At 38.6% G+C, this 137,319-nt stretch overlaps 18 protein-coding genes and 3 long non-coding RNA genes across 51 annotated transcripts in view; 9 read left to right on the top strand and 12 right to left on the bottom strand.

Moving 5' to 3' along the window:
• Positions 1–11,120: 11,120 nt before the first annotated feature.
• Positions 11,121–16,563, bottom strand: Scox (Synthesis of cytochrome c oxidase). Of its 2 annotated transcripts, none has more exons than XM_076447566.1 (4): positions 16,403–16,563; positions 15,794–16,217; positions 15,518–15,723; positions 11,121–15,454 (listed from the first exon to the last, which is right to left on the bottom strand). In XM_076447566.1, the coding sequence occupies exons 1-4, from the start codon at positions 16,466–16,468 to the stop codon at positions 15,269–15,271; spliced, it is 882 nt and encodes a 293-aa protein (XP_076303681.1). In that variant the 5' UTR covers positions 16,469–16,563; the 3' UTR covers positions 11,121–15,268. The 2 variants fall into 2 exon arrangements, with proteins under 2 accessions (XP_076303681.1, XP_076303680.1); XM_076447565.1 differs by having other exon boundaries at positions 15,794–16,220.
• A 506-nt stretch (positions 16,564–17,069) lies between these two features.
• On the bottom strand, positions 17,070–21,466 carry LOC143221906 (pancreatic triacylglycerol lipase). The gene is made up of 9 exons (XM_076447564.1): positions 21,325–21,466; positions 21,216–21,247; positions 19,244–21,134; positions 18,797–19,146; positions 18,240–18,714; positions 17,890–18,141; positions 17,713–17,821; positions 17,356–17,565; positions 17,070–17,285 (listed from the first exon to the last, which is right to left on the bottom strand). Exons 3-9 carry the CDS (start codon positions 19,317–19,319, stop codon positions 17,201–17,203), a joined length of 1,557 nt encoding a protein of 518 aa, XP_076303679.1. The 5' UTR covers positions 19,320–21,134; positions 21,216–21,247; positions 21,325–21,466; the 3' UTR covers positions 17,070–17,200.
• On the top strand, positions 20,987–22,949 carry LOC143221971 (lipase 3). Its single transcript, XM_076447717.1, has 7 exons — positions 20,987–21,136; positions 21,283–21,481; positions 21,571–21,932; positions 22,026–22,184; positions 22,265–22,349; positions 22,420–22,562; positions 22,710–22,949. Exons 1-7 carry the CDS (start codon positions 20,987–20,989, stop codon positions 22,866–22,868), a joined length of 1,257 nt encoding a protein of 418 aa, XP_076303832.1. The 3' UTR covers positions 22,869–22,949.
• Positions 22,950–23,794: 845 nt separating this feature from the next.
• LOC143206981 (uncharacterized) lies at positions 23,795–25,257 on the bottom strand. The gene is made up of 3 exons (XR_013008584.1): positions 24,906–25,257; positions 24,202–24,292; positions 23,795–24,127 (listed from the first exon to the last, which is right to left on the bottom strand). It is a non-coding gene; the product is annotated as an uncharacterized LOC143206981 (long non-coding RNA).
• Positions 25,258–39,861: 14,604 nt separating this feature from the next.
• LOC143221752 (leucine-rich repeat flightless-interacting protein 2) lies at positions 39,862–50,832 on the bottom strand. Of its 10 annotated transcripts, XR_013011847.1 has the most exons (9): positions 48,884–49,019; positions 48,210–48,336; positions 47,977–48,137; positions 47,602–47,865; positions 47,368–47,509; positions 47,159–47,284; positions 46,862–47,076; positions 41,639–46,762; positions 39,862–41,525 (listed from the first exon to the last, which is right to left on the bottom strand). XR_013011847.1 is itself a non-coding variant. In XM_076447234.1 (8 exons), the coding sequence occupies exons 2-8, from the start codon at positions 48,277–48,279 to the stop codon at positions 46,652–46,654; spliced, it is 1,068 nt and encodes a 355-aa protein (XP_076303349.1). In that variant the 5' UTR covers positions 48,280–48,336; positions 50,672–50,832; the 3' UTR covers positions 39,862–46,651. The 10 variants fall into 10 exon arrangements, 9 of the variants coding, with proteins under 9 accessions (XP_076303349.1, XP_076303345.1, XP_076303346.1 ...); XM_076447234.1 differs by lacking the exon at positions 48,884–49,019 and adding an exon at positions 50,672–50,832 and having other exon boundaries at positions 39,862–46,762; positions 47,977–48,116; XM_076447230.1 differs by lacking the exon at positions 48,884–49,019 and adding an exon at positions 50,672–50,811 and having other exon boundaries at positions 39,862–46,762.
• Positions 41,795–47,865, top strand: LOC143221751 (uncharacterized). 2 transcript variants are annotated; one of them, XM_076447223.1, is made up of 3 exons: positions 41,795–42,359; positions 42,468–43,038; positions 43,134–47,865. In XM_076447223.1, exons 2-3 carry the CDS (start codon positions 42,564–42,566, stop codon positions 44,981–44,983), a joined length of 2,325 nt encoding a protein of 774 aa, XP_076303338.1. In that variant the 5' UTR covers positions 41,795–42,359; positions 42,468–42,563; the 3' UTR covers positions 44,984–47,865. The 2 variants fall into 2 exon arrangements, with proteins under 2 accessions (XP_076303338.1, XP_076303339.1); XM_076447224.1 differs by having other exon boundaries at positions 41,795–42,344.
• A 459-nt stretch (positions 50,833–51,291) lies between the features above and the next one.
• Positions 51,292–53,022, bottom strand: LOC143221754 (protein OPI10 homolog). The gene is made up of 3 exons (XM_076447235.1): positions 52,882–53,022; positions 52,448–52,577; positions 51,292–52,373 (listed from the first exon to the last, which is right to left on the bottom strand). The coding sequence occupies exons 1-3, from the start codon at positions 52,909–52,911 to the stop codon at positions 51,943–51,945; spliced, it is 591 nt and encodes a 196-aa protein (XP_076303350.1). The 5' UTR covers positions 52,912–53,022; the 3' UTR covers positions 51,292–51,942.
• Positions 53,023–65,995: 12,973 nt separating this feature from the next.
• LOC143221972 (uncharacterized) lies at positions 65,996–70,175 on the top strand. The gene is made up of 12 exons (XM_076447719.1): positions 65,996–66,181; positions 66,309–66,487; positions 66,564–66,773; positions 67,111–67,323; positions 67,407–67,519; positions 67,625–67,854; positions 68,573–68,602; positions 68,723–68,886; positions 68,958–69,167; positions 69,253–69,465; positions 69,573–69,685; positions 69,768–70,175. Exons 1-12 carry the CDS (start codon positions 66,114–66,116, stop codon positions 70,008–70,010), a joined length of 1,986 nt encoding a protein of 661 aa, XP_076303834.1. The 5' UTR covers positions 65,996–66,113; the 3' UTR covers positions 70,011–70,175.
• A 238-nt stretch (positions 70,176–70,413) lies between these two features.
• LOC143207610 (calcineurin-binding protein cabin-1) lies at positions 70,414–84,398 on the bottom strand. 3 transcript variants are annotated; one of them, XM_076421290.1, is made up of 15 exons: positions 84,290–84,398; positions 83,558–83,800; positions 81,699–83,296; positions 81,462–81,629; positions 81,185–81,370; positions 80,971–81,114; positions 80,703–80,883; positions 80,501–80,625; positions 79,121–80,386; positions 78,644–79,019; positions 77,052–78,485; positions 74,094–74,257; positions 73,752–74,019; positions 73,513–73,659; positions 70,414–72,798 (listed from the first exon to the last, which is right to left on the bottom strand). In XM_076421290.1, the coding sequence occupies exons 2-15, from the start codon at positions 83,639–83,641 to the stop codon at positions 71,047–71,049; spliced, it is 7,893 nt and encodes a 2,630-aa protein (XP_076277405.1). In that variant the 5' UTR covers positions 83,642–83,800; positions 84,290–84,398; the 3' UTR covers positions 70,414–71,046. The 3 variants fall into 3 exon arrangements, with proteins under 3 accessions (XP_076277405.1, XP_076277403.1, XP_076277404.1); XM_076421288.1 differs by having other exon boundaries at positions 81,185–81,373; XM_076421289.1 differs by lacking the exon at positions 84,290–84,398 and having other exon boundaries at positions 81,185–81,373; positions 83,558–83,935.
• LOC143207611 (nucleoside hydrolase) lies at positions 74,398–77,061 on the top strand. 4 transcript variants are annotated; one of them, XM_076421294.1, is made up of 5 exons: positions 74,398–74,417; positions 74,485–74,573; positions 75,791–75,980; positions 76,086–76,257; positions 76,332–77,061. In XM_076421294.1, exons 2-5 carry the CDS (start codon positions 74,506–74,508, stop codon positions 76,979–76,981), a joined length of 1,080 nt encoding a protein of 359 aa, XP_076277409.1. In that variant the 5' UTR covers positions 74,398–74,417; positions 74,485–74,505; the 3' UTR covers positions 76,982–77,061. The 4 variants fall into 4 exon arrangements, with proteins under 4 accessions (XP_076277409.1, XP_076277406.1, XP_076277407.1 ...); XM_076421295.1 differs by lacking the exon at positions 74,398–74,417 and having other exon boundaries at positions 74,544–74,573; positions 75,669–75,980; positions 76,332–76,585; positions 76,670–77,061; XM_076421291.1 differs by lacking the exon at positions 74,398–74,417 and having other exon boundaries at positions 74,466–74,573; positions 75,669–75,980.
• Positions 84,399–85,127: 729 nt separating the features above from the next.
• LOC143207612 (uncharacterized) lies at positions 85,128–87,085 on the bottom strand. Its single transcript, XR_013008705.1, has 4 exons — positions 86,782–87,085; positions 86,519–86,639; positions 85,598–85,688; positions 85,128–85,523 (listed from the first exon to the last, which is right to left on the bottom strand). It is a non-coding gene; the product is annotated as an uncharacterized LOC143207612 (long non-coding RNA).
• An 8,637-nt stretch (positions 87,086–95,722) lies between these two features.
• LOC143221761 (U3 small nucleolar ribonucleoprotein IMP4) lies at positions 95,723–97,011 on the top strand. Its single transcript, XM_076447246.1, has one exon. It carries the CDS (start codon positions 95,925–95,927, stop codon positions 96,858–96,860), a length of 936 nt encoding a protein of 311 aa, XP_076303361.1. The 5' UTR covers positions 95,723–95,924; the 3' UTR covers positions 96,861–97,011.
• Positions 97,012–97,156: 145 nt separating this feature from the next.
• On the top strand, positions 97,157–100,934 carry LOC143221758 (uncharacterized). 2 transcript variants are annotated; one of them, XM_076447239.1, is made up of 5 exons: positions 97,157–97,436; positions 98,116–98,669; positions 98,730–98,805; positions 99,196–99,381; positions 99,685–100,934. In XM_076447239.1, the coding sequence occupies exons 1-5, from the start codon at positions 97,304–97,306 to the stop codon at positions 100,095–100,097; spliced, it is 1,362 nt and encodes a 453-aa protein (XP_076303354.1). In that variant the 5' UTR covers positions 97,157–97,303; the 3' UTR covers positions 100,098–100,934. The 2 variants fall into 2 exon arrangements, with proteins under 2 accessions (XP_076303354.1, XP_076303355.1); XM_076447240.1 differs by having other exon boundaries at positions 98,122–98,669.
• On the bottom strand, positions 100,555–104,681 carry LOC143221756 (glycine dehydrogenase (decarboxylating), mitochondrial). Its single transcript, XM_076447237.1, has 10 exons — positions 104,309–104,681; positions 104,158–104,236; positions 103,808–103,943; positions 103,312–103,702; positions 102,708–103,228; positions 102,349–102,628; positions 101,583–102,232; positions 101,024–101,499; positions 100,789–100,934; positions 100,555–100,697 (listed from the first exon to the last, which is right to left on the bottom strand). Exons 1-10 carry the CDS (start codon positions 104,510–104,512, stop codon positions 100,596–100,598), a joined length of 2,985 nt encoding a protein of 994 aa, XP_076303352.1. The 5' UTR covers positions 104,513–104,681; the 3' UTR covers positions 100,555–100,595.
• Positions 104,682–104,937: 256 nt separating this feature from the next.
• On the bottom strand, positions 104,938–106,785 carry Pont (RuvB-like helicase pontin). The gene is made up of 3 exons (XM_076447238.1): positions 106,508–106,785; positions 105,728–106,403; positions 104,938–105,644 (listed from the first exon to the last, which is right to left on the bottom strand). The coding sequence occupies exons 1-3, from the start codon at positions 106,646–106,648 to the stop codon at positions 105,091–105,093; spliced, it is 1,371 nt and encodes a 456-aa protein (XP_076303353.1). The 5' UTR covers positions 106,649–106,785; the 3' UTR covers positions 104,938–105,090.
• A 424-nt stretch (positions 106,786–107,209) lies between these two features.
• On the bottom strand, positions 107,210–109,301 carry LOC143221760 (solute carrier family 35 member E3-like). 4 transcript variants are annotated; one of them, XM_076447243.1, is made up of 6 exons: positions 109,103–109,301; positions 108,284–108,627; positions 108,059–108,211; positions 107,907–107,989; positions 107,691–107,829; positions 107,210–107,636 (listed from the first exon to the last, which is right to left on the bottom strand). In XM_076447243.1, the coding sequence occupies exons 1-6, from the start codon at positions 109,149–109,151 to the stop codon at positions 107,541–107,543; spliced, it is 864 nt and encodes a 287-aa protein (XP_076303358.1). In that variant the 5' UTR covers positions 109,152–109,301; the 3' UTR covers positions 107,210–107,540. The 4 variants fall into 4 exon arrangements, with proteins under 4 accessions (XP_076303358.1, XP_076303359.1, XP_076303357.1 ...); XM_076447244.1 differs by lacking the exon at positions 109,103–109,301 and adding an exon at positions 109,002–109,020; XM_076447242.1 differs by lacking the exon at positions 109,103–109,301 and having other exon boundaries at positions 107,210–107,623; positions 108,284–109,096.
• On the top strand, positions 109,205–114,481 carry Nup160 (nuclear pore complex protein Nup160). The gene is made up of 10 exons (XM_076447236.1): positions 109,205–109,343; positions 109,598–109,911; positions 109,999–110,122; positions 110,206–110,732; positions 110,806–112,088; positions 112,170–112,391; positions 112,480–113,162; positions 113,286–113,989; positions 114,066–114,299; positions 114,378–114,481. Exons 1-10 carry the CDS (start codon positions 109,259–109,261, stop codon positions 114,477–114,479), a joined length of 4,278 nt encoding a protein of 1,425 aa, XP_076303351.1. The 5' UTR covers positions 109,205–109,258; the 3' UTR covers positions 114,480–114,481.
• A 3,283-nt stretch (positions 114,482–117,764) lies between these two features.
• On the top strand, positions 117,765–119,214 carry LOC143206976 (uncharacterized). The gene is made up of 3 exons (XR_013008578.1): positions 117,765–118,266; positions 118,465–118,523; positions 118,722–119,214. It is a non-coding gene; the product is annotated as an uncharacterized LOC143206976 (long non-coding RNA).
• A 9,411-nt stretch (positions 119,215–128,625) lies between these two features.
• On the top strand, positions 128,626–133,451 carry LOC143207215 (sperm-associated antigen 7 homolog). 3 transcript variants are annotated; one of them, XM_076420431.1, is made up of 6 exons: positions 128,626–128,715; positions 128,950–129,093; positions 129,191–129,258; positions 129,343–129,431; positions 129,499–129,836; positions 129,905–130,176. In XM_076420431.1, exons 2-6 carry the CDS (start codon positions 129,015–129,017, stop codon positions 130,039–130,041), a joined length of 711 nt encoding a protein of 236 aa, XP_076276546.1. In that variant the 5' UTR covers positions 128,626–128,715; positions 128,950–129,014; the 3' UTR covers positions 130,042–130,176. The 3 variants fall into 3 exon arrangements, with proteins under 3 accessions (XP_076276546.1, XP_076276547.1, XP_076276544.1); XM_076420432.1 differs by lacking the exon at positions 128,626–128,715 and adding an exon at positions 133,295–133,451 and having other exon boundaries at positions 128,726–129,093; positions 129,905–130,088; XM_076420429.1 differs by lacking the exon at positions 128,626–128,715 and adding an exon at positions 128,726–128,867.
• Exo84 (exocyst complex component Exo84) lies at positions 130,169–133,754 on the bottom strand. Of its 2 annotated transcripts, none has more exons than XM_076420420.1 (9): positions 133,620–133,754; positions 133,060–133,196; positions 132,624–132,985; positions 132,249–132,551; positions 132,011–132,158; positions 131,410–131,919; positions 131,152–131,282; positions 130,662–131,078; positions 130,169–130,579 (listed from the first exon to the last, which is right to left on the bottom strand). In XM_076420420.1, the coding sequence occupies exons 2-9, from the start codon at positions 133,124–133,126 to the stop codon at positions 130,373–130,375; spliced, it is 2,145 nt and encodes a 714-aa protein (XP_076276535.1). In that variant the 5' UTR covers positions 133,127–133,196; positions 133,620–133,754; the 3' UTR covers positions 130,169–130,372. The 2 variants fall into 2 exon arrangements, with proteins under 2 accessions (XP_076276535.1, XP_076276534.1); XM_076420419.1 differs by lacking the exon at positions 133,620–133,754 and adding an exon at positions 133,424–133,565.
• A 90-nt stretch (positions 133,755–133,844) lies between these two features.
• Positions 133,845–137,319, bottom strand: part of Ptr (patched domain-containing protein) — a 19,168-nt gene continuing 15,693 nt past the window's right edge. For all 8 annotated transcript variants that reach the window (XM_076420408.1, XM_076420403.1, XM_076420404.1 and 5 more), the window contains 2 exons: positions 136,655–136,968; positions 133,845–136,580 (listed from right to left, as the gene is read on the bottom strand). In XM_076420408.1, the coding sequence (XP_076276523.1) occupies positions 134,961–136,580; positions 136,655–136,968 (1,934 nt within the window). In that variant the 3' untranslated portion in view covers positions 133,845–134,960. The remainder of the gene's footprint in view (positions 136,581–136,654; positions 136,969–137,319) is intronic.

Genomic DNA, 137,319 nt, shown 5'->3' on the forward strand with positions numbered 1-137,319 from the left:
GAACGCGAACGGTAAAGACAATAACACGGGACGAGACGGTAGCACAATGCTTTGAACGTATTTACAATCGCGTGTCAAACACTAACAAAACGATGAAAATTACTCGCTGATGTCGAGCCGCCCGATGTGTAACGGATAGACTTGGGATCTGTATGCATTTATAGCAAAATTGAGTAGATGAAATTGATAGTTGTTGGAAAATTTTTAAAATTGAAAATGTCAATATATGATTTCTCCTTTATTAAAATCATTAAGGAAAGGGATGACATTCTTTTGAGTTTCTATTTCTTGTAATCAACGCTGACGTTTTTTATTTTGCATAAAGACCCGCTGTCTATCCGTAACACATCGGGCGGGTGGCCCGAACGTGGTCGACCTCGTCGGGCGCGTTCGGACAGAAGCGGACAATAATAACTCGCTCTCTTTTGTGGCAGCTAATTTCCTACATTTGCCACAAGATGGACAGATAGACAAAGAAAGACCTTTCTCGCTGCTACCTGATCCGTCACCGATCTCTATATATACAGTCTTAAACCACCTTCCGATATCGCAGCGTCTCGGGCAGGGCCCGCCTTACTGATGAGTCCTCTAGCGGTTCAGGACTGGTCGGTCAGAGCTGTGACAGACCTTTTTTGGCCATTCCGTCGCGATACAGGCGGCGACCCTTGCAGCGACCCGTGCAGCTATTGGGTCGCTGCAAGGGTCGCTGCACGGGTCGCCGCAAGTTTCTGTGTTAAAGTCGAATAACTTTCGATATAAAAGAGATAGAACGATGAATTTTTTTTTAAATTAAAGCTCTAACTTTGCAGAATATGCGGAAAGTAGGGAAATTATGGTACGAACGTTTTTTAACCTTGACAAAATTCGTTAAACCTGCACAATTTCAATAAAACTTTTTTGCAACATGCTGTACATCATTTCCCGTAGATTCTTCCACGCTTATTTCAAATCTGGTCTCAGAATTTGTCTACCACCTCAGGATTTTCCAAAAAATCGAATTTTTTGTCAACGAAACAAATGAAATCATATTTTCGTTGAAATCCGATTGAGCTACACTGTTTTTTTGGTGGTTTTATTAGGAAAGGATTGGGCTATTGCAAACTAATTTTTTTAACCTCGACCATCAACTGTATGGAGTCGAAAAATTTAAACTAATTCGTTTTTTACGTCTTTTTCGATGAGCCGTCACACAGTGGTCTGGATTGGAAAATCGTGTGCCTTTCTGCCCAAAAACGAACTTTCTCGTATCGATATCTATAAACATTGCTTCCCAAATGTTCACAGACCTCGGAAATGAAGAAAATAGTACAATTTAATAAATATAATAGTTGCAATAAACAGTGAAAATAGGACATTTTAAGAGGAGGATTTTTCACGAGAAAAATTGCTTCTCTGTGATGCGGTGCCCTGACGTTCCTATTTAATATTATCTCTCGCCTTTTTTTTTTATATTGAAGAGCAGACTTTTGTGATAAAAATCATATCTTTCTATTATTTATTAACGTAAATACTCTATTTATATAATAATGCTCAATGCCGTAAGAAAAATTTGTGAAGTCCTTTCCATTTAAGATGGTATATCTTTAAAGTTTAGCCGAGTTTAGCTTTCTAATTAATTGGAATATTTTTAGTACACCTTCCTTCTAAATAATCATGAAAAAATTAATTCCGCTCCTCTCCGCCCGCTCAAATTATTATTGTTTAAAGCCATTAAAGTTGGTAATAGAATGTTTGCGAGGTATATTGTTGGTACAAATTATTATCAGATGACTTCACATAGCGAAAAATGTAAGATTTTAGTGTTAAATATTGCATCCGAGGTAATTCTTTAGTATTAAAATATAATAGAAGTTTTTCAATTCTGTTTCGTTCTGATATTTCGCTCACCTCTAGTAAAATAAAGATATAAGGTAGTAGGCTCGTTTCGTTTTTTAATCATTATAAATTATTATAAAAAATATCTTTGACACGCTTGTAATGCGTTCTTACCTTTACGGTAATTTTTTTTGTGTATGTTGATTGCAACAAGACTTCTCAAATTTATATTTTACGTATTCCATAAAACGTTACACATGTGTGAAACATAAATATAAAAAATACATATTTAGAAAGTAAAAAATAGTATATACGATTATATTCCAAAAATTTTTTTTTAAATCAAAAATATCAATGAAAATTTATAAAAAATTATTGTTTAACAAATGCAAAAAATATTTAATTACCTATAGTTAAAAATGACTATTTTTTAAATATTTTTAGTGAAAATTTCATTGCAGTATCTCTACTGGTTCAAAAGTTATAACAAAATGGCACACGATTTTCCAATCCAGACCACTGTGCGTCAGTGATTTAAATTTTGAACAAAATATGTTTATATTCCTTGGAGTTTCCACTGTAAAATGAGCCCTTCAAAAGAAATGGAGATATAAAAATTGGCGTCACAAGGAGCTGGCAACGGACGCTGTATACGACTAAATAACCCCATTTACACCTCGAGAATAATATTAGCAACCAGTCTTGACCAACGATGCCTTTTTAAGTGAAAGGTAACAACCCTGGAACAGACATTTTCTGACGTAAGGATCGACAGCGTCGGTCCTGAAATTACATATTTCATTCACGTAGTGAAAAAACATTTTAGATTTGTCTATGTCCAGCAAGTGATCCAATACACTGCCTCGTAAGTACGAGCGATAGCGGAACAGCAGTGGGTTAGGATACGATACCGTTACCGCCCACTACATACTACGCAATTGTAGGGGATGGCGGCAAGACGCCAACACGCATGGATTCGAACTGGTGACATTGTACTTGGTGTAAGCCTGAGAAGAAGGTTCCCAGGCAGGATTACGGTGACGTGTCTAGGTGCGAATGCGCGGACGATTGGATCAGAGTGGAGGAGGCAGGACTCGTTTCACACGCATTTTCGGCTGTATTGAAATACTTATTACAGCGGTCACACATACTACGCAGCGTGCGCCATCGAAGTCAACACATTGAGACTACGGGCTCGCGGCTGGGGTCGGGCTAGGCAGACCACGGGCGCGCGGCTGGGGTCGGGCTAGGCAGACCCAGGCAGACCGAACCCGGTAGACTCGATTTCTTCAGTGCCGTTCCCGGGGCTGTTCTCTACAGAGAGATTTATGACAGGTCATTACTATTGAGCTGGAAGTCGACACTTCCTCGACCAACACGCTTTGACTGTAATTTTCAAATCACTCGACGAAGTCGAGCCACTCTCGGGCCGCTTGATATGTCACGAATAGACTGCGGATCTTTATGCATTTATAGCAAACTTGAGTAGATGAAATTGATAGTTGTTGGAAAATTTTTTAAATTGAAGATGTCAATATATGGTTTCTCCTCTATTAAAATCATTAAGGGAAGAGATGACATTCAATTTAGTTTCTATTTCCTGTAATCGACGCTGACATTTTTTATTTTGCATAAAGATCCGCAGTCTATCCGTGACACACCATCAGGTGGCCCGGTGGCCCGAGAGTGGCTCGACTTCGTCGAGCGCGTTCAGACGTCAGACAGAAGCGGACAAGTTCGTGCGAACGCAGAATTGAATCTCGAGTAGCGCGAAAACTCGCTCGCCCGAACTTGTCCGATTCTTTCCGAACCCGCCCGACGAGATCGAGACACTCCCGGGCAGCTCGAAACCCCTTAGCAGTCCGATCCACTCGGGTAGCTTGAAACGCGCTCGAGCCGAAAATTATAAATTTCAACACTCTACACCTACCGAACCTTAAAAGTAACTGGTAAATGTTTCTTTGTATGAAAGTGATGAGATTAATTTAGTTAGACTTTATGCAGCTCTCCTTGTAATATGTTATAATGTATTGGCTCGTTCGGAAAGTCATTTCGTTTTCTCCTTTGCTGAAGAAACAATTCAATTCAATTTGATTTCTATTTCTTGCAATCGATATAGTAAATTTTTATTTTGCAGAAAGATCCGCAGACTATCCGTGACACACCATCGGGTGGCCTGGTGGCCCGAGAGTGGCTCGACTTCGTCGAGAGCGTTCAGACGTCAGACAGAAGCGGACAAGTTTGTGCGAACGCAGAATTGAATCTCGAGTAGCGCGAAAACTCGCTCGCCCGAACTTGTCCGATTCTTTCCGAACCCGCCCGACGAGATCGAGACACTCCCGGGCAGCTCGAAACCCCTTGGCAGCCCGATGCACTCGGGTAGCTTGAAACGCGCTCGAGCCGAAAATTATAAATTTCAACACTCTACACCTACCGAACCTTAAAAGTAACTGGTAAATGTTTCTTTGTATGAAAGTGATGAGATTGATTTTATTTAGACTTTATGCAGCTCTCCTTGTAATATGTTATAATGTATTGGCTCGTTCGGAAAGTCATTTCGTTTTCTCCTTTGCTGAAGAAACAATTCAATTCAATTTGATTTCTATTTCTTGCAATCGATATAGTAAATTTTTATTTTGCAGAAAGATCCGCAGACTATCCGTGACACACCATCGGGTGGCCTGGTGGCCCGAGAGTGGTTCGACTTCGTCGAGAGCGTTCAGACGTCAGACAGAAGCGGACAAGTTTGTGCGAACGCAGAATTGAATCTCGAGTAGCGCGAAAACTCGCTCGCCCGAACTTGTCCGATTCTTTCCGAACCCGCCCGACGAGATCGAGACACTCCCGGGCAGCCCGATGCACTCGGGTAGCTGGAAACGCGCTCGAGCCGAAAATTATAAATTAAGTTTCTTTTCCCTTCTACGACACATTTTTTTTGCACGAAGACGTTTCAACCCTCTACACCTACCGAACCTTAAAAGTAACTGGTAAATGTTTCTTTGTATGAAAATGATGAGATTGATTTTATTTAGACTTTATGCAGCTCTCCTATTGTAATATGTTAATGTATTAGCTCGTTCGGAAAGTCATTTCGTTTTCTCCTTTGCTGAAGAAATAACATTCAATTTGATTTCTATTTCTTGCAATCGATGTAGTCAATTTCTACTTTGCAGAAAGATTCGCAGTCTAGTAATGACAAACGGAAGCATTGCCATCCCTACACGATAAACGAAATTACTTTCCGAACGACCTGATAGTATGTAGTATGTAATTTAAATAAAAATATTAATTTTGTCAGTAAAAAGAAAGACTGCTGCTGCTACACATTTGTATAATAGACATTTACTTTAGCGACATCTACCACATAGCACGTCCTACATTAATGCGACCTGGCGCGACCGTGTTGCCCTCTTACGGCGAGGCAAAATCGAGCCCCGTTCTCCGTGCAGTGGCGCGGCAGCAGGGATCCAAAACGCGACATAGCTGCGGCGCAGTACAGCTGCAGAACGGAGCAGTTGGTTGTCTGGGTACATGCGATTAATTGCATTTTTAAGAGGCATTGAAGACAGCTTATTAACTGAGAGTTATTAAAGTTTTAATTTTCCTCAGAGTCAGTAAGTTCTTTATTTTTCTCGGAGTCATTAAGTTTTCCATTTTTCTTGGAGTTATTCAATTTTTCATTTTCCTCAGTGTCGTCAAGTTTTTTCATATAGTCCAGTCGGCAGGTCGAAAAAAGGCGTCTACCTGCAAAGTATTCCGAACTTAATGAAATTTTGACACGTCATTTAGGGGTACTCTGGGGAGTCGAATCTCAGTTTTCGACATCGAGGACCCTGTGCTAACTTGGGGAGGGGGAAAAACCACTACTTTTATTACCTTGTCTTGGTTTTTCGCATATCGGGCTCGAGTCGGGTACGCGATACATCAGACACATCGGGAAGCTTATGACTAGACTGCGGATTTTATGCATGTATGACAAAAATGTACACGTTCAATTTAAAGCAGTGGACATGTTAAAAATATTTAAGGACATCAATGTATTAGTTTCAGCTTAATAGGATAATTAAAAGAAGAATACAATTTATATTTGGCTCATGTGCCGTGCAATCAATGCAAACATTTTTTATTTTGCATAAAGATCCGCAGTGTACTCATGACTCACCTTTGTCGGGCGGCTTCTAAAACAATAGAACAAGATCGCGCGAACGAGTTATCGCGATACCCGAGAATCAACTGTGCGTTCTTATGAAATAGATAATAATAATAATGGTACGTATTTCTTTCATAACTTGTCCATAATGTGATTTTTATATAAGTACATTAGGTATATTCGGCAGACATGTGCATGATCGTTATTTGTATTAAAATTTGAAATAATGCACGTTTCACGTGAAAAAATTATAAGAAAATATTTACAACGTGGTATGTAATAAGTTATGATAACTTTTCAGTGGGTGATGTTTTTATTAACTGTTAAGTAACCTACTTAACTATCATTAATCTTACACAAATTCTTAAAAGATAATATATAGTATACAATATAAAATAAAATAGAAATTAACTTAAAATAAAATCATATAAAATAAAAAACTAGAGGGTTATTGTTGCTCGCTCGCTTCGATCGCTCGCGAGTAGGGTTGTTTTTGCTCGCTCGCTTTGCTCGCTCGCGGATAGGACTGCTCTTGCGAAAGGGTTAGTGGTACGCATGGCTAGTAGTACCTATAGCTATTAATGTTTTTTTTTTATTTGGTGTGTGACTCTCCACGAGCCACACAAAGAACTTCCCGATTCGTTAGTTGCAGTATATTATTATCATTATTAAGTGTACGTTTTAAGAAGATTATACGTTTTCAGGGAAATTCAATAGTTTTCTACTTATCAAAATATTTGCTATATGGCGTCACATTAAACCAACATCGTATGCTCGTTGCTCGCTTGGTTCCTTGTTATAGCATACTAATGTTGCAAAATAAATTGTCTTAATTAGTTTTTCGCAAACGATACAACTCCTCATTATCCGGGTTTGCAGTAGTGATCTTGGTTTTCTTCGATACTGTTAATTTAAATTGTCCCAAAATATATAAACTGCGCTCAATTTTGAAACTCTGCTCAGTGCTACATACAATATTTGTAAAGTTCGCCTTTCTGATTTTTTAAAATCCAAACATACTTTCTCGTATGTTTGTCCCTGACTTTTATGAATCGTAATCGCTTCAGCAGGAACCACTGGAAATTGACTACGTGTGATTTGATATTTTTCCTCACTCGACATATTTACTTGATTCGATATTTTTATTATTGGTGTAAAATTTTGATCAATATTTGTGCATTTTTCATATAATCACGATAACGAGTTCTTACTTTCACTCCTACTCTGGCCAATTGAAAATCTAACCACAATATAGACGGAATTTTAGTATTTTCTTGAAAAGTAATAAATTTTAATATTCCGCATGTGTGCTCCATTAATAAATCCGTTTTCAACATCAATGTTATTAATAATTATCATATAGTTTATATTAATTTTCAATTTAATCTCAGTTAATAATTCGTTTTGAACTGATTGTTTTTTTAAAGATTGTAATATAAATTTTTTTTTGTACTTTCATCGATATTCTTTGAAAATGTATTCTCGCGAGTAGAGATGATTAACTCACTCTTGCATTGGGATAATTTTCGATTATTGTAAGCGGAAACATCATCGTAAGGCACAAAAAAAAATTTTAAAAAATTTTTTTTTTAATTTTAAAGAAATCGAAAAAAAATTTTTTGTGTAATTACGTTTGTTTCTTCGGTGGAAACTTTCGGTTCTCTCGTATAAATTGCATTGTTGAATGAACTTCTTTCGAAAAAACTAAAAAAACTAAAAAACTACTTGACCAAAATGGACCAAAATCTAATCAGCTCTAAGTTACAGCGGGGCATATCGATTGCATCATTCATCATCCTGATCGCGTTGTTACTATTTCTGAAAACGTTAACGAAAAATTTGAGTACATAGAAACGGCCATACGCGCGCGCGCGCACGCACACACACACACACACACACACACACATATACGAACATTTTGCTGAAAATAGTCTAAAATGACTGCAATGACCATGAAACGTGAAGATCTGCTAAAAAATCGATTTTCCATTTTCGGGGTCATTACAATAACTTCCCTATAAAATCGGGAAGTTAATTATATAGAGCCTATAGATAATACAGAATAAAATATAAACACGAAATATAATACGTATAATGTTTATATTTATATTTCGTTTTTAATTATTGCGATACTTTACCATATTGTAATCTTCTAGGTGTATTGTATAACTTCCGTAAAAACATTTTAATGATATTATCGATACATATCTAAGTTCATTCGGAGAAAATTCGTTAAAAAGCTAGAAATATTGTCTTTTAAGTTTTTCACATGAAACGTGCATTATTCGAGCTTTAATACAAATAAAGAGCAGGCACGCGTTTGGCGAATATACCTAATGTAGTTATAAAAAAACCAAGTATATTAAAAATCACGTTATAAGTAAAGAAAGAAAACCATTATTACCATTATCTATGTCATAAGACCGCAGAGTATTTGAATCTCGGATAACGCAATAACTCGTCCGCCCGAACTTGTTCGATTCTTTTCGTACCCGCCCGACGAATTCGAAGTCGAATCGAAGGGCCGCCGCCGGACTTTCTGCGACCCGACCCGACTCGAACCCGAACATCGAGCGGCCCGCACATCCCTAAATTATTTATAATTATAAATATATTATATTAAATTACCTATATTATAATAACCTATATTAGGTAATTATGATCACACTTTAAATAAGTAAATATGGCTCAAATTGTGCCGTATTTAGGCTCATTTTAATTAGAAGAATCTCACAAATACGTTGGTAATTCCGTAAAAAAAGATTGAAAAATAAAAAACTTTCCTATGTGCATTGATGTAATCGGTACGCAGCCTTTTGAACTGTGTCGGCTGCCTCGTACCTCAGTCCCTGTTTGTCGTTTACGAGCTGTCGTAAAAAAAGTTCTGGTACATATGTTGATAGTCTAAAAATATGATCAATGCTATTTTTCAATTTCTCTAAAAAACCTGCATTTGTCGAATTTTTGCGTGTTTTTCACTTTGTGTAATTAACATTTTGAACCAAAAAATCGGGAAAAAATCTCAAATATCAATTTCAATTAAATGCAATTATATGATTAAATTAATGCAAGTAAATGGGGAAAATGGACCGAAAATTGAATGGCACAACGGCTGTTTAAATAATTCGAAGGACTATCTCGTCCGGCTAGGCCCTTCATTCCAAATTGTAATATTCCAATATTCCAATATCATTTTAAATATATTCAAGTACTATTTAAAACTATTAATGAGTTTTAACAACAAAATATTTTAAATAGAAAACTAAATTTTGACATATAAGATAAGATTATAGCAAGCTTGCTATAAATGTCGAAAACTCGAGTCTGGCCAGACATTCAATTTTCAGGAAACACTATTCTATGATGACGAACGGAGAAAAGGGAAGTGAAGCTCGGGGGCTTCGGTCGCCGTGGAGTGGAGTGAAACATTGTAACATGATACGGGTCGGGTCGGGTATATCGGTGTGAGACTACTAATCAAACAACAAAGCTTAATTATTTATCATTACTTTTTTATAGGATTTTCCTTAACATATTTGGTGAATTTTGTTTCTTTTTATGAAAATGATACCAAAATTATATAATTCCGATGATATTTGCTTATGCAATGAGCGACGCAAGTTTCGGACACAAAGAAGGACAGCGTCGGGAAAAGAAGAGACGCGGAGAGTCCTTATTCTTTTAAGATTTCGACTTCGACTTCGTCTGCTAGATCTTCGCCTCGTCGCACAATGTACTCATAAATGAATCATGTTTCAGGAAGTGGTTCAGTTCAGAATGAAATAAAATAATGTTACAAGCACTTTTTAAATAGCGTCATATATGGTGCAAGAAATATTCGTATAGAGTCAAATAGAATTATTTTTTTAGATATCTTCGTACGAAATACTGCCTCTAAATAACATTGTATGGATAGGAGCCGTCGAAAATTAGTTTAATTAGTTAATACTTTTATCTTGTTACTACCTCTACTTTAATAATTGCAGTCAATAATGCTGTCGAGCATTACAAGTATGGGATAAATAAGTAAAAAAATTAATTTTCTGTTTCGTACTAAGGATCTTAATAAGAACGATTGAATTTTGTCATTACACAACATAACAAAATATTTTTTAAGAATCATTATTTTATATATAACGCAATAATGTTCAAATTACTTTTAAATTCCAATACATTTGTAGAATATTACGTAGTAATTACTTCCATTTTTCCTACATCTATAAACTATCGATTATATCGTAAACAATTATTACAATGGTGATAATAAGGAAAATAAGAATGCAATAAGTGAATTATATATAGTATTATAAGGCAATTACAGAATAGGTAATGTCAGCATTCTACTATATCATTCTTCTTCAACTTGACGAATATCTCGTCGATTGTGGAACTTTTACCGCTGTGGTATATCAGATCACTGTAACTTTCCCGTTATCCCCGCGCCCACTCGCGCCCACTTACCGGTCCCGCGGAATAACACAGGGGCTGGCAGTCTTTAATAGTATCTCGTCGGTGGCGGAGGGCAATAGCAGAAGGCAAATTGAAGGCAGCCAGCCGGCCGAAGCTGAATTTGTTTAAGAGGGCAGTACCGTCGCGTCTACTGATCTGATTGGTTAATATCGTTTTACAGGGCCGATCGTCGGTGAGGGTAGTTCGCACTGATGTGGCAGATGTCAGCAGCGAAGTAATCGAGCGCACGAGGAAGAAGATCGATCGACACCAATCGATACGATCAGCGTGTCGTTCGGAATAACGCATACGGTCGTGCGAAGGCGCGGCAGCTCCCCACTACGCACAGATGCACATTTTGTGCACATGCAAATTTTACTTATTCTCATATTTATGTTATTTTTCTTAGACTGCGGATCTTTATGCGAAATAAAAATTGTCTGCATAGATTGCAAGAGATGGAAACTATAAAAATTGCATTGCCATACCATTTTCTCTACAGTTCAATTTCAATTCATTACATTTCGAAATTTATTGAAATGTGTTTATGGAAAAAAAGTGTCGTTCGACGGAAAAGAAAATTTATATTTTTTTTATGACTACTATACACTTATTTTAATGTTTAAATATTAATAATTTTAAATTCAGACTACTCAATATCAGAAGGGATAATAAATGAATGAAGTAGGAAATAATAAATATTATATTTTTTCATTTAGTTTGATTATTTTTCTTTATTAGTCAACTATTAGTCAAATTTTTACAAACCTTGACTTGCGCGAACACAGAAGATGATTTGCAGGACAAATCTGATAAACAGGTTCTGGATGATCAGCTTTTCTTCGTAACTCCTCCCGTGAATCGCTCGAGTACAGTGCTGCTCTCACCGCATTTCTTCTTGGTTGAAAATGGTTGAAAAGAGGATTGTCTTATTATACAGACCTGCACAGACCTGGGCGACGCTGGCTCGAAAAATACATGTTGCTGTTGCTGCTTCTCACCAAAGAGGACTGAAGAGGACTAATCCCAACTAATCCTGACTAATCCTCTTTGCTTCTCACCTTCTCTTGCTCAGTAACACTCAATTACACTCAGTAAGACAGTTCCAGTCCCCACGTCATCCACTCCGACCAGTGCTGCCAGATGAGGGGAATCACGCCGATTTTAGGTACCCCCTCTCCGACGACCACCAGAGTAAGTGACACGTTGCGCGTGCGCGACGGGGATTGAGTAGGGGCAAATGGGGGACACGTTGCGCGTGCGCGATGGGGACGGGGACGCACACACACGCAACGATGACAGATGAGATGATATGACATTTCGCAGGTTTTAGGTTATTGCCGCGTATCGTATCGAACTCATGTACATATACGTACTTAATGAAATTAATAATATGAATCGATCTAAATAGACATTGTAAACATTCTTTATTATAAATAAAATGAATTGTGGGAGTTTCAGTCGTGAAGCGAAGTATGAAGTATGAATTTTCACACTGTGGATTTTGAAACTACCTTTTTCAATGCATATATTCGAAAGTTTGGTATTGGGATTATTGGGAAGGCGAAACGAATTGTAGAATTGAATACTGAATATAATAAATATATTATACATAATAATATACACCAGCTCGGTTGGTTGAGCGCGTTAGGTATTCAAGTGTAGACGTACTTGTACATAATAGTATACAATAAAATACAATATGATATAAATATACACATACACACACACACACACACACGTAATAATCAAACTAATATTCAACATGTATCACTCTCACTGCTGCTATTTTCGGTTTCGTCAGGGAGCAAGATCCCATCTAATTCGGAAGGTACTTCTTTGCTGTGGTACATGTCAGAATTAAAATATTCCAACACATTGTCCGGTACATTGTAGCTGCATGCATCAACGTTCTTTGACTTTAAATATAATTTAATTCTAGTTATAGCGGAAAGCATCTGCGTACCTAAGCAATTTCTTTTTAAATTTTTCATGTCCGTGATTATTGAAAAATACCTTTCCACATCTGCATTGGAATGCGGTAGTGATAGGCATATAAATGCTACTTTTGCAAGTTCGCCATACATTAATTCACCTGAACAATCTTTTAAATTTCTTACGGTGCTCCAAAATGCTATAACATCTAATTTTTTAAACTGTTCTTTTTGTTCATATGTTGAACCCGCAGACAATGTGAACCATTGGTCAATTGCTATTTCAGCTGTCACTTTGGATGGAAAATGTTCTGCAATGATATCGTTAAACCGGAGTTTTCGGTGGATAATAATCTGGACAAATTAAATGTAGAAGATACAACGATATTATTGGCGTTAAATGAAATTTATATTGGGGCAGCAGCAACCAATTTGATAGATGATTTAAGAGAAAGTCAGCCCGAGGAAGTCACACAATTCTATACAAATATTCAACAATTTTATAAAACTGCGTACAAAGAGTCCATCAAAAGACTTCCGGTTAACGACAAGTTTGTAAATGCATTGAATTTTTTAGATCCAAACGTAGCATTAGATCACAGTAAACACGTAGGTCAAATCGATATCATTGCAGAACATTTTCCATCCAAAGTGACAGCTGAAATAGCAATTGACCAATGGTTCACATTGTCTGCGGGTTCAACATATGAACAAAAAGAACAGTTTAAAAAATTAGATGTTATAGCATTTTGGAGCACCGTAAGAAATTTAAAAGATTGTTCAGGTGAATTAATGTATGGCGAACTTGCAAAACTAGCATTTATATGCCTATCACTACCGCATTCCAATGCAGATGTGGAAAGGTATTTTTCAATAATCACGGACATGAAAAATTTAAAAAGAAATTGCTTAGGTACGCAGATGCTTTCCGCTATAACTAGAATTAAATTATATTTAAAGTCAAAGAACGTTGATGCATGCAGCTACAATGTACCGGACAATGTGTTGGAATATTTTAATTCTGACATGTACCACAGCAAAGAAGTACCTTCCGAATTAGATGGGATCTTGCTCCCTGACGAAACCGAAAATAGCAGCAGTGAGAGTGATACATGTTGAATATTAGTTTGATTATTACGTGTGTGTGTGTGTGTGTGTATGTGTATATTTATATCATATTGTATTTTATTGTATACTATTATGTACAAGTACGTCTACACTTGAATACCTAACGCGCTCAACCAACCGAGCTGGTGTATATTATTATGTATAATATATTTATTATATTCAGTATTCAATTCTACAATTCGTTTCGCCTTCCCAATAATCCCAATACCAAACTTTCGAATATATGCATTGAAAAAGGTAGTTTCAAAATCCACAGTGTGAAAATTCATACTTCATACTTCGCTTCACGACTGAAACTCCCACAATTCATTTTATTTATAATAAAGAATGTTTACAATGTCTATTTAGATCGATTCATATTATTAATTTCATTAAGTACGTATATGTACATGAGTTCGATACGATACGCGGCAATAACCTAAAACCTGCGAAATGTCATATCATCTCATCTGTCATCGTTGCGTGTGTGTGCGTCCCCGTCCCCATCGCGCACGCGCAACGTGTCCCCCATTTGCCCCTACTCAATCCCCGTCGCGCACGCGCAACGTGTCTCCCATTTGCCCCACTCAATCCTAAAGCGATGGAATAGGATAGTGGAAGGGGAAAAGTAGGAGAGTACCTGGTTGCGATCTCACAACCATCTGGCAGCACTGACTCCGACAAAGGAGTTGCAGGCTGCAAATGGCTGCAATTCTTGCAGCAACATGTGTTTTTCGAGCCAGCGTCGCCCAGATCTGTTATATATTCGCCAATCACATCATCACATCAGTACGACTCGACGGTACTGCCCTCTTAAACAAATTCAGCTTCGGCCGGCTGGCTGCCTTCAATTTGCCTTCTGCTATTGCCCTCCGCTATTAGACGGCAAAAATAGCTACTAATACGCGCGGAGAATCCCAGGCAAAAATCGAGTTAATCCCACCTTGAGCAACTCGAACAATAGCGCAGCTCGGAACGGGCCAATTCTTAGCTCTAGGTAGGATTATCCCTCGGCAGGCCTGGTTATCAGGGTATATTTCTGGAAGCCCGCTGGCATGAACTCCACACTCTTTCTAGATGTACTCCAACCGTTGCTCCGAGCAGCCAATAAGCGGCGTCTGGAACGATACTGCCCTCCACATTCACTCCACGCTCTGGACTATTCCTGGCAGTTCCAAACTGTGCTATCAGGGTTCTTACATGATGCGTTGTGGTCGTGGTGCAAGATTTCTCGCGCATGCGCGGCGATTTCAGCCTCACAATCAGTAAAGTAAAATTCTCGATAAAATAGGGTACCTTGAGCACCGTGCAAAATTTTAAAAGATTTGTATGATTTGATTCTAAAAAATGAATGTATAACATGTGTATTTGTGTATATTTTGTAACTCGTAGGACACGTCCTGGAGTCTTTTTGTCCGGAACAGATTGCTTAGGTACATTTCCCGCTAATATAACTGAATATAACTGCCTCAGGGCTCTGCTACCTCATCATCCTAATATATTTATATAGAATATAGATACGTTACTGTTTTGGCCGCGCCTATGCGAGAAATCTTGCACCACATCGCATCATTGACATTATTGCACATTATTGATTCGATTTTTCGCAATCACCTCGACACTCACACTCCCTAATCAGCGCTACGACATCAGCTTACTAAATAAATAATGCAATAGATATAACAATATAACAACTGAACACTTAATGAAAACTCATGATTTCGTCAAGTGCGATCGTTTAGTTTAATATTCGATGAAAAGCAATCTGAAAAGTGATCTTGGTTCGCGTAGAAATGCATATAATACAAGTACGTTACGACAACTGTAAAGATTTGTTTAACGATAACGACGGAAGCCACGAATCTCTCTGCAGTTTCTCGAATTTGATTTTATTCAGGTGGACGCTTTGAGCAATTTGTTCCGCCGTATGCGTCAGACCATAATAGTCCACGAATAAGCCCTCCGGATCTACCAAGTACATGATAATCGTATGATCGACCTGAAAGAGAACACGAATATTGATATTCACGCTGAGGATACCAACTAACATTATATTACTAACAATGTAATCGGCATCTTTATCCTTGGGTCCGTTGCTATAGTACACTCTGTAAGCTCGGCACACTTGAGCAACCTGTTCTTGGGAGCCGGTAAGAGCAACAAATTTATCAGAGAACTCTCTGATGTATTTCCCTACCACTTCCGGCGTATCTCTGTCAGGATCCACAGAAATAAATATTGGTTGCATTTTCGTATCGTGTTCTTTCTCTAAAACGCGATGCGATGGTAAGAACAAGCGGTGCGGTATCGTCGATATTTAGATAAGTCGAAGGCGTACCAAGAATATTAACGACAGCCGTTAGTTTCTCAAGTTCGTCCGGACATATGTCTGGACAATGCGTAAACCCAAAATATATCATGACCCATTTTCCTAAGAAATCATCCGATCTAACTAATTTCCCATTAGGATCGACCAACTCAAATTTTCCTCCTATCGCAGCTTTTCCTATTTCACGCCGCCTTTCTTTCTCCAGCAAAAGATCTTTTGTTTGCTTCAAATAATATATATAAGCTATAAAAGATCCTCCAAGTATACTTGTAATCGTTGCGCTTCTCAATGTAATGGGACTTGTAATTTTAAAACTGCTTTTGGAGTGCTTCGGTAACGACTTGAAATCCATCTTTTGGTACGAATTCTTAAATGTATTTATACATCGTATGTGTGGATAATACTGCCTGTAGGTGTGCGCATGCTGAAAGCACTTCTGAAACCAGAATCGAGCGATATTTCATTGAAAATTGACAACGAAATCAAGTAAACGTTGTGAAAGCAATATTTCAGTACACAACTATCAAAACGCTACTATATACTTGTATCAGTCGAATCGTGTATTCGTCGTATGTACTTCTCTACGCTTTAGGATACGTCAATTTTAATGATGCTTACGTTTCGAAGAACTTGATTCGAACACCTGCTAAACAATGCAATCGACTGATTAATTAAATTTGACATTGTTCCGACGTGACTTCTGTTAAACGGTTTCAAAGTAAATATAGGTTATGTTATGTTACAAGTCAATCGATGCAGTGCCAGCAGTGCTTCGATTGAGCCCAACCTTTTTGATACGATGGATCGCCGCTAGAGGCGCTGCGCGGAAAAATAGTAACGTATCTACTATTGGGTAGCAGAGCGGCCAGAGCCCTGAGACAGTTATATTGGCGGGAATGAATCGAAATAATCTTACCAGACAAAAAGACTCCAGGACGTGTCCTACGAGTTACAAAATATACACAAATACACTTGTTATACATTCATTTTTCAGAATCAAATCATATAAATTTTTTAAAATTCTGCGGGGTGCTCAAGGAACCCCATTTCATCTACCCAATAGTAGATACGTTACTGTTTTTCCGCGCAGCGCCTCTAGCGGCCATCCATCGTATCAAAAAAGTTGGGCTCAATCGAAGCACTGAATCGATGAGAACGAACACGTGCGTTATCATCGAAGCGCGCAATTTGAAAAATTCATTGTTCGATAGCATAGGAATAATCATTGTATAGAATAATCTCCGTTCTATGAAAAAACTTTAGCCGTGAAAAATATTGTTAAGAATTTATCGCTGAACACCTGTCCTCTTTATTGATCTCGATCTATTACATATATATAATTCATCTGTGTCACGATAAGAGAGATAACGATAGAAATTTCATCAAAGTATATCTTATGATTGATTTGTGTTGCGTTTATAAAACATTGCATTCCCCGAGTCGTAGAGCCATTGATTTTTCTTGCGAATTCACTACAGCGTTTCGCATACAATACTCCCACCTAAAACAACGTTGAAATAGAAAAGAAATGAAAAAATTATGAAACAATAAATACAACCGTTTACACGTGCCTGTTTCCTTTCCTGTCTTCGAGCGTAAGTTTGTCTATCAATAATTTATCTGAATAATGAACTGTTTTCAAACCATCCTCTGCTTCATCCACACGATTTTGATACCAAACCTGTGCTATTATCGTCGATTGATTGTCAGGGCGTGATTGATATCTTATCGCCGCTGCGATGTTGTAGTACGTCATTCGATTAAGCTTCCGGTTTAATAATCTTGAACAAATATTTTGACAGAACTGTTTACATTTTTATATGACATAAGACATAAGAGATCGATTTTGTTGTTTTACGCAAATCATTCAACGTATAACTGACAGCTAGAGCATCAAATAAGACATCTCGTATTAATGCATTCCTTACGGGCATTCAATCTTAAACGTCGAATTGTATTGTTTAACTTTGATGAACAACATTCCCGATGTTCTTGGGGTGTCTTCGGATACCGTGACAGACGCTCTGAACGGTTCACCTGGTAACAATAAGAACTTCAGTTCTATTTGCGATAGTTCGGTGATCAATGGAATTTTCGATTTATACCGCAAAATGGTTCCTCCTCTCGTGTCGTTAAATAGTAGATCCCTAAAGCACCACGATCAGCTCCGTAACCCATTTCTTGAGACCAGAATGTGGACTCCATGGGAAAACACAGTCCGTTTACATAAGATCTTCTTCCTTGCGGACACGGCCAGGCAACGAACTTGCACGTTTCGTTAACCATTCGAACGCTTTCCAGGAAGAGAGCCCAAGCTCTCAAATGACTACACGCAACCTCCCTAGTTAAGCTATCCTCTAAAGTGGTGGTTAACAATTACGCTCCCGATCATTATCGTTCTATCGATTCCTTTGCCGAAAAATTAAAAAAGAAAAAAGAAAACAGAGAACCGTACCATTCATATGGCTAACAACAACAGAGTTTTTTACGTCGTTGCAGCCAGGCTGTTGCCTACCACCGTTGGGAAAGAAGTCGACATGGCCAAGGGGTTTCAAGAGGCCAAACCCATCCGCAAAGTCCTCGGATCCGTCCGTGTGAATCACATCGACCAGTTGAGCATCACTGGCGTCCAGTTTCCTCGATTTTTCTCGGAATAAGTGATTTCTGAAGAACGGAGACGCCGGGTCCAAACCAGTTATACGTCCCAAAAGATGATCCTTTCTTTTCAGAATCTCCGAGGCACAGCCAGCGACATGGGCACCGAGACTAAAGCCGATTACATGAATATGTTCGGAAGGAGTGCCGAGACCGATGGCATCTAGGAGAACCAAGCCCAGTTGACGACCGACTAGTTCGGTGTTTGCCACAGCTGCCGAATACGTTGTCGCCGCGCCTTTTGTCCAATCCAGAACCAACACATTTACATCTTCCTGAAAGACAATTTTTCATCATGCAATAGAATGCAAAAGACTCGTATCGCGCAGTTCAAATATTTTTTAACTGTTGGCTTACAATGTTCAATAGGCTCTTTGCAAGAAGTATGGCTCCGACATCGCTACCACTTCCTTTGTAACCGTGTATGATGACTTTCAGAGGCTTTCTCGCATCGTATTTTGATTGCAAAATAGATTTAAAATCATCGCCATACCGAAGACCGTCGGGCGAATCTTGTTTGGCACGGGTGTACAGTAAAAACCTGGTCTGAATTATACTTGGATGTTGTGGAGCTCGCTTCAATGTCAAATGAGCTGGCGGATCGGAGAAACAACCAACCAAATCGAAGCAAATTTTCGGCTTGAGATCTGCGCGTATTATTCCTTTTCTGTGTAGCATCGCTCTGTTCCTCACAGTTAAAAGTTTTACTGAAAACAAATAGAGAGAGAGAGAGAGAGAGAGAGAGAGAAATTTCAAAAAAAGTTTGATTAAAACAATGCATAAATAGTTTTGTCATTAACTTACTTGTACGTTTGGCCTCTGTATCCCACATAATAAACAATAGTACAATAATATGGTATTTTAAAGAAACAAACTGCATCTTTCTCTTGACTCCTTTTCGCTGCTTGGTCTTTAGTTCTACTGCAATCCTCGCTTCCTTCTTCTTCTTCTTCTTCTTTTTCTCGATTTTTCCTTTCTCCTCCTGGGCTTAAAGTTCTCTCTTTTCATCAAAATATTCTTTCCTCCAACTCTTTTGCCTGACGTAGACTGAAACCGGCGTCCACAAACGGCTTCTCCATACACACCTCTCCCAGTCGATTATTACGATTACAAAATACAGGAACTACTAATTTTCGCAACCACTGTTTCACTCGAAACAATCGTTTTACCATTTAAACGAACACTTATAGATGACTTGGATATATCATTCGGTACAATGATCGAAACAGTGCAAATATTAATACAATACAAAATGATTTATTGATAGCTGTGTGAATCGGACAACGTATACATAAATAATTCGATTTAACGTTTTTTCGCTTAAAGAAGTTTAAACTAATAGTAAAATATGTTGGTCAAGAATACTGGTATAAATCGATTCATAAGCAATACCCGTCGATGAAGTGTGACCGGCTCTGTTACGACTGGTTGAACGAAACACGCGTGCATTAACTGCAAGACTTTCGCTCGGTCATCAACGATTATGCTATGTCCCCCTTTTACACCAACCAATGTGATGTAATATTTAGGACGTCTCACAAGAGCAAACAAGGGCTCGTCGAGTTCATAGAGAGGCTTGTTGCTTTCACTCTGAGCATTTCAGTGAGGCGTTTAACCCAACGCGTTCACAATATTTAGGAAGTTCGCTGTTTATGTATATTTCCAGTTCCCTGAATTTAAGAGCAGTATATTTTCTAAGTTTAAGATGTTGCTATTTTTAACATTTTTCCAAATACCCAGCTACATGGTTGGAGTTGTAAATACTTCAGAGATATATTTTCGCGTACATACTTAGCCTTGTACCACTACATAGATATGTACTTGGAAAGAAGATAAGTACTTTGTCACACAAGTGTGGAGATTTTTACACAGATACAGAGATTCTTGATTCGTATCGAATAGAGATTCGAGACTTTATTCGATAACGAAAACAGACATAGATAGTTTTGTACAGTTTTTTGAGAGAACACGAATGTGCGAGCGGAACAAGAAAGGACCACCTAAAGCCTTCGGTGTTTCTCCTTTAAATCTTGACAAACCGGATAGACGAGTTCGCGCGCGTATAAACATTTCCCCGATCTACTCGATCGCGTATCGTTCCGTTGCGAACTAGTAGACGAAGAATGAATGCATTCTCTTTTAAATTTGAGTGACTACTATCGCGATGCGTAACTACTTCCCACACAGACTCGGGACTTCAGGACTTTATATATTCGAGACGATCGAAAACAATTTCCCTAGGCGCAAAACGATTTTCAATCAGCATAGTGATACGAGATACATTGTAAGATCGCCGATCGATATTTAAAAAAATTTCAGATGTACGTAACATATCAAGATATGCCGCAGGTGGTTCTTGAGATAATGCATCGACGATCACCACGTAGCCCCCCGACGTGAATGACAATTTGTCAATTAATCATCGATAAGAATATAATCCGTGTTTCTATACACGCATCCACGTATTTCGGTGGAAGATGCTTTATATACGGCTGGGGTTAACTAGGCATCAGTGACCGGTTCGAAGTATCGTCGCATACAATAACAATGCTGCCACTATTAATCCTTTGTTACTGTGTTGTACCGGTGATACTGGGAATTCCTTTATCCGAGTACGACTACGAGTCGATTAATTACGTTGACTTTGACGACGAGAACCGGGGTCTTGTTCCCCTTAAAAACAACGCTCCATCCGCTGTAAGTAAATAAGTTTCCTTATTTAAGTCCGACAGTAACGCGTAAATATCAGTACTTTAATAATTAGAAATTCACTTACCACTTACACCGTTAAATAACGCTGTTTTACCCCTGAAAACAATTTGAAATGAATAATAATGTAACAGGCAGTACGTGGACAGAAGTATGGATATATAGGTGAAACTCACGAAGTTGCCACCACGGATGGATATATTCTACAGATACATAGAATCGTAGGATCCAAAAAGAGTCCCAAAAGCAACGGTAAGCCTGCCGTACTGCTTATCCATGGTCTTCTGGACTGCTCGGCCACCTGGGTGTTGGGAACCCCTGAAAAAAGTTTAGGTACGTCAAATTACCATGAAACTTATGTATCTAATTCGGATAAACGTGACGAATTAAAAAGCGCTAAATGGGATTGCTGTTGCTCATAGGATACATATTAGCGGATTGGGGCTACGATGTATGGATGGGTAACGTACGCGGCAATAGATATTCACGGAAACATAAATGGTTAACTACCAAGGATAAACAATATTGGATGTTCAGCTGGCATGAGATGGGGATATACGACCTTCCAGCAATGATCGATCATATACTGAAAGTAACTGGTCAAAAAAAAATCATGTACGTTGGCCATAGCCAAGGGGGCACCACGTTTTTAGTGATGGCAAGCGAGCGACCGGACTATCAAGAGAAAATTGAAGCAGCATTTCCTTTAGCACCAGCATCCTTCATGTCTCATATGACGAACCCATTCATGAAACTTCTGGCCCCCTTTGTCAATAGTATCGAGGTAATATTCGTTAATTAAATCATGAAATATCGTTAAAAAAGGTATATGTATGTATGCGCATACAATATCTAAACGTATACTTCTAATTTTTAGAAACTCACAAATGCGATAGGCATGTACGAATTCCAGCCGTCGGGCAAATTTATACAAGATGTAGCAAAAATTGCTTGCCAAGAGGAAGCAATTACAAGTCCACTGTGTACTAGCATAATATTCCTTATTGGCGGACCTAGCTTTAAACAGCTGAATAGGGTAATTAGTACATTTTTATCGTATCTATGGAACGTTTGATGCGTATGGAACAGAATATTGTTACAAACTTTAATTCGTAGACTCTTATACCCGAAGTTGGCCAATACGATCCTGCTGGAGCAGCTGCCAGACAATTCGTACATTACGCTCAACTAATTAATTCTGGTTAGTAATAAGTATGATGTTGGATACTTTTGCAACAATTCTAGATTACTATCGCCCATTATTTTTCTAGGAAATTTTGCACATTACGATCGTGGCTTATTCGGTAACTTAAAAGCATACGGTAGCATTCATCCTACTAAGTATAATCTTGCCAACATCAGGATGCCTGTCTACTTGTACTATAGCACCAAAGATCAGTTGGTTAGCTACAAGGTATGTCTTTTACGAGTAAGGGTAGGTTTCTTAAATGCACAAATACGATGCACACTTACTTGAGTCTTTGTAAAATAGATGAAATTCACAAGACATTTGCTAGTCCCTATAGTAGTTTCGAAAACTAATTCCATCGTGCTTTCACAGGACGTAAGAAAGTTATACGAGCAGCTGCCTAATGCTCAGAGTTTCTTGGTTCCACATAAAGAGTTCAGTCATTTGGATTTTGTTTGGGGCAAGGACGTCGACACGTTGCTATACAACAGAATTCTCAGCCGTATGGAAGTTCACAGGAAAAACCTATGAGATCCTATCGCAAAGATTGGTTGTTAAACTTACTTTCTTGTTAAATACAAATGTATATTGTTAAATATAAATATGAGTAAATACCGCTTCTAAATATTTATGTAATTCAATTATTATGTTGTATTAACCTGAAAGAACCCCACAGAATTTTATGGCAATCAAGGCTCTCTCTCTCTCTCTCCATCAATTTACATCCGATCAAAAGGTTTCAAACGAGTACATACATGGAAATAGTTACGACATCTCTATCATCCCCTATCATCCCTATCATCTCTCACTTCACTATCCCCTCCCCACTTTCTTGAACCAATTAGGGCGAAGATGCGCAGCGACAAACGAAAACTGGTCTTTACGCGGTACTGCTCTCTCGTTGGATAGAGTATAGTACTAGCCGTGCTGAAGGTAAAAATGGCAACAACGCGGGAGTCCGATTGATATATATATACCAATATACCTAACCCAACCCACGGTAGACTCCACCTGGAACCAGTCCACGCGGAATGCAGCTTTCTGCAGTCCAGCTGGAACGCCACTCTATCCTGGATTCCGCTTCCCCGCAAGATGGCAGCACGGTCGCACTGATTAATGCGGCGAATGCCGTTATACAGGGCAGCGCCGTCGGTAAGGGCAGATCGCACTAATGTGGCAGATGTCGATAAAGTAGATTTCTATTGTACAAATATGTAGCAGTTTTCCTTTTTACCGACAATACTGATTTTTGAATGAATATTCAGTCATATGCAAGGAGAGAAAACGAAAAAAAAAATAATTTGTGCAAAATAAAAATTCTCTGCATCCATTGCAAGAGATGGAAGCTAAGATTAAAATGTCCCCATGCAAAAAAAGACAAAGTGTCGTATAAGGGAAAAGAAAATTTACTTTTTCTTATTTTTTAATACGCCGCAGGGAGTTGGTAAAGACACATGGACAATGACACAAGGAATATATATATATATATAATAAATATTATAATTTTTTATTATTACTATGCTTTATTATTGGACGAACACCTAAATATCTCTTCAGGTTATTGTGATGCAAAAAATATTTGTTACGTAACGTGCACGGTGTGCCAGATATTTGGTCCATTGACACCATGCGCATTACGTAACAAATATTTTTTGCATCACAATAACCTGAAGAGATATTTAGGTGTTCGTATTTAAACGGAACACCCTGTATATTGTGATTATTACACGTTGTTGCCTCTGCTTCCCGAAACTTGTGGCCCGTAGCACGTTCTGGCATAGGTGGGATACCTAAAAAATACAAAGAAAATCAGTAATGTACAATATATGCATGTGTGTTGAATGGCATAATTAGATATACGTACCACGCGAAAAATTAGAGGTCTTCCTCTTCCCCGGTTGCCGCAGCTTCCTTCTACTCCTTCCCTGGATAGCACATTATATTTATCCTCTGTTCTGTAAATTAGATTTTCAATTACACAGTGAGTAAAGGTGAGTATTTAATCTTCTTCGCTTATTGCTCATCTCAACGAATTTTCTAATTTCTGGTGCTACAATTACAAAAGGTCTTCTGACGTTTTTCATCAACTAATATACCTAACTGATTCAAATATTGCAATGATATTTATAAAAAATCGATTAAGTTGAACTACAAACAAAAGAATGTACTACCAGAAATAAAATAATTCGATGATGAGAAGCAAGTGAAGAAGATTAAATACTTGCCTTACTGAATTGGTTTAAGCCATCATTTTGCCGATTTAGAATATTGCTAAGCTAATTCTAATCTGAATGGGCCAAAGCTGAATTGTGTTGGATTTGTTTAAAGTGATAAATGATAATAATGATAATGAAAAGAGAGTGATAAAGTGATAAAGAAACAAACAATTTACTATTTTGGACTCTACATTGAAGTGAACATACTCGCCCCGTAGCACCTCATACGTGATGGCAAATGGCACTGTCGCGTGGTGTGCCGACAAGCGTTCTCACGCTTTTTCACGCGAAGATTTTCGGAGACATTTGAGCAAAATGAAACCGATTAACCAATATAAATATGTACAAATACCTTCCGTTCTTCCTTCCTTCCACGTAGTGCACGTAATCCAAGTAATCCACGTAATCACATAATCCAAGCAAGTCAATCTAATAAATAGTCAAATAGTCAAATGCCGCAACGCAGACCGCACTCGCGAGTGTAACGTGTAACCACAGAGCGAAGCTATGTAAATATATCTGTGATTGTGTCAAGAAAAACGCTGCATGTCACAATTTCAAAAAATTTCAGTTTATGCATTTATTGAACTTTATAGTGTAGGATTAGGTATTTACCAGAAAAAACGTAACGAAAATCAATACAAAAGGCTCGAAAAAATAATACAATTTATAACCAATGTCCTTGTCAAAGCATTAGTCATCAAAACTTTAAACGACAATATCTCGAAAGTGAAAGTACAATGTGACATGCGGCGGCGTCCTCCTGACAACCACAGATATTACGACCGAGCTAAGCGAACGAGAACTTGAGAACTGTTGACAGTTGAGAGAATAACTGAAAACTGCTGAAAACTGAACGGCAGTTTCCCCTTCCCTGACGTATCGTCGTATCCGTGAGCGGTGTCGACCGCGCTTGCCCGTGTTGGTGCATGTTCGATTGCACGCGCGCTACACAACAAACGTACCTCTAGCATGTCCGTGTGACTACCTGCTCGACCGAACGCGTCGGCGACGCGTTCCTTCGATTTTCACCAATTTTCACGTTGCCGAAGTTTCGGAAGCATGAGGCGAAAAGTCGGAATCTGGAGACGGCGCGCATTTGAATCTCGGGCACAGCACGCGGCGCGACGCACATTTTGCTATAACTTTTGATCTAAAAGAGATATCGAAGAGAAATTAGGCCTAATTTTTTTTGAAAAATCGGTTTTAACGATGTAAAAAGAAATATATTTTGTATTTTTTAAATAATGGTTTCGTTGATTCTGAAGGTATAGCCGGAAAAGATGGTCAGAAGTATCCAACCAAATTTGTTTTTAGTCACGTCATGTTCAACAGAAAATTATGAAAAAATTCATGAATATTCTACCGAATAGCATACACTACTGAGATTTTTTTCAAAATTTTTGGTTGCAAAATCGATTTTTAAACAAATCGGAAAACATAAAATTGCCGATTTTATGTATATACATACATCAAAGTCTTCAGTTGACCACATTTATATTGTTACGTTAGTTGTGTCTCATCCTGATTATTAATGTGTATTTTTTCAGATTTTTCGGATTACGGAAACATGTTTTAAAAAATTGAAAACCTCCAAAAATTCCAAGAAAATGCATGTTTTGTATTGAAGTGTTAGAGACTCCAGTTTTATAAGAATTCAGTACTTGGATATTATTGAAGCAACCGTTCTTAATTTTTTTATAATTTTTTAGAGGTTGGGTAGTCGTTAACAAAACAAGTACATATATACGGCTGGGAATCTTCTGGCCCCGAATCGAATCCCGCATCTATAATCGTTTTGTTCGGTAAATATTTATTGCTTCGAGTTTTAATGAAAAGTTTAACCAAAAACATTTTTTAATTGTCTACATTTATTTTCAACTTAAAGAATTGATGCAGTTCGCGCTGTCGACTTTCGCTGTCCACTTTTTGTAATTGAAAAAAAAGAAACACAATTTAAGTTATGATTGCGAAGTGCAGAATGGTTTCGAGGTATTCGAAAATACCGCTACAGGTGGTCCCCTGTGTATCTATATCTTCGAGTAACTAATTACAAATTTTGTATCTATTATTCGTGATCCGAAATTTGTATCTAGGAGAAAAATTAAGGGCAAATTCGGAATCAGCGCAAAAAACTCTATAAGAATCATCCAACAGTAATTGTTGAAGAAATTTGGTGTTGCGGAGACTGTAAATCAAATGGGAAACTTTCTTCCAGCAGATCTATTAATGGGTCTATTAACTTTTTTCCGTGTAACATTTTGTTTATTTTCTCGTTTCTTTGTTATAATAAATGGAAGCTTATGTTAATTTGTTGTTCTTCATTCTTTAATAAGCCCCTTTTAATTTCCCATCAGTTTCAACTCCATAAAGTTATAGTTTTCTGTAAAATCCGTATCAATGCCTCCGGATCGGAACCTTTCTGCCAGGGGTTGTATTAATTCGAGTAACTGTAACTTTTTTAATGTTGGACTATATGGATTTGGACTTTTCGTGAGAAGTTGGAGAAATTAGTTTACTGCACGATGTGAAAAGATATGTAGTGGACATGGCGCGTTGGAAAGAGGGACTTTCCGGACGCGGAAATTTCATCCTTCTCAAGTGCGCGCTGTGGACGGTTGCATTGAGGGTTCGGTCGTAAAAGTGACGATTACCAGAACCCTGACTCAACCGTTGCAATGTCCTTGGCAGCGACGACTTTGAATTGTTTTGGGGAAGGAAACTTTCTCCTTACTCTTGAGGAACGGAGAATTCCTCCCCTTATTTTAACGGTCTTTCTCACGTTGCTAATCCTCCCACCAAAAAGGATTTTTACCAGTGGAAAAAAAGCTTGTGGCACTCGTTGAGAACGCATCGCTCTAGAGTTGCCCGCGCTACGTTAATTTATATCTCTGTACTTTGTTAGTACTCGATAGTCATTAACGTTTATAATCTAGTTTTCTCGTTATTGTTATTATTATTACATCTTGTTTTGTTTTGTTATTGTTACGTGTTATTGTTTTAATAAATATCTATATCGTTGTCTGTTAACCACGCGAAACATCATAGACACTGAATTACCCGTCATCCTAAAGATATTTTTCCAGAAATTGCAGTTGGCCGGAATTGTAGAGAAAATAGGTACTAAATGTTGCATTTCACAACTTTTTTATGTGGGGCCTATATTGAAAATTTAAAAGATAGTTATAATAATTAACCATTTGCAGCTGTTTTAATTTCGGAGCTGTTTTAACTCGAAAATGAAACATCTCGTTCTAGGTAGAATAATTTCGTTCTATACGATTCTTTTCATTTGATGGATATGAAATTGATTGTAATACCTCATACAATAATTAAAGGTTTAGTAATTGATTAGCTACCAACATGTTTAACAATGTAAACAATATTTTGCATAATGGGACAGCAATTTTTAGTGGTGATTTCGAGTCACCACTGGAGTGCTAAGGGTTAAAGATGGTAGAAATTGCAGGATATTACAACAATGACAAATATTATAAAGCAGATACGCTAACGTTACCGTTATCGCGTCAGAAGGAATAGCTGCAAGCTGCAAGTACAATTGTATAGAGTATAGAATTTCGGGGAAAACTGGGAAGAGAGGCAGGGTTGCCGGAGGATTAATTATGGCGTGGAAGAACCGACGCGACGGTGCCCGTAAGGATAATTACGGTCGCTTAGAGTGGCCGGACTATGGCAGGGTAAGACGTGGTTTCCCTCGGGTCTCAATTATCCATCGGGCCTTAATTTGTCCAGGCTGTTTGTCTCTCGATCAAGCCGGTTGGTCGAGGTCCTGGTACTGTACTTTGGAAATGAAATGGATGATTATGTGAAAATTTGCTTGTCAAACGAACATTCCGGGAAAAGGTTCAGGTAATTTCGTGCAGAAAATCCAGAGTTGTTTTGGTAACTACCCAGGACTTATTGGCCTGAGTTTTTCGCGCTGATTCCGAATCTGTTTTCAATTTTTTTCCTATACGCACAGTTTTTCAGGAACAAGGCTTTGAAAAAAAAACATATTTTTCAACTTCAAACAAATATTGTGATGTTATTATAAAAGATATTGAATTGTTCTTTCTGGCAAAAGATTCTGTAGACTTTCCCGAATACAGTGATATCCAATATTAATACATTATGATTGATTAAACGTGTTTAATCAATGATTAAATACGGACAGATTTCGTCGCGTCGGCGCACAGTGGAAAATTTGGACCAGACTCGATTCAAAATCAAAGAACTTTCGATAGAAATGAGGTAGAGCGATGAAATTTTTTTAAAATGAAAGCTGAAACTTTGCAGAATATGGGAAAAATAGGGAAGTTATGGTACGAACGTTTTTTAACCGAGAAAATTCGTTAAACATGTAGAATTTAAAGAAATCGATTTTGCAATATCCTGAGGTCGTAGACAAATTTTGAGACCAGATTTGAAATCGGCGTGAAAAAATCTACGGGAAATGATATATAGCAAAAATTAAAAAAAAATTTCCGCGCGTGGTATTGGAAAAACCACAATTTTCTCGAAATTGTGCAAGTTTAACGAATTTTCTCAACGTTAAAAAACGTTCTTACCATAATCTCCCTATTTTTCCCATATTCTGTAATGTTTCAGCTTTAATTTTTAAAAAATTTCATCGCTCTACCTTATTTCTATCAAAAGTTCTTCGATTTTGTCTCCGATTTGGACGAAAGGTCACACTGTGCGCCGTCTCCAGACTCTGACTTTTCGCCTCATGCTTTCGAAACTTCGGTAACGTGAAAACTCAGCCCGTCTGAGTGCCTGTTCAATTGCTTGCGCGCTACACACAAGCGTACCTCTACTCTGTCTGTGTGAACTACCTGCTCGACTGATCGACGCCGACGCGTTCCTTCGATTTTTACGTTGCCAAAGTTTCGGAAGCATGAGTCAGAAAGTCGGAATCTGGAGACGGCGCGCATTTGAATCCCGGCACAGCGAGCGACGCGGCGATAACAGAACATACGGACAATAGGACGTCCTTATATTCAATCTAATCCTCTTTGCTTATATTAGGGTATGTATTCGGATAATGGGGGTACGGATACGGGAGTCTCTACTGTATTCAAAGAACAAGTAGACATAATTGAAATCGTAATTCTAATTGCAATATTTTGTAGGACTCAATATAAATAGTACCGTATACTCATCTTTTTTTATCGATGAATATGATCACTAACTAAAATAAATTCCTAATAAGATAAAAAAATGTTAACAACGCATTAAAAAGTGTTAAAAACGCGACTGAACATGTTGGTGAAAGTCCCATTTGGGGGTGAACGGAACTTTTAAGCTAGTGCTTGAAGCGGGCCCTAGGATTCGGCAAGATCGCACATGTGGCGACCAGACCTTTGGGTTTCCCAGCCATCTGGAAACTATCGAAACGGTGTAGCTTCGAATAATTTTCTGCCAGGGCGGCGAAGACTTCGGTCACCGTAGCCAAGTGGTGCAATAAACACGGCCAGGTAACCCGACGCGCGTCGGCCAGCCAGACATATTGGCATGAAACCACTAACAAGTTAATTGCAGACCTTGTTTATTTTTCGTAATTGTTTCATGTAAATGACGCTAGCTGCTTCGTGTGGCGTTCTTCCGATTAAAAAAAGACTAATCTCAAGATAGAATTTGGACTGTGGATAGTGGATTTATTCAAAGTCTTCGAATAACGGCACAATCAATTTTCTACCGAAACCGAAATAATACCGGTAAGCCGAAAGAAGCACAGCCGATGTAGCCAGATGTATTTGGACCTTTTATACCGTTAATGTACTAAACTTTATACCGTAGCTACCTGCAACCGAACATACTCCTTGGTTTCAAATCCTTGCTTTAGTTTATTAAAAGGAAGTAGACTCGTTTTCAGGATTGCAAGGGTGCGGGATTCGCCTCTTATTCTCATCTCTCGATAATAATACAAACACGGGGTTTTTCACTAGTCAAAAACGCTAGATAAAAGAACGATCTAGAACACTATCTGCCTCAAAAGTTCTATTTTTTCGTTTACGAGGCGTAATTGGCATTATTCGGCAGCATGTAGCTATGAAAATAGCTTGTATGCTCCCGAATAATGCAAATTACGGTGACGACTAATGCAAATTTCGCCTCGTAAACGGAAAATAGGACCTTTGAGGGAGATGGGGCCCTAGATCGATCTTTTATCTAGCGTTTTTAACTAGTGAGAAACCCCGTGTTTGTATTATTATCGAGAGATGAGAAGAGGCGAATCCTGCATCCTTGCAATCCTGGAAAAAGGCTATACGGGAACTGCAATTACTCGAATTAATATTCGGACGTTCTAAAAAAGACGAGAACTTTTTTAATACTGTACTAAACGATTTGAACTTTTTTGGGTAGCTACAGCAATTAGTTTACTACAGGATGTGAAAAGAAATTTTTTCAAAAATTGCAATTGATCGGGATTGTATGAAAAAATACTAAGAGTTGCATTTTACAACTTTTTTATGTGAGCCCATATTGAAAAATTGAAAAATACGCTTTGTAGATCTGTGTCGACTAAACATATTTTGAAAATTTCGTCAAAATCGGTTGACGTTGCAATGAGCTACAAACGTTTAAAGATGGTAAAAATCGCAGATTTTCAGCCTACATCGAAGAATTCTTACATCTTTCAAGGCCTGTCGTTTTTTCCCGCATCAACCGATTTCGATGAAACTTTCACAGTGCACATTATTTACGCAGGCCTACAAAACGTACTTTTTAAATTTTCAATATAGGCCCGCGCGAAAAAGTTGTAAAATGTAACTTTTAGTATTTTCTCTGCAATTCCGACCAAATGCAATTTTTGAAAAAATTTCTTTTCACATCCTGCAGTAAACTAATTGTTCCAGCTCCCCCAAAAAATTCAAATCGTATAGTACAATATTTAAAAAGTTATCATCTTCTTTAGATCGTCCGAATATTAATTCGTGTAACTGTACGTATTAGGGGATAATTAATGTATTACTAGTTTATTGATTTATGTGTAGGTTTACTCTTAATGTAACTGTAAAGAAAATTACGGCAAGGGGGGAAGAACGTAACATTCAATTTGTACATATAGTTTCCATCTCTCTTGCGATCGATGCAGACAATTTTTATTTTGCACAAAGATCCGCAGTCTAGGAAAAATAATATAGATATAATAGAAATAAATAAAATTTAATATTTTTTTATATCGGGTTTATTATTTCGTTTTCATTCAGAATCGGTATTTGGAATTGTCGGTAAAAAGGAAGACTGCTACATATTTGTACAATGTGTAGAAATTCATTTCACCGACATTACCAACATTACTGACATAACCTCACCGACGGTGCTGCCCTGTATAACGGCATCCGCCGTTCCACACAGACTCCACGAGCTGCCTTCCATCTGGAAGGAAGAAGCTGCCCTCTAGATGCTGTGACGGCGGACTTTGTACACCTGTAATCGTTTTCGGAAGCCCACTGGCATGCAACTCCACACTCTTTCTAGATGTACTCCAACCATTGCTCCGAGCAGCCAATAAGCGGCGTCTGGAACCATACTGCCCTCCAAATTCACTCCACGCTCTGGACTATTCCTGCCCTGATAGCACAGTTTGGAACTGCCAGGGACAGTCCAGAGCGTGGAGTGAATTTGGAGGGCAGTACGGTTCCAGACGCCGCTTATTGGCTGCTCGGAGCAACGGTTGGAGTACATCTAGAAAGAGTGTGGAGTTCATGCCACCTGGGCTTCCAGAAATGCGCATAGATGTAACAAAGTCCGCCGTCCACCGCCGTCACAGCATCTAGAGGGCAGCTTCTTCCGTCCAAATGGAAGGCAGCTCGTGGAGTCTGCGTGGAGCGGCGGATGCCGTTATACAGGGCAGCACCGTCGGTGAGGTTATGTCAGTAATGTTGGTAATGTCGGTGAAATGAATTTCTACATATTGTACAAATATGTAGCAGTCTTCCTTTTTACCGACAATTCCAAATACCGATTCTGAATGAAAACGAAATAATAAACCCGATATAAAAAAATATTAAATTTTATTTATTTCTATTATATCTATATTATTTTTCCTAGACTGCGGATCTTTGTGCAAAATAAAAATTGTCTGCATTGATCGCAAGAGAGATGGAAACTATATGTACAAATTGAATGTTACGTTCTTCCCCCCTCGCCGTAATTTTCTTTACAGTTACATTAAGAGTAAACCTACACATAAATCAATAAACTAGTAATACATTAATTATCCCCTAATACGTACAGTTACACGAATTAATATTCGGACGATCTAAAGAAGATGATAACTTTTTAAATATTGTACTATACGATTTGAATTTTTTGGGGGAGCTGGAACAATTAGTTTACTGCAGGATGTGAAAAGAAATTTTTTCAAAAAATGCATTTGGTCGGAATTGCAGAGAAAATACTAAAAGTTACATTTTACAACTTTTTCGCGCGGGCCTATATTGAAAATTTAAAAAGTACGTTTTGTAGGCCTGCGGAAATAATGTGCACTGTGAAAGTTTCATCGAAATCGGTTGATGCGGGAAAAAACGACAGGCCTTGAAAGATGTAAGAATTCTTCGATGTAGGCTGAAAATCTGCGATTTTTACCATCTTTAAACGTTTGTAGCTCATTGCAACGTCAACCGATTTTGACGAAATTTTCAAAATATGTTTAGTCGACACAGATCTACAAAGCGTATTTTTCAATTTTTCAATATGGGCCCACATAAAAAAGTTGTAAAATGCAACTCTTAGTATTTTTTCATACAATTCCGATCAATTGCAATTTTTGAAAAAATTTCTTTTCACATCCTGTAGTAAACTAATTGCTGTAGCTCCCCAAAAAAGTTCAAATCGTTTAGTACAATATTAAAAGAGTTCTCGTCTTTTTTAGAACGTCCGAATATTAATTCGAGTAATTGCAGTTCCAGTATAGCCTTTTTCCAGGATTGCAAGGGTGCGGGATTCGCCTCTTCTCATCTCTCGATAATAATACAAACACGGGGTTTCTCACTAGTTAAAAACGCTAGATAAAAGATCGATCTAGGACACTATCTGCCTCAAAAGTCCTATTTTCCGTTTACGAGGCGAAATTTGCATTAGTCGTCACCGTAATTTGCATTATTCGGAAGCATACAAGCTATTTTCATAGCTACATGCTGCCGAATAATGCCAATTACGCCTCGTAAACGAAAAAATAGAACTTTTGAGGCAGATAGTGTCCTAGATCGATCTTTTATCTAGCGTTTTTGACTAGTGAAAAACCCCGTGTTTGTATTATTATCGAGAGATGAGAATAAGAGGCGAATCCCGCACCCTTGCAATCCTGAAAACGAGTCTACTTCCTTTTAATAAACTAAAGCAAGAATTTGAAACCAAGGAGTATGTTCGGTTGCAGGTAGCTACGGTATAAAGTTTAGTACTTTAACGGTATAAAAGGTCCAAATACATCTGGCTACATCGGCTGTGCTTCTTTCGGCTGGCTAAAAATCACTTTGTTGGGAGGTACATCTGGAAGGTCTTTAGCTGAATGTTTTATGACGGCCTCGCCTGTGAATTCGGACTCGCGCTTGTTCCTTCGCGCGGAGGGTTTTACGACGGAACATTAAGTGGCCTGTAGTTCCTTTTTCATTTGGAACAACCTAAGCATTGGAAAAACCGAAAGAATACCGGTATTATTTCGGTTTCGGTAGAAAATTGATTGTGCCGTTATTCGAAGACTTTGAATAAATCCACTATCCACAGTCCAAATTCTATCTTGAGATTAGTCTTTTTTTAATCGGAAGAACGCCACACGAAGCAGCTAGCGTCATTTACATGAAACAATTACGAAAAATAAACAAGGTCTGCAATTAACTTGTTAGTGGTTTCATGCCGATATGTCTGGCTGGCCGACGCGCGTCGGGTTACCTGGCCGTGTTTATTGCACCACTTGGCCACGGCGACCGAAGTCTTCGCCGCCCTGGCAGAAAATTATTCGAAGCTACACCGTTTCGATAGTTTCCAGATGGCTGGAAAACCCCAAGGTTTGGTTGCCACATCTGCGGTCTTGCCGAATCCCAGGGTCCGCTTCAAGCACTAGCTTAAAAGTTCCGTTCACCCCCAAATGGGACTCTCACCAACATGTTCAGTCGCGTTTTTAACACTTTTTAATGGGTTGTTAACATTTTTTTTTCTTATTAGGAATTTATTTTAGTTAGTGATCATATTCATCGATAAAAAAAGATGAGTATACGGTACTATTTATATTGAGTCCTACAAAATATTGCAATTAGAATTACGATTTCAATTATGTCTACTTGTTCTTTGAATACAGTAGAGACTCCCGTATCCGTACCCCCATTATCCGAATACATACCCTAATATAAGGACGTCCTATTGTCCGTATGTTCTGTTATCGCCGCGTCGCTCGCTGTGCCGGGATTCAAATGCGCGCCGCCTCCAGATTCCGACTTTTCGCCTCATGCTTCCGAAACTTCGGCAACGTGAAAATCGAAGGAACGCGTCGGCGTCGATCAGTCGAGCAGGTAGTTCACACAGACAGAGTAGAGGTACGCTTGTGTGTAGCGCGCAAGCAATTGAACAGGCACTCAGACGGGCTGAGTTTTCACGTTACCGAAGTTTCGAAAGCATGAGGCGAAAAGTCAGAATCTGGAGACGGCGCACAGTGTGACCTTTCGTCCAAATCGGAGACAAAATCGAAGAACTTTTGATAGAAATAAGGTAGAGCGATGAAATTTTTTAAAAATTAAAGCTGAAACATTACAGAATATGGGAAAAATAGGGAGATTATGGTAAGAACGTTTTTTAACGTTGAGAAAATTCGTTAAACTTGCACAATTTCGAGAAAATTGTGGTTTTTCCAATACCACGCGCGGAAAATTTTTTTAAAATTTTTGCTATATATCATTTCCCGTAGATTTTTTCACGCCGATTTCAAATCTGGTCTCAAAATTTGTCTACGACCTCAGGATATTGCAAAATCGATTTCTTTAAATTCTACATGTTTAACGAATTTTCTCGGTTAAAAAACGTTCGTACCATAACTTCCCTATTTTTCCCATATTCTGCAAAGTTTCAGCTTTCATTTTAAAAAAATTTCATCGCTCTACCTCATTTCTATCGAAAGTTCTTTGATTTTGAATCGAGTCTGGGCCAAATTTTCCACTGTGCGCCGACGCGACGAAATCTCTCCGTATTTAATCATTGTTTAAACATGTTTAATCAATCATAATGTATTAATATTGGATATCACTGTATTCGGGAAAGTCTACAGAATCTTTTGCCAGAAAGAACAATTCAATATCTTTTATAATAACATCACAATATTTGTTTGAAGTTGAAAAATATGTTTTTTTTTCAAAGCCTTGTTCCTGAAAAACTGTGCGTATAGGAAAAAAATTGAAAACAGATTCGGAATCAGCGCGAAAAACTCTATAAGACGGACCCTACAGTAATTGGGGAACATAAAAAAAGTTGAAATTTGTTGGACAGTGTAATTCTACTCCATTCAATAAAAATAGATCAGTTAATGAAGCCTCGTTTCATTTAATTCATACATGTTAAGAAAGACACGCTAAAAATATGTGTATAAAGAAATGGAATTTCTAATGTTTCATAAACAGAAATTTTGTACGCAGTTCGCACGGTCTGGGATAGATACGGGCCTGAGCTGCCTCGAGGATAAAGGCCGTTACGGAGAACGAGACGTGCGGCCGGTGAAAGGAGGCGGCCTGAAAAGTCTCATCCGTGCCGACCACTGAGTTGACAATTTCAGAATTTCCAAGAACAGCAAGAAAAGAAATTCGAACCGTTTCACGATATCTAAATTGCTTTCGCTGCTTTATACCAGGGTACGCGACGAAGTAATAAAACGTCGATAAAACTGGGCAATTACTTTGACCGTCGCGAGAGCCAATAAGTCCTGGGTAGTTACCAAAACAACTCTGGATTTTCTGCACGAAATTACCTGAACCTTTTCCCAGAATGTTCATTTGACAAGCAAATTTTCACATAATCATCCATTTCATTTCCAAAGTACAGTACCAGGACCTCGACGAACCGGCTTGATCGAGAGACAAACAGCCCGGACAAATTAAGGCCCGATGGATAATTGAGACCCGAGGGAAACCACGTCTTACCCTGCCATAGTCCGGCCACTCTAGGCGACCGTGATTATCCTTACGGGCACCGTCGCGTCGGTTCTTCCACGCCATAATTAATCCTCCGGCAACCCTCCCTCTCTTCTCAGTTTTCCCCGAAATTCTATACTCTATACAATTGTACTTGCAGCTTGCAGCTATTCCTTCTGACGCGATAACGGTAACGTTAGCGTATCTGCTTTATAATATTTGTCATTGTTGTAATATCCTGCAATTTCTACCATCTTTAACCCTTAGCACTCCAGTGGTGACTCGAAATCACCACTAAAAATTGCTGTCCCATTATGCAAAATATTGTTTACATTGTTAAACATGTTGGTAGCTAATCAATTACTAAACCTTTAATTATTGTATGAGGTATTACAATCAATTTCATATCCATCAAATGAAAAGAATCGTATAGAACGAAATTATTCTACCTAGAACGAGATGTTTCATTTTCGAGTTAAAACAGCTCCGAAATTAAAACAGCTGCAAATGGTTAATTATTATAACTATCTTTTAAATTTTCAATATAGGCCCCACATAAAGAAGTTGTGAAATGCAATATTTAGTACCTATTTTCTCTACAATTCCGGCCAACTGCAATTTCTGGAAAAATATCTTTAGGGTGACGGGTAATTCAGTGTCTATGATGTTTCGCGTGGTTAACAGACAACGATATAGATATTTATTAAAACAATAACACGTAACAATAACAAAACAAAACAAGATGTAGTAATAATAACAATAACGAGAAAACTAGATTATAAACGTTAATGACTATCGAGTACTAACAAAGTACAGAGATATAAATTAACGTAGCGCGGGCAACTCTAGAGCGATGCGTTCTCAACGAGTGCCACAAGCTTTTTTTCCACTGGTAAAAATCCTTTTTGGTGGGAGGATTAGCAACGTGAGAAAGACCGTTAAAATAAGGGGAGGAATTCTCCGTTCCTCAAGAGTAAGGAGAAAGTTTCCTTCCCCAAAACAATTCAAAGTCGTCGCTGCCAAGGACATTGCAACGGTTGAGTCAGGGTTCTGGTAATCGTCACTTTTACGACCGAACCCTCAACGCAACCGTCCACAGCGCGCACTTGAGAAGGATGAAATTTCCGCGTCCGGAAAGTCCCTCTTTCCAACGCGCCATGTCCACTACATATCTTTTCACATCGTGCAGTAAACTAATTTCTCCAACTTCTCACGAAAAGTCCAAATCCATATAGTCCAACATTAAAAAATAACTTTTTTACTCGAATTAATACAACCCCTGGCAGAAAGTTTCCGATCCGGAGGCATTGATACGGATTTTACAGAAAACTATTACTTTATGGAGTTGAAACTGATGGGAAATTAAAAGGGGCTTATTAAAGAATGAAGAACAACAAATTAACATAAGCTTCCATTTATTATAACAAAGAAACGAGACAATAAACAAAATGTTACACGGAAAAAAGTTAATAGACCCATTAATAGATCTGCTGGAAGAAAGTTTCCCATTTGATTTACAGTCTCCGCAACACCAAATTTCTTCAACAATTACTGTTGGATGATTCTTATAGAGTTTTTTGCGCTGATTCCGAATCTGCCCTTAATTTTTCTCCTAGATACAAATTTCGGATCACGAATAATAGATACATAATTTGTAATTAGTTACTCGAAGATATAGATACACAGGGGACCACCTGTAGCGGTATTTTCGAATACCTCGAAACCATTCTGCACTTCGCAATCATAACTTAAATTGTGTTTCTTTTTTTTCAATTACAGAAAGTGGACAGCGAAAGTCGACAGCGCGAACTGCATCAATTCTTTAAGTTGAAAATAAATGTAGACAATTAAAAAATGTTTTTGGTTAAACTTTTCATTAAAACTCGAAGCAATAAGTATTTACCGAACAAAACGATTATAGATGCGGGATTCGATTCGGGGCCAGAAGATTCCCAGCCGTATATATGTACTTGTTTTGTTAACGGCTACCCAACCTCTAAAAAATTATAAAAAAATTAAGAACGGTTGCTTCAATAATATCCAAGTACTGAATTCTTATAAAACTGGAGTCTCTAACACTTCAATACAAAACATGCATTTTCTTGGAATTTTTGGAGGTTTTCAATTTTTTAAAACATGTTTCCGTAATCCGAAAAATCTGAAAAAATACACATTAATAATCAGGATGAGACACAACTAACGTAACAATATAAATGTGGTCAACTGAAGACTTTGATGTATGTATATACATAAAATCGGCAATTTTATGTTTTCCGATTTGTTTAAAAATCGATTTTGCAACCAAAAATTTTGAAAAAAATCTCAGTAGTGTATGCTATTCGGTAGAATATTCATGAATTTTTTCATAATTTTCTGTTGAACATGACGTGACTAAAAACAAATTTGGTTGGATACTTCTGACCATCTTTTCCGGCTATACCTTAAGAATCAACGAAAACATTATTTAAAAAATACAAAATATATTTCTTTTTACATCGTTAAAACCGATTTTTAAAAAAAAATTAGGCCTAATTTCTCTTCGATATCTCTTTTAGATCAAAAGTCATAGCAAAATGTGCGTCGCGCCGCGTGCTGTGCCCGAGATTCAAATGCGCGCCGTCTCCAGATTCCGACTTTTCGCCTCATGCTTCCGAAACTTCGGCAACGTGAAAATCGAAGGAACGCGTCGCCGACGCGTTCGGTCGAGCAGGTAGTCACACGGACATGGTAGAGGTACGTTTGTGTGTAGCGCGCGTGCAATCGAACATGCACCAACACGGTCAAGCGCGGTCGACACCGCTCACGGATACGACGATACGTCAGGGAAGGGGAAACTGCCGTTCAGTTTTCAGCAGTTTTCAGTTATTCTCTCAACTCTCAACAGTTCGCAAGTTCTCGTTCGCTTAGCTCGGTCGTAATATCTGTGGTTGTCAGGAGGACGCCGCCGCATGTCACATTGTACTTTCACTTTCGAGATATTGTCGTTTAAAGTTTTGATCACTAATGCTTTGACAAGGACATTGGTTAAATTGTATTATTTTTTCGAGCCTTTTGAATTGATTTTCGTGACGTTTTTTCTGGTAAATACCTAATCCTACACTATAAAGTTCAATAAATGCATAAACTGAAATTTTTTGAAATTGTGACATGCAGCGTTTTTCTTGACACAATCACAGATATATTTACATAGCTTCGCTCTGTGGTTACACGTTACATTCGCAGGTGCGGTCTGCGTTGCGGCATTTGACTATTTGACTATTTATTAGATTGACTTGCTTGGATTATGTGATTACGTGGATTACTTGGATTACGTGCACTACGTGGAAGGAAGGAAGAACGGAAGGTATTTGTACATATTTATATTGGTTAATCGGTTTCATTTTGCTCAAATGTCTCCCAGAATCTTCGCGTGAAAAAGCGTGAGAACGCTTGTCGGCACACCACGCGACAGTGCCATTTGCCATCACGTATGAGGTGCTACGGGGCGAGTATGTTCACTTCAATGTAGAGTCCAAAATAGTAAATTGTTTGTTTCTTTATCACTTTATCACTCTCTTTTCATTATCATTATTATCATTTATCACTTTAAACAAATCCAACACAATTCAGCTTTGGCCCATTCAGATTAGAATTAGCTTAGCAATATTCTAAATCGGCAAAATGATGGCTTAAACCAATTCAGTAAGGCAAGTATTAGGTTGACCCAAAAGTTTCTTCCGCATTGTGTTCCTTTAATGTAGCTAAATAAATACAAACAATACGATAATGTTTATGTTAATATTTTAGTACTTCTTAATATGAATTTGCATTATGTGCATGCATCGAAAAACAACTTTTGGGACAACCTAATATTTATTTAGCAATATTAAAGAAAGGCATTGCGGAAGGAACTTTTGGGACAACCTAATATTTAATCTTCTTCACTTGCTTCTCATCATCGAATTTTTTTATTTCTGGTAGTACATTCTTTTGTTTGTAGTTCAACTTTAATCGATTTTTTATAAATATCATTGCAATGTTTGAATCAGTTAGGTATATTAGTTGATGAAAAACGTCAGAAGACCTTTTGTAATTGTAGCACCAGAAATTAGAAAATTCGTTGAGATGAGCAATAAGCGAAGAAGATTAAATACTCACCTTTACTCACTGTGTAATTAAAAATCTAATTTACAGAACGGAGGATAAATATAATGTGCTATCCAGGGAAGGAGGAGAAGGAAGCTGCGGCAACCGGGGAAGAGGAAGACCTCTAATTTTTCACGTGGTACGTATATCTAATTATGCCATTCAACACACATGCATATATTGTACATTACTGATTTTCTTTGTATTTTTTAGGTATCCCACCTATGCCAGAACGTGCTACGGGCCACAAGTTTTGGGAAGCAGAGGCAACAACGTGTAATAATCACAATATACAGGGTGTTCCGTTTAAATACGAACACCTAAATATCTCTTCAGGTTATTGTGATGCAAAAAATATTTGTTACGTAATGTGCATGGTGTCAATGGACCAAATATCTGGCACACCGTGCACATTACGGAACAAATATTTTTTGCATCACAATAACCTGAAGAGATATTTAGGTGTTCGTCCAATAATAAAGCATAGTAATAATAAAAAATTATAATATTTATTATATATATATTCCTTGTGTCATTGTCCATGTGTCTTTACCAACTCCCTGCGGTGTATTAAAAAATAAGAAAAAGTAAATTTTCTTGTCCCTTGTACGACACTTTGTCTTTTTTTGCATGTTGACATTTTAATCTTAGCTTCCATCTCTTGCAATCGATGCAGAGAATTTTTATTTTGCACAGATTTTTTTTTCGTTTTCTCTCCTTGCATGTGACTGAATATTCATTCAAAAATCAGTATTGTCGGTAAAAAGGGAAACTTCTACATATTTGTACAATAGAAATCTACTTTATCGACATCTGCCACATTAGTGCGATCTGCCCTTACCGACGGCGCTGCCCTGTATAACGGCATTCGCCGCATTAATCAGTGCGACCGTGCTGCCATCTTGCGGGGAAGCGGAATCCAGGATAGAGTGGCGTTCCAGCTAGACTGCAGAAGCTGCATTTCACGTGGGCTGCATCCAGACGGTTCCAGGTTGTCCAAGTGGAGTCAACTTATGCGCGTTTTCGTCACTCCCCGTGGAGTCAATTGTGCTATCAGGGTGGCAGTTCCAAACTGTGCTATCAGGGTAGACATATAGAGATAGACTGCGCCGTCTTATGGGCGAGTTGAACCCCACAATGGCGGCGCGCGGTACAAAGAGTGAGAGCGAGAGCATTAGCCGGGGTCCATAGCGCTCTCTTTCTAATTGATGTGTCGACATATCATATGGTCTAAGAGTGCAATGGTGCACAACTGGTGCACAACAGTGCACAAGCATGCACAACCAACACAACCAACAACAGTCACTGGGGAAATCTCTCTAGAAATATCTAGGGACATTCAATTTTTGGGATGTGCACATACTTATTTGTTTTGACCAATCGAATAAATGTTGAAGAAATTTCAAACTTGAATCCGTTGCGCGTATACATCAACAGATCTCCCAAGCTTTCTCTGTCTCTGAAGAATAAATATTGCATTGAAATGTGTTTTTTCTACGTACGGTGAGAATTGCGATGAAAATAGACATCGAAAAGAAATAACAGCGGTACGTGAAGACGGTGTAAGTTTGTAATTACTGTTCTCGCAATTGAATAGTGTATTCGTTATGTATTTAGAAAGAAAACAAGGGCTCTCAATTCAATTCACGCTTCTTATTACTCTTTTTCAGATTTTACACGAATATTATATAATTGTTTATAACAGAGTGTGCTGTGATCTTTTAATTTCAAGAATTATTCTGTGTATTGCTTAAATATACGTTAATATGATGGACAATTGTTATGCACCGCAATGGGCAGATTTTGCTTGTAGCCCACAGCTATCCTCTGACAGTTATTTCGAGGTGGAACACGAAGTGCATAACTCTCGGATAGATTTGAAATCTGAGTTACCTTTACCATATAAGGAAGAAAATATAGAGGAACCGTTGGTTGCGGAGACTAATTTTGAAGATAGTTTAGAGTCTGCGGAAGGTGCGCACGCTAATGTGGTATTCTTCGTACCTCATGATAGTAAAAATCAGAAAGAGACAAATAACGACGACATAAAAACAGATAAAAAACCATTGAAATCTAATCTCTATTATACATGGGATATTTCTATGACCGACTTAGCATCCACCTCCAAAACAACATCGGTGCCGCAGAGACTTAAAGCGGCAGCTTGGAGAAAGGAGATTAGAAAAAATACCTGCGTAAAGGAAATGAAGAACAACATTGTTCGTAAGCCTCAGCAAAAAGGTAACGTGTGTGCTGCTTTGACAAATATAACAAACGAAACAATAGCTAATGAATTGATTGATAAGTGTTTTAAGTATATCGTAAAATTGTTTCAGCTCAGCGAAGACAATCCGATCTGTTTAAAAGTAAACAACCACAACGAAAGGTTCTTACGTGCCAATATGGCAGGCGAAGTTTGTTGAAGTATCGTAGACGTTCAAGCAAATTCGTAAGCATGGCGGAGGCAATTTCGAAATTCCAGAATGAAACGCCCGAACGATTTCGTACTACCAGCAACAAGGACTCGAAGCTGGGTCCCTTGATGAAATTAAAACGGTCTCCGTTGAAGCTGACTCACCCAGTTTCTCCTACGTTAAGATGCAAACAAAGAGTAAGGCACACGAATGTCCTGAGTCAAGAGGAGCGCGAAGCCTTAGAAGTGGAACAAATGAAGAAACATCAGATCAAGGCGAATCCTGTACCAGTTAATATTTTTAAAGGGCCGCCCTTGCTAAAGAAAGTTCCAAAGAAACTGATCACTGTTACAGAAGAATTTAAGCTAACTAATTCGAAGAAAACTCGTCACACAATAGTTCCAGGATTACCCGAGCACTGTGACAACGAACAGATTAATAAGAACACTGTATCAACGATGAGTAGTTCCTCCTCTGTCTCGGCTGTTCGCAAAAACGATAAAGTACAGACGCATAAGAATGCGATAGCAATAAGTCGGTCCATCAGCGCCTCGACCGTTAAAAAAGACAGTAAAGAACAGAATAAGAATGTTAAACCCATGAGTCGTTCCATCAGTGCCTCGGTCGTTAGAAAAGACAGCAAAGAACAGAACGATAAGAACGTAAAACCCATGAGTCGTTCAACGAGCGCCTCGACCGTTAGAAAGTACGATAAAGAACAGACATTTAAGAACGCTAAATCAATGAGTCATTCCTTCAGTGCTTCGAACATTACTAAAAAGGAAGATAAAGGCGAAACTCGGAAAAATGCTGCACCGATCAGTCGTTCTCTCAGTGCCTCGAACGTTAGAAAAACAGTTAAAGAGCAGATAAATAAGAACACTGCGCTAACCGATCGGTCTACCAATGCCTCCGGTGTTGTCGCAAATATTGCTGCGAAACCAGTGCTGAATGTGCTGCCATTCAGTTTCGTAGCGCGTAACAAAGAATTTCAACAAAAGAAAGAGGAGAAGTTGAAGCATTTGCAGGAGCAGGAAACGAATAAACTGAAGGCGGAGTTTCATGCAAAACCGTTACCAAAATTTTCCAAGCCGACAAACTCGGCTAAGGAACCTGTGACAAAGAAACGCACAGTGATTTCGTGCCCTTTCAGTTTTGCAGAAAGGGACAAGAACTTGGCTAAAAAGAAAGAAGAACTTGTAAAAAAAATGCAGGAGAATGATAAAAAGGTGCCAGTCTTTCACGCGAATCCTGTTCCAACTTTTAAACCGGTGGTAATACACGGTGTGGCCAAAGAGAAAAATCTAAACAGAAATATCGCGACGAAACAATTGAAAAATTTTACCGACCAAGAGAACAAACAACCAAATATTATTATCGGTACGAATGAGACAAAGAAAAAAGACTCTACGCACAAGAAGCCGTTCAAAAGTACCAATAATGTGGACGACGACGAAAAACTGAAAGCAAATCAAAAGAAAACTGCGTCCGAAATGAATAGCGATAAAAGAGCAAAAGAACGAAGCGAACTCGATGAGAAAGTGAAGAAGAGGGAACAAGAAATGGAGGCGAAGCGGCAACAGGAAGAGAAAGAAAGAATGCTCAAAGAGAAATCTGAGAGAGCCGAATTACGGAAATTAGCAGATGTGAAGGCGACACCGGTCCCGGTCTACAAACCTATGGTTATATTAAAATCTACGAAAATGCCAACCAGTCCTAAAGATCCTAAATGGGCAAGTAAAAACAGATTGAAGAGTACGTTGCAAGTTTGAGCTTCCATCTCGTATTGTTCAAAGTATATACACATTTTTATAACTGGACCGAGTAAATGTAGTGGTTATTGCCAACATTTGCTTGTATAAGATGGTATTATCTGTCTGACAATATTTCACATGTTCTACCGCTATAAGGAGTACTCGCATTTTTTATACAGGGTGTTCATGTTAGCTTATTGTTTGTTTGTATTTTTTTTTTTTTTAAAGAAATTGTGTAATGTCTTTTTATCTACTGTTGTTTGCAGTGAACACCCTGTATAGGATAGTGCGATCAAGCTTCGGATTTGTACTGTATATAATAATATACGATACGTCGCGTCGCGTCTTCTATGTTTAACAAGTATTTTATCCAAGTAAAGAACGCTGTATCCACCTCTAGTTGCTAGTATGCGAATTCTTACAAAACGTTGCATGTAATCGTCCACATTGTTTTTACTATGTACACGTGAAATAAATATTTCTGAAAAAGAAAAGATTACAGGGAGAAAAGTGAATTCGAACGAAGCTCGTTCGACACGCTAGATTTTGTAATAATTATTTCACTGATATTTTATTAAATCACCTTACAATAAATTTTTCATAGTAATCTCATATAAACATTTCTTTTTAGTCTAAATAGACTATACTTTTTGAAACCTCTTGAAAAGTTTTTGAACACTGAATTGTTGGGGCAATGCGATTAGTGGAAGAGCAGTAGTAAGAAATATCGAAAATTTTATTGAATGGCATAGAAAAGTACTGATATCGATTTATCCCGAATATAACAAATGCGATATAAAATTAAAAATGTTTATCAAATTCCGGTGCTCGCCGTTCCGATAAATAATTGCTTGCTTCCGTTCCGTGTCTAGTTTCAACTATGACGTGTCTCTTTATAGAAGTTATAAATATCTCGTATCTTTAGAAATATATTTATAAATTATTCGATGTAAAAACAAATTACACTTATCCGTAGAATTACTCTTTTCCGCTGACATGTACATCACCGAATTGTAATTATTAATTATTATATGCCTTAGTTATAAACATATATATATATATATATATATATATATTTTGTTACTCTTTTGTTCGATGTTGCCTAACTATGTACGTTTTCTTCTTCTTTATTCTCTTTTACGAGGAAAATGTAAATAGAATCGTAGAGAACATTTTTTCCATGCGTGTGATGTACAAGCCAGCTTGTTTCTTCACATAATGTACAAATTACGAACCGATTCTATATATAACTGCTTACAAATTCAGCGCTTGAAATGCATGGAAAAAGACTTTCATTTCTCTCTCTCTCTCTCTCTATCTTGTTCTTTCCGTGACTGAGAAATGCAGAACAACGGTTATAGTGTCGTAAATAACATGTTGAATAGAAAACAGCAACTTCTTTTCACAGCAGTAAGTAACACAAATTATACAAGCACTACATCATCCTAGGTAAGTAAGATGTTTCGTGATCTCGTGCTCGTGAAATAATTTCTTTGCGAATCAGTTATAATTGTATAACGGTACTGTGCAATATTCCACGTTCCTTTCTTCATTTTTCGTTCGATATAAATTATATTGTTGAAAATGTTAAGTTGTATTTATGTCGAGGCAACATCGGCACACGGTGTTTCCAGAATAGAGAAGAAAATGGCAGACTCATTGTACAGATCCAAAGAAATCGGCCCGTCAAAGCTCCTTCAACAGAGCCGATTTCGCGTTTTTAAGTTTGTCTAGTCGCCTCTGTAAATGAGAATTCGCAGTCTCTAATTCCTCGACGCGACCTTGGGTCTCTCTGACCTGTAAAGCAAACATCACAAGGTTGACACGTTAACAACGATCTCCGAGCAAACGAATGAGTAATAATTTCAACTTGAACAAAGAAACTGTGATTCTGACTTCTCTCTGAAGTTTTCGTTTTTCAACTTTCAATTCGTCTTCCGCTTTCTCCGATGCTTCCGCGGCTGACTTGTAACGTATCACTTGGCTCTCTAGCCTGGCTACGGTCGCTTGTAAAGTCGACATATCCTGCTCTGCTTTCTGCAACTTGAACTTGTAATCGGCTAACAATTTATTCGCTTCTCGCTGCACGTCCTCGGAATCTGATAAACAACCTGCCGCACGCAACAAACGCCGCAACGTTCAAACAAACGAATCGAATAATTTTTCGTGTCGAAACGAACTACGAACACTCACCTAACACCGAACCAGGTGATTTCTCGGACCTGGTGCGATTCCTGGTCTCTTCCAATTCCAATCTTAAATGCCGTATCTCGTCCTGTAATTCCTTCTTTTCCGAAGCAAATTTTCGCAGCCGGACATCTGCAACATTCGGGTAAACGGTGCATTACAGGCTATTCTCTTTCCTAAACACGAACAAATCTTTTCGATCGACTCGGTAGTACCTAATGAACCTTTCCCAGCATTTTGCAACAATTCTGCTGCTTCTGTACTGACTAGTACTCTTCGTCTCGGACGCGGGTCATTTTCGATATCGTTTTCTTCGTTTTCACTCTCCTCGTCGTCAAGAATAACTAAACCATTCTCCTAAAATCATTCGAATTTTAATTATTTATCGAACACTTCGAAAACCGATTGTTGCGCATTTGAATTTTGCATTTGAATTCTCGTGTACATACTTGTATAAGCGTATCTCTATCTATTAATTGTGCATGGCATATATCTAACTCTTCTTTCAATCTCTGACTGATTCTTTTCAATTGTTCCGATTCCCGATTCTTCTCACGAAGTTCCCTACGAAGTTGTGCAACCGTTTCTTCTAATTCTTCCAACTTGTCTTTTAACAAATCAACTTGGTAGGCGTAAGAAGACTTTTCATTGTCTAACTGAGCATTGGCTATCATAGCTTTCCTAAATTTCTCTTCAAACTCTTTTAGCTCTAACTGTAAATAAAATATATCAGCGAATGTATCGAGAACGTTCCCAAAGATTCTCATATAGAACACATTCAGAAAGAAACAAATAAATAAACAAACAAACAAAACAACTAATACCCTCAGATCTCTACTTAGGCCAGCATCTTCCAGAGAGTCTTCGGAAGACCTACGACTCGATTGAAAATTGTTCGAATTCGTAAGAAGTCGCGACGTCCTTACGGAATCTGGAGTTACTCTCATCGTTCTATTTACGTCAGCTGGAATAAAGAAAGAGTGAACTATATTATTTTCTTAGATAATGAAATAATATATCTTGGCGTACGTTGTTATATTTTTCATTTAACGCGTACCGGAACACATGTCGTAAACCCTATCCGCAGTCTCTTCTGCCTCTTTTTGTAGTCTTTCTAGTTCACGCATTCGTATTTCTCTCGCTTCAGCTCTTGCCTGTCTCCTTGCGGCTAATCTAGCTTCTGCCTGAAAGTATGTACGGAAAATCCATCCTGTTACCAAAAACACATTTTCACATTCAATTTATTCAATTAACACATATAATTGATAGACGATATACAGATGCTCTCGTATAATATAATATAGTAACGAATCGGAGCTCGCGTGCGTGTAAACGCGGAGCTCGATTAAGTAGCTTCTCGAATACTTACTTTTCTTTTTTATTATTTATTTTTATCGCAATTTATCACAGATAAAATATTAGTTGTGTTAATGATATGTATGTACAATGTCTCGTGTCTATGTATTAAATTTTCATCGACTTTTTCCGTTCTCTATGCATTCTTATCATTGAATGTGTTTATCGGAAACAACGTAATCCCCCACCTAACACAACCATGCACACACGTAAGCATCAAGGTCAAGCATACGTACAGCAATGTGTTCAATGTCGTTAGAGCGATACTTGTACAAGTAATATTTCCTTATAAGTAATACATCTTTATTCTTTGCAATCTTATCTTCCAGTTGCTAATCTCTCGCTTCGCGTACTTGCAAAATAATCAGGCCATACCTCCTTGGCTATCTGATCAAGAGCTTGATCCTCCGCCGAATGTCTCGCGGCGGTCCGCCTACGTCCAGCTATAGCAGCCTCCATTCTTTTTCTCTGTGCTTTAATATATGTTTTTCGCTCGGATACCAGCAACTCGCGCTAGACAGATCCACGTCCCTCACCGCACAAGAAGACAAACCACCACACTAAAGGACAGAGGGACATATGCTAGAGCAAGACATTTGTGAGCATGTTTTTAAGCATGACGAATACACACAACGAACGATGCCACTAGATTTATTATGCGAATGAAAGTAACGATGACACTTGGAAAGCGATCAGGTTAAAACAGGAAAACTTGTTAATCCTTCCGCTAATGATACCGGCCAGGGCGAGAAACTTGTTATAATAAAATCCTATAGCCTCGGCTTACAATTGTTTTTGCTTGCTGTACGCTATAGCAAAAGGATTAACTTTCCTAAATACTACCAGAATGATACCTTCTAACGGAGTTGTAACATTAACCGCATGTTACGCAACCAAGTAGTTGACAAATGCACAGTAGATGTTATCGTTACATTATACGTTATATTCGAATGTTAAGATAAACCATTACGAACGATATGATCACACGGAAGGACACTCCCTATCTTACAGATAAGAAACGGTATTTCTGAAAATAATGAATTTCCTAGCACGCTAGGGTTTCTTTTCACCCAAATATACAACTTCCTGTTAATTTCCAAATGGATATGTTAATATTTGGTTATACGTTGATAAACTTCCACAACGTTGATACAGCGCTATTTAATCATATTTTTCATTATATATTTATAATAATCTGTGTATGTGTGTGTTTTGCATGTGTCGAGTATTAGTCAAATTTCGTACTTATCTGCGTATTGTGCATATGACGGGTTGACAATACCCGGCAGCACACGCGACAATGATCAAATGATCGCGTTCGGTTTAGGAGAAAATTGAATTTAGCACAGATAAAAACAGTCCTTCGAGTTCTAACGTTACAACGTTTGTCACGCTAAGAATAACACCTTTGCGGTACAGCTCTCTAATTACGTATTTGCTTGCACCTGGTGTATCAAGCGGATAATCAACGCCGTCAATAGTTCCCAATGATTTTGCGTTTAACACCAACCAATCTACACGCCGGAATAGAAAATTTCGAAATAAAATGTGTTAATCGTTTAACATATTCCTCTCGATGAATATATGCGTAATGCGTACCCGCAACATACACAGCCACAACACGCATACGTACGCATCTATTATACGTGTGTGTATTATATATATATATTTTACGTGTGAGATTGTGTTGCGTGTATGTAAGAGAGTATGCTTGTGTGTCGTATGTGTGTGTGCGTGCGTATGTATGTATGTATGTATATATATATATATATTTATTTATTTATTTATTTAATATAGACTTGCACACCCACACATGACAGCCAAATACATGCAAATAAAACCTTACTGTATCGTCAGTCTTTTTTCCACAGTGTATATCCCGTGGCTGTGTGTTCTTGGTAAATTGAGACTTACGGATACAAGGAAACGCTGTCAGCCAGCGGATAGCTGCATCCTTTTTTCCAAAGGAGCTACGCGAGTGCAAAAATAAACCAGGTGACACTATAAATACAACCGGACCGGAGAAATCGGATGAGTTCGGCCCAGACACGATGACCATCCGCGGCTAGGGTATTAACGATGCCATTCAGTGTGGATCACGGTCCATAAAATATATGGAATAGATTTGATATCTATTTAGTGAAACGCGAGGCGAGAACGTACTTTAACACGGAGGCCGGAACAGGAACGCGATCACCGATCCCTCAGAGGCGAACCTTTGCGAAAACGGTGCGCCGAATCGCGCTCAAATATAGCGGAAGACACATTTTTCGATCGAATAGAATTGCACCCCGGAACGGTGATGCATGCGAATGCAAAAGCACGCGCACAGTTTTGCGCCGCGCCTCAAATCATCGAACCTCGCTAGCGTCATCTGTGCAACGGCCACGTAATCGCTTTCCCCTCTCTTCCTCCTGGCAATACACTTATCGGCAATACCGTCCTCTGCGAATTGTGGTCGTTATTCGATACAGATGCAACTGCGCTTACATTCAAATTCGAATGAGCAATAATAACAGTAAATTACAGTAATAGAGAACTGAATTTGTTTTCAAGTAATTACATTTATTTCTTCAGTACAAAGGACAGAAATATCAACTTACAGAAACGGCAACACTGTCCATGTGTAGATCCAAATTTCCGAATGACGTATACATATATATACTTACATCGGAAGGTTCCGACAAGAGTATCTCCTCTGTGTCGACTATATATGTGTAATCTTTTAGTCTATTGTTAGATTTCGAATTCTGGATTGTTCACGAAAAGAAAGTACACAATAATTCTGTAAAAAGACGTACCTACGTGCAATATTTATTGAAGAAACTTTATAATGCAAAATCGCCTCCAAGAAATCTAATTGAATTTCGATAGAGACGCACCAGAGTGCGCTATCGTACCCATGTTGGTTGCTCTGTGCCTGTGCGTTCATTATTCCATTATTCTGCGCAAGATAATAGCACACTCGACTTGACGAGTTCATAATCGGCGCATCGTAATATGAATTCAACGAACATAAATGTATGCGCTTGATCGGTTTTCTTTTACCTTTTAAATGTATATTAACAAAAACTAGCTATTTCCATAAACATCAGATTTACGTGGACAGTTTTGAAATTGAAGAGGGCAAAACCCCTTAAAAACAATCGTAGATATTTAGTTGCTTGGACAATTTTACTTTACTAGTTCGCATTTTTTCAGGTGATAAACTCTGAACCTTCATTAAAATACGCGACAGCATTATAGTTATTCTTATTATTAGCACATACTGTACGTGTATCCATGAAAATATAAAAAGAAATTTAAATTTACGGATGTAATACAACACGCGTTAGTTACATTGTATCTCGTCGAAAAGTGCACGCGTCTCGAGAAACATTGCACAGTCGCATGAAACGTAAATAAACAATGCGAGAGGTAATTACGCTTCCACGTTAAGCCTTCCAGAAATTTGGGTTTTGTTGTAGTCTTCTTTCAAAGGTTTCGTACCATCCTTGAATAGTGGAGAGCGGTACAAAGTTCTCTGTCGGATTCGGTGTCATTTGCGCCTGAGTCACAGAGAAACTAGACACGTAATTCAAAAAACTGGTAAGCATCTTTTGTACAAATTCTAGGAAAGAATTGGACGTGGCTTCGGTCACCGAAGCTGCCTGTAGTTCTATGGCTCCTAGAGGTTCTATCGAAACCCCTATTTGCGCTACGTGCGAGATTTTCCCGATTCCAAATATTCCTAAGTTACAGTTCTCAAATTCATGATTCCTTTTCAGCGTGGATATTTTGAATATGGCCGATGGCTTGGCATTGGAAATGTATCCAAGAAATTGCCAATTTGGTGGAGCGTTCGAGTCCGGCCAACTAAAATACACTGAAACGATAAAATTTCAATTAACAAACGTTCTTCTACATTGATTGGACTGTATAATTGGGTGCAATGTGTACCTGCGCCACCCGTTCCATCGGGAAGAGGTATAGTACCTGTAAGGAATACCACAATATGATTTATGTTATCCGCGTCAGGTACTGTTATTAAAAATTGGTTTTCTCTTATTTGTTGGAAATCCGTTTGTACCTACGAGAAATTTCATAAATAGGATAAACAAGTCGCGATTTGTGGTCGTCGTCGCGATAGGTTAAGGCAATGTATATTGAAATATGGGTGAAAATGATGAAAGCCAAAGCACAAACGATAAAACAATTACCAATGGTCTAAAGGATTAGCGAAATGATTCGCTTTTACAGAGTCAGAGAAAATACTTTTTCTATTTATATGTTAAGTAATGTGGTCACATGAAATTGACAGGTTTGTAAATCGAAGAAATCGGACGCGATAACGGATTCTATATACATGAAACACGAGGTAAACCGATACTCACAAGTCGACCAGACACAATTATGCCAAGCATCTTTGCACACGATCTAGAGCATTCTACTACCTATCTTCTGGTTATCGCACGATGCTAGAAAATGCACGGTACACATGCAACAATGTGACACCGCAAACATTTACGGCTCCGCGACGCGACGCGAGGGCGAGCGGATGCGGATATTCGTTGCGATTGCTGCCGCTCAGCCGCTGCTGGCCGCTGCGATTTTGCGTTCTACAAAATCAAAAGATTAGAAACTGGACATGTAGAATTCACGTTTATATACCCAGCCAACCAAAAATCTAAATTTGGTCGACCTCCTCATGCGCGCTCATGCGCGCTGTATGCGCGCACAGGAGGTCCAAGCCAGTCCAAGCGCGCATATGCCGAGCTAGTGTTTTTTTTTTTTTTTTTTTTTTGAGAAATATGTTTATTGGTTTTTAATTGTACATTATATTACATAAATAATTGGTACCTTAATAAACATACTAAAAAAAAGACCATTCGCTATTGTGTTTAAATAGTATCTAGTTGACTGTACGCATACAATACTTCTAGTTGTTACATCTATGCGTATTTCTGGAAGCCCGCTGGCATGAACTCCACACTCTTTCTAGATGTACTCCAACCGTTGCTCCGAGCAGCCAATAAGCGGCGTCTGGAACGATACTGCCCTCCAAATTCACTCCACGCTCTGGACTATTCCTGGCAGTTCCAAACCAGTTCCAAACGGATGCTGGTGGGGGACAGTGGGCGCTACGGTGGGGACAGTTTTGCCTCCTCAATTGAGGCAAACTTGCCCACGCCTGATATAGAATTTTCTGCTGCAGAAATGAAACCAAATTCATCGTCCCAAAACGACGCTACTGAAAAGATGCTACGGAGACAAGAATGGAAACGGGAACAAGAACGACAACGGCAATTGGAGAGGTTAAAACAAAAGAAGATTTACGAGTATTTATGAGATGCAACGCGCCCGTGAAAAACGTTTGCAGCGTCCGAAACCTCCAAATCGAAGTAAATCTCCACGAAGTCAACCTACAAGATCTTGTTCTTGTAGCTCAACAAATACTCCAATTCTCTCTGAAAGGTAAAAAAAACTTACTGAAAATTTATTACAGGAAAAAGAATGCAAAACTATTTTTTTTAACAACAACACAATAAAACAAAAGACTAAAATTTACTCTTTGCTTTATTTTTCTATAAAAGATTAACATGTAGTCATTAAAAATTGGTTTGTCGTATTTCAGATTAGAATTAGCAGATGGAACAGTACCGATATTTAAAGGGCCCGAAGGCACGAAGATCAGTGCAGCTCAGCTATGCAGGATTAAAGTAGATATTCACCGAAATATTTTTGGAAGATCATCCCTGAGCACTGGCTCAGATCTCCAGCGGGATATTATCAATCCTGAAGATGTGGTAGTGAAAAGAAGAATGGGTAAAGTATTGTTTACACACTACCACTTTTTAACAACTTTCTTAGTTATTCAATGAAGATTTCAAATGGAAGATAACATGTACAAGTACCTGTACAAGTCACAATTGGGTAATTGAACTTTTTGAAGGATATCTCCATTCTCACGTAAAAATTAAATTTATTGTTATTCTTATATTAGAGTATCTAATTTTTAATTTGTTCAGATTATTTCTTGCAATATTTTATTGAGCTATAGACAAATATTTCCACGTGGCTACGTCATGATTAGCATCACTTGAAGATGGATGAATTTTGTCCGACAACATTTACGACTATGAAGATTATGGATTTCGATATACTAATGTGTCATAAATGATATTCAAGAATTTACACAAGGGTGTTTTTAATTTACAAAGTTAATAACAGTTTGAACAATATAGGTTTTGTTGGTAAAAGCTAATTTTCCTAAGAATAGTATAGATCCTATAAATCTATACATACGCGTTTCGTGTATCCTCTCCTGACGTTCTGGTGTAGGAATGTGTGCATGATGTTTAATGTATAGCGCTTTTAACTTTTTAAAAATACTTCATTTGCTACAATGGCAACAACTTGAAGATCAACTATGAAGATTTTCTACATTGCAAAATTCTTCAACTGAAGAGGCAGAAGTGAATATCTATTTTTATGCGAAGATTTTTTTACACTTTTGTATAATATTTTAGTCTTACTTCCAATCTTTTCATTTAACGCTAAACCTACTGAGCCTTAAAAGATAGTATACAGGAAGATAGAAGTCATCTTGAAAGGTTCAACTACAAAATGAATCAGAGACAGTTTGTTCCATTTTTTAAATTTGATTGGGAAAAAATGTTATTATTTTCTAATTTGCTTTTTATTGGATAAATGTCTCAAAATTTGTGAATTTTAAAAAATAATTTAACTTTATAACTAGTTTGCAAAGTAAACAATTACAGAGTACTACTAGAGTCCATGAAGAATCCGAAATATTACTTCATACCCAGTCAGCACAGCCTGCAGAGCCCCTGACCTGCTCATAGTTTTTCGCCGAAATTATCATGCAACATAGTGGAATAGGCCTACTGGGGATACCACTTTAAAAAAACGCATTGTCAATAGTACCTCCGGGGTAATGTGGAAACCTATTGAAATGTAATTGGTTTCTTGAAGGAAGAGAAGGAGCAGGAAACTACGGCAACTGGGGAAGAGAAGGACCTCCAATTTTTGGTGTGATAAGTATATCGTAATACACATCTTATATCTCGTGTTATACGATCTCGATGTATGTTGTGCGAGTTGCGATGTGTGTTGTACGCATAGACATATAGAGATAGACTGCGCGGCATGAACGAAGCGCTGAAGCCCACAATGGCGGCGTGCGAGAGAGAGAGAGCATTAGCCGGGGTCCATAGCGCTCTCTTTCTAATTGATGTGTCGACACATCATATAGAAAGAGAGCGCTATGGACCCCGGCTAATGCTCTCTCTCTCACTCTTTGTACCGCGCGCCGCCATTGTGGGCTTCAACTCGCCCATAAGACGGCGCTGTCTATCTCTATATGTCTATGGTTACGAGATATACGATGTGTGTGATGTGTGTTATACGATCTCGATGTGTGTTACGATATATACGTATCCCGTCGCTGCGCCGTATCCCGTCCCGAGCGCCACTGGCGGAAACTCATGTCGCGCGAAGATATTTTGCTTTCTGGTTCGAAAAAAACGTCGACCATCCAAACTTCACAGGGGGGTTTCTCAAGATAAAAGTCTGCTCTTTCGCGTGGTATAGTTCAATTTTTCGCTGGACCCTTATTTTTTCAGATAAATTCGAAAATATCCGCAAAAATTGGTGCAAAAGTGGTGCATCTCCGTCTTTAATCATTGTTTAAACATGTTTAAACAATCATAATGTATTAATATTGGATATCACTGTATTCGGGAAAGTGTACAGAATCTTTTGCTGTAAAGAACAATTCAATATCTTTTATAATAACATCGCAATATTTGTTTAAAGTTGAAAAATATGTCTTTTTTTGTAAACTCCATTTTCTCAAAAACTGGACGTATAGGAAAAAAATTAAAACCAGATTCGGAATCAGCGCGGAAAACTCTACAAGAATCGCATAGTGGGAATCGAAATACTTTTTGGCTGTTGGACAGTGTAATTAGTAATTAACTAATGACTGTGAATTGTAAAAGAAAGTTCAGTTTTAAGATTTTTTCAAACTTTAAACTTTAAGGAATGTTTTACATTGTGTGGTATATTGTATATATAAAAGATATACAAATGTATAAAAATTTAACACAAATATAGTACAGTTTAAATTGAAACAAAAATATAAAAAATTAGTAAATATATATTTAGGGTTATATAAAAAAGTTAGGGTTAGGATCAAAGTCGTGATCGCGAAATAATCGAATTATCATATTAAGTAACGTATATATTGTCTGGTATTGGTATCTATACCCCTTTCTACTAATTACATAAATAATACCATTTTTTAACTCAAACATGAAGAAGTACTATGACTCGAGATAAAAAAGTTAAAATCACAGTCGTGATCGTGAAACAATCACGAGCGTGATCGTGATTTTGCGATCACTGTGATAAATCACCGTGAGTGATTTTGAACGCCATCTCTAGTCACGCTACAGTGACTATTAATATGGATATCACTGTATTCGGGAAAGTCTACAGAATCTTTTGCTGTAAAGAACAATTCAATATCTTTTATAATAACCACAATATTTGTTTAAAGTTGAAAAATATGTTTTTTTTCAAAGCCATGTTTTTCAAAAACTGTGCGTATAGGAGAAAAATTAAGGACAGATTCGGAATCAGCGCAAAAAACTCTATAAGAAGGACCCAACAGTATATTGAAAACAAATTTGGTGTTGGACAGTGTAATCGGTTCTCCAGAACCGTTAGGCCTGTTGCACAGTCGAGCGCAATTTTCCGGTCTCAAATACGTTCTAAAATTCTAAAAAAAATGTTACATATTTTGGATCCTAAGACGCATTTTATAGAATTTTTTCAGATTTTTTGGTTGCAAACTGTAGTCGTAAACAATGAAAAACCCCCAAAAATCGGAAAAATGCAGATTTCTAGAAAATATGAAAACATGCTATTCTACTGTTTGGTTCCTTGATAAAGTACTACAGCAGGCAGTGTCGTCAAGTTTTTTCAGATTTTTTTTATTGTGGGACATCATTGTCAAAATTTTTTCGACGTTTCTGCTGTGAGGAGGAAAGTTATACTTACTGATTTTACCGCGGGTGTATATTAAGTAATTTTTAACGTTATTACATTTTACATTATTATTACATGTTATTATACATTACAAAATGCAATTGTTTGACCTAAGAAATGCGATTTAATAGAAAGAAGAATTGTGTTCTGTGCGATATATGTACATACTGTGACTCGCAAAAATTTTCGGACGCTCTAAAAATGATAACTTCTTTAATATTGTACTATACGATTTGAACTTTTTGGGAAGCTAGAACAATTAGTTTAGTACAGGATGTGAAAATAATTTTTTCAAAAATAGCAACTGATCGGAATTGTAGAAAAAATGAGAGACACTTGGGGAAACTAAAACACCTGGCAGAAGACTGTGAAGGGGTAGAAAAAATTAACATAAGTATAGAAAAGATAGTACAGGAGAAAAGAGTGGGAGAAATTGTAGAATGGGTTAGGAGTATAGAGAAAAAAGGAAAGAATTAATCACAAGAGATAATCAAGAGAGAGGCGGGATTAGCGGGGAGACATTGGGATTGGGATAGATCAACATAGACAATAAGGTATTTGATGTGGCATGCGATATGGATGGATGGATGGAGGAACGGATGAATGGATAAATAGAGGGATGAATGGCTTCGAGAATTATAATCCAAGTCCAATTTCTGGGCCACGAGGCTGAAATAAATAAATAAATACGTATTTACTTACTTACTAAAAGTTGCATTTTACAACATCTTTATATGGGCCTACATTGAAAATTTAAAAAATACGTTTTATAGATATGTGTCAATTAAACATATTCTGAAAATTTCGTCAAAATCGGTCAACGTTGCAATAAGCTACAAACGTTTTAATATAAAATAATAATTCTTAAAAAATATTGTGTTATTTTACATCGATATACCCGACCCGACCCGTATCATGTTACAATGTTTCACTCCACTCCGCGGCAACCGAAGCCCTCGAGCTTCACTTCCCTTTTTTCCGTTCGTCATCATAGAATAGTGTTTCCTGAAAATAATGTCTCTGGCCAGACTCGAGTTTTCGACATTTATAGCAAGCTTGCTATAATCGTATTTTATTTGTCAAAATTTAGTTTTTCATTTAAAATATTTTGTTGTTAAAACTCATTAATAGTTTTAAATAGTACTTGAAATATTTAAAATGATACTGAAATATTGGAATATTACAATTTGGAATGAAGGTTCTAGCCGGACGAGGTAGTCCTTCGAATTATTAAAACAGCCGTTGCGCCATTCAATTTTCGGTCAATTTTTCCTATTTACTTGCATTAATTTAATCATATAACTGCATTTAATTGAAATTGATATTTGAGATTTTTTCCCGATTTTTTGGTTCAAAATGTTAATTACACAAACTGAAAAACACGCAAAAATTAGACAAATGCAGATTTTTTAGAGAAACTGAAAAATAGCATTGATCATATTTTTAGACTAGCAACATACCAGAACTTTTTTAACGACAGCGCGTAAACGACAAAGAGGGACTTTTCAATGACTCCAAGAAAAATGAAAAACTTAATGACTCCGAGAAAAATAAAGAACTTAATGACTCTGAAGAAAATGAAAAATTGAATGACTCCAAGAAAAATGGAAACTTCAATGACTCTATGAAAAAACTTGACGACACTGAAGAAAATGAAAAATTTAATAACTCCAAGAAAAATGGAAAACTTAATGACTCCGAGAAAAATAAAGAACTTACTGACTCTGAGGAAAATGAAAAATTTAATAACTCTCAGTTAATAAGCTGTCTTCAATGCCTCTTAAAAATGCAATTAATCATGTAGGGATTGATCAGGTGTTTCTCGCTATATTAAAAAATATTTACAAATCCTTTGACAAATTCTGCTTTGTGGCGTCAGGATACTGCTTTATTATTTGTTTGACAACTAATAAATCTACAAATTGTTTCATAAACTATATAAAAAATACTTCCTGCATTTTCGTATTCTCCAATCAGTCCAAATAAATACCATCAACCTGTTCTCGATCATATACCAATTTTTATTAATGCAATTATGACAGTAACAAAACGTTTCTATTTAAAATGAATACATATTTTGAACATAGTTTTTACATTTTTAATTTTTTGGAAGGTTAAAAAATGTAATTAAAAAAGTAATGAAAAATAAAAATTAAAAAAAAATCCCCGCTGCACGGGGACTCGAATGCTAGCTCCAGATTGCGATTCATACGCTCGACGGCTCGACAGCCGAATTTCAGTTTCGCTTCCGCCGTAAAGCAATAGAACATGGCAACATGGCAAGTGCTAAAAATAGATTGTGGCTGGCATAAGCGCACAAGCAGCGCACACGGATATAGTAAAGGTACGTTGGTGAGTGTAGCGCGCGGGCGCGTTGCTAACACGATACAGTGTTTTCTGCACCGACGAAATGCCGTCGGTGGCCTCTGGTGGCCTCCTGTTTCTCACTTCAGTCAGAATATATCCTAGAGGGCGTAAGAGAAATATTAGAGAAATATTAGAAAATATTAAGAGCAACGCGCCCGCGCGCTACACTCACCAACGTACCTTTACTATATCCGTGTGCGCTGCTTGTGCGCTTATGCCAGCCACAATCTATTTTTAGCACTTGCCATGTTGCCATGTTCTATTGCTTTACGGCGGAAGCGAAACTGAAATTCGGCTGTCGAGCCGTCGAGCGTATGAATCGCAATCTGGAGCTAGCATTCGAGTCCCCGTGCAGCGGGGATTTTTTTTTAATTTTTATTTTTCATTACTTTTTTAATTACATTTTTTAACCTTCCAAAAAATTAAAAATGTAAAAACTATGTTCAAAATATGTATTCATTTTAAATAGAAACGTTTTGTTACTGTCATAATTGCATTAATAAAAATTGGTATATGATCGAGAACAGGTTGATGGTATTTATTTGGACTGATTGGAGAATACGAAAATGCAGGAAGTATTTTTTATATAGTTTATGAAACAATTTGTAGATTTATTAGTTGTCAAACAAATAATAAAATAAATTGTATAATATATATAAATTGATTTTATACTAGCATACACAAGTTTATTTATTAAAAAATACAGTCATAACTATAATTATAATAGAATTTCATAAAATGTATATTGAGGTTATTGCAAACTCATCTTTTTTCGCAATGATGCTCTAATTTCATTGCTTCTCTCGAATGTCCATTTCCTTCCGAGACAGTGGCGTTTCTAGCAGGTGTAAATAAAAAATGTTGATATAAAATGTATCATAATTAAACTACAATTATTCTAATAACGTGGAATGTAGTACATATTAAGTTTTAGTTACCCGGATTTTCTTCTTCGACGTTAAGCACTCTTTACTGCTTCTCGTAATTTACGTATATGCAACATTAAGGTGGACCTTATTTTTCGACCATGAAATTTTTTTGGTCCCGTAAACCAGAATTGTGACAAATGTTGAGAAAATGGTCTGGAAAAATTTTGGGGCCGTTTGGATCATGGGAAAATGAGTTTTTAATGGAAAATGAGAATTTTTTAAATCATGACATAAATAGACGTTATGATATATCGTTGAATTTGTCTTTTTTCTCTTTAAGAATCCATATATAGCATAAACAGTTGTTGATAGAAAAAACATCCGTGACCTTGAAAACTTTAAATAATGACTTTGAAAAAATTTTTTTTCTTTGATACTATATCCACCTCCTTATATACTACAACTTTTGTTTGAAGAGTTTTTTCATATATGTATACATAACTGACAGAGATATTACATATAAATAAATTCATTAATACGCTCCAATCTACAAAAGAACAAGAAAGCGAGCTAATAAAAACGTGGTAAGAATAGTTCTAATATCGGAAAAAGAAGTTATTATGAATAATAAGTAGTCTGACTGAAACATGGACTGAAGGTGGTCAATGATACCGCTGAACGGGGCGTTAAACTAATGGAGGATCATAATAAAATTTTATCTAGAAACAAAGAGGAGAAATAATATATGTATACTATACAAACTGTGATGGTATGTCGAAAGCAGTATCCTGACGCCACAAAGCAGAATTTGTCAAAGGATTTGTAAATATTTTTTAATATAGCGAGAAACACCTGATCAATCCCTACATGATTAATTGCATTTTTAAGAGGCATTGAAGACTGCTTGTTAACTGGGATATTATTAAATTTTTCATTTTCCTCAGAGTCAGTAAGTTCTTTATTTTTTTCAAAGTCATTCAGTTTTCCATTTTTCTTGGAGTTATTAAATTTTTCATTTTCCTCAGTGCCGTCAAGTTTTTTCATAGAGTCATTGAAGTTTCCATTTTTCTTGGAGTTATTAAATTTTTCATTTTCCTCAGCGTCATTAAGTTCTTTATTTTTCTCGGAGTCATTAAGTTTATCATTTTTCTTGGAGTCATTGAAAAGTCCCTCTTTGTCGTTTACGCGCTGTCGTAAAAAAAGTTCTGATATGTTGCTAGTCTAAAAATATGATCAATGCTACTTTTCAGTTTCTCAAATAAATCTGCATTTGTCGAATTTTTGCGTGTTTTTCAGTTTGTGTAATTAACATTTTGAACCAAAAAATCGGGAAAAAATCTCAATTATCAATTTCAATTAAATGCAATTATATGATTAAATTAATGCAAGTAAATGGGAAAAATTGACCGAAAATTGAATGGCGCAACGGCTGTTTAAATAATTCGGAGGACTACCTCGTCCGGCTAGACCCTTCATTCCAAATTGTAATATTCCAATATTTCAGTATCATTTTTAATATTGTTCAAGTACTATTTAAAACTATTGATGAGTTTTAACAACAAAATATTTTAAATGGAAAACTAAATTTTGACAAATAAGATACGATTATAGCAAGCTTGCTATAAATGTCGAAAACTCGAGTCTGGCTAGAGACATTCAATTTTCAGGAAACACTATTCTATGATGACGAACGGAGAAAAGGGAAGTGAAGCTCGAGGGTTTCGGTCGCCGTGGAGTGGAGTGAAACATTGTAACATGATACGGGTCGGGTCGGGTATATCGGTGTAAAATAACAGAATATTTTTTAAGAATTATTATTTTATATTAAAACGTTTGTAGCTCATTGCAACATCGACCGATTTTGACGAAATTTTCAGAATATGTTTAATTGACACAGATTTACAAAACGTATTTTTTAAATTTTCAATGTAGGCCCATATAAAGATGTTGTAAAATGCAACTTTTAGTAAGTAAGTAAATACGTATTTATTTATTTATTTCAGCCTCGTGGCCCAGAAATTGGACATGGATTATAATTCTCGAAGCCAATCATCCCTCTATTTATCCATTCATCCGTTCCTCCACCCATCCATCCATATCCCATGCCACATCAAATACCTTATTGTCTATGTGATCTATCCCAATGTCTCCCCGCTAATCCTGCCTCTCTCTTGATTATCCCTTGTGATTAATTCTTTCCTTTTTTTCTCTATACTCCTAACCCATTCTACAATTTTCTACAATTTCTCCCACTCTTTTCTCCTGTACTATCTTTTCTATACCTATGTTAATTCTTTCTACCCCTTCACAGTCTTCTGCCAGGTGTTTTAGTTTCCCCAAGTTTCTCTCATTTTTTCTACAATTCCGATCAGTTACTATTTTTGAAAAAATTATTTTCACATCCTGTACTAAACTAATTGTTCTAGCTTCCCAAAAAGTTCAAATCGTATAGTATAATATTAAAAAAGTTATCATTTTTAGAGCGTCCGAAAATTTTTGCGAGTCACAGTATGTACATATATCGCGCACAGAACACAATTCTTCTTTCTATTAAATCGCATTTCTTAGGTCAAACAATTGCGTTTTGTAATGTATAATAACATGTAATAACGTTAAAAATTACTTAATATACACCCGCGGTAAAATCAATAAGTATAACTTTCCTCCTCACAGCAGAAACGTCGAAAAAATTTTTACAATGATGTCCCACAATAAAAAAATCTGAAAAAAATTGACGACACTGCCTGCTGTAGTACTTTATCGAGGAACCAAACAGTAAAAAGCATGTTTTCATATTTTCTAGAAATCTATATTTTTCCGATTTTTGGGGGGTTTTTCATTATTTACGACCACAGTTTGCAACCAAAAAATCTGAAAAAATTCTATAAAATGCGTCTTAGGATCCAAAATATGTAACATTTTTTTTAGAATTTTAGAACGTATTTGAGACCGGAACATTGCGCTCGACTGTGCAACAGGCCTAACGGTTCTGGAGAACCGATTACACTGTCCAACACCAAATTTGTTTTCAATATACTGTTGGGTCCTTCTTATAGAGTTTTTTGCGCTGATTCCAAATCTGTCCTTAATTTTTCTCCTATACGCACAGTTTTTGAAAAACATGGCTTTGAAAAAAGAACATATTTTTCAACTTTAAACAAATATTGTGGTTATTATAAAAGATATTGAATTGTTCTTTACAGCAAAAGATTCTGTAGACTTTCCCGAATACAGTGATATCCATATTAATACATTATGATTGTTTAAACATGTTTAAACAATGATTAAAGACGGAGAGACACTACTTTTGCACCAATTTTTGAGGATATTTTTCAATTTATCTCAAAAAATTAGGGTCCAGCGGAAAATCGAACTATACCACGCGATAGAGCAGACTTTTATCTTGAGAAACCACCCTTTCAAGTTTGTAACGTCGACGTTTTTTTCGAACCAGAAAACAAAATAACTAATATAGAATATTAGAATGTAATGGAGAAGCGTTTGAGCATCTTCTTCAATAAAGACATTTTTTGAAAATATCTCGAGATCTAATAATTTTTTGCCATGTGTACCCCAATCATTTTTTACGTAGAATGAACAGAAGAATCGATCTGTGTAAAAAACAATATGCATTTCTATATAAAGAAATGATGCAATTGTTAATTGCACATGCACTGCTGCATCCAAAAAAAGTTAAAGACCTACAGATGTAGTTTTCTTCGAACCATTTATCTTTCTCCTTTTGCATTTTTTTGTAAATGCAATAATAACCGAGTTATGACTTGTAACAATTGCGTGAATCACCCTGTATACTTAAAATTTAAAAAATACGTTTTATAGATTTGTGTCAATTAAACATATTCTGAAAATTTCAGGGTAACCCTAAAGTTATTCTTCTAAATTTTCGTAGAAAGAATTGGTTTTCAATTTGGTTTAATTAATAATAACTGTGCCTAAAAATATGAAAAAAATTGGAGACAATATTGATGACAGTAAGTATTTCATCATTAAATTAATTTCCAAGATGGTGGCTTTTAAACATCGATATAAAATCTGTGTTTCTTCGAAATCTTCCGGCTTTTCTATTTTTTAAAACTAGAGTTTGCAACAAAGGCTCGGGAAAAATTAAAATACTTCTATGAATATAATTTATATTATTAGAGATTTGTATATTAGTTACATATTTGATATAAAACAATATAAACTGTATGTCCTAATCCTGGCCAATGATGATGTACGATCTGATCCAGTCTAAAGATGATGTAGGATCTGATCCAGGCTAAAGATGATGTAGGATCTGTTCTAGGCTAAAGATGATGTAGGATCTGATCCAGGCTAAAGATGATGTAGGATCTTGTCCATGCTAAAGATGATGTAGGATCTTGTCCATGCTAAAGATGATGTAGGATCTTGTCCATGCTAAAGATGATGTAGGATCTTGTCCATGCTAAAGATGATGTAGGAGCTGATCCAGGCTAAGTACTAGAGTAGGGGGCAGCACTATATGGGCACGGCCAAAACCCGGGCGTGAGCACTCTCATATACTCTCTGGTATAATGTATGTATATAATATGCGTATAAAATTTGCAGCCTCGCAGTCGCTTGAAAATGCATGAATCATCATATTTACATCGTAATTGCATTTACAAAATATTTCAAAATAAATATCTCCTTCGTTCTAGAAAGCTTCATTTTTAATGATTTTTAACGATTTTAAATATATATATATATGTATATAACGAAGGAGATATTTATTTTGAAATATTTTGAAATATATATATAATATGTACAGTATACAGAACACGATCTATAGAATGCTCATAAATTTCAAAAGAACGTGACATGTAAGTAATTTACATGTATTACGATTACGAGCTCGTAATACTAGTATTATCTGACGATTGATATACGAGTATGTATATATATGAGTATGTAATTACATATACAATGTACATATTTGTCATTCTCCCGTGTTATTGCCTAATATGTAAAGCTTTTAGAGCAATTTTTCAGAAAAAACATTTTTATTTCGCTGAAACTATAAACCACGATAATAAAAAATAATTTATTGGCCTTCATCTCGAACAAAACTGCGTGTAAATAAATCGACGCCCTAATTAGGTAAGGAGAATAATAAGAATTGCAAATTTTTCCGACTGTCATATATAACGTACAAGTACACGTGTACGCATGCAGGTATATATATACAAGCGGACGTTGAAGACTGGTTGGTAAAAGTTCTTTGAAAGTTGACGCATCCCACGATTCGCGCGTGTATCTTTTTCAAACTGTTTCGATCTAGTAATTACAGAACAATGCGAATCGTTGCTTATAAAGTTTTCCTTTTTGGACTAATAAACATTGTTGCCTTCACGCGTAATGGGTAAGTGAAAGGATCTCCGCATTCTGTTCGTAGATCGTATATGGGCCGAAACTCGATCGCGAGTTTTCTCTGTTATTTCGTTTTATAATATTTTGATCGAAAACGTGGTCCTTTGTTTGATTCGTAGGAAAGCGTTTCACATAGGAGGAGACAAAGTAATTATCGATCCGCTGGTAGGTCGATTCGATCATAGCGAGGGTCCTCACTGGGACCACCGTACTCAGAAACTCTATTTCGTTGACATAGAGGAACAAAAGCTTTGCAGATGCGATCCCATTACAAGAGATCTAACTTGTATTTATATAGGTAAATCAACGATTCTTCGAATTTTTCTATATGTGTATTTGACTGAATACGAATCGAACGTGATGTTGTATGATAGAAAACGGCCCTGTTGGAGTCGCGGTTCCTGTTCGAGGAGAACTAAACAAATTTGTAGCAGGAACTGGCAAAGATTTCGTTCTGATTTCATGGAACAGCCATAAAAATGTTACACGATCGACCCCTGAAACGCTGGCAATCGTCGACATCAATCGAAATGGCACCAGATGGAACGACGGAAAGGTGGATTCTATGGGAAGATTTTGGGGCGGTAGGTAGCAATACAGAGTGGGGCACTATAAAAAAAGAACAGGTCACCTGAATAACTCTGCTGCTATTGGTGTTAGGAAAAAATGCATCAGATGGAAAATGAGACACTAAATTGTTAGTCAAAATCGAATAAAAAAAGTGTCGCCAATATCGGCGGGACTTAGCAAACAGTGGGGAGCAGATAACGGGGAAGATTTGGGCAGAGATTGGGTTACGGATTCATGGTACCAATGCGAAATATACATACTTATTGTTAGTAGCGAGCAGACAACAGGAAACTTCCAAATTTCGAGTTAATCGTAATGTAGTGCATATAAGAAAATATGCATCGTTTCCAGGTACGATCGGGCCCGAAGTGAACGATGTTGTCGTACCTGATCAAGCAACTTTCTATCGCATCGGCTCCGACTTGAAACCGAAGGAGGAACTGACCCCCGTTACGAACAGTAACGGATTAGCTTGGAATCTTCAGGATGACAAGCTTTATTACATAGACACTCCCACACGAAAGATAGCAGTGTTCGATTTTGAGCCTATCAGCGGCACTATAAGTATGAAATTATTCATTCCTCTCGACATTTAGATGTGATCGAAATTCAGGATAATCGTTAATCGATTGTTTATATTTACATAGGTAACAAACGAATCGCGTTCGATCTTGAGAAGCATAATATTTCGGGTTTACCCGATGGTATGACCATAGATAGAAACGGAAATCTTTGGATAGCTTTGTATGGCGGGGGCGGCGTAAGTATCGATTGCATCCTAACAAAATTAAACTGTACAATGTTTATTGAATAGCGAACAACACTAACAACTAACATATTTACATATATATATTTATACAAACAGGTGCTTCACGTTGATCCTCGTACGGATCAAGTGTTGAAATTTTTAAAACTACCCGTAGATAAGGTAACTAGCTGCGCATTCGGGGGACCTCTTTTAAATATTCTATTTGTGACTACATCTAGTCGCGATTTAAATGCAGAAGAATTGGCGGAACAGCCGTATGCAGGTTATGTTTTCGCTGTACACGGCTTGGGTGTACACGGCCTTCTAGCAAACTCATTTCAACTATAATTCTGCATAGCGATCGAACGATAAATCCGTCGAACGTGTTCGAATGATTTTTCTAAGAAAATAACCTTGTGTTTCTTAATGTTCCCTTAATTACTGAAGTAAAACGCAGAATTTACCTGTGAGCCATCGCATTTTTTATTTCTTAGACTAGTCTGGACTAGTCCCTCCTGTATACGTATATATATATATATATATATATATATATATATCTACAAAATATATCTAATATATTAGTATTTATAACAATTTCTGCTTTGATTGTATGTATAAATATGTATTATATTGCTGTGTATTTTTTGATAACCTATTTTAAGGTAATCTCTGTGATGTAACCGATCAAGTATGTATGAGTATATATTTATATATATATATGTATATATATATATGTGTGTGTATACATATATAGTTCCATTGGATTAATGTAATTAAAAGATACTGATAAGGTATCTATACATATATTTATCTGACAAACGTAAGTGTATACGTGTCATCCAGTGTTATGTATATGTATAGGGCGGGGGGGGGGGGGGAGAGGTAATATAAGTCCACTTCATCCATCACAACAACTCTACATTTTTACAAAACGTCGAAGCGGCACGAGTTTTCGAACAAATTCAATTTTCCTGAACACCACAAGTATAAATAGATACTTCAAGAAAGGTATGTAACGCTAAATAATTATTACTGCATCCAACTGAAGCAAATCCTGTTTTTCAGTATTCATTTAGAAGGAAATTATGAACATATGTAAGAAACGTATAAATACATGTATCGCATGTCTGTATTCTTATCTATGTCAATTAAAATACATGATCATGCTTTGAGATTCAGCTCTTCTTAATATTATCTATTATTACTATTCGTTAGAAGGATGTCGGAGTTGTCTATCGAACCACTGGCAGGACCGTACATCCTAGGAGAAGGTCCTCATTGGGACCAGATTTCTGGATCGCTATATTTTGTCGATATACAAGCTAAGAAAGTACTCAGATACGACCCTTCGACGTCAAACATTACATCTGCTTACATAGGTACTGCTATGATATTTTCCATAGTACGCGTGACATAGATCGATAATTGATTTGATAACTATGATTTTCAGAGAATGGGACCGTTGGATTTGCCATACCTGTCGACGGTGCTCCTAATAAACTTGTAGCCGGAGTTGGTACAGATTTGATGTTAATTACATGGGATGGAAAGAAAAATCTTACGAAATGTGAAATCGAAAGATTGACCAGCGCGGATAGCGATCCTGCAGAAACCAGGTGGAACGACGCGAAAGCAGATTCCTCTGGAAGATTATGGGGTGGTTAGTAGGAAACTATTTGAACTAAATGCGCATGTAAATGTATTATTATAAATTCTATCGTTACATAACAAAATAATTTTCTTAGGAACAATGAGTCGTGAAGGAGACGGGCCATTCGCTCCTGACAAAGGATCTTTCTACAGTATTGGCGCTGATCTTGTTCTAAAAAAACAAGTAAACCCTGTAGGTATAAGTAACGGAGTAGCTTGGAGTCTCAACGACGATACACTTTATTACATCGATTCGCTGAGCTATCAGGTAGTGGCATACAATTACGACTCTCTGACAGGAGCTATATGTAAGTAATTTACAATTTACCTTGCAATATTGAATACATACACCTTTTTTCATGTTTGAAGAATCGAATTTATAATAACATAACGTTTAATCGATCTTCCCGTACAGCTAATAAAAGGACTGTCTTCGATGTTCGAGAAAACAATATTAACGGATTTCCGGATGGTATGACTATAGATACAAATGGAAATCTTTGGATAGCTGTGTATGGCGGAAGTGGCGTAAGTATTACAATTACAATTAAAAATAATTTTTGTTACAATTCTTTGTTCTTCGAAACAAAAAATGAACGAATATTTACAGATACTGAATGTAAAACCGGAAACGGGTGAATTACTGCGTTACGTGAAGATTCCTAATGTTGAATGCATAACCAGCGTTGCATTCGGTGGTACCGATTTCAACACGTTATACGTAACGTCGTCGCGCGTGGGGCTGGACGACGATCAGTTGAAAAATCAACCGCATGCTGGTTATCTGTTCGCTGTAAAAGGTCTAGGTGTGCGTGGCTTACCCGCGAATTCATTCAAGTTGACACCGAAATAAACGTAGACGCGATTGCATAAATATTTCGTATTTGTACAAATATATAAAATATATTTCTTTAATACTAAGTTGCCGGAACAACGAATGATATAACAATTACAGACATGAAATGTTGTATTTTGTAATAAGTCTTTCAAAGAAATAAATCTCTTAACTTCCGAAAAATGATTATTCGACTTTCTTACCTCACAGAACGCGAATGATATTACAAACACTTTTCATGTAATTATATATATATATATATATATATATATATATATATATATATATATATATATATATGCGTAGGTTGTTATTCACTGTAAAAGATGCTCTTATAAACTAGTTATTAGAAAATGTACAAGTCTCGCTAATACCTAATATTACACACATGGCTGTATCTTCTTTTCTTTACTTCTTTACCTTAAATATACAAAAGAAAAGTTCATCGGTTGCTAAATGTAAACGGTAGAAAAATAATGCATTGTGTGGAACACAAGTATTCGTTACCAGGACACTGTTGACGTGTGAGCGACATTTAACTACTTTCTAGCACTACAATATGAAAAATTACATTTTCATTGCTCCTTGTTTCAATGACACATTATTTCCATAATTTAGAATATATTTTGTTGTTGTTGTTGTTGTTACTATTATCATTACTAGACTGAGGATTTTTATGCGTTTATAGTAAATTTGTGAAACACCGAAAAACATAAATAAATATTAGCAAAAACGAATAGTATTCTGTTTTTACTCGTACACAAGGTACTTCGTAGTCGATAAAATAAATATTTGTTTCGTTTGCATTTTTATAATACGAGCTAGAAAAAATGGGAATTCGCGCGAAAATCCGCTGTCTAATACCGTCGTCGTGATTTTCATCTATGATAATCGGAAGGCTGAACAGTGTAACGTTATTAGACACAAAAGTGAATAGGCTAGAAATCTGTTTCAGTCATGTTGAATCGATATGAACCCGTATATCAAACACGTTTCACGGTATTATTCGACTAACTTTTCCTTATTAATATAGTCTTCAGCACTGCAGATTCTCTCAATCGTCCAAAGTTATAATCTCGACGCTATCGTTGACTGGTTTCTCGACTTTTTTGTTAGCGAGATTACTCGACTTTCCTCTAGGCAAATCGTATATAGTTATGCAGTCTACCACGTTAGTTGGTCTCAAAGGGTCGGACAATTTTTGTGGAACTACGCTCACACCGGAGGATAAGTTTTTCGAATAGTCGATCGACGGTTTGATCTGCGCCTTTTGCTGAGGTATAATCTCCAAGTGCGAGTGCTGTTTCAACTGCGAAAGCATCGACAGAGCCTCGACGGAGCTAGCCTGAGAGAACGAATTGGGCACAGGAGCGGATATCTCGACCGTGGTCGGTGGTTTCGTTTTCACCGGAGACTTTTTGTAATTGGTATACTTTGTGGCTGGACCCTTCAGCCCAGTCGGAGGGTTGATCGGGCTCACCGAGATCCCGCTCAGCTCGGAGGGTATGTAGGGGGGTTGCGTCATGGAGGACGAGCCGGCAGGCATAGAGTTTAATAGATCGGAGAAATTGCTAGGCAACGGAGGCATCGCTTTCGTCGATGGTTTCGTCTTCCTGACAGGATTATGCGTGCTAGGTTGCGTGTACGACCGCTGAGAGTTCTTCTTCGACAGTAATTTGTGTTGCAGCGACGTCCCCGAGTGAGAGGGAGTGGTAACGTTTATCGATAACGATTGCTTCATACCTATCGTTGCACCTATCGTCGAATGCGCGACTTGGGGTACAGCGTTTGCACTCGCAGTAGCATTGCTTTTCAATGGGGAATGCGATAACGAAGGATTGTGAGCCGGCTGTGGTTCGGTTAAAGACTTTGAGACTCGGATTTGCGGAGCGCTCATTTGCTTAGGTGGGCTGGTTTTAACGTGTTGTTGTTGTTGTTGCTGCTGCTGCTGTTGTTGGACAATTGATGGCTTCAGTAGAGAAACTTGAGTGGTTGGCGGTTGCAAAGGCGTTTGCTTCGATGGTTGCGATATTTGCAGAGTCTTGGGAAGCTGAGCTGTCAACAACGGTTGCGAATCGCTTTGCGAGCTATTTTGCTTCGATGACGGTTTCGTTTTAGGTGGCACCGCGTTCACCGGCGTTATAGATATGCTGGGTCTGTCCTTCGCGATCGATGACGTGGTCGTTGTAGCTGTCTGTTGCTGGTGCATGGCCGTAGATCGTGCAGCGGACGTGCTGGTCGAGTTGCTCAAACTCAACAACTGCTGCACCGTTAGATTGCTCATGTTGCCCAGATTACCGATGCCGGTGTTGGGCGTGGCATTCATGTTGGGAGCGACGGTGCTCAATGTCGGTACGTTGTTGATGCTGGATGTTCCGGCGATGTTACTGCTCAAACCACCCGCCAGGTTCGACAACGAAGACAGATTGTTCTGATACTGCCTAAAGATATCCTGATAGCTTCCCATTTGGTTCAAGTAGTTCATGGTCGACAGAGGATCCATCATGCTGCCGCTCAAACCACTGGTTAGAATGGCGGATAATATATTCGGGTCGACCAACGGATGCATCAAGTAGGGATTGATCAACGAACGATTTCCCCCCGATGTGCCCATGTAACTCGGAAAGTTTGCTTTCGCGTTGAACTGATTCATGGTATTAGCGCCCTGATGCATCGCCTGTAAATACTTGTTCACGTTCGGTGGACGTCCTCGTGGTCGACCAGTCGACGTCAGACTTTTGTACGGTTTCCGACTTTGGGACGATTGTGGCGAAGCAGAACTAATTTGAGTCTGCGCTGTGACCACCTGTTCGTATACCGGAAACATTTGTTTTTATCGTAAATCAGTTCAACCAACGTATTACCAAAATTCGCTATTCCACAAGAGCAAAAGGATTGTCGCTAAAATCGTCACCGAAAAATTCTACATCTTTCAACTGCTATAACTTTCTGAAAAAAATCTCGTACGATAGTCTACCCGAGCTTATTGTAAACGGCGAAGATTCAAGGTAGAGCCACGAGCGAAAGAATCTTTGAAAACATTTAATTCAGTGACGTCAAAGGAGAGAGAAATTTTCGATGAAAATTTACCAATCCTCTGATCTCGTGGTCTATATATACAGGGTGTCCCAGAACAAGTGTCGTTCCTTGAAATGGGAGGTTCCTGAGACCATTCTAAGAGACATTTTCCTTTGCACCAATGTCAACTGCGGCTTTGTTTAGGAGTTATTAACGAAAAACACGGACCAATCAGAGCGCGCCCTGGCCCGGCGCGCCAAGCCGCGTCGGCAAGCGAGTGTCGCGGTACGCCGTGACATCGCATCGTGACGGCGCGGCGGCCCAGGGCGCGCTCTGATTGGTCCGTGTTTTTCGTTAATAACTCCTAAACAAAGCCGCAGTTGACATTGGTGCAAAGGAAAATGTCTCTTAGAATGGTCTCAGGAACCTCCCATTTCAAGGAACGACACTTGTTCTGGGACACCCTGTATAATAAGATGTTTAGACTATAAATAAAACCTACAGGAGTTGGAGACACAGCTCGAGGCTGCGCTTGACCGTCGGTGGCAGGTTTGTCGAGATTCAAGAGCAGCTTATTCAAGACTTTGCGATTATAATTGTACTCGTTGCAAAATTTCGTAGCAATTTCCAGGACGTTTCCCTCCAAGTTCTGTCGACAAACAAATTTCCATAGAGTTGCGGTTAGAGTTAGAGGAATGTAGGGAATGTTGTTACACGAAAGAGAACTTCGTGGGAACTTACTTTATTACCAACGTACGTTTTGTACGTATCTACCAGCAAGGTGGAAAGCATTTGGATAGCCTGCTCTTTGGGATGAAAACTTTTCAAAGCTCTTTGATATACCCAGAACGTATCGAGAAGCACTTGAGTCCTATTGTCTGGATTTTTGTTAGATACCGGATCGGAAGTGGGTGTTCCCATCAGTTGAACCTTTCTCCGCAGGGATTGCGAACATAGAGTCAGCGCTTGACGAGACAATTGTTCCCTTTCCGAGTCGCGTAAATATTTTCTGGAAAAGTAACACAGTTATAGTAGCAATGCTAGGAATATATTAGTTAAATTTTCAATGGAGCGATAACGTACTTGTCCGATTCCGGTATTTTTCCCAGTTGTACGCTCAATTGCATTAACATCCGACCATCGTTTGTTTCTTTGAGTACCTGCATCAACAGCGTCACGCATCGCGACATGTGAAATGCAAAACTTCCGGGTCTATCAACCTCCCGATTAGGTATATGCCATACGCCCTGGGAAGATAAGCGACAATTTATTTCGATAACGATAAGAAGTCACGATATACAATATACATATATATGTATAACGGTAACACGCAGAGCGGCAATAGTAGTCGCATTCCAGACTGTTTTACGCGGAAGAACTGTCCTGTAATATTGAACGTCGCGTTAGGTGCTCCTTATTTTCAAATTCCCCGTGCTTCCATCGTTACCGATTATAATCGTTAATCATAATCTAGGTACACTTTAACGTTGGAGAGATGAAGAAAACAGTTGCTGCTAATAATATCGCTACTATAATTCTTTGTCTGGCATGGTGCGGTATCAGGTAAAAATCATACATAATCGGTTTTTTCGCATTATGGTTCGCGTATTATAGTCCAGTCGCCAGGTACCTTTACCTGGAAAATATTCCGAACTTAATGAAATTTTGACACGTCATTTAGGGGTACTCTGGGGTGTCGAATCTGAGTTTTCGACCTCGAGGACCCTGTGCTAACTTGGGGAGGGGGAAAAAACCACGATTTTTATTACCTTGTTTTGGTTTTTCGCCTATTACTCAAAAACTGTGGGCCCTATGAACTTTTGTTTTTCATTTTTGGAAAGAGCATTAAATTTCCTTCAAATTTCACTAATCAAACGTATTTTTTTATCCAATAGGTACCGAGAAACAGGCGTTCAAAATTAGGAAATGTTTCTCAAAATGTCATTTTGAGCCACACATTGTGACATTTAGCAGGAAATTGCATCTTATTTTTTTTTTTAATTGAAAAATATCCTCAAAAATGTGTACAAAAGTGATGCCTCTCCGTCTTTAATGATTGTTTAAACAATCATAATGTATTACTACTGCACATCACTGGATTCGGGAAAGTCTAGAGAATCTTTTGCTGTAAAGAATAATACAATATCTTTTACAATAACATCATAATATCTGTTCAAAGTCGAAAAACGTGTTTTTTTTCAAACTCAAATTTCTCAAAAACTGTGCGTGTAGGAGAAAAATTAAGACCAGATTCGGAATCAGCGCTAAAAACTGTATAAGATACACCGAACAGTTATATGGAAACATTTTTATTGTTGGACAGTGTAATTTGCTCCGTCTTTCCCTATATTCGTCAGTTGCCACTTAATTTCCTAATTTTGAACGCCTGTCTCTCGGTGCCTATTTGGTCGAAAAAAATGATTGACCAGTGAAATGTGAAGGAAATTTAATGCTCTTTCCAAAAATGGAAGACAAAAGTTCATAGGACCCACAGTTTTTGAGTAATAGGCGAAAAACCAAAAGAAGGTAATAAAAATCGTGGTTTTTCCCCCTCCCCAAGTTAGCACAGGGTCCTCGAGGTCGAAAACTGAGATTCGACACCCCAGAGTACCCCTAAATGACGTGTCAAAATTTCATTAAGTTCGGAATATTTTCCAGGTAGACGCCTTTTTTTCGACCTGCCGACTGGACTATTATGAAGAATACTTGGAACTTTTTTCGCGCAGTATATACTTGATCGTAAAAAAGTATGGACACATTGGTTTTAAAACGTTCGCAAGGTCTACCGACGCTTTGGAGAAAGTGATAATAGACACGGACGCCGGAGCCGATGACGCTGCTGCCATACTTTTGACTCTGAAATCCGAAAGATTCCAAGTCTTGGCGATTACTTGCACATATGGGAACACGTATGTGGATAATGTGGTAGACAATGTACTTAAAACTTTGACGATTGCAAACAGAGACGACGTAAGGCTATACTAAACTTTTTCTTGCGAGAAATAGTGTCATACTATTCGTCTATTCGACGATCGAGTTCCAAGCCAGAAGACCGAACGATACCACTTTTTTCAGATCCCGATATATAAAGGAGCGCAGAGAGCATTCATAAAAGAGTACAAACCCTCGAACTACTTTGGCACGGACGGTTTTGGGGATTTTAATTTTACAGAGGCAATTACTGCTCACGTTGACGAAAGCAAACACGCGGCTCTGGCACTTCTGGGCTTAGCAAAGGCGCATCCAGGTTGAAATGAAATAATTGAATAATTCGATCGGTTATTCGATTTAGTTCTGTAACATCGAATGAATTTTTTTCAGGTGAGATAACTCTTTTATGCATTGGCCCGTTGACGAACGTCGCTACAGCGATGACATTGGATCCGTCGTTCGCCACCTACTTGAAGAAGCTCGTTATACTAGGCTCCAGTGTTTCCGGAGTCGGTAACGTTTCACCCAGTGTAGAGTTCAATTTTTATCAAGATCCAGAGAGCAATTCGATCGTATTGAATCGCAGTAACACAACGATCATTTTATTTCCATGGGAAACAGTTAAGAGTAGCAGTATATCTATGGTAATGGGAAAACTGAAGGAGATGCTTATCATTAAAATGATAATATGTATCTGCTTATTCGAATGGTATTTGTTCTTACAACAGGATTGGCGTATCAACGTGCTTGGAAAGCTAAACTCGACTATCATGAATTTTCTGAACAAAGCAGAACGAGTAAATCTGGAGCATTCTACCGAGTGGATTTCGTCGGATGCGATGACAGCTGCAGCTATGATATGGCCAAACACGATAGAGGCCTCCATAACGACCAATGTGAGTCCTGTGATCGATGGAATGGCTAGAGGTTCTGTACTCGTTGATTACGCGCATTCGACCGGCAAGCCAAACAACACAGAGATAATACAAAAGTTCAACGTGACGGTTTTCCAAAACGCGTTGCTGAAACTCCTCTCCTAAATCCCACCTTCCCGTAAAAAAAAACACTAATTCTAACAATAAGTAAGCGAAAAATATAATGCGTACTTACGCTGAAGAAATTGGTGCTCTTTCTATCCGCGAACAATCCTTGGAAACTCTCGCCGAGATAAAACTGGCAGCTGTAGGTATCCAACAAGAGATTCCTGCACTTCGTGATGTCCCTGGCGATCTTGTTGTTGAAGAAGAAATGCGACAGTCTGTAGAACGATTTGTAGTGTTCGGAGAATCTCAAAACGCACTGTTCTAGGCCGGCTAGACAGTATGCTATCAGAGTCGCGACCTCCTCGTCCCTCATGTTCTCTTCTTTTTGCGCGAATTCCGACTCTTTTTTCTTCTTCTTCTCGTCGGTGTCGCTTTCGGCCGGAGACTCGGTGTCGGTGTCGCTGGAGCTGTCGCTGTCGGAGCTGTCGTCGCTACTGCTGGACTCGTCGCTGCTACTGGAACTGGAGTTGTTCGTTTCCGTGGTCGTTGTAGTCGTTTGAGTGGTCGTGGTGCTTTCTTGGGAGCCTCTTCTGCTCAAGGTCGCCTCTTCCTTGTTGGTCGTCTTCTTCTTGTCCCCTGATTTATCTTTCGGTTCTTTGTTCGTCGAGGGCAAGTCGTCGTTCTGCAGCCACTTCCCGTCGAATTTCCGCGTATCTTCGTCCTCCGGAGTCGATTGCCTCGTCTCCTGACTGATCTCCATCGCCTGTTTCATCAGGGCGTCCATCAAATCTTGAACGTTCTCCGATTTTCCATCGCCCTCGAACACGTTACTCATCTTGAGCGTGCTCGAGGCAGTTTTTTTGCTTTCGATGTTCTTCGTTTTTACTTTCTTTTTCTGCTGCTGCTGTTGTTGTTGCTGCTGCTGCTTAGACTCGTTGCTCTCGTCGCTGGACAGCATCATAACGTCGTCTCGTTTCTCCTTTTGCGAAACCATGTCGCAAACCCTAGAGATCACGTCGTCTATCAGAGCGACGACATCCTGCATCAGCTGCAAATGGGACACGTTGCCCAGCTTCATTTTCTTCGCATTGTCCTGCGGCAGGTCTGTAGGAGATCTCTTACGCGTTTCCGGTTTCTCGTTCGAGGTACGTTGGTTATTAACGTTGAAGGCTTTGTTCGTTCTGTCGACTATCTCGATCTCCTCGATGCTGTTCGATCGCTGGGAAACGGTGACGACATTCCTGTCCCCTTCGGCAGCGAATTCCACTTCTTTACCGATATTCTTGTCGGTTGTCGCGAACAGCCCATCCTCTTTGGTCTTCTCGTTTAGCTTCGAGCTGTATTTCATAAACGGTCCTTCAGCACATTTTTCTAGATAAAACTGCAACAACTGCCCCAATGATTTTTTCAACGGTTTACCCTCGTGCTGCTCCAGATACTTTAATATGCTCGCGTGAATCCGATAGTGAACCTCCAACGCTTCCACCGAGAGATGCTGCGGAGACTTGTGGCTTATTCTGCGTGGATATTGCGCATTGTTGTGGTATAACAAGTCGCTAGCCTGCAATCGAATGGAAATCGGTTATCGGTTATCGATTATCGATCATCGATCATTACCTACCGGAAGCCAAACTAAACTGTGATATATTCGAAAGGAAGCTGAATTGTTTTGGCATAGTGTATGTATATGTATAAGAAAAATATTTAATAAAAATTCACCTTCGCGTAGTGTTCTAAAAATACAGGAGGCTCCTGATTTTTCTTCTCCGCAATCTTTCCAAGCATGTACTGGTAAAGCCACCTCTCGTCGTGGAGTATCGGCGCGTCCTTGGTTCCAATGAACAAACGAGCGCAGGCTTGAAAACACTGATTCGCTATTTCCAGCATTTCTTCTTTCCTCGTTTCGAGAATTTCAAATCGTTCCATGCTTAACGTATCCGTTTCCTGTTTCAACAGTCGTGAGCAGAACGAGTGAACAACGTAGGCAAAGTTTCCATACTCCGTCCATATAATATGATTGCAAGAATCTAGTTCAACGGCGTGTCTGTAACTAGATTGTGTCAGTTTCGCCTTCGTTAAAAGTTTATCCTCGTTTCTAAAATCCGAGAAAATGACATAAAATCAGATGTAATCGTCGTCGAGCAACTGGAGTCGGAGCCGGAGCCGCGAAAGATGAACGAGATCAACGTTACTCACATAGGCTTGTATTTGTTCAACCAAGTGTCTATCACGGTGCCCGATGACATCGCCACGCCTGTCCAAGAGCTCAATCGGGTCGGGTGAAAGCAGAGATCTAGTAAATAGTATCGTATCGCCACGCTCCATTTGCAGTTCTTGAAGTAGAAATCAGCCAACAAATAGTAGATGGTAGACATGGAATGAGGCAAAGGTTTCTTAATCGTTGGCATAGTGTCTCGCTCGCCCATCGTATAAGCCATCATCTCATCGATCACTTGGTTCGGATCGCTTTCCGGAGGAACCAGCTTGATTATGCGTTTGAACAGATCTTCCGTGTCCGCGCTGATCGTCAAAGACCTCGGCGAACAGTACTCCGGTATTTGCTTCGGCTTATAAAAGTCGAAGAGCAATTGCGCTCCCTCCCACGTGACCTTCATTTGAGGCACTCCGTGTTCCTCCACGTGTTTCGGTCGCCCTTTGTTCACTTTGTTGTAATGACCGTACAGGCAGTAGAATATTTGCTCGAGATATTTCGAGAGTTTGCTCTTGATACCGGAGAATTGCGGTGTTTCCAGTTTCGGGATGACCAAGTTCAACGTGAAGAACAACAATTTCGCCTCGTTGTAACAACACCAGGAATGCCTGCCCATAAATTCATGGGCGATGAACAGAATCATGATGGAGGCCGGGACACCGTCGTCCTCGTCGTCCGACTCGGAGTAGTTGTTCGAACTGTGTTGCTTGTTCTTGTACGCCGACTCGACTTTCGCTCTTTCCTTGTCCTCCTTGTATTGTAAAATATAATGCAACAGGATCCAGGGAAGAACAGTTTCCAGAGGCATCTCTACCGTGGTCTCCGACACGTCCAATTGATTGCATACGATATGCACCAAGTTTTGCACCAGTCTGGAAAGACGAATCTCCGGCAGGTATTTCAGAACGAACGTGCTCACTTCGATCGTACATGTCTCCAATTTCTCGAGCGCCATTAAAACCGAACCCGTCCACTTTTTTTGCTCGACTTCGTCGGTCGAATTTAAATGATTCTGCCATGCTTCGTTCAGGCACGCCTCTGCCCACACGTAGCATTCCTCGTATTGTTCAAGCTTCCACAAGCTGTCCAACAACATGGACAACTGTTGTACTCGATCCACTATGTTGTCACTGACGGACAACAATTTGTTTCCTTGTTTCGCAAATTTAAACGTATCTTGCAACACATAGGCCAACTCGGCGTATTTCTTCTCGTCGTGCAAGCTTTGTATTTCGCCCAGTTTCTGTCCCCTGCGAATATCGAAAATATCGAACATCAAATAATATAATCGAACACAACTTTACTTTACTTTACTTTACGTCTTTACAAGTTCTGTTTTTTTATCTGATTTTATAGAAACCTACCTCTGTATAGACTTCAATTTCTTCTCCACAATTTTAATACTGATCTGCGAATTGTATTTACAGTTCGGTAATTTCAGGTAGACATTTTGATTTCGTTTTTCCATTTCTCGCAAGTGGCATAACAACTGAAAACATATCGTTAAGTTAAACGTATCTTACAATTAGTAATATTCTTGTTCGGGTAGAAACTGTAGTCGCTCACCAATTCTAATGTTTCGATCACTATATCCGTATCCCCTTGACACAAAAAAATATTCGCTTTAAGCCATAGAACCCTCACTAGTATGAAAATATTTTCTTCGTTTATAATATCTCTACGCACGCTTGTAAATATTATATGACCCAACTCTTCGGATGGCATTCCTGTGCCAAGTTTATCCAACCTAAAACGAAATTTTCTTCGTTATAGCCTTTTCTCTTCTCGCGATTTTTCTGTGTAGCCAGAAAAAGAAAATCAGAAGAAACCATACGTTGAAGAAGGTACGATATCCGGTTTATTACTCAACCATGTATCGGTGTGAAGTTCACCGAATAATAAAGTCATTTCGGCATCCAATTTTAAAATATTGTTGTTCTCGTGTTCTTCGAACGGCGATGGATGCGAAATGTGATCTCTGCGAAAGGAAAAATACGTTTCTTTGGTAGGTTGAGATCGGAGAAATAAATTTCCACGGTTTCCCTTACCTCATGAACGTGTACGCTTGTAAATAGACTCCGGACATTCCCTTTGGCCATTCTTGATCCCATTTGGTGCATAAACATTCGGTATATCTTGCTATGATTATCATTAGATTGCTTTTGCCACTGTGCTCGGCGATAAACATATTTACATCGGCTATTTCATACTCTGTACCAAAATAATTCTGCTGTCGGCTGTACGAAAAAAAACAAACAAAAAGGAAGATTCCTTGGGGAAGAACTATACGCGCACGAAAGAGCGTTCTAATAAATAAATAATTACCTTCTATCGGGACTCGGCGATTTTGAACTTTCGGAGCTTTTAACGGTCTCCGTAGCATTACTACTATTATTTTCTTGGTTGGTGAACAATTGATACAAATCCATCGTGTCCATAGAGTCGTCCATATTTTTCGAAGGATCGTCTTTAGTTAATTTTACCGAATCTGGTCTAAAACAACGAAAATTACACATTGTTCCTGCCTTACTTTATAAACCAAAAAATATTCTAGATACTTACAGTAAAGTGCTAGGGAATATTCTTCGAAGAGTCTCCTCTAGCTGAACGTCGTCCCTCTCGGCTTCTCTTCTATTCGAACTTCTCACTCTGGCCGATCGCCTCATGCTATTGCAACTCCAGGCCCACTGTTGCAAAAAACAGAGAGCGCTCCTTCGTCGTTTCTTCACTTTTTGCACTTCTTCTTTTCCTTCGTTCTTTTCATTGGACTTTACCTCTGTCTTTGATTGTATTTCGTCGGCTTTCTTTGAATCTTTCTCGTATGGTTTCTCGCTGGATTTGTTACTGTCTTTATCGCTAACTTTGTCGTTTTGCATTTCATTTCCACCAATATTGTATACGTCGTCTACGACTTTCTCAGGATGTAATTTTTCTACGGCCTCGTACGTTTCAAAATGATTTTGCTCCTCTAGTTCGGTCTTTGCCTGGTTCTGTTCCAAACTACCTTGATCGATGTCTAAAATTCTCAGAGGATCCTCGTCATCTATAATTTGTACGTCGCTGGAATTCGATTTTTTATCATCTTCTGTCTCAGCTTGCATCGCCATGTCGTTATTGTTACAGGCGCGACCGCCATCGATCGATTCGAATGGAAAATCCGTTTCATCGGTGTCCATTTTCATTAATTTCTGGTCATCGTCATTGTCATCGTTACCGCTACCGTTATAGTTATCGCTATCGTTCTTCGTAATCATATTCGAGAGTAGATTTTCATCTGTATTCGCGCTATTGTTTCCTACGGTATCAACTTCAATATTTGTTTTTAAAGGTGTCTCATCCGGATTAAGAACTGTTAGCTTAATTCTACTAACAAAACTCGAATCGCTTTCCATAATGTATCTATGCATATCTAATAAACTTTCTCCTAAGTCTAACCAGGTGTAATTCTTTACAGGCTTTCTAAGGACTAAATCTGGCAGAGGTTTCGGGGTAAATTCTATCTTACATACTTCTGCCCATCTTTCGGCGACATCCTTCGCTTCCGCCAACAGTTTGTCTCCCAACGTACGATCGTACTCTGTGTACAACGGCGGATCTAGATGCCAGTTGCTATTATATAGTTTATAACATTCTTTAAGGCATGGAATGTCTTTAAATATTCTATCACGGAATGCCAAACCTTTCACATAGTTAGAATCCCGTTCTAATGCCATGGAAATGTACAAAAGACAGTTCATGTAATCAGGAACAGCGTACAAGGCAGTTATCATATTATCTAAACACGGCCAATGATTGGAATTACACTTCAAGCCTTGTTTGAAAGAGGAACAAGCTAATTCTAAGTTAGACGTCTTCATTGCTAACGTGCCTATCCTGTGCCATAAAGTTACGTCGGTATCGTCCAAATTTGCCGCTTCCCAATAATTTTCTATAGCTTTGTCGTAATTCCCAGATGCTGCCTTTATGGCAGCGATATTCTTAAAACAAGAATATTTCAATGACAACATTGGCCTAGATCTTCCATCCGGTACCTCAGGTTTCTCTACTTCATCCAACAGTTCGGTTTCTAATAGATCTTTAAAAATATTCAGAGCGTCTTCTTGTTTATTTTCTTTTAGTAACACTAAGGCTTTGTTGTATTCGGTAAGAGCTATTTGTTCCTATAACAGACGTTTACAAAATAATAAGCTACCTATGGTTCTATCGATTTATACATATTTATACTAATAGGCAAAATACATAATAACCAATGTTTTTGTCGATAAAAAAGGTTACGCCCGCAAAACTTTCTTTCTTCTTTTTCCGCAATCATTCATGCTCTTTCTATCTGTTATGCAAAGTAATCGAATTTTTCGAACCGATGACAATTTTGTAGGTTATAGTTAATTTATTATATATAGTTACAGAGATTCGATACGTACTTGAGCTTCCTTCGTGATTGTCGGTACATCCTCTTCTTCGCTTTCTTCGCTGGATTCCTCGTTTAACGCCGATATTTTGATCATCTTGTAGAATTTCTTCGGAATATGTACTACTATTTAAAAGATCAACAATTCAACCGGTTTTTTTCAGCAGCGCCATACTACTGCGTATTACAGATTACTGTTAACTGTTACTGATGGTGATGGACACCAATGGACACTGACATTGACATCACCAACAGGCTGCGCACAAACGAGTACACGTAAATACATCTATCGTTCGTCGTACATATTTCACAATTGCCCGTATCAGTGAATCATAGACATATAGAGCAGTGATGCCGAAATCGTGGTACTGTGGTACTAAGCCGTGGTACGAGACCCCCCCACTATGACCTACCGTTGCCCCTACTGGCCTTCTCCAACTCGCTCGCGCGCTACACTCACCAACGTACCTCTCATATCCTCGGAGAGGTACGTTGGTGAGTGTAGCGCGCGAGCGAGTTGGAGAAGGCCAGTAGGGGCAACGGTAGGTCATAGTGGGGGGGTCTCGTACCACGGCTTAGTACCACAGTACCACGATTTCGGCATCACTGATATAGAGATAGACTGCGCCGTCTTATGGGCGAGTTGAAGCCCACAATGGGCTCTATATGTCTATGCAGTGAATCAGTCCGAATCACTTAACGATGAAAAACAAACGAACCTAAAAAATCGCTTGGACAGTCTTACCTTCCTTATCTGTCCTATCCTGACCAATCCTGACTGATCCTGACATTCCTGAATTCCTGACTAAAACTGGCAGAAGGCCACTGAGAAGATTCTCGTTGGTGAGAAGGAGAAAGCAAATCGTCACGGAACCATATTGATGATGTTATCATGAATATTGTTATTTACATTCTGCACCGAACGTATTCCAACAATTCTGAACAATTCCAAGATAAGATTTTTCAGACGATGTTTCACGTTTAAATTTTAGATGCGCCTGCGCAGTTTTTTTTTTAATCCATGCTAGAAGCGAAACTAGGGGGCGGTACTATATAGGGGACACCGAAATCCCTGGCAGGAGCACTCTCAGGCTCATTTCTTCTTCGATGCTTCTATCCAAAATCCAAGGCTACCCTGATAGCACAATTGACTCCACGGGGAGTGACGAAAACGCGCATAAGTTGACTCCACTTGGACAACCTGGAACCGTCTGGATGCAGCCCACGTGAAATGCAGCTTCTGCAGTCTAGCTGGAACGCCACTCTATCCTGGATTCCGCTTCCCCGCAAGATGGCAGCACGGTCGCACTGATTAATGCGGCGAATGCCGTTATACAGGGCAGCGCCGTCGGTAAGGGCAGATCGCACTAATGTGGCAGATGTCGATAAAGTAGATTTCTATTGTACAAATATGTAGCAGTTTCCCTTTTTACCGACAATACTGATTTTTGAATGAATATTCAGTCACATGCAAGGAGAGAAAACGAAAAAAAAATCTGTGCAAAATAAAAATTCTCTGCATCGATTGCAAGAGATGGAAGCTAAGATTAAAATGTCAACATGCAAAAAAAGACAAAGTGTCGTACAAGGGACAAGAAAATTTACTTTTTCTTATTTTTTAATACACCGCAGGGAGTTGGTAAAGACACATGGACAATGACACAAGGAATATATATATAATAAATATTATAATTTTTTATTATTACTATGCTTTATTATTGGACGAACACCTAAATATCTCTTCAGGTTATTGTGATGCAAAAAATATTTGTTCCGTAATGTGCACGGTGTGCCAGATATTTGGTCCATTGACACCATGCACATTACGTAACAAATATTTTTTGCATCACAATAACCTGAAGAGATATTTAGGTGTTCGTATTTAAACGGAACACCCTGTATATTGTGATTATTACACGTTGTTGCCTCTGCTTCCCAAAACTTGTGGCCCGTAGCACGTTCTGGCATAGGTGGGATACCTAAAAAATACAAAGAAAATCAGTAATGTACAATATATGCATGTGTGTTGAATGGCATAATTAGATATACGTACCACGTGAAAAATTAGAGGTCTTCCTCTTCCCCGGTTGCCGCAGCTTCCTTCTCCTCCTTCCCTGGATAGCACATTATATTTATCCTCCGTTCTGTAAATTAGATTTTTAATTACACAGTGAGTAAAGGTGAGTATTTAATCTTCTTCGCTTATTGCTCATCTCAACGAATTTTCTAATTTCTGGTGCTACAATTACAAAAGGTCTTCTGACGTTTTTCATCAACTAATATACCTAACTGATTCAAACATTGCAATGATATTTATAAAAAATCGATTAAAGTTGAACTACAAACAAAAGAATGTACTACCAGAAATAAAAAAATTCGATGATGAGAAGCAAGTGAAGAAGATTAAATATTAGGTTGTCCCAAAAGTTCCTTCCGCAATGCCTTTCTTTAATATTGCTAAATAAATATTAGGTTGTCCCAAAAGTTGTTTTTCGATGCATGCACATAATGCAAATTCATATTAAGAAGTACTAAAATATTAACATAAACATTATCGTATTGTTTGTATTTATTTAGCTACATTAAAGGAACACAATGCGGAAGAAACTTTTGGGTCAACCTAATACTTGCCTTACTGAATTGGTTTAAGCCATCATTTTGCCGATTTAGAATATTGCTAAGCTAATTCTAATCTGAATGGGCCAAAGCTGAATTGTGTTGGATTTGTTTAAAGTGATAAATGATAATAATGATAATGAAAAGAGAGTGATAAAGTGATAAAGAAACAAACAATTTACTATTTTGGACTCTACATTGAAGTGAACATACTCGCCCCGTAGCACCTCATACGTGATGGCAAATGGCACTGTCGCGTGGTGTGCCGACAAGCGTTCTCACGCTTTTTCACGCGAAGATTCTGGGAGACATTTGAGCAAAATGAAACCGATTAACCAATATAAATATGTACAAATACCTTCCGTTCTTCCTTCCTTCCACGTAGTGCACGTAATCCAAGTAATCCACGTAATCACATAATCCAAGCAAGTCAATCTAATAAATAGTCAAATAGTCAAATGCCGCAACGCAGACCGCACCTGCGAATGTAACGTGTAACCACAGAGCGAAGCTATGTAAATATATCTGTGATTGTGTCAAGAAAAACGCTGCATGTCACAATTTCAAAAAATTTCAGTTTATGCATTTATTGAACTTTATAGTGTAGGATTAGGTATTTACCAGAAAAAACGTCACGAAAATCAATTCAAAAGGCTCGAAAAAATAATACAATTTAACCAATGTCCTTGTCAAAGCATTAGTGATCAAAACTTTAAACGACAATATCTCGAAAGTGAAAGTACAATGTGACATGCGGCGGCGTCCTCCTGACAACCACAGATATTACGACCGAGCTAAGCGAACGAGAACTTGCGAACTGTTGAGAGTTGAGAGAATAACTGAAAACTGCTGAAAACTGAACGGCAGTTTCCCCTTCCCTGACGTATCGTCGTATCCGTGAGCGGTGTCGACCGCGCTTGACCGTGTTGGTGCATGTTCGATTGCACGCGCGCTACACAACAAACGTACCTCTACCATCTCCGTGTGACTACCTGCTCGACCGAACGCGTCGGCGACGCGTTCCTTCGATTTTCACGTTGCCGAAGTTTCGGAAGCATGAGGCGAAAAGTCGGAATCTGGAGACGGCGCGCATTTGAATCTCGGGCACAGCACGCGGCGCGACGCACATTTTGCTATAACTTTTGATCTAAAAGAGATATCGAAGAGAAATTAGGCCTAATTTTTTTTTAAAAATCGGTTTTAACGATGTAAAAAGAAATATATTTTGTATTTTTTAAATAATGTTTTCGTTGATTCTTAAGGTATAGCCGGAAAAGATGGTCAGAAGTATCCAACCAAATTTGTTTTTAGTCACGTCATGTTCAACAGAAAATTATGAAAAAATTCATGAATATTCTACCGAATAGCATACACTACTGAGATTTTTTTCAAAATTTTTGGTTGCAAAATCGATTTTTAAACAAATCGGAAAACATAAAATTGCCGATTTTATGTATATACATACATCAAAGTCTTCAGTTGACCACATTTATATTGTTACGTTAGTTGTGTCTCATCCTGATTATTAATGTGTATTTTTTCAGATTTTTCGGATTACGGAAACATGTTTTAAAAAATTGAAAACCTCCAAAAATTCCAAGAAAATGCATGTTTTGTATTGAAGTGTTAGAGACTCCAGTTTTATAAGAATTCAGTACTTGGATATTATTGAAGCAACCGTTCTTAATTTTTTTATAATTTTTTAGAGGTTGGGTAGCCGTTAACAAAACAAGTACATATATACGGCTGGGAATCTTCTGGCCCCGAATCGAATCCCGCATCTATAATCGTTTTGTTCGGTAAATACTTATTGCTTCGAGTTTTAATGAAAAGTTTAACCAAAAACATTTTTTAATTGTCTACATTTATTTTCAACTTAAAGAATTGATGCAGTTCGCGCTGTCGACTTTCGCTGTCCACTTTCTGTAATTGAAAAAAAGAAACACAATTTAAGTTATGATTGCGAAGTGCAGAATGGTTTCGAGGTATTCGAAAATACCGCTACAGGTGGTCCCCTGTGTATCTATATCTTCGAGTAACTAATTACAAATTTTGTATCTATTATTCGTGATCCGAAATTTGTATCTAGGAGAAAAATTAAGGGCAGATTCGGAATCAGCGCAAAAAACTCTATAAGAATCATCCAACAGTAATTGTTGAAGAAATTTGGTGTCGCGGAGACTGTAAATCAAATGGGAAACTTTCTTCCAGCAGATCTATTAATGGGTCTATTAACTTTTTCCCGTGTAACATTTTGTTTATTTTCTCGTTTCTTTGTTATAATAAATGGAAGCTTATGTTAATTTGTTGTTCTTCATTCTTTAATAAGCCCCTTTTAATTTCCCATCAGTTTCAACTCCATAAAGTAATAGTTTTCTGTAAAATCCGTATCAATGCCTCCGGATTGGAAACTTTCTGCCAGGGGTTGTATTAATTCGAGTAACTGTAACTTTTTTAATGTTGGACTATATGGATTTGGACTTTTCGTGAGAAGTTGGAGAAATTAGTTTACTGCACGATGTGAAAAGATATGTAGTGGACATGGCGCGTTGGAAAGAGGGACTTTCCGGACGCGGAAATTTCATCCTTCTCAAGTGCGCGCTGTGGACGGTTGCGTTGAGGGTTCGGTCGTAAAAGTGACGATTACCAGAACCCTGACTCAACCGTTGCAATGTCCTTGGCAGCGACGACTTTGAATTGTTTTGGGGAAGGAAACTTTCTCCTTACTCTTGAGGAACGGAGAATTCCTCCCCTTATTTTAACGGTCTTTCTCACGTTGCTAATCCTCCCACCAAAAAGGATTTTTACCAGTGGAAAAAAAGCTTGTGGCACTCGTTGAGAACGCATCGCTCTAGAGTTGCCCGCGCTACGTTAATTTATATCTCTGTACTTTGTTAGTACTCGATAGTCATTAACGTTTATAATCTAGTTTTCTCGTTATTGTTATTATTACTACATCTTGTTTTGTTTTGTTATTGTTACGTGTTATTGTTTTAATAAATATCTATATCGTTGTCTGTTAACCACGCGAAACATCATAGACACTGAATTACCCGTCACCCTAAAGATATTTTTCCAGAAATTGCAGTTGGCCGGAATTGTAGAGAAAATAGGTACTAAATATTGCATTTCACAACTTCTTTATGTGGGGCCTATATTGAAAATTTAAAAGATAGTTATAATAATTAACCATTTGCAGCTGTTTTAATTTCGGAGCTGTTTTAACTCGAAAATGAAACATCTCGTTCTAGGTAGAATAATTTCGTTCTATACGATTCTTTTCATTTGATGGATATGAAATTGATTGTAATACCTCATACAATAATTAAAGGTTTAGTAATTGATTAGCTACCAACATGTTTAACAATGTAAACAATATTTTGCATAATGGGACAGCAATTTTTAGTGGTGATTTCGAGTCACCACTGGAGTGCTAAGGGTTAAAGATGGTAGAAATTGCAGGATATTACAACAATGACAAATATTATAAAGCAGATACGCTAACGTTACCGTTATCGCGTCAGAAGGAATAGCTGCAAGCTGCAAGTACAATTGTATAGAGTATAGAATTTCGGGGAAAACTGGGAAGAGAGGGAGGGTTGCCGGAGGATTAATTATGGCGTGGAAGAACCGACGCGACGGTGCCCGTAAGGATAATCACGGTCGCCTAGAGTGGCCGGACTATGGCAGGGTAAGACGTGGTTTCCCTCGGGTCTCAATTATCCATCGGGCCTTAATTTGTCCGGGCTGTTTGTCTCTCGATCAAGCCGGTTCGTCGAGGTCCTGGTACTGTACTTTGGAAATGAAATGGATGATTATGTGAAAATTTGCTTGTCAAATGAACATTCTGGGAAAAGGTTCAGGTAATTTCGTGCAGAAAATCCAGAGTTGTTTTGGTAACTACCCAGGACTTATTGGCCCTCGCGACGGTCAAAGTAATTGCCCAGTTTTATCGACGTTTTATTACTTCGTCGCGTACCCTGGTATAAAGCAGCGAAAGCAATTTAGATATCGTGAAACGGTTCGAATTTCTTTTCTTGCTGTTCTTGGAAATTCTGAAATTGTCAACTCAGTGGTCGGCACGGATGAGACTTTTCAGGCCGCCTCCTTTCACCGGCCGCACGTCTCGTTCTCCGTAACGGCCTTTATCCTCGAGGCAGCTCAGGCCCGTATCTATCCCAGACCGTGCGAACTGCGTACAAAATTTCTGTTTATGAAACATTAGAAATTCCATTTCTTTATACACATATTTTTAGCGTGTCTTTCTTAACATGTATGAATTAAATGAAACGAGGCTTCATTAACTGATCTATTTTTATTGAATGGAGTAGAATTACACTGTCCAACAAATTTCAACTTTTTTTATGTTCCCCAATTACTGTAGGGTCCTTCTTATAGAGTTTTTCGCGCTGATTCCGAATCTGTTTTCAATTTTTTTCCTATACGCACAGTTTTTCAGGAACAAGGCTTTGAAAAAAAAACATATTTTTCAACTTCAAACAAATATTGTGATGTTATTATAAAAGATATTGAATTGTTCTTTCTGGCAAAAGATTCTGTAGACTTTCCCGAATACAGTGATATCCAATATTAATACATTATGATTGATTAAACATGTTTAAACAATGATTAAATACGGAGAGATTTCGTCGCGTCGGCGCACAGTGGAAAATTTGGCCCAGACTCGATTCAAAATCAAAGAACTTTCGATAGAAATGAGGTAGAGCGATGAAATTTTTTTAAAATGAAAGCTGAAACTTTGCAGAATATGGGAAAAATAGGGAAGTTATGGTACGAACGTTTTTTAACCGAGAAAATTCGTTAAACATGTAGAATTTAAAGAAATCGATTTTGCAATATCCTGAGGTCGTAGACAAATTTTGAGACCAGATTTGAAATCGGCGTGAAAAAATCTACGGGAAATGATATATAGCAAAAATTTTAAAAAAATTTTCCGCGCGTGGTATTGGAAAAACCACAATTTTCTCGAAATTGTGCAAGTTTAACGAATTTTCTCAACGTTAAAAAACGTTCTTACCATAATCTCCCTATTTTTCCCATATTCTGTAATGTTTCAGCTTTAATTTTTAAAAAATTTCATACCTCTACCTTATTTCTATCAAAAGTTCTTCGATTTTGTCTCCGATTTGGACGAAAGGTCACACTGTGCGCCGTCTCCAGATTCTGACTTTTCGCCTCATGCTTTCGAAACTTCGGTAACGTGAAAACTCAGCCCGTCTGAGTGCCTGTTCAATTGCTTGCGCGCTACACACAAGCGTACCTCTACTCTGTCTGTGTGAACTACCTGCTCGACTGATCGACGCCGACGCGTTCCTTCGATTTTCACGTTGCCGAAGTTTCGGAAGCATGAGGCGAAAAGTCGGAATCTGGAGGCGGCGCGCATTTGAATCCCGGCACAGCGAGCGACGCGGCGATAACAGAACATACGGACAATAGGACGTCCTTATATTAGGGTATGTATTCGGATAATGGGGGTACGGATACGGGAGTCTCTACTGTATTCAAAGAACAAGTAGACATAATTGAAATCGTAATTCTAATTGCAATATTTTGTAGGACTCAATATAAATAGTACCGTATACTCATCTTTTTTTATCGATGAATATGATCACTAACTAAAATAAATTCCTAATAAGAAAAAAAAATGTTAACAACCCATTAAAAAGTGTTAAAAACGCGACTGAACATGTTGGTGAGAGTCCCATTTGGGGGTGAACGGAACTTTTAAGCTAGTGCTTGAAGCGGACCCTGGGATTCGGCAAGACCGCAGATGTGGCAACCAAACCTTGGGGTTTTCCAGCCATCTGGAAACTATCGAAACGGTGTAGCTTCGAATAATTTTCTGCCAGGGCGGCGAAGACTTCGGTCGCCGTGGCCAAGTGGTGCAATAAACACGGCCAGGTAACCCGACGCGCGTCGGCCAGCCAGACATATCGGCATGAAACCACTAACAAGTTAATTGCAGACCTTGTTTATTTTTCGTAATTGTTTCATGTAAATGACGCTAGCTGCTTCGTGTGGCGTTCTTCCGATTAAAAAAAGACTAATCTCAAGATAGAATTTGGACTGTGGATAGTGGATTTATTCAAAGTCTTCGAATAACGGCACAATCAATTTTCTACCGAAACCGAAATAATACCGGTATTCTTTCGGTTTTTCCAATGCTTAGGTTGTTCCAAATGAAAAAGGAACTACAGGCCACTTAATGTTCCGTCGTAAAACCCTCCGCGCGAAGGAACAAGCGCGAGTCCGAATTCACAGGCGAGGCCGTCATAAAACATTCAGCTAAAGACCTTCCAGATGTACCTCCCAACAAAGTGATTTTTAGCCAGCCGAAAGAAGCACAGCCGATGTAGCCAGATGTATTTGGACCTTTTATACCGTTAAAGTACTAAACTTTATACCGTAGCTACCTGCAACCGAACATACTCCTTGGTTTCAAATTCTTGCTTTAGTTTATTAAAAGGAAGTAGACTCGTTTTCAGGATTGCAAGGGTGCGGGATTCGCCTCTTATTCTCATCTCTCGATAATAATACAAACACGGGGTTTTTCACTAGTCAAAAACGCTAGATAAAAGATCGATCTAGGACACTATCTGCCTCAAAAGTTCTATTTTTTCGTTTACGAGGCGTAATTGGCATTATTCGGCAGCATGTAGCTATGAAAATAGCTTGTATGCTTCCGAATAATGCAAATTACGGTGACGACTAATGCAAATTTCGCCTCGTAAACGGAAAATAGGACTTTTGAGGCAGATAGTGTCCTAGATCGATCTTTTATCTAGCGTTTTTAACTAGTGAGAAACCCCGTGTTTGTATTATTATCGAGAGATGAGAAGAGGCGAATCCCGCACCCTTGCAATCCTGGAAAAAGGCTATACTGGAACTGCAATTACTCGAATTAATATTCGGACGTTCTAAAAAAGACGAGAACTCTTTTAATATTGTACTAAACGATTTGAACTTTTTTGGGGAGCTACAGCAATTAGTTTACTACAGGATGTGAAAAGAAATTTTTTCAAAAATTGCAATTGATCGGAATTGTATGAAAAAATACTAAGAGTTGCAGTTTACAACTTTTTTATGTGGGCCCATATTGAAAAATTGAAAAATACGCTTTGTAGATCTGTGTCGACTAAACATATTTTGAAAATTTCGTCAAAATCGGTTGACGTTGCAATGAGCTACAAACGTTTAAAGATGGTAAAAATCGCAGATTTTCAGCCTACATCGAAGAATTCTTACATCTTTCAAGGCCTGTCGTTTTTTCCCGCATCAACCGATTTCGATGAAACTTTCACAGTGCACATTATTTCCGCAGGCCTACAAAACGTACTTTTTAAATTTTCAATATAGGCCCGCGCGAAAAAGTTGTAAAATGTAACTTTTAGTATTTTCTCTGCAATTCCGACCAAATGCATTTTTTGAAAAAATTTCTTTTCACATCCTGCAGTAAACTAATTGTTCCAGCTCCCCCAAAAAATTCAAATCGTATAGTACAATATTAAAAAAGTTATCATCTTCTTTAGATCGTCCGAATATTAATTCGCGTAACTGTACGTATTAGGGGATAATTAATGTATTACTGATTTATTGATTTATGTGTAGGTTTACTCTTAATGTAACTGTAAAGAAAATTACGGCGAGGGGGGAAGAACGTAACATTCAATTTGTACATATAGTTTCCATCTCTCTTGCGATCAATGCAGACAATTTTTATTTTGCACAAAGATCCGCAGTCTAGGAAAAATAATATAGATATAATAGAAATAAATAAAATTTAATATTTTTTTATATCGGGTTTATTATTTCGTTTTCATTCAGAATCGGTATTTGGAATTGTCGGTAAAAAGGAAGACTGCTACATATTTGTACAATATGTAGAAATTCATTTCACCGACATTACCAACATTACTGACATAACCTCACCGACGGTGCTGCCCTGTATAACGGCATCCGCCGCTCCACGCAGACTCCACGAGCTGCCTTCCATTTGGACGGAAGAAGCTGCCCTCTAGATGCTGTGACGGCGGTGGACGGCGGACTTTGTTACATCTATGCGCATTTCTGGAAGCCCAGGTGGCATGAACTCCACACTCTTTCTAGATGTACTCCAACCGTTGCTCCGAGCAGCCAATAAGCGGCGTCTGGAACCGTACTGCCCTCCAAATTCACTCCACGCTCTGGACTGTCCCTGGCAGTTCCAAACTGTGCTATCAGGGTATTGTCATTGGTCATCAATTGCGTATCTACTGGTATCTACTGTTACGTCGCAGTGTGGTGGGATTAGGGAATTTACAGGGTTCGGGTGCCCGTGGAGCGCTAAAGCACTCTGCTCGTGGAAGGTTTTCAGAACAAACTCTTAGCAAGAAGATGTAACGAAAAAAAGACTTTATTTGATAGTGAAACGTTGTTGACTCTAAGATCTCAGACAAGAATCTGCTCGTATCCTCGTGTATCTGCTTCGTATTTTTCTCGTCCTGAAGTTTTCTCCTTCCAGGTTCCTTTTCCTTAGCCAATAGGAAAATTCGGATCTTCCAGCTGGACGTTGATTCGTCGGGTGGCTCGTCCTCGGTTGCAGCTCGATGGTGATTGGTGGTGGAGGTGCCCCAATAGCGCGCGCACGAGAGTGGGGTACGCGCGAGGGTGAAAACCCGCCAAAACAAGGGTCGTGGGACCGAGCGAGAGAGAGGTCCGAGGGAGTCCCAAGAGGTCCTTGACTGTGAATTTACGACTTCCTGTCCTCGACCGATTCTAGACTTCGACTGTCTCTTTATGCGAAATTGGAGAACTCCTCCAAGAGGTTACGTGACTTTACCCAAATTCCTCGATTAGTTTCGCCCATCTGGTTTCGTCAAGGATCTCTGTGGAAGCCCCTTGTTTCCCTTACTTATTCTAAGCCTAAGCTATCGTGCCTGAATAAAATATATGTATATGAAATATACGGTTTTGAAACATTACGTTTTATATTCAAATTTCCCTCTCAGCGCCATTAATGGAACATACAGGGCAGTAGCGCTATTCGCGGCTATGTTCGCGTGATCAACGGGTCACGCTACACTACTATTGGGTAGCAGAGCGGCCAGAGCCCTGAGGCAGTTATATTGGCGGGAATGTATCGAAATAATCTTACCGGACAAAAAGACTCCAAGACGTGTCCTACGAGTTACAAAATATACACAAATACACTTGTTATACATTCATTTTTCAGAATCAAATCATATACATTTTTTAAAATTCTGCGGGGTGCTCAAGGAACCCCATTTCATCTACCCAATAGTAGATACGTTACTATGTTTTTCCGCGCAGCGCCTCTAGCGGCCATCCATCGTATCAAAAAGGTTGGGCTCAATCGAAGCACAGTGATGCCGAAATCGTGGTACTGTGGTACTAAGCCGTGGTACGAGACCCCCCCACTATGACCTACCGTTGCCCCTACTGGCCTTCTCCAACTCGCTCGCGCGCTACACTCACCAACGTACCTCTCCTAGGATATGAGAGGTACGTTGGTGAGTGTAGCGCGCGAGCGAGTTGGAGAAGGCCAGTAGGGGCAACGGTAGGTCATAGTGGGGGGGTCTCGTACCACGGCTTAGTACCACAGTACCACGATTTCGGCATCACTGTCGAAGCACTGCGTCATTGTGAATTGTTGATTGTGATGTCGATACACGTGTCTGTGTTTAGCATAACCTTTACGTTTCTGTCATGGTCGGTTGAGAAAAGAACATATAAGAACAGACAACATGTTGCGCAGGCAAGCAAGACTCCGTAGGGAATATCTGTACAGAAAATCGGTTCAAGATAAATTGAAAAGCATACAAGAAAAGAAAGAAAAGCTGAAACGTAGTTTAGAAGAAAATATACCGATTCATCCAGATCTTAGGAAGGACGCGTTGCGCGTACAAAACAATTTAGAATGGGAAGATGCTGGACCAGAAATGGCTGTTGCTATGGGCACGGAAATGGGTGGAACTTTAGGCTCTCACGAGGACGACGAGTACAGATGGGCTGGAGTAGAAAATCCAAAAATTGTAATTACCACTTCTCGAGATCCTAGTTCCAGATTGAAGATGTTCGTCAAGGAATTGCGCCTAATATTTCCTAATTCTCAGAGAATGAATCGAGGAAATTTCGAAATGAAGCAGCTTCTACATGCTTGTAGGGCAAACGATGTTACAGACTTTATAATTGTACACGAACACAGAGGAGTACCGGATTCCATTATCGTCTGTCACTTACCATACGGACCAACCACATATTTTACAATGTCGGATGTTGTTATGAGACACGATATACCAAACATTGGAACAATGTCCGAACAATATCCTCATCTTATTTTTCACAATTTCAAAACAAAATTGGGAGAAAGAGTTACCAGCATTTTAAAATATTTATTCCCCGTGCCCAAAGAAGATAGCAAGAGAATAATCACTTTTGCCAATCACGACGATTACATATCTTTTCGACACCACACTTACAGAAAAGTCAACGGGAAGGACATTGAGTTGACGGAAGTAGGACCAAGATTTCAATTGAAACTCTATGAAATTAAATTGGGTACGTTGGACGCAGAAGCAGCTGCAGATACGGAATGGGCTTTAAGACCTTACATGAATACTAGCCATAAAAGAAGATTTTTATCTAACGAAGACGGATGGCAGCAAGAAGATGACATATAGAGAAACGCTTCCAAAGATTCATCCGTTCAAATAAATTTTCAAACACTTTATATATATATATATACACATGTTGAATCCGACAAAATAAAATAAGATAAAAAAAGTATAAAATAAATAATCCTTTATACATTGACCGTAGTCCCTGGACAAAAAGAAAAATGATTCCTAGAATACAATTACGCGGATCAGATATGATGCGCGACAAGCCGATTTTCAAATTTCGCGCCGCGAGTCACGAATGCGTGCGTAGTACGAGCCACGAGCTGCACACCAGTGCATTCTGGTTTTGTTTGTAGCAGTTGTTTTTAAAAACGTCATAGAATAAAAACGGGCTTGTTTAGCTCACGGATTAGGTACGAAACAAGATTCGATCATGAAAAATGAGCAAAGAAAATGCGACCAGATGATTGCGCTATAGAAAAAAGAAGCGAAATTGTTGCGTAATGCAAACCAGTGTTTATAAACACGCGAGATCCGAGAAGACGCCGCGGCGCAAGAAGCTGCTGATCACGGAACAACAGGAACAGGGCAACGCTATGGATATGTTCGTGACACCAAAACGTCAGAAAAGTGACGGTGAGATCAGCATTTATTTCACAAGGAAAGTTTTGTAGAACACTTGCTTGTATTGCTCGTGTCCGCTTGCAATATTTCGCATGATTTGCGCGCGTACGTAGCTAAATTGTCGATTTTCTTGGCGATATTTTAGTCGAAGCTGCTTCACTTTTGGTTTCTAGCGCTTTTCTTCGTAGCGGAGAATCGTTGAACTAAATATTTAATTACGAATACAATTCGTTCGAGGTTAGGTTTTTCTATATTTAAATATATGAGATTTTTCAAATAAAATTTCTTGAAACGAAACGATCGACGACGATGCACAATTCAATAATGTATTTATTATCGTTCATTTCGAATATCTCTTGGAGATTTTCACATGTTCCGATTTCGTATTTAGACAGGAAATCTTTTTGTTTACATTTCTTGACTAAACTATTTACATACAGTATTATTTTGTCTCATTGTTCGGTCAAAAGATTTGTCAAGTTTGCCAAGAAAAACGAGACGAGGAATAAGCGGCAAACTATGTTGTAATATTCGTCCAAGTTTTGTGTATAGTACATGTGAGTACGATGCGTAGGCATAAAAAGTAATAATTGAGTTATCGGTCGATGTTGAGAGTGGTAGTTAGCTGTGTTACAAAGTATTTTGGACCCTTTCTCTTTCTTGGCAAGGTGCAGTCGGCTTTATATTTCAGATCTAGAGGTCACTGGTATTTCCCGCAGTGGCCGTGTGAGAAAGAAATCCTCCAAACTAGTCGACTTTGAATCGCCAGACGATTTTACGGATAACAAGTACAAACGGCAGAAAGCTCAGCAATTACAACGCCAGCAATTGTTGGATAGATACGATTCGGAACCTGTGACACATAATAATCCATCACGACCGATACACGTAAGCGGCGCGAGACAGAGAAAAAATTTGAATTCTAATACGAATTGCGGCCAAGAAAGAATCAAGGATGAAACGTTGTCGGATAACGAGGGGCAAACGTCGGGATCAGAGTCGGATGATCCGTCCGGGTTAAACGAAGATGACAGATACAGTATGGACTCTGGAAGCGACGACGAAGTAGATCCGCTCATGATAGACGATAGAGAAGCTGGTTTCAGAAAACTGGAACCACCTGGCCAAGAAACGACGCCTTCGCAAGCGAATAGTTTATACATGCTCGAGAAGTGTAAGAAAAAGTTAATTATCAAAGATGGCAAAATAATAGGTAGAATGAAGGCGCAACGAAAAGACAAAGGGGTATGTACAAACAACAGTGTTACTAAAGAAAATTCTCTTACGATTGAATAACATTTTCAGAAAACAAGATTTACCGCTTACATGTTATGGGCTAAAGGAATTAGACAAGAATTACTAGAGCAATGTCCATATATGGGTATACGATCATAAGCTTAATTTCTTTCTCCACACTACGTATATTCGAATTCGATTCGCTACGGTATCTGGGAAGAGATCGAAAATATTTACGAAAAATGTTTTCAGAAAAATTCTGTGGTACGAAACTTTTTTGTGGATCGAGTAGCAGAGGAGATTTCCAGCTCGAGTTGAATTTTTTCCAATCTACGAACGCTATGTTTCTCTATTTATAGCGACGTAGCGGCGCATTTTGTGCATGGCTCTTGTAGAAAGATTTTTTTGAATATTTCAATCCTTGCAGAGACTGATTTTAGCGAATCGGATTAGAACGGATGTACGCGACGTGTATAATATGCAGTTGAATTAGGAACGAAAGTTGACGTTACTGGTGAAACATTGCTTTTTGTAGATTTTGCAGCAATTTCGAAACGGTTAGGAGAACTGTGGGCTACAGTGCCGAATCTGGAAAAGTATAACTGGCGCAGACGCGCGATACGCTTGGCGGCGAAGCCTCATGCTTTACCAGCGAGTAAAGATGAGCCTGTTTGGAAAATGCCAGCGCCAGCTTCGCGCAAAAAGTTCATTAACAAAATTGGTGGGTTTGTTGGTTCTTCTCATGTATACATCACTTTCACGAGTATGCTACTAAAGTCATGCGGTAGAGTTTGTTCATCCTAATTTGCTTCTCGTGCACGCGTATTAGTGAACATTTTATCGGAATACTAAATATTGTTTTTATGCCTACAAATTCTGTGGTAGATGTTTCATTATTATTTGTTTTGTATGCATGCGTCTCGCTTAGAGATAGACGAATCACAGAAAGAACATTTCGCGGTATGCGATGATATCACGTGACCCAGAGGTTTTACAAATTTCTTTGGTTTTCATTGACTTGCAGGTAATGGAAAAGAACAAAAACCCGCTACCTCGAAGAAAACAATTCAGCTGGGGCTACCGTCCGTGGTAGGAAATGTTCCGGTATCACCTCCGTCGAACCGATCTGGAAAAGATCTCGTTAACGAGCCGTTGATCGGTACGGGGATGTACAAAGTAGTCGGAACACAACCGATCGACGTTGCCGCCCATTTAAAACTGCTCGGCGAAAGCTTAACCATCATCGGCGAACGTCTCAAAGAACACGATGGACAAATCGCGGTATCCGGCAGCCTATCGGTTCTTCTGGATTCGTTGCTTTGCGCTTTGGGTCCGTTGATCTGTTTAACGCAACAAGTTCCGGAAACAAACGGAGCAAAACACGAAACACTCTCGCAGATGCTCGATAATATAGCGTATCTTATGCCTGGTTTATAATGACTCGTGAATCACGAATATGTATATGTCAAGTATCTAGACTAGAGAGAAACTCGAGATCTCTCTAAATAAGAAGATACATACACTGTAAATACAATCAAATCGAATATCGAATTGTATATTCCTAATCGGCTACGCGAGTGTATATATATATACATACATACATACATACATACATACATACATACATACATACATACATACATACATACATACATACATACACTCGCGTAGCCGTAATATTTTTCGCAACAGAATCAATTGGCAAAATATTATGCGACGGCAGTTGAATGGAATCTTCTTTTTTCCTTTTCTTTTCTTGTTAGAATTCATTTACAACTTATACATAAATTATATCATATTCTATATGAGAACATACGCATATTTGTACAGAAATTACAATAAATATTTAAATAGTTCCACTATAACTAACTGTACAGAGCTACTCGTTACGAGTGTATCTACAGAACTTGTTGTTCATCTCTGCGCTTCGGCACCTCAGAAAACAGGAGGGCAAGTACAGAATAAATTTTTGTCACCATATATGTCGTCTATTCTTCCTACGCTGGGCCAAATTTTATTACTTCCTCTCACGAACGGCTAAAATGCGAGCGTGAACATGTTCATGTTGTTGAATCGTATGTTAAATTGTTTTCGTTTCAAATAGATACGCGATATGCGTTGCACTTACAATCGGGTACGCTGCTACTTCTCGAGTGTACGGCCGATTCCACGAATTTGATATCACTTGCTCTTGAGTATGCGGCGCCATTTTCAATGGATTATTGGCAATATCTAGTTTTCCGTTTTCAATGTCGTTGATCTCTTGTCGTATGGCTGCAAAACAGAGAGAGAGAGAGAAAGAGAGAATCGACCGTGTCAGAACACGAAGGCCACAGAGAGTCGCAAAAAATTGGTAATCTTACAAATAAGAGCGTCACAGAATCTATCCAGTTCTCCCTTGTCCTCGGACTCGGTTGGTTCGATCATCAACGTGCCCGTGACAGGCCAACTCATTGTGGGAGCATGGAAACCATAATCCATTAATCTTTTCGCGATATCGACAGCCTCGATGTCCGCCGTCTTTTTAAAGTCCCTCACGTCCAAGATGAATTCGTGAGCGACCAATTCCGTTTTTCCTTTGTACAAGGTTTTATAAAATTTTTCCAACCGCTTGCTCATGTAGTTCGCATTTAGAATCGCAACTTGCGTGGCTTTCCTTAACCCTTTAGGGCCCATCATCTTGATGTACGCCCAGGAGATTGGCAAGATAGCCGACGAACCGAATGGAGCAGCCGACACCGTGCCGGATCGTTGTTTACCGGTTTTAACGTTATCAACGTTACTGCTCGTACAGTCGATTATCGGGTGACTCGGAAGAAACGATGCAAGATGCCGTTTACTATAAAGTATAAAGAGAAAATTTGCCAGATTTTTCTAGAAAAATCAGTTTTGGGTAAATTCTCGCGATTTACGCGAACTTACACTCCGATTGGTCCCATTCCGGGACCGCCACCTCCGTGAGGTATGCAGAAAGTCTTGTGCAGATTCAGGTGCGACACGTCGCTACCGTAATCACCTGGACGGCACAAACCCACTTGGGCGTTCATATTAGCTCCGTCCAGGTATACCTGCCCGCCGGCACGGTGAACCATGGAGCAAATGTCGGCGATTGTCTCCTCGAAGACACCGTTGGTCGAAGGATACGTTATCATCAAACACGACAACTCGTCCCGGTATTTGTCGATCATTTCTGTTAAATGCGCCACGTCGACGGAGCCATCCTTCTGTACCAGGATCGGTTTCACTTGCATACCGGCCATTTGAGCAGAGGCTGGATTCGTGCCGTGAGCAGAAATGGGAATCAAACACACTTGCCGGTGCCTCTCTTGTTTGGATTCGTGGTAACATTGTATGGCTCTCAGTCCAGCATACTCTCCTTGAGCACCGCTGTTTGGTTGAAAGCTTATGTTGTCATAACCGGTTATGGCGCACAGATCTTGTTCCAACTCGGCGAACAACTCTTGATATCCTCTGGCCTGTTCGACAGGCACGAAAGGATGAATGTTCGTGAATCCTGGCAGACTGCAAGGCATCATTTCCGTCGTGGAATTCAGTTTCATCGTGCAGGATCCCTATCGCAAAACGTTACGTTTTCATTCGTTAAGCTAATTTTATTAGTAGAAAGTAGAAAGTACTTGGCACCGCTGTCGCCGAGGATTATAGGTACGCGTATACCGTGTATACTCACCAGCGGTATCATGCTGTGTACCAAAGACACGTCTTTGTTCTCCAACGACTTCATGTACCGAACTATCCTTGTTTCAGAACGATGGCTGGCGAACACAGGATGTTGCAAGTACGGCGTGGTACGAACGAAACACGATCGATTCAAGTCCCTATCCGTACAAGTTCCGTCTCGACACACGTTATCAACCGTTGTCTCTGCACAGAATACCTTGTAGATGTCATTTATGTCCTGCACAGTCGTAGTCTCGTCCAAGGATATCCCAATACCGTCTTCGAAGTATCTGGACAAAAATTCGCTCTGTTTACCTGTCCGTTGAAACGAATGGGAAACGGTCACAGCTGACAGCATTGCGAGCGTACCTCAAGTTGATCTTATGCAAAGCCGCGTTACGCTTTACGACGTCTATGGATAACTGCGGCAGTACTTTGATGGTATCGAAAAAGTACTCGTTGTCTATCTTGTTTCCTGCGTTCTCCAAACCCTTGGCAAGGGTCAGGGTTAAATTGTGTACCCGATTGGCTATGTTCTTAATACCTTCCGGTCCATGGTAGACCGCGTACATTGCGGACATGTTTGCAAGCAGTGCTTGCGCGGTGCAGATATTGCTGGTAGCTTTGTCTCTTCTGATGTGCTGTTCGCGCGTTTGCAGGGCCAAACGATACGCGTCTCGGCCCATCGAATCTTTGGTCACGCCGATCATTCTACCGGGCATTAGACGCACCAGCTTTTGCCGGCACGCGAAGAATCCTGCGTGAGGGCCTCCGTATCCCAGAGGCACTCCGAATCGTTGGCTCGTGCCGATACAAATGTCGGCTCCGAATTCGCTCGGGGGTCGAAGAATGGCCAACGCTAGCAAGTCAGCGGCGGCGCATACCAGCGTCTATAATATAATGTAATATAAATTGGACATTATCGTGTGTCAGCATATATGTGTCAGTATATTTTCTTACACAGGACGCGTACCCCGTCAACATGTGCTCTCTTTGCAACATCCTCGAACAAGCGAACAGACCCTGTCGTATCTGGATATTGTACAAGAATTCCAGCAATGTCTTTCGCGCTGGTATCAACTTGAAACACATCTCCGACTTCCAAAGAGAGACCCAGGGAAGCAGCACGAGTAGCAATCACGCTGATCGTCTGAGGATGAACACCGTCGGAAACAAACAATCTCTTCCTCTTGTTGTTCCTATGAGCCAGAGCCAATGCTTCCGCTGCTGCCGTGCTTTCGTCTAAAAGCGATGCGTTCGCTACTTCCATGCCGGTCAAGTCGCATATCATTGTCTGATAGTTTAGTAGACCTTCGAGTCTGCCCTGGGAAATTTCCGGCTGGTACGGAGTGTACTGTGTTGTCCTGTGCCCCGATAAACAGTAATAACATATTCGTTTATCTTTATAATACAACTATATATGTACATATACAACATAATACATATGTTAACGATCGATTGTTCCTTACCATCCTGGATTTTCAAATATATTTCTCATAATTGTGTGAGGAACGCAACAATTGTGGTAGCCCATTCCGATATACGAACGCCACACTTCATTCTTTTCAGAGATTCTCGTGATTCTTCTCAATAACTCGTATTCGGCTGAAATACATTTATTTTATAGAAAGTCTGTTGCGTCGTTTAATGTTTTGTACGCAACATAAATTATACATAGTCCTTCTAATATTTTCAAGTTATGACAGAGCAAGTGTTTCAGTGCCAAAGGGTTATCGCTTCTCGTGTTTCTTATCAAGAGTCTCGTGACTCCTCACGTTTCTGCATATAATTCCTGTTTCGGTCTAGTCTACATACTTACTAATCGACTGTTCAATCTTTAAATCCTCGTTGTATAAAATTTTCGCTGGAATCGCTGCTTTCGTTAATTCTTCTAGACTCTGTGGAATTGTTCAAGTAAACACGAGTCACGAAAATATTGAATTTCTAATATTTCTATAATAGTTACTTACCTTGAAGCCAATGGTTTTCAGCATGTCCAATTGTTCTTTCTCGCGCGGGCCAATATGTCTAAGTTCAAATTCATCCTTTTGAGGAAGCAGTTTCTCGATATTTTCTGCTTTCACATTACTCGACACCAATCCACGGGTATGTTGAGTCAATTTACATTTACGCAGCAGGTAGGAACGCTTTGCGACTTCCAAAATGCGGAGCATTGCGCTTTTCAAAGTTGAATTTATAAAACTGTGTCTAAAAATATTAGAACTGGACCCTGTAACTGCTTGGACTTCTGAAAACTAAGTAGCACGTTCGAGTGGAGGGAGATTTTATACCGCAAGACTTACTGTTATATCGTCTACCGATGTCACAACTCTTGATTACAGTTTGAACTTTTGTAACCCCTTGCTTGCAATACACATGTACGTATACGTATCTTAAACTTAAACCATATTGGGAAATTACCTTCGTTGAACTAATCGAAAAGTATTTGAACCTCAGTTTTATATGTGTACTACATGTAAATAAAATACGCTCCGCAGGCATTCAACTATCGTTTTAACGTCACACATTCCATTGATAAAGTAGCGTTACTATTCATAATTTGAAAAAAAAACGGGATGTAACAAATGATATTTACAAATTTCATAGTTTACAAAATTTTCTTATTTATTAGTGAAATTTTAAATCAACTACTTAGTATTTAATATAATGTAACATAATGAAACTTTACAATTGAATTTTAAATAAAAATATATCGCCAGGCACATACATGTAAACGATAGAACGAACGTGTTCATTTCATAAATTTATCTTTATTTTGGGTAAGAATTTTAGCAGAAGACTTTGCATCTAAGAAAAGAGATCCTACCTCTTCGATATCCTCTTTCTTGATAACTGTTCTTTCGTTTACTTTAGCCGTTAACGCGGCAGGAGTTAAAAGTTGTACTACGTATCTGAGAGTTGTTTTGGTGCCTAGTTCGCCCAAGGTTGTCACACCTTCCTCTTCAATTTGCAATCCTTCCGTTGTTGCCCTTAGCTTAACTATTTGTTCTATTTCTGTCCTAGAGTATGGTAGCGTTCGTATAATAAGTAATCTATCTAAGAGATCGAGAGGTATTCCATGCGGAGATACAATGTCTTCTGTGCCTCTAATTATACAGCGTCCTCTGTTCGTGGCAAAAATCACTATAGGTGCAATGGCACTTTCTAGAGCACGATGAAGATAGGTGAACGTTTCTATATCCAACATATGCACTTCGTCTATGAACAAAACTCCAGGCACTAGTTCCGCAATTCCTTGGTCGATGTACTTGTTTACCACTTTGTTAATCTCTTTACGCAATTTATCTGTAATCAAATATTTCAATAGAATTACATCGACGGCGGATACAGAATAAAACTTAATGAATTTTCGCGAACATGTATTTTACCTGTAATTTCTGTTTTCTTAGGTTTCATTAGTTGTCCCATCATGGACATAATATCTTGTCCACCTTGCGGCTTTGCATTGGCAACATCTAAATCATGCAGCGTTACATCTTGAATAACTTCCTTTTTTTTGTGTACATCACCTTTAGGCAACGGAACGTATTCTTCCGCTTCCAGATCGAATTCGGTAGCAAAATTATCGCTTCTACCCTGTCTTTTCACAGCCCCGCTGTTCGCTTCGATATAAATTACATCTCCCGTTTCTACTTTCTCTTTCTGTAGAGACTCGTATATAGAAGGATCCAGCTTCAACTGTTTTGTACCTTTAGCGGTTTTCAATCCAATGACCACGTGAGATACTGTTTTTCCATATCCACCCATTGGATTTTCTGTTTCGACCGGAGTTAATTCTGTAACTTCTCCTTCGTAGACTTCTTTGGTCTCTTTGATTCTGAGACCGATAGCTCGTCTAAAGTTTTCCATGAGCACCTCTGTTTTTTTTATTTCGGAACTATAAACTTCTGAACCCACCATAGGACAGAATGGCACTTTGTTACCTAATTCTTGTGCGATAGCAAGAGCGATCGCAGTCTTTCCCGTACCGGGTGGCCCAGCCAATAATACAGCTCGACCAGCCATTTTCTTCGATTTTATCATGTCAACCACTATCCCGGCTGCCTAAAATGTTTCGCATTATATCGTAAATTGAATCTGAAATTGGTCTTTCTTCTTTCCTCTATTACATATACATATTAGACTAATAGGTAATAAAGGATTCTAACCTCACGAGCCATTTCTTGACCAACAAGGCCGGCTGCCGATTGTATCGCAACTCCATTTTCGTCAAGCCCCAGACCTTTTATGTGTGTATGAGCTGAAATTCTTTGAGTTTTCGCAGTACTTTTTACTTCTTCGATCTTCATTCTTGTTCGCTACCGTAAACCGTATATTTTTCGAAAAAATCAAGAACACGTTGTTGTAAGTATCTGAGACAATCTGAGTACAGCATGGTACAGCACCAACCAGCACCAACATATACAATTTCTATCCCCACCTGAATTGCTTCGTAGCCATAGAAACAAGCTTCGTTTCGAAACAAGATTCAAGTTGAAATTCGTTGCACAAAGGAAAAGCAATTATCCATTTGAGAATTTCTTTTTCCACATACAGCAATACAGCCCAGTATATAGTACCTATTTGTAGTATGTATATGTCGATAAAAATATTCAATTGTTCTACAATGCTCGTAGTCGTAAATGGTTTACAGTTGATAGTTTATAATTGTACTACTCCCGACTCCCGCCGTGATTCTACTGCGCGTCAAGCAGCGCGCAAGTCAAGACTATTTGGTACGTTTCCTTGTCGATAGGTGTCTAACGTTCTCATCTTTTTCCCGAAAGTGTTTGAATTGGTATACCGTTTGTATATAAGGGGGCTTTCAGAAAGATTCTGACGGGTCCGATACACCTGGGAAAACATTCGAGTTCAAATGTTCTTATGACTTTGACTTTGAAAAATGATTTCTTACTTCTCACGAAGTATACGTCCATTGCCAAATGCGATGCGTTGTTATACTCACCCTTGGCCATATCTGCTGAGGTTCCCTAGCCCAGGTGTGACTGCGACCCCCCTTTTGATTTTCATTTCTTTTTTTTTACAATAAACTTTTTCAATCACATTCAATTACTAACGCTGTCCATGTAAACATAATAATAATAATAATAATAATAATAATAATAATAGATTAATTATTTATTTCGAAAGATGAAATATTGAAAGCATGGGACAATTTTACCGGTTACTTTTTATTAAATGTTACAAAGATTCGTACAAAATTATACTTTGTGTAACGGTTTTCTCTCTATCTCTTCCGTTGTTGCAATCTGGGTATCTTTTATCTGCAAAATTAAGCTGTTTTGTAACATAACGATGTACGTAGTTACGAACCTCATCCAGTATACTCACTTTAACGTGCGCGTACAAAATAATTCCAACCAATGTCAATGTTATACCTATAACTTGATTTATGGCTAATGTTTCATTAAAAATTAAAGATCCACCTAGAAGTAATAAGCAGAATTTGGAATGCCCGACCATGTTGTAACTATAATAATTGACCAATATAAGGAATAACAAAGCATTTAGAAGTTGCGTGTTTTATGAAATATTAGAAAAGGATACGTTAGCGGTGAAGTTTTTCCTATTATCCAGTAGGAAGTTAAATTAACAAAGAATGCTACAACACCCGATAGTACAACCATGATCTGAAAATAAAAAAATATGCACAACTCCTTTGATATTCCACGTTACATTATTGTTAGCTGTTAACATACTAGGTCTACAGGTGACCAGGTCTTTGTGAATGTTTGCTCCAAAGGCTCTAAAAATGGTATAACGAAGAGTAATAGAATAGCAGACAAGGGTGCCTGGTAATACAATAATTGCATCGGATCCATTTGGAATTCTTTCTGTTTTGTATTCAGCATCTATAAATAAATGTCTATAAAGCGAACAGACCGAGATGAAATTTCTTTTATAGGTGTACAAATATGTCCTACCACTTGGTACAGCGAAGTTACCAACACTCCCATAGTCGCGTATATCGTTCCAACAATGTTGAATTGTATATCGTAATAGAAATTAATTATTACGCCTAATATAATTGGGATTAGCGTTGCTTTAACAAGCATGCTACAGTGTTTTTTATAGAAGATCATCTGCAATATTATTACGCAAGGCGTTGTTAGCATTTTAGCCACTTGATAAGTTCCAACCGTATTATAAGCCAGGCTCAAGTTTGTAAGTACGACGAATCCACAAAAGGTCATAGCGATCCATAGCATTTCCTTAATGGCTACATCTTTTAAACAAAACACGTCAAATTTCTCACAGATTATCAATCCTGCAAAGGTAATCAGAAAATGTATCATGGACAATGTGATGTTTGGAAAGCCTGTGTGGATGTACAGCCATTTATTCATCAACACGATCACAATTGAAAATAATATATTCAATATTAGGTAGAATGCCGTGACAATTCTTCTATTCATGCTCTTTTATTGTTTTTTTAATATATTATAATGTTTATTTCAAATTATGTTTGACACCAAAAAAAGTGTGCATGCGTGCATCTTTATTGTTATTTAACTTGTACGTTATTGTCAGATGGGAATCGATTTCGCTGATCCCTTGTCATTCGTGCGTATTTATTTGATCTGGTCATCGAGCCGGGTGTATTTATTCCGAAAAAACATCGCGCGCGTCTAAATAAGTAACCTATTTATATTGACGAGTCCGAACTCCGAACCTCTGATTTAATGTAAACATAAGCGATTAAGGTTATGTTATGGGCATGGTATGGTTAAAGTTATATGCACCGTGGTTATGGCAGGTTATGGTCGAATCGTGGGCGCCAAAACGAGCCATACGAAGCGCAACATAAACGTTCGATACGTGTTAAAATTTGAAGCGGCATTGTAATGTAATTTGATAATTAAAACGACACAGCGTTTATTTTCAAAGTAAACCGGAAAATGGAAGAATTTCCACTTGGTTATCGAGAAGTTGTGCCCGATCAAACGGTGCCAGAGAAATGGAACGAAATTACGAAAGACACAGGTGCGTGACCATAACCTTTCAAAGAACGCCGAATAAACGAAAATCTTTGAGCAACACTTGAACTTCTAAAAAGAATACAAACGGTCTTTGCTTTTTCGAATATAGAATATCTCATTCGGATCAAACGATTAAAATTTTCGAAAAGATAGATTCGAATTTGACTTTATTTGATTTGTAAAATATAGAAGGTATCCTAGGTTTGAACAGTCAAACCAATGCGAGTATCAATATATTTGTCTATTTTTTAATTATAGGTGGAAGTCAAAGTACCCTGCAAGATATAAAAGTGCCGGAAAGAGCCGGCGGTTATTCGTACAAAGATTGCTCCAAGTATTATACTCGCAATCGGTTTATTTACTGGCGTATCTCCCACGATGTACTTGAGTTGGTTGAGCATAGTTTAGACATTAATTTGGTTAATTGTAGAATAAGGTACAAGTTTACCGACACGCCGATCTTGGATGGTATTTCGATACACGAAATAGGCAGTTCCGTTATCATATTGATAGCGACTGTCTCCAGTATACATAAACTGTCGTTCCCTCACCCTGAAAAAATTTATAAAAACGTAAGTAACGTGAAAGAGTTTGGATGATTGGGTAAAATCATTATTTCTAACCGAATAAAATTACATTGTTAAATTGGTTTTCCACAGGAGCTTAGTACGTACAAAGATCTAGGTGTACAATCGATATTCGGCGAAGCGTCCGGTCAGAATGTCAAGAAAGCAAAGGAGGACTCTCATATGTCTTACGTTATCACAAATGCGGGAACAACGAGTAAGTCGAAAAATGTATGAAAACTTTCGAAAGTTATCCTACGATACAACGTAAATGATCAATTATTGAATATTCTCCCACAGATTCTCCCGTGCCTCATGCAGCCACTTCGTGGTACATACCTCCTCAGGACGCGCTGTTCGCGCTTGCATATAATTCGGGAGTGATACTTCTGTTGAGGCTCGACATTAAAACCGGTGTTGTGCATACCAGCGAGTTAAAAGAGGATTCTATTGTGCCAAGGTTTCTCAGCGGCATAGCAACTGCTTTTAGAGGTCGTAATTCCGAAGCCCATATAGCTATGTCGTTGGCGATACATAATTGCGGAAGCGATACGTACCTGTTCGCTTTATGTCGCGAGGGTAACATCCGTATGTGGTCCTGTAACAAAGCACAATGCATAGCTGTAACCGATGCGACTATTGACAATCGTATAGCCTCACAAGGAGCGCAAGGCCATTTGTTGAGAAAAGCTCTAGGACCCGACAACGAACTGTACTTGGGAACTTTTCTGAAATTTAGTAGTAGATGCGAATTTAGTATTTTGAAACCAGTTCTGGACAACGGCGTATTCAAGTTTGTAAGATTGTGTACAAGATTCGCACAAGACGTAAGTGTACACGATCAATTTACCTACTATTACCAATAGGTAACAAATATATAATATCTTTCTATGTCCGCAGCAACATTTAGTTGATTTTTCATTCACAACTACACGATTGTGGGCAGTATGGAGGACCACCGACATGGACACTGTTGAAGTAACGCATGCACAATTATCGCTAAATGGTGCTCGCGTTAATTCGGAATGGGAAACAACAGTTTTGGAACAAACACCGGACAGAGACTATGTTATCAGCGATCCGGACATTAATCCAAGACGGGCGTACATCAATTACATTTTTCAACCTGGACAGTTTTCTTTGGCTGATATCACGAAAGCATTGAATATTTACAGAAGATCGAAACAAAACGTTCGTGCCCGCAGGAGATTTAAAAAGAATATTCATGGAATGTGCACGGACGACAGCATTCTTTCCGCTACCGAGTTAAAAGATCAAGTTTGTATCGCGGTAGAAGATGAGATACAAGCCGAAATGATGGATTACGAACTGATGGATCAAGATTACTTGGAGATAGCAAACCGTTGTTGGTCAAGATTTTATTCTTGCGTGGTACAGTATCACGCCAACAGCGCGAGACCCGTGGGACTGTTACTGCTGCCCGACGTATACGGGATAGTGCTACTCAAGAAATCATCGTTTTCTCTGTTAAGGCCGACAGGAGCTTTGGAATATTTAATGTTCTGGAACGAAAATTGTTGCGTGTCACGATTTAAAACAACGCCTGTTCTATCGCAGGACGAAGATATATGCCAGGACCTGATCACATTAATGTCCGTGTTGGTACTGTTAGAAGAGCAAATGTCCGAAGAAACAAAGAACCTGATCAAAAGGGAATTGTATCATTTGAAAAGTCCAGACAGTATCATCGACGATATCTTGTCGAAGCTGTTGCTCGAATCGGAAGAACCTATCGGTAACATCATTATGAATCATCCTAGTTGTCACAGACTATCGAATGTCCGAGATCTGTCCAGTGCCATGGCCATGTTACTCGAAGCGTTAACGTACGACCTTGGTCAGCCGCACAAGCTACAATTGAACGAAGATCACGATGCGTCGAAAATATTGCTGAATATAAATCATTTTTTCGGTAGTCAACTAGGAATCTCAGCAATATCGAAAAGCGTGGCTCAAATATCGCAATTGAGGTTCTCGATTTGCAGGAATTTGTTGATTTTGCAACAGATGATACTATTACGGCCGGAGTTGTTCGACTCGCGGTCATTACATTCTATCAAATCATCGTTGGCGCCGAGAACAGTAGCATTAACGCAGGCCTACTATGTTGTATTATGGATATGCGAATCGACGGCGTTGCCAGCGCCGGCACAATCATTGTTGTAAGTAGCATTTTGATCTGTTTTCTTCGCGCATTACATTTCGAGTTAGTTTCGTATTAAAAAGGTGAGAAATATTTTCAGAGACTCAAGTATTCAACGCCTAGCATTATTGAAGCTGGTAGATGCCAGAGGGAACGTGGGGTTCAGGCAACATCGTTCGTTATCGTTGTTGGAATTATTTATACAAGGCGGCGGTGCAAAATACGCTCATAATTTAATAGCCCACACAAACTTGAATGCTGCTACTTTGATACCATGGCATTACGGCATGTTGACGCACGTTACGCTAATCGCGCAATTGGTGTATCCTTCTTTAAAGAGAATCATCTCAGTATACATACTCTCGAAACTCTCTAAATTTTTCTTAATTGTAATAACGCATTCGAAACAGATGGCCGAGGTCGGGAAACTTCATTTTTCCAGAATGGCTATTGTCCACTTGCCAATTTTTACTCGTGCAAGAATATGTTCGACTATTGAAGACATGGTGCGAATGGAACAGCGCGTCCAGGAAGTTCATATTGGCGGTCGCTTTGTTGGAAATGGGAGAAGCGCGGAAAGCATGCGACCACTTTCTTCGAGCCTCCGGTGGGATTTTAACCGATGAATTCCTAGTCAACACCTTGCTCGAGACCAGCGTGCTATCAAAAAATAATTCGTTGATTCAGTATTATTTGAAAGTGATCAAACTGTTCGAGGAGCACAATGCCGCGGACTGTGTCATAGAACTCGCTGAAACGGCTATACTGATGGCTGACAAGGACGAGCCTAACTTACCAACGCTTCATTCCATTGTGTTCACGCAACACTTGAACTTGGGCCATCACACCAAAGCGTACAACTGTTTAAGTTTGAACCCGGACGCTGCTCGTAAAGTCGACTGTCTGAGACAGTTGGTGGTCACTCTGTTCGAGAGACGAAAACTCATAGACTTGATCTCATTTCCCTATGTGGACATGTACGAGGATCTCGAAAGAATAGTGGAGGGTAGAGCGAGAAGTGTGGATCTGATGGAAAATAACTATTATAATTTTTTGTACAGTTTCCACGTAAACAAAGGAAACATGCGTAAAGGTAACAACGCGAATGCATCTCCTTATGCCTTATATCTACATATATAGATCTCATACAGATCTCGATAAAAAGAGCAAGATTGAATTGACTCGGTTCTATTGTATATTTGTATACTTGTTTCAGCTGCCTCTGTCATGTACGAGCAGGCCATGCGCTTGAGCCAGGAGTCACAATCTGTCCCCATAGTGTCGAGGCAAGCGCAGTGTTTGTTGACGTGCATTAACGCGTTGAATCTTGTGTCCAACAAATACAGATGGATTGTCAGACCCGCGATAGATCAGAGCTACTCGGAAGACCTGAGTCATCTTGATAGACAAATTTGCGCGAGAGGAAGCAACGAAGATATCTTGCCTTATAAGATGAAAAAGCAGATCGAAGTTCTTGAGCTGAACGATATCAAGAAAGAGTACTACGTGGTCGACGCCAGATTGAAAATATCGAAAATTAATTCGGAACTTCACGTGGTTGCGCACGCTGGCCCCTCGGAGCTTATCATTATTTTGTCAACTATAGGTTTATATACGACAGCGTTGCATTTGTGCGACGAATTTAAAGTCAACAAAAGCTCCGTGCTCGAAAGCCTGACCTCGCAGTGCATTCGATTAAGTCGAAGAGAAGATTCGAATGCCTGGAATTGGTTGATTCAAAACGACATATTCGACATTGGCCTCTCCAATACGAATATTACGAACACCGCTTGGAGACTGCTGCAGTATCTAACGTTGAAACACGAGAAAGACAGATGTAGCGAATTGCATAAAGCCGTTTCTAGAAAATTACTTCAAGAGGGGGCGTTTATACCTCAGTGGTTGTTAATATCGTATAAGGTAGTTGCGAATTTTTATGCATTTGCATTTCGATATAATTCGCCAAAATGATCTATTATTCTATCGTATATCGCAGAAACGGAATGCCGCAGAACTTCTGCGCCTCATGCTGAACAGTGGGAGAATAGTGGAAGCTAGCGATTTAGCGGTAGAGTACATTCATGCGATCTTGGGGGATGGCAAAGAACATTTTGGCCTTGAAACGTTCTTAACGTCAGTGTCTCCGGCAGTCTGGTTACCGTTTAATACGTTGGAAGTACTGTTACACGAATTGGAAAAAGCTAGCAAAGAGAATCATATTTTCTCCGAGGTAATACACGAACTTTCTAGCTAGGGTATCTATCTATGGTATGTAAGAGTCACGGTGATGAGAAAATATTCATTTCAGCCCTACCAGAAACTACTAGGAGCACTGAACGTGTACGAACAGGAAGTAACGAGCGTATCGAAGAATATGGTTGAAATGAAGTTGAATAAAAAGATTTGCTAACCGTGAGTACTTCATTTTCATTTTATTAGTGTTACCCTTCATTAGTAAAAGACCAAAAGACGCAAATACCAGAGGCAGTATACCTATATGTATACCACTACATCTCCTCTGCAAATCACAGAGATTTTTGTATTTTGCGATATGCGAAGGATTTCTCTTTATAATGATATAACGTTGGTTGTGATTACAGAATCAAGGAAGTTTTACCGTATCTACAGAACCAGTCTCCTATATAATGTACATATTTTGGAATACCGTCGTACCAGTCTACCATTAACTGTTATGCGCGTTCAAATGTTTTTCGTATAAATTTGACAGAAAAAAATAGATTTGATTTTACCGAATTGTTGTACTATGGAAAGAGACTTACATACGATTTTCAGATCATTAGTAATTATGAATTACGTTATTTATCGACAGTTATTTACAAAAAAGAAGAACCTTCAATGTTTGTCCTGTGCGTATCAATCTTCTTTTAGGATATACTTTCGAACAACAAAATTATTCAGTATACTTTGTGAACTCGTCAACTATTTAACTAACATTTATTCAGTTATGCAAAGTTTTTAACGGCGAATATGCTCGTACCATTGTTCAAATATTTTCAATTTTGTTATTTCTCTTTGTTCAATGTACTGCATCGCCTTGAAAACCTGCTAAGTTATCAAAGAATTCTCAGAAGTATTGTGTATCTGTCATATAATAAAATATTTTGATGTAATTTATTCATGAAAAATGTTCTCAATATATAATTTTGAATGTAGCCGATTGTAGCCCGATTCGCCTCTAATGACACTAGTGAAACTTGAGATTTTTCTCTCTTTTGCAGAGAGTTGCAGAAAGTCGCGAAAGGGGAGCTGTCCCTATGACTATGACATGACCTGTCCCTCTCCGTTTTAGGGTCGTTACCCACTAGGGCGCTCCCTCTGTATACCTGCGCCATCGCTCCGTCCCCGTTTTGGGTTTCCTCTGTGTATTTCAATGGGACTGCGCCTACTATACCTGCAATGGCGCCATATACCTGCAGGCGCAGGTATAGTATATAGGCGCAGTCCCATTGAAATACACAGAAGAAACCCAAAACGGGGACGGAGCGATGGTGCAGGTAGGCAGAGGAGGCGTCTAGTGGGAAAAGACTGGAAAAGACCCTTAGTTGCCTTCTGCACCGACCAGATCATGTCGATGTCGATGGCCTTCTGTTTCTTACTCCAGCTCCAGCTCCAGGCTCCAGCCAGAATACATTCTGGAGGGCGTTAGAAACAGTTAGAAAGCACCGAATTATTTGAGTGACACGATCTCCCATAAGGCGTATCGAACCGATGTCGAACAATGTCGAACCACTAGGAGTGCGCGGGTTCCCGAAATTTACGGGAACCCGACAGTCGAGTCGAGCCGGAGAAGGAGAAAGTCGAGCGAGCTCGAGCGAGTACTCGAGACATCTGAATGTTCGAGTAACTTGATCGCATCGAGTAGCTTGATCGCGTCGGATGCTTGATCGTCACGGATAGCCGGAGACATTCGGATTACATTATTACATAGATTAGCCAAACTCGGACGCGATCTTTTTATACTCGTGATTAAACATACGATTCGTAATTCGCACTAATGCGGTCCTAAATTATGTACTCGGTTTTATAAGACGAAATATACAATATATATATATTTCGGTTGTGGATTTCGGTTTCGGCTATGGTTCTGATGATTTCGATGATTTTTTATAATGTTAGACAAATCAACATTTTGAACAAATAATTACAAAAATTTGTATTATTATGTATTATTAAACTATTATCTATTATTATTCTTTATTTGAACAATTTTTTAAATAAGTAATCTTTTGTAATATTTACAATTTTATTTATATACTCATTATTTAAATACGTATTTATTATTTAAACAATTATTTAAATAAATTTTTATGCTGCAAAATATAATGTATACAAATCCGTTTGTATACTTATTATTTATATAGCTATTTATTATTATTTATTTAAACAATTTTTAAATAAATAAATTTTTATAATGTATAGAAACTTGTTTATTTTACATTATTTTAATGATTGTTTGAATAAGAATTTATTGTCAAAACGATTATTTAAATAAATAAATATCTGTAATATATATATATATATATTTATATAGGGGGAGTTCCCCTAGCGCCGGACAGCACCTATAGTATCGGACATTCCCTAGTAGCATTTACGGTTGGCCAACGGTGGCCAACGGTTGGGAGTTTGTTGGGGAATGGTGGGGCATGGTTAGTGGTTTTGCCGACAAATCCCCAACCTAGGGCCAACGAAGAAAAATTACGTCAGTTTGCCGACGAATACCCAATACCCAACGTTGGGCCAACGACGAATAGCCAACATAGGGCCAACGACGAATACCCAACATAAGGGGCTAGTCTACCCTCGATTTGTAACTAGAAAATACCTAGAATCTTACTAGATTTTGGGTCGAAAATATGGGTTTGCTGGTTTTCAGTTAGTGTCCTTATTTGAGCAAATTTTGGGCTGGGTGAGGGCTCATTCGAAAGAGGACGGTTCACCGCAGGGGGCTCTGGTCATGAGGTTAACGAGAATATGTTTATATCTAATAATATTAGTGTCCAAAGTAGAGTAAACATCTAGGAAAAAAACCAGCAGATTTCAATGCATTTTTCTGTCTCCAAAAGTCTTTTTGGCTGATGGGATGACCAGAGCCCCCTGCGGTGAACCTTCCTCTTTCGAATGAGCCCTCACCCAGCCCAAAATTTGCTCAAATGAGGACACTAACTGAAAACCAGGAAACCCATGTTTTCGACCCAAAATCTAGTAAGATCCTAGTAAATAGCAAATATCTAGCAAATAACTAGAATCTTACTAGATTTTGGGTCGAAAACATGGGTTTCCTGGTTTTTAGTTAGTGTCCTCATTTGAGCAAATTTTGGGCTGGGTGAGGGCTCATTCGAAAGAGGAAGGTTCACCGCAGGGGGCTCTGGTCATCCCATCAGCCAAAAAGACTTTTGGAGACAGAAAAATGCATTGAAATCTGCTGGTTTTTTTTCCTAGATGTTTACTCTACTTTGGACACTAATATTATTAGATATAAACATATTCTCGTTAACCTCATGACCAGAGCCCCCTGCGGTGAACCGTCCTCTTTCGAATGAGCCCTCACCCAGCCCAAAATTTGCTCAAATAAGGACACTAACTGAAAACCAGCAAACCCATATTTTCGACCCAAAATCTAGTAAGATTCTAGGTATTTTCTAGTTACAAATCGAGGGTAGACTAGCCCCATAAGGCCAACGCACGAATACCCAACGTTGGGCCAACGACGAATAACCAACATAGGGCCAACGACGAATACCCAACATAAGGCCAACGAAGAAAAATTACGTCAGTTTGCCGACGAATACCCAACGTTGGGCCAACGACGAATAACCAACATAAGGCCAACGAAGAAAAATTACGTCAGTTTGCCGACGAATACCTGCGAATACCCAACGTTGGGTCAACGACGAATACCCAACATAGGACCAACGACGAATACCCGTCGTTCAAGATATATGTAGCGTCGATCGTCATTTGGTATTTGTCGATTTTCACTATTTCATTCTTCTGTGCTGTGTCGAACTGTCGAAGTGGTCGTTCTTTGTGTCGCGTGTTTTACTTCATTTCATTAACAAAAAATTTTGATAATGTACAAAGTGGTGGAATTTAATTCAACAACATTAATTAAATTCAATTCAGCATCATCGTTCGGTAGAACAGCAGCCATATGGATGCAGCTACGCCAAATATTTGTAAGTATATTGTTAAATTAGTAATGAGTGGTTTAGTTTAACAATTATTTATACCTATACTTAATTATACGTGTTACCACGTATTGTAGATACTTTCTAAAGAATGTGTGTAATTTATGCATGCATTCAATTGCAATTAACAATTTTGTTTCCTTTTGCTTTTCTTGTTGTAAGATTAATTTCTATGTCATTTTTCAGATTTTACTGAGGCACAAGTGTTCGATGGATCATCAGCCATGCAGCTACGCCAAATATTTGTAAGTATATTGTTAAATTAGTAATGAGTGGTTTAGTTTAACAATTATTTATACCTATACTTAATTATACGTGTTACCACGTATTGTAGATACTTTCTAAAGAATGTGTGTAATTTATGCATGCATTCAATTGCAATTAACAATTTTGTTTCCTTTTGCTTTTCTTGTTGTAAGATTAATTTCTATGTCATCTTTCAGATTTTACTGAGGCACAAGTGTTAGATTGATCATCAGCCATGCAGCTACGCCAATATCTATAACTGCGAAAAACAGTTGTATTTTAAGTACGTCGTTATCCGATTCTTGTTTCACCATCTTAAGCGGAACTGTTGTAATTATCAGAACTATTGAAGAGGTGTAATATGAATGTAATATCATATTACTAATGTGCAACGTGTTATGTATGTAATATGAATGTAATGTCATATTACTAATGTGCAATGTGTGTTATGTACGTAATATAATATGTAATGTAAGGAATCTTACTTTTATAATATGTAATATATGTATACATTTCGTACATATATATGTAAGAAATCCGTTATATGCTAGCGTGCATAATAAGTTAGTACTTATATATTAATATAATATGTGAGGCAAAAATTGTTACCTCACAAAATGACTGATTGTGAGATATAAAAATAAAATATTTTTATAATACACATATATATATGTATATAATTAATTGACAAATTTTTGTAATTATTTGTTCAAAATGTTGATTTGTATAACATTATAAAAAATCATCGAAATCATCAGAATCATAGCCGAAACCGAAATCAAATTTAATCACGAGTATAAAAAGATCGCGTCCGAGTTTGGCTAATCTATGTAATAATGTAATCCGAATGTCTCCGGCTATCCGTGACGATCAAGCATCCGACGCGATCAAGCTACCCGATGCGATCAAGCTACCCGATGCGATCAAGCTACCCGATGCGATCAAGCTACTCGAACATTCAGAATATTCAGATGTCTCGAGTACTCGCTCGAGCTCGCTCGACTTTCTCCGGCTCGACCCGAACCCGTATATGCGGGAACCCGCGCACTCCTACGAACCACATGGATCGTTCAGATTGGGGCAGAGCTTTCAATAGAGATAGAGAACGGCCGCGAAGATGGCCATTGTCTTATAACATTTATTTTTCATCTATTTATGTATATTTGTCTAGACGCCGACCGCCACAATTACATAATTGGGGAAAGTATTAGATTTTATTTTGTTGTTCAAGCAAATGATTCTTGCCGTTTTTCCATAAGACCAAGTGCTAACTCCGGCAAGAATCATCTGTTCCGGTAAGATGTTTGTACAGCGCCAATTCGTGCAGCGGCAAAAAGCTCAAACTTGATGCCAAATGTTACCGACACGGGTTACCTAACGGCGAAGTATCGAAGCTTGTCGGCAAGCTGTTCCATGCTAAAGATGATGTAGGAGCTGTTCCAAGCTAAACATGATGCCACCGACGAGATATAAGGATAGACCTATCACCCAATGTATTTTGGTGGCCATCTTTGCTGAGGCCACATGGCCTCTTTTTCTTGTCATTTCCTGTATTACCAACTCGGTTTTGGAGCCCCAGGCAGGATCTCGACGGGGCTGCTGACAGCTAAAATAGGCTGACAGCACGAATGGGATATAGGAATCATATTCCTATATCCCATTTGTGCTGACAGCTTTCTTACAATTAGTGGTAGCACAGACGAGGTTACATCTCGTCGGTGGTGGTAGAGGAATTAAAATTAAAAAATAGCTATAGCCACTGCAGTCTCGCGAATACATAGAATGTTGTTTTGATTAGTTAATTTCCTCTCTGTATTTGGAATAAATAATAAACGAATGATTACTATACGTACAATAATAAAGAATATGTATAACAACTTAATATATTGTCCTTAAAATTTTTTGTTAACTGCGATCTTCTGAATATTTTTCCGTCCTTTGAAAAATTGTATTTTATAGCAGAAGGTTTAAAGAAACCAACAATTAACACTTTATATTAATAAATTTCAAGATAAAAATAGCGTTTAATAGGAAACTCAATTTTCAACAACAATTATTATTTTGTTTGCTATCAATAAATAACAGTTTATTTATTTAAATCGAAAAAACATTTATTCAGCTTTAAAATGATTATAGAAACAGGAAGCATTATATTTAAACAGAGATGAAATATTGAGATTGAATTAATCATGTATTGACTGACTCGACTCGTTTCGTTTACTTTTTCAGAATTGGACTGTATATATATATATTCGTCGATGCTGTAACGTGGAAAATAGCAAAAATACGCGCTGTGCATTACACGGCAGTAACAGTAAATTGGCAACTATGCGACGAATATTTTCGAATGTGTTTTGGCAACTACGCAATCGATATCTGAAATTATACGTGATTTCTAAACTCACCACTCTAAATTGTAGAGGGCATACGAAAACCTCTGGTTTTTTTGCACAGTCGGTAATTCATAGCGTGGACATGAAGTCCCATAAGATGATAGGTCCAGAGAGTATATGAGAGTGCTCACGCCCGGGTTTTGGCCGTGCCGCTTTTGTCTCCACATCATGTTTAGCCTGGAACAGCTCCTACATCATCTTTAGCATGGAACAGAACCTACATCATCTTTAGCAAGAAACAGAACCCACTTTACTGTTAGCACATCTGACGACATCTGTGTCGCTCGAATATTTCTCTTACGCCCTCTAGGATATATTCTGACTGGAGTGAGGAACAGGAGGCCACCAGAGGCCACCGACGGCATTTCGTCGGTGCAGAAAACACTGTATCGTGTTAGCAACGCGCCCGCGCGCTACACTCACCAACGTACCTTTACTATATCCGTGTGCGCTGCTTGTGCGCTTATGCCAGCCACAATCTATTTTTAGCACTTGCCATGTTGCCATGTTCTATTGCTTTACGGCGGAAGCGAAACTGAAATTCGGCTGTCGAGCCGTCGAGCGTATGAATCGCAATCTGGAGCTAGCATTCGAGTCCCCGTGCAGCGGGGATTTTTTTTTAACTTCCCGATTTTATAGGGAAGTTATTGTAATGACCCCGAAAATCGAAAATCGATTTTTTAGCAGATCTTCACGTTTCATGGTCATTGCAGTCATTCTAGACTATTTTAAGCAAAATGTTCGTATGTGTGTGTGTGTGTGTGTGTGTGTGTGCGTATGTCTGTTTCTATGGTATCAAATTTTTCGTTAACGTTTTCTGAAAAAGTAACAACGCGATCAGAATGATGAATGATGCAATCGATGTGCCCCGTCGTAACTTAGAGCTGATTAGATTTTGGTCCATATTGGTCAAGTAGTTTTTTAGATTTTTAGTTTTTTTCGAACGGAGTTGATTCTACAATGCAATTTATACGAGAGAATGGAAAGTTTCCACCGAAGAAACAAACGTAATTACACAAAAAAATTTTTTTTCATTTTTCTTAAATTAAAAGAATTTTTTTTAATTTAAAAAAAAATTTTTTTTTTGTACCTTACGCTAATGTTTCCGCTTACAATAATCGAAAATTATCCCAATGCAAAAGTGAGTTAATCATCTCTACTCCCGAGAATACATTTTCAAAGAATATCGATGAAAGTACAAAAAAAATTTATATTACAATCTTTAAAAAAACAATCAGTTCAAAACGAATTATTAACTGAGATTAAATTGAAAATTAATATAAACAATATGATAATTATTAATAACATTAATGTTGAAAACGGATTGGTTAATGGAGCACACATGCGGAATATTAAAATTTATTACTTTTCAAGAAAATACTAAAATTCCGTCTATATTGTGGTTAGATTTTCAATTGGCCAGAGTAGGAGTGAAAGTAAGAACTCGTTATCGTGATTATATGAAAAATGCAAATATTCATCAAAATTTGCCACCAATAATAAAAATATCGAATCAAGTAAATATGTCGAGTGAGGAAAAATATCAAATCACACGTAGTCAATTTCCAGTGGTTCCTGCTGAAGCGATTACGATTCATAAAAGTCAGGGACAAACATACGAGAAAAGTATGTTTGAATTTTAAAACATCAGAAAAACGAACTTTACACATGTTGTATGTAGCACTGAGCAGAGTTTCAAAATTGAGCGGTTTATATATTTTGGGACAATTTAAATTAACAGTATCGAAGAAAACCAAGGTCAATACTGCTAACCCGGATAATGAGGAGTCGTATCGTTTGCGAAAAACTATAATAATTAAGACAATTTATTTTGCAACATCAGTACGCTATAACAAGGAACCAAGCGAGCAACGAGTCTACGATGTTCGTTTAAGGCGACGCCATATAGCAAACATCTTGATAAGTAGAAAACTATTGAATTTCCCTGAAAACGTATAATCTTCTTAAAACGTACTAAAAATAATGATAATAATATACTGCAACTAACGAATCGGGAAGTTCTTTGTGTGGCTCGTGGAGAGTCACACACCAAATCAAAAACACATTAATAGCTATAGGTACTACTAGCCATGCGTACCACTAACCCTTTCGCAAGAGCAGTCCTATCCGCGAGCTCGCGAAGCGAGCGAGCAAAAACAACCCTACTCGCGAGCGAGCGAAGCGAGCGAGCAACAATAACCCTCTAGTTAATTTTTATTTTTCATTACTTTTTTAATTACATTTTTTAACCTTCCAAAAAATTAAAAATGTAAAAACTATGTTCAAAATATGTATTCATTTTAAATAGAAACGTTTTGTTACTGTCATAATTGCATTAATAAAAATTGGTATATGATCGAGAACAGGTTGATGGTATTTATTTGGACTGATTGGAGAATACGAAAATGCAGGAAGTATTTTTTATATAGTTTATGAAACAATTTGTAGATTTATTAGTTGTCAAACAAATAATAAAATAAATTGTATAATATATATAAATTGATTTTATACTAGCATACACAAGTTTATTTATTAAAAAATACAGTCATAACTATAATTATAATAGAATTTCATAAAATGTATATTGAGGTTATTGCAAACTCATCTTTTTTCGCAATGATGCTCTAATTTCATTGCTTCTCTCGAATGTCCATTTCCTTCCGAGACAGTGGCGTTTCTAGCAGGTGTAAATAAAAAATGTTGATATAAAATGTATCATAATTAAACTACAATTATTCTAATAACGTGGAATGTAGTACATATTAAGTTTTAGTTACCCGGATTTTCTTCTTCGACGTTAAGCACTCTTTACTGCTTCTCGTAATTTACGTATATGCAACATTAGGGTGGACCTTATTTTTCGACCATGAAATTTTTTTGGTCCCGTAAACCAGAATTGTGACAAATGTTGAGAAAATGGTCTGGAAAAATTTTGGGGCCGTTTGAATAATGGGAAAATGAGTTTTTAATGGAAAATGGGAATTTTTTAAATCTTGACATAAATAGACGTTATGATATATCGTTGAATTTGTCTTTTTTCTCTTTAAGAATCCATATATAGCATAAACAGTTGTTGATAGAAAAAACATCCGTGACCTTGAAAACTTTAAATAATGACTTTGAAAAAATTTTTTTCCTTTGATACTATATCCACCTCCTTATATACTACAACTTTTGTTTGAAGAGTTTTTTCATATATACATAACTGGCAGAGATATTACATATAAATAAATTCATTAATACGCTCCAATCTACAAAAGAACAAGAAAGCGAGCTAATAAAAACGTGGTAAGAATAGTTCTAATATCGGAAAAAGAAGTTATTATGAATAATAAGTAGTCTGACTGAAACATGGACTGAAGGTGGTCAATGATACCGCTGAACGGGGCGTTAAACTAATGGAGGATCATAATAAAATTTTATCTAGAAACAAAGAGGAGAAATAATATATGTATACTATACAAACTGTGATGGAAAGCAGTATCCTGACGCCACAAAGCAGAATTTGTCAAAGGATTTGTAAATATTTTTTAATATAGCGAGAAACACCTGATCAATCCCTACATGATTAATTGCATTTTAAAGAGGCATTGAAGACAGCTTATTAACTGAGAGTTATTAAATTTTTCATTTTCCTCAGAGTCAGTAAGTTCTTTATTTTTCTCGGAGTCATTAAGTTTTCCATTTTTCTTGGAGTTATTAAATTTTTCATTTTCTTCAGTGTCGTCAAGTTTTTTCATAGAGTCATTGAAGTTTCCATTTTTCTTGGAGTCATTCAATTTTTCATTTTCTTCAGAGTCATTAAGTTCTTTATTTTTCTCGGAGTCATTAAGTTTTTCATTTTTCTTGGAGTCATTGAAAAGTCCCTCTTTGTCGTTTACGCGCTGTCGTTAAAAAAGTTCTGGTATGTTGCTAGTCTAAAAATATGATCAATGCTATTTTTCAGTTTCTCTAAAAAATCTGCATTTGTCTAATTTTTGCGTGTTTTTCAGTTTGTGTAATTAACATTTTGAACCAAAAAATCGGGAAAAAATCTCAAATATCAATTTCAATTAAATGCAGTTATATGATTAAATTAATGCAAGTAAATAGGAAAAATTGACCGAAAATTGAATGGCGCAACGGCTGTTTTAATAATTCGAAGGACTACCTCGTCCGGCTAGAACCTTCATTCCAAATTGTAATATTCCAATATTTCAGTATCATTTTAAATATTTCAAGTACTATTTAAAACTATTAATGAGTTTTAACAACAAAATATTTTAAATGAAAAACTAAATTTTGACAAATAAAATACGATTATAGCAAGCTTGCTATAAATGTCGAAAACTCGAGTCTGGCCAGAGACATTATTTTCAGGAAACACTATTCTATGATGACGAACGGAAAAAAGGGAAGTGAAGCTCGAGGGCTTCGGTTGCCGCGGAGTGGAGTGAAACATTGTAACATGATACGGGTCGGGTCGGGTATATCGATGTAAAATAACACAATATTTTTTAAGAATTATTATTTTATATTAAAACGTTTGTAGCTTATTGCAACGTTGACCGATTTTGACGAAATTTTCAGAATATGTTTAATTGACACATATCTGTAAAACGTATTTTTTAAATTTTCAATGTAGGCCCATATAAAGATGTTGTAAAATGCAACTTTTAGTAAGTAAGTAAATACGTATTTATTTATTTATTTCAGCCTCGTGGCCCAGAAATTGGACTTGGATTATAATTCTCGAAGCCATTCATCCCTCTATTTATCCATTCATCCGTTCCTCCACCCATCCATCCATATCGCATGCCACATCAAATACCTTATTGTCTATGTTGATCTATCCCAATCCCAATGTCTCCCCGCTAATCCCGCCTCTCTCTTGATTATCTCTTGTGATTAATTCTTTCCTTTTTTCTCTATACTCCTAACCCATTCTACAATTTCTCCCACTCTTTTCTCCTGTACTATCTTTTCTATACTTATGTTAATTTTTTCTACCCCTTCACAGTCTTCTGCCAGGTGTTTTAGTTTCCCCAAGTGTCTCTCATTTTTTCTACAATTCCGATCAGTTGCTATTTTTGAAAAAATTATTTTCACATCCTGTACTAAACTAATTGTTCTAGCTTCCCAAAAAGTTCAAATCGTATAGTACAATATTAAAGAAGTTATCATTTTTAGAGCGTCCGAAAATTTTTGCGAGTCACAGTATGTACATATATCGCACAGAACACAATTCTTCTTTCTATTAAATCGCATTTCTTAGGTCAAACAATTGCATTTTGTAATGTATAATAACATGTAATAATAATGTAAAATGTAATAACGTTAAAAATTACTTAATATACACCCGCGGTAAAATCAGTAAGTATAACTTTCGTCCTCACAGCAGAAACGTCGAAAAAATTTTGACAATGATGTCCCACAATAAAAAAAATCTGAAAAAACTTGACGACACTGCCTGCTGTAGTACTTTATCAAGGAACCAAACAGTAGAATAGCATGTTTTCGTATTTTCTAGAAATCTGCATTTTTCCGATTTTTGGGGGTTTTTCATTGTTTACGACTACAGTTTGCAACCAAAAAATCTGAAGAAATTCTATAAAATGCGTCTTAGGATCCAAAATATGTAACATTTTTTTTAGAATTTTAGAACGTATTTGAGACCGGAAAATTGCGCTCGACTGTGCAACAGGCCTAACGGTTCTGGAGAACCGATTACACTGTCCAACACCAAATTTGTTTTCAATATACTGTTGGGTCCTTCTTATAGAGTTTTTTGCGCTGATTCCGAATCTGTCCTTAATTTTTCTCCTATACGCACAGTTTTTGAAAAACATGGCTTTGAAAAAAAACATATTTTTCAACTTTAAACAAATATTGTGGTTATTATAAAAGATATTGAATTGTTCTTTACAGCAAAAGATTCTGTAGACTTTCCCGAATACAGTGATATCCATATTAATACATTATGATTGTTTAAACATGTTTAAACAATGATTAAAGACGGAGAGACACTACTTTTGCACCAATTTTTGAGGATATTTTTCAATTTATCTCAAAAAATTAGGGTCCAGCGGAAAATCGAATTATACCACGCGATAGAGCAGACTTTTATCTTGAGAAACCACCCTTTCAGCAAGTTTGTAACGTCGACGTTTTTTTCGAACCAGAAAACAAAATAACTAATATAGAATATTAGAATGTAATGGAGAAGCGTTTGAGCATCTTCTTCAATAAAGACATTTTTTGAAAATATCTCGAGATCTAATAATTTTTTGCCATGTGTACCCCAATCATTTTTTACGTAGAATGAACAGAAGAATCGATCTGTGTAAAAAACAATATGCATTTCTATATAAAGAAATGATGCAATTGTTAATTGCACATGCACTGCTGCATCCAAAAAAAGTTAAAGACCTACAGATGTAGTTTTCTTCGAACCATTTATCTTTCTCCTTTTGCATTTTTTTGTAAATGCAATAATAACCGAGTTATGACTTGTAACAATTCCGTGAATCACCCTGTATACTTAAAATTTAAAAAATACGTTTTATAGATTTGTGTCAATTAAACATATTCTGAAAATTTCAGGGTAACCCTAAAGTTATTCTTCTAAATTTTCGTAGAAAAAATTGGTTTTCAATTTGGTTTAATTAATAATAACTGTGCCTAAAAATATGAAAAAAATTGGAGACAGTATTGATGACAGTAAGTATTTCATCATTAAATTAATTTCCAAGATGGTGGCTTTTAAACTTCGATATAAAATCTGTGTTTCTTCGAAATCTTCCGGCTTTTCTATTTTTTAAAACTAGAGTTTGCAACAAAGGCTCGGGAAAAATTAAAATACTTCTATGAATATAATTTATATTATTAGAGATTTGTATATTAGTTACATATTTGATATAAAACAATACAAACTGTATGTCCTAATCCTGGCCAATGATGATGTACGATCTGATCCAGTCTAAAGATGATGTAGGATCTGATCCAGGCTAAAGATGATGTAGGATCTGTTCTAGGCTAAAGATGATGTAGGATCTGATCCAGGCTAAAGATGATGTAGGATCTGATCCAGGCTAAAGATGATGTAGGATCTGTTCTAGGCTAAAGATGATGTAGGATCTTGTCCATGCTAAAGATGATGTAGGATCTTGTCCATGCTAAAGATGATGTAGGATCTTGTCCATGCTAAAGATGATGTAGGAGCTGATCCAGTACTAGACTAGGGGGCAGCACTATATGGGCACGGCCAAAACCCGGGCGTGAGCACTCTCATATACTCTCTGGTCTATCCTTATATCTCGTCGGTGATGATGCGGACACCCGGACACCGACGAGAAAAAATGCATTGGGTTCAGGCAGTGCTTCGATTGAGCCCAACTTTTTTGATACGATGGATGGCCGCTAGAGGTGCTGCGCGGAAAAACAGTAACGTATCTACTATTGGGTAGATGAAATGGGGTTCCTTGAGCACCCCGCAGAATTTTAAAAAATTTATATGATTTGATTCTGAAAAATGAATGTATAACAAGTGTATTTGTGTATATTTTGTAACTCGTAGGATACGTCCTGGAGTCTTTTTGTCCGGTAAGATTATTTCGATACATTCCCGCCAAATATAACTGCCTCAGGGCTCTGGCCGCTCTGCTACCCAATAGTAGATACGTTACTGTTTTTCCGCGCAGCGCCTCTAGCGGCCATCCATCGTATCAAAAAAGTTGGGCTCAATCGAAGCAATACTCTCTGATATGGTCTAAGGTTGTCCACAGTCCACGTTCGTCTGTCTCAGTCCATCTCAGTCTCAGTCAGTCTGTCTCTGTCTATCACTGTCTATATAAATTATAAATAGATTGTATATTGTATGAATTGTATCTGAATTATCTGATTGTATCCATTGTATCTCTGATTGAATACGTCCTATGTCCTATGCCTACGTCCTACGTCTGTGATTGAAGTGCATGTATCATGATCATGTATCATATATCGAATCAGATATAATATTGAAAGTAATGTTTTGAAGGTCTCCCTCTTTGTGCAGATAATTTTTTGAAAAGTGCAATATTCCAACGATACACGACCGTCGACGTAACATTCAGCAAAATTATGGATTTGTTGGGATCTATTATGAATTCTATGGATAAACCTCCTACAGTCAGTGATAAGCAAAAAGCATTGATGAAAAGTCAGTTGCAAGTTAATCTATAATCTATATCACATCGGTCTTCATTTCCGTAGTAATTGTTTTCATTGACACCATAACTTCTCTTGTGTACACGCAGAGCAGAAAGAAGAATATCAGAAGCATCAAAAAGCCGAAGCCGAAAGATTAAAAGTTTTTCGAGAAAAGGTTTAAACGTTTTCTTTGGTACATTGCTTTTGTAAAGAGAAATTGATCGAACACGTATTACCGCTATCATTTTTATTGTTCTAGGTAGAAACAAAGATTAACAAGTTTCTCCGCGATGAGAATTTTAAGGAGTACAAGTTCCCTGCTATGGACCAGATTCATAGAAGTATAATGTACATAGAAAAAAACTATAATTCAAATTATATACGCCGCTGGTAATATCTTGTTTCCCTGTTGCAGACACGACGTTGCCGAAGTCGCTAACGTGTGGGCTTATTCCTTCGGCGAAGATGGCGTGGATCGTCATATTATGATCTTTAAGAGGGAACATGCTCCGACTGAAGATCAACTAAACGCGTTACGCAGGGGAGAGGAATGGAACGAAGAAATAGCTAAGAGAGTCGCGGAAGAAAAAGAGAGACGCGCCAAAGAAGAAATAGAAGATGCGAAAGCTAAGAAACGGAAAGACGACTTTGTACCGAATAGTTATTACAAGGATAAGTATCAACATTTAATAGGGAAGGAAGCCGCTCTAGAAGCAGCCAAGAAAACGGAGGCTAATAGCAGTTACGGATGTGGTAGGTACACGCATCCATTCTTTGTTTGTTGCCCGGATGCTTGCTGCTAATTCAAAGATTGATTTCAGTTCCCAGCGAAAACAAGAAAGATCAAAGAAGCATAGAGCAGACATTGGCTGATATTCGTGCGAAGAAAAGGAAACTAGAAGAAAATGGAAATACAGAGAAAACAAGTTTAGAAAACAAAGATAAAAGGATAAAATAGTTGAATGATATAACGATCCTTTCGAATCGAAATGCTGTATATTAAGGGTGATTTTCATTTGTTCTATACGAGTATTAGTATCGATCGTGTACCTGCAATAACTTCCAGAAATAAGTTATACGGCTACTTCTTCGATTTAGCAGATGTATTTATTCAAAGACAAATTAACAAATTAACTTATATACAGAATATAATACATCCAGCGTGTACAGAAAATCTGAATGAAACGCTTTATCGTATGTATAGTTTTGTTACAGCTTCCGATTTTCTTTTACACCTCGTTATATACAGCAATACCTCGCGATATTTCTACATTTCGATAGGATTCATATTAAATATATTCCGTGGTCAAATACTTTGATACCGATGTTCTCGGTGCTGGTTTCGGTTTAGTTACAGATAACGAGTCGAATACAATTTGCTCTTTCAAAGCTAACAATTTCTTGAAAACTTGATTGGTTGTCGATTTATACAACTCTAGTCCTCGCACAATTACAACATCTCGAATGTAGGCTGCATTATCGTGAACCAACTGCTTCTAAATTTACAAAAGATAATCGAAACACAGTTAGAAATCTTGAGAATGATGGAAGAAGAGCGGACAAAAAGAAAACATTTACCTCCTGTTTCAATTTCGGATTCGTAAGCGATACAACAATATGTTGTACTTGAACTCGCATCACGGACACTAGTACTCCGTCTATCGTAGCCATGAGTTCCGGTGTAGCAACGTTTAAACAGTCCTCTAGCAAGCTGATGTAGATTTTTGAGAAAGTTAACGTATTATCGGTCAATACGATCCAACGATCGTTCATTAGGTAAGACGATGGTATAGTTATCCCAAGATCGTCCATTTCGCAGAAAAATTTTTGAATGTTTCTAGGCGTTTCTAAATTGGTCGGTCGCCAAGTATCCTCGGCTATATGCACCTTTACAATGTCAACATATTTTTCACCGGATTCTTGTATAGCTTTGGTTAAAGGGGATCGCAGTTGACCGTCTAGTTGATAACGAAAATCCATTCCAAGTTGCGTCAACTGAGAAGAAATATAGTTTGGGAGCTGTTTCGAAGTATCCATCTACATTGGTTGCTTAGAATTAGTATTTTACCTGATCACAGTGACATCGAACCGAAACTATACACTCCACCAAAGTGCTTAGCAACACTTTCGGAACAAACAGTTGTTTGATTAAATGGGTCGTTAGATGTTTAACTTCTTGACTGCACCATACAACCAAACCTAAAATCAAGAGAAATTCGATGTTGGGAAAGCAAGCTGGAAAATATCGACTAACGATAAGAGATAAGACACGACCGTGTCATCTATACATGTATACATATACCCGATCAGCAGACCGTATAGTTACCAGATGTACAATTTGTAGATTGTAGAAAAAGTTTTCGAAATTCTTTCGCAATTTCCACGATATTGCTAAAAGCGATCGCGCTAAGTTGTTTCGCATAAGGCGCGATGTTGCCTTCTCTTTTAACCCTCTTTAAGCGTGCCCTTAACACAGCGGTACACAGTCGTAAATACAATTGACAGGCTTGGGCGCTTCTGTTAAGCTGTATCAATAGTTTGACAACGCGTCGCGCGCTTCTTAAACCACCGCCTTGAAGCGATTTTGTTTCCGCGCTCACTTCGAGTTCTTTCGTTAGAACGTCGACCAGAGATCGTCCTCTATTGTTTACTTTTAACTGTATATCCAGTAAAACCGGCGACATTTGGCAATCTTTTAAATAGGTTTTCGCCTTCTCTAAAAGGCTGAAGGCTTCTTCGAAATGACGTTGAGCTATACAAGAATCTAAATCTTCTGCGACTTCTAGCATCCATTCCGGTGGTGGTTCGAACAACTCCGAGTCCACGTCGTCTACACCTATGTATATAGAAAAAGAAAACGGAACACCGAAGAATGTAATGCAATTTATCAGAATTTCACTTGACCTGACAATTTGATCGAATTGTACCTAGAGTATTAGAATCGAGAGACATCGATCGCGAAGGTGCCATTTTTTCTTCTTTGGATCGTGTATTGATATTTTGTGCTTGTCCGTTTGGATTATCTTCGGCTAATTTCATTTTCTTCGCTTGTTCGCATTTATCCAACCACTCTTTCTGAAACGAAAACGATAACATTGTAATTTCTATTTCTAGAACGTATTTCTCGTTTCGACGATACTCGGACACATTCGTTGAAACACTAACTTTACTCGTTGCAGTCGCGCACTGGAATACTCTCGTATCGGAAAACGCCAACAGCTTGAACGCCAATTTTACCGTTCCTAAATCTCTTACGTTAACAACTGCCAAACTTTCCAGATTATACACTGCTTGCATTTTATATCTGGGTGGTCCGCGTCTGTTCCCATTCGCTAACCAAGAGGAGACCATCAATATGTCATTGAACAAATACGCGTGAACCCTTTTCAGCGGGGTTCCTTCCAGCGGATCTAGCTCCAGTAGCGATCCTTCGTGCAAACACGTACGTCCAGGTGTCTCTGCTAAACTCTGCGAAGCAAATCTAAAACTAATTATTATTTCTTCTTTTGAATAAAGCGCATCAAAGTTGTATCGGCTCACCATCGCGCCTTCAACATTTTCAAGCAGTTGCATCAGCTTTTGCTTCTGTTCCTCCTCCTTGGAGGTAAATTCATTGACACCTTCTTCTCGAGATTCTGATAAATCCTCGAAAATAACACCCGTAGTTCTGGTCGATCCTAATGTGCTCAACAAGGAACGCTGCTCGCTCAATAGTTGCGATAACTGATACATTTCGCTTTCCAGATGTGAAATTTCTTTGGCTGTTTCTATAAATTGCATGTAGTTTTGATAAACATTGCGTTTTAACTGTGCAGACGTGTTGTTCGCGAGTTCTTGAATTTTTGCTCGTTGGTGCCTTAATTCGTCCGCACCAACACATTGTGCGCTCAGTTCTTTAACAACTGAAACCAAACAAAATTATTTAGTCTGATAATCAATTTATGTATATTCGATTTATTTACCGTACGATACTCACACTTTTCGGGACTAAAATCTTCGGTCGCAAACACTTTTGCCAAACTCTCGGCCATCGTATAATACATAAATACGTACTCGTTACTTGGTGCCCCATGCAAATTTCATTTTACGGACGCGATCAACTGTCACGGTGTTCTACAAAGTGACAGGCATCAATTCATTAGTACGCATCGGCTTAGGTTCAGTTAAATGTTTAAACTATGTATCCTAATGCATTCATATGTATTTTACAGGTTGAAGTTGAAAGAGCATTCCGTAATGTGGGTATGAGTCACGCAAGTTGCATATGACATAAATACATATATGCATGCAAATATAAGGTGTTGCCAAAGACCCAAAGACCAAAGACCGAGATATCTTACCAATAACTGAATATATGTAAATAACTCCCTATTTGTCGCACATCAACGGCAACGGTTTCGAGTTCTTCCTAACTGATTCTGATTAACAATTTTATAATGTATCGTACGCAGTACCGTCCATTATTGCATTTTTCGTGTATAATACAATACGATACGATACAATAAATAATTTCTCTAACCTGTTCCCTGTTCTAACCTTTTAGTGTCACTGGTCACTGGTGTCACTGGTGTTGCCAATGTTGCCATATTGCCATCCTGATCCGTGGTGTGGCAAAATACCTGATCATACCTGATTCACCTGCCGGTATCGTTCGTCTGATAGCTTGTACGTTTTGCCACGGATGGCGTGATCGGTCACCTAGGCGGGATCTATTTTATCGAGATGGGTATTGGGAAGGAATTTTTGAATAACATTGAAAAGTCGATACCAGAATATATTTCGTTTTACAGCAGTTGTTCCAGCGGCATCTGCCAGTCACTCTCACTGTAGTATTACATTCACTCGTGGAACATTCATGCGAAGCGGTTTCGATTTCGAACGTGCAGCACGCAACATTCGCTTCGATAATCCGATTATTCGTAAATAAACTCTCCGATCAATTATAGATCCACGCTTTGGTTCGGATTCAGAATTCGAACTCGAATTCGTTTTCATTTCGAGGGATAATCCACAGCGAGTCACCTGCTTCTATACGTATGCGACCACGTTACTCGGTAAGGCACGTCTCGTTGTACCATGTATGTATATGCCATGTGTAATGGTAATGGTAAATCTATGTAACCGATGCGCAGTACATACTCGCTGCAGACACGCTGCTCTCCGTCGCTATCCGTCGAGCAGGTCGCCGTTCGATCTTTAAACGCTACATACATAATATGTTTCGTCCGTCGACTTAAATATACTAGTTTGCTCGTACAAACTTCTTTTAAAAAACGAATGACAAGGATAGTTGACGAACCAAACAAAGGATCGCCGAACGCGTTTCTATTGCGATCGCGTACCGGGTCGAATCAGTTTGCTCGCTCGTCGATCTCGCTCCTTAAATTACATAAATATCCCCTAGCTCTAGAGCAGAGACTGCGGAGACTGCGGAGATTGCGGAGATTTCCTTTTTCTTGGTGGAAACTCGCCAAACAGACTCGAACAATCGATTCAAAGCGTATCGCTCAAAATGATTACTCCGTCTTGTAACTTGGTTGGCATGTCGATCGGTTTCGTAGGCGGAACGGTTCGCGTGTTCGCGTAACGGTAGAAAACAGAACTTAAGACAAGCGTCCGTTTCCCGCTGCTTGAAATATTACACTAAATATTACTGTTGATCGCTCGTCCAGTTCGGTTCTCGATTTTCTCGAGATCGATCGAGATTTCATATAGGTGTCTGAAATGATTCGCAGGAAGGTGGGATGTCAGCCTCCGTTCTCCGTTCTCCGTCCGTGTGTCCGAACGACAATGTCCTGACGGAAACTGTGCCAGCGCTAGGAACAAGAAGGAGAAAGAAGCCTGGAAAGCAAAGTTCGCTTGTCCCGAGGAAGATCGTTAAGGATAACGAGGATCGGTCAGGTACCTGGACGAGCGATGAAGGTTGTGATACGATCGGCATCTCCAGTGATCCCTGTGATCTCTATGATTGGCCGGTCCGTAAGCGGGACAGGGTCCAACGAAAGGAACCGTTCGCACCGCTCGGCAATCCTGATCGGGCCGAAGGTCTCGAAGAGCGCCGGTATCGGCGTAGTCGGGTGGCGGCGACGTCGGATGCGCAGCCGTTTGGAACTGCGACACACCGTAGAGGACTCCTATGGATCTCCTCCAGGCGTGGTGATGCCTGTGACTCTCCTGTTCCAGGTGGGTCTCTCGTCTCCTGCTCTGCGAGGATCCGCTCTCGGTCGAGTTGCTGTCTTCGCTGGTCCCCAGACCAGGGTCTCTCTCCTCCAAGGCTGCCAGACTGGTCACCGGGCTGCCCTGAAGACTCTTGACAGCTCCTCCGGAGTGGTAGTACGAGAGACACGGGTGGGGGATCACGTAGGGTTGGCTCTCGGTCAATCGAAGCTTCGAGCCCAGATTTCCCAGATTTCCCAGGTTTACCAGATTTCCCAGATTCTCCAGGTTGTGCAGTTTCCCCCGGTTCTTGTTCGCGTTCGCGTTCGCGTTAGCGTTTGCGTTCGCGTTCGCATGCGCGTTTGCGTTCGCGTTGGCGTTCGTGTTCGTATCGGCGTTCCTATCCGCGTTCGCGCCCTCATCGTCGTCGTCGGCCTCGCAAGAGGTAGGGCCGAAAAGGGACAGGAGGACGGGTAGGAGGAACAAGCCGTGCATGGCTCCGATGAAAATGACGAGAAACACCATCTTGAAGAAGACCATAAAAATATAGGTGCCGGCCAAGACGAGCGCTATCAGACCAAGGATCGTGGAGGTGGCGCCCTGAACTATCGGCAGGCCCAGGCTGTACAGGCTCTCTCTGACCCTGTCGTCGGGTGTTTTCTGCTTGGAGCTCATGTAAGCGTAACAGATGTGAGCGGTAAAATCCACGCTGAACCCGATACACATGATCAGATTGATCATGGATATGCTGTCCAAGTTGACGTCCCAGAGGGACATGTAACCGGCCACCCCCAGCTCGATCGAGATGATGCAGAAAGCGACCCAGAGGCAGCACAGGACGTTCGGTATGAAGATAAAGCTGATCAGCATCATGATCAGCGCGCCGAACACCATGCACTGGATGCTGGTGGGCTTGACCAGCTCGAATTGATCGAAAAACACGAAATACGGGTGAAACACGCTGGCGTTCAACGGCGATTCTGCGCAGATGCGTCGAAGCTCCTTCACCATGTCCTTCTCCTGGTTGGTCCCGCTAACGTTCACCGCCTGTATCATGAACCTGCTCGCCACGATTCGCTCGTCGGTCTCGTCGAATTTCACGTCCAGAGAAAAGCTGCTCTTCGGGAACAGCCAACTTTCTTTCAACGTTTTCATAAAGTCCGTCTCGTTCCCAATGTCGATCTCGCTGTTCTTCGTGTAACTGAGAAAGCTCCGCAACCAGCTTTCCGTGTAAATCGGCGCGCTGCTGATGTATTTACTTGCCTCCAGAGACCTAGTCAAGTTTTCCATCTGCTGCTGAACGATCGGATCGCTGTAATCGTATTCACCGCTCACCACAACCTGGAACACGAAAACGCGGGAACGCGAGGCGTTTTTAATTTGTTCGTGTTTCGTGTTTCGAGTTTCGAGCCTACCTGTATTCTGTACGGGAACTCTCTAAAGTAGTAGTCCTGTCGGTCGTAGAATACGATCGAGTAGGAGTCGTTTTTCGAGAGCTTGCGTCGATCCAAGCCTTCCTGAAGGGTCGTCAACCCGTAGAGAGCGCCGGCTAGGTAGCAGGCGAATATCAGAATGACCACGACCTTGACGGGCCGACAGTTGAGCGCGGCAGCCAGGTAGTCGCGAAAGAAGCTCATGCAACCGTGTTCCGGGTTATCCACCGGGTTGTACGGGTCGTCCCGGTCAACGCCTCCAGAGCACAGCGCTTTGTACAGCCAGGATCGATTCGCTGCGCATTCAGGTTTGGTAACAGATTCGGTTCGGTTTACGGTTTACGGTTTACAGTTTTACGGTTCATCGTTGCTCGAGCTCGAGATGCCGAGAATTACGATAAACTTGGACAAAACGCCGACCGCGTCCGCCGATGTCGCGCCGGAGAAAGTCCAGCGAACCAGTTACGCAACGATCAATGATCTAACGAATTAACGACTCTGAAATGTAACACGCGACGCGCGTGAGCCCGCGAGAGCGCGCTTTCGTGACGTAACGCGTTCCGTTGCGTCGGCGATCTGGACTTTCCTCGAGATCGAGATCGAAATCGAAATCCAGCGGCAAGTACGTTCCGACAACGGTGAAAGTC

Source organism: Lasioglossum baleicum, chromosome 3 (genome assembly GCF_051020765.1).
Source record: "Lasioglossum baleicum chromosome 3, iyLasBale1, whole genome shotgun sequence".
NCBI lineage: Eukaryota > Metazoa > Arthropoda > Insecta > Hymenoptera > Halictidae > Lasioglossum > Lasioglossum baleicum.

What these genes read in the sequence shown, in the direction of transcription:
- LOC143221754 (XM_076447235.1), bottom strand. Translation starts at nt 52,911, where the DNA reads ATGCTTGGCATAATTGTGTCTGGTCGACTT. An exon ending in TAATTGTGTCTGGTCGACTT is followed by an intron (nt 52,578 to 52,881) that starts GTGAGTATCGGT and finishes AATTTCTCGTAG; the next exon opens with GTACAAACGGATTTCCAACA. An exon ending in CGATGGAACGGGTGGCGCAG is followed by an intron (nt 52,374 to 52,447) that starts GTACACATTGCA and finishes TTATCGTTTCAG; the next exon opens with TGTATTTTAGTTGGCCGGAC.
- LOC143221761 (XM_076447246.1), top strand. Translation starts at nt 95,925, where the DNA reads ATGTTGCGCAGGCAAGCAAGACTCCGTAGGGAATATCTGTACAGAAAA.
- Nup160 (XM_076447236.1), top strand. Translation starts at nt 109,259, where the DNA reads ATGGAAGAATTTCCACTTGGTTATCGAGAAGTTGTGCCCGATCAAACG. An exon ending in GCGCCGGCACAATCATTGTT is followed by an intron (nt 112,089 to 112,169) that starts GTAAGTAGCATT and finishes AAATATTTTCAG; the next exon opens with AGACTCAAGTATTCAACGCC. An exon ending in AGAATCATATTTTCTCCGAG is followed by an intron (nt 114,300 to 114,377) that starts GTAATACACGAA and finishes TATTCATTTCAG; the next exon opens with CCCTACCAGAAACTACTAGG.
- LOC143207215 (XM_076420431.1), top strand. Translation starts at nt 129,015, where the DNA reads ATGGATTTGTTGGGATCTATTATGAATTCTATGGATAAACCTCCTACA. An exon ending in GCAAAAAGCATTGATGAAAA is followed by an intron (nt 129,094 to 129,190) that starts GTCAGTTGCAAG and finishes GTGTACACGCAG; the next exon opens with AGCAGAAAGAAGAATATCAG. An exon ending in CAGATTCATAGAAGTATAAT is followed by an intron (nt 129,432 to 129,498) that starts GTACATAGAAAA and finishes TCCCTGTTGCAG; the next exon opens with ACACGACGTTGCCGAAGTCG.
- LOC143207610 (XM_076421288.1), bottom strand. Translation starts at nt 83,641, where the DNA reads ATGATCAAAATATCGGCGTTAAACGAGGAATCCAGCGAAGAAAGCGAA. An exon ending in TTTTAGAACACTACGCGAAG is followed by an intron (nt 78,486 to 78,643) that starts GTGAATTTTTAT and finishes ATTCGATTGCAG; the next exon opens with GCTAGCGACTTGTTATACCA. An exon ending in AAAATACCGGAATCGGACAA is followed by an intron (nt 74,020 to 74,093) that starts GTACGTTATCGC and finishes TTACTTTTCCAG; the next exon opens with AAAATATTTACGCGACTCGG.
- LOC143207611 (XM_076421291.1), top strand. An exon ending in CGATTGCAAACAGAGACGAC is followed by an intron (nt 75,981 to 76,085) that starts GTAAGGCTATAC and finishes CACTTTTTTCAG; the next exon opens with ATCCCGATATATAAAGGAGC. An exon ending in CTTAGCAAAGGCGCATCCAG is followed by an intron (nt 76,258 to 76,331) that starts GTTGAAATGAAA and finishes AATTTTTTTCAG; the next exon opens with GTGAGATAACTCTTTTATGC.
- Scox (XM_076447565.1), bottom strand. Translation starts at nt 16,468, where the DNA reads ATGTCAAATTTAATTAATCAGTCGATTGCATTGTTTAGCAGGTGTTCG. An exon ending in CGAATCAAGTTCTTCGAAAC is followed by an intron (nt 16,221 to 16,402) that starts GTAAGCATCATT and finishes TTCTGGTTTCAG; the next exon opens with AAGTGCTTTCAGCATGCGCA. An exon ending in GGCTGTCGTTAATATTCTTG is followed by an intron (nt 15,724 to 15,793) that starts GTACGCCTTCGA and finishes ATCGCGTTTTAG; the next exon opens with AGAAAGAACACGATACGAAA.
- LOC143221752 (XM_076447225.1), bottom strand. Translation starts at nt 48,967, where the DNA reads ATGGAGGCTGCTATAGCTGGACGTAGGCGGACCGCCGCGAGACATTCG. An exon ending in TGCTGGGAAAGGTTCATTAG is followed by an intron (nt 47,285 to 47,367) that starts GTACTACCGAGT and finishes CGAATGTTGCAG; the next exon opens with ATGTCCGGCTGCGAAAATTT. An exon ending in ATCACCTGGTTCGGTGTTAG is followed by an intron (nt 47,077 to 47,158) that starts GTGAGTGTTCGT and finishes TGCGTGCGGCAG; the next exon opens with GTTGTTTATCAGATTCCGAG.
- LOC143221758 (XM_076447239.1), top strand. Translation starts at nt 97,304, where the DNA reads ATGCAAACCAGTGTTTATAAACACGCGAGATCCGAGAAGACGCCGCGG. An exon ending in CGCAACGAAAAGACAAAGGG is followed by an intron (nt 98,670 to 98,729) that starts GTATGTACAAAC and finishes TAACATTTTCAG; the next exon opens with AAAACAAGATTTACCGCTTA. An exon ending in AAAGTTCATTAACAAAATTG is followed by an intron (nt 99,382 to 99,684) that starts GTGGGTTTGTTG and finishes ATTGACTTGCAG; the next exon opens with GTAATGGAAAAGAACAAAAA.
- LOC143221760 (XM_076447241.1), bottom strand. Translation starts at nt 108,775, where the DNA reads ATGAATAGAAGAATTGTCACGGCATTCTACCTAATATTGAATATATTA. An exon ending in TAACTTCGCTGTACCAAGTG is followed by an intron (nt 108,212 to 108,283) that starts GTAGGACATATT and finishes ATTTATTTATAG; the next exon opens with ATGCTGAATACAAAACAGAA. An exon ending in TTTTGTACGCGCACGTTAAA is followed by an intron (nt 107,637 to 107,690) that starts GTGAGTATACTG and finishes GTTACAAAACAG; the next exon opens with CTTAATTTTGCAGATAAAAG.
- LOC143221971 (XM_076447717.1), top strand. Translation starts at nt 20,987, where the DNA reads ATGCTGCCACTATTAATCCTTTGTTACTGTGTTGTACCGGTGATACTG. An exon ending in CCTTTGTCAATAGTATCGAG is followed by an intron (nt 21,933 to 22,025) that starts GTAATATTCGTT and finishes TCTAATTTTTAG; the next exon opens with AAACTCACAAATGCGATAGG. An exon ending in GCTTTAAACAGCTGAATAGG is followed by an intron (nt 22,185 to 22,264) that starts GTAATTAGTACA and finishes TTTAATTCGTAG; the next exon opens with ACTCTTATACCCGAAGTTGG.
- LOC143221756 (XM_076447237.1), bottom strand. Translation starts at nt 104,512, where the DNA reads ATGCTCCGCATTTTGGAAGTCGCAAAGCGTTCCTACCTGCTGCGTAAA. An exon ending in ATATTTGAAAATCCAGGATG is followed by an intron (nt 103,703 to 103,807) that starts GTAAGGAACAAT and finishes ATCGGGGCACAG; the next exon opens with GACAACACAGTACACTCCGT. An exon ending in ATTCTGTGACGCTCTTATTT is followed by an intron (nt 100,935 to 101,023) that starts GTAAGATTACCA and finishes TCTGTTTTGCAG; the next exon opens with CCATACGACAAGAGATCAAC.
- Exo84 (XM_076420420.1), bottom strand. Translation starts at nt 133,126, where the DNA reads ATGTATTATACGATGGCCGAGAGTTTGGCAAAAGTGTTTGCGACCGAA. An exon ending in GCGCGACTGCAACGAGTAAA is followed by an intron (nt 132,159 to 132,248) that starts GTTAGTGTTTCA and finishes TTTTCGTTTCAG; the next exon opens with AAAGAGTGGTTGGATAAATG. An exon ending in ATCTACAAATTGTACATCTG is followed by an intron (nt 131,283 to 131,409) that starts GTAACTATACGG and finishes TCTTGATTTTAG; the next exon opens with GTTTGGTTGTATGGTGCAGT.
- Pont (XM_076447238.1), bottom strand. Translation starts at nt 106,648, where the DNA reads ATGAAGATCGAAGAAGTAAAAAGTACTGCGAAAACTCAAAGAATTTCA. An exon ending in GTCAAGAAATGGCTCGTGAG is followed by an intron (nt 106,404 to 106,507) that starts GTTAGAATCCTT and finishes GAAACATTTTAG; the next exon opens with GCAGCCGGGATAGTGGTTGA. An exon ending in TAAGAAAACAGAAATTACAG is followed by an intron (nt 105,645 to 105,727) that starts GTAAAATACATG and finishes ATTTGATTACAG; the next exon opens with ATAAATTGCGTAAAGAGATT.
- LOC143221751 (XM_076447223.1), top strand. Translation starts at nt 42,564, where the DNA reads ATGATGGACAATTGTTATGCACCGCAATGGGCAGATTTTGCTTGTAGC. An exon ending in TCGTAAGCCTCAGCAAAAAG is followed by an intron (nt 43,039 to 43,133) that starts GTAACGTGTGTG and finishes AAATTGTTTCAG; the next exon opens with CTCAGCGAAGACAATCCGAT.
- LOC143221906 (XM_076447564.1), bottom strand. Translation starts at nt 19,319, where the DNA reads ATGCAGTTTGTTTCTTTAAAATACCATATTATTGTACTATTGTTTATT. An exon ending in TACAGAGGCCAAACGTACAA is followed by an intron (nt 19,147 to 19,243) that starts GTAAGTTAATGA and finishes ATTTGTTTTCAG; the next exon opens with TAAAACTTTTAACTGTGAGG. An exon ending in GAAGACAGGAAAGGAAACAG is followed by an intron (nt 17,286 to 17,355) that starts GCACGTGTAAAC and finishes ACGTTGTTTTAG; the next exon opens with GTGGGAGTATTGTATGCGAA.
- LOC143221972 (XM_076447719.1), top strand. Translation starts at nt 66,114, where the DNA reads ATGCGAATCGTTGCTTATAAAGTTTTCCTTTTTGGACTAATAAACATT. An exon ending in TATGGGAAGATTTTGGGGCG is followed by an intron (nt 66,774 to 67,110) that starts GTAGGTAGCAAT and finishes CATCGTTTCCAG; the next exon opens with GTACGATCGGGCCCGAAGTG. An exon ending in GCAAACTCATTTCAACTATA is followed by an intron (nt 67,855 to 68,572) that starts ATTCTGCATAGC and finishes CCTGTTTTTCAG; the next exon opens with TATTCATTTAGAAGGAAATT.